Source organism: Triturus cristatus, chromosome 10 (assembly GCF_964204655.1).
Source record: "Triturus cristatus chromosome 10, aTriCri1.1, whole genome shotgun sequence".
NCBI classification, from domain to species: Eukaryota; Metazoa; Chordata; class Amphibia; order Caudata; family Salamandridae; genus Triturus; species Triturus cristatus.
Window position 1 is genome coordinate 984,132,295 of NC_140593.1, and position 144,179 is coordinate 984,276,473.

A 144,179-nucleotide genomic window follows, 5' to 3' on the forward strand; every position below is an offset into this window, starting at 1 on the left:
ATCCTCATACACCTGTTTCCACTAACATCGCGGGAGAATACAATCCAATGTTGTTGCATCATGCGTACTTGCCCCAGTGAATTCGAGATTTCGGTGATAAATGATACAGAGTGAAGTGTGTCTCCGATGCTGTAAAAATCTTTACTTAACTCAGACAGGGTCCATTACTAACACATTTGAGCAGTCAGAAGACACAGGTAAGGAATTGAGCAAACTTGTGCGAAGGAAAGGTTAACGATGGAAGAAGAGCTAGTACTGGTAAAGAGCTAACAAGGAACTGTGGTAGCATTGGAGGTCTCCTACTAGGGTCATTCCAAATCCTGCTGTGCACTTGTAAAAAAAGTATGCTGTTTGCTAGAGTATGTAGAAGTAGCAGGAAAGTCCTGTTTTATCTTGTTCTGGAAGTACAGCATGCTCTCATTGGATATTTTGAAATGATGGCACAGCTAGATGACTAGCAATGGGGGGGGGGGGGGGGGGAGGGAGAGAGAGAGAATATGAATGAGAATTAATGTGTTCCCCCACCCCCCCATGATACATCACTCTATGGGCATACCCTGGGTCCCCGATACACCAAAGAGAACACGTAAAAGTGTATGCAGGGAAATAAAGAGATTTTCCTTTTGTGCCCTCAGATGTCAATCTAAAGGCCTGACAAAGGTTAAAAGATTTCTGAAGACTCATATTCAGTTTAATTTTTACTTCAAGGGTAATCATGAAAGAGGAAAATAAAAGGTGGCATCAGCATTGTGACTGTACAATTAAACCAGACTCTTGCAACAACCCTCAAGTAATGTCAAAGGAGCTTTAAAGCATTACCAAATAGTGTTCAGGAAGGAGGGAAAACAAGTGGGTGGAGGTCAATCAAGTTGAAGTAGGGAGCACAGCTCATACAGCAGAAGCTACAGAGTTGTCTGCAAGGCATGTGACTGCAAAAACTATATCTGTATAATATGTATCAGACGGACATTGGTGGTCTGAACCATGACACCATGCGACGTGAAGAAAACCACACAAGGAAGTTCTAGGTATATTTATTCTCAGAAGGCCACAGCAATACGTCCAGTGGATGGGTTAACCCATCTTCAACTGCCATTCAAGAACCACCACATCACTCTAGAGTTATACATCCCTGCACCACATTACTTGTTCCAATAGTTACACCCTTCCCAGTCAGATACAATAAATAAAAATAAAACAATTTGTCACATATACTCTTCTCTACCTGACAAATAGATTTCTGATCTGTGAACAAGTTCCCTCTGAAGACGGTCACAAACTCTTCCCTCTAGGACAGCACTAGAGTCCTGGGCTGCCTAAAAATGTAGCCCAGCCAGTATACAGTCTTTTGCATACTGAGTTATACAGATAAATTGCCAGAAAACCAGAAGTGCTGGCTTTTTTCTATAAAAAAGACTGTATGGCTCGTCTCCCACCTCTTTGCTTTTGCTGCTCCCATAATTACAGATGCAGACACTAAGCAGTGGCTGCGAAGGAGGTGTTATAGCTTCGGCTACTCACTGTACTGATAATGTCGTCCTTGTCTATATGCAGACGGCGGCCTGTGTCCAGCATCACTCAGGTAATTTGGCAACAAAAGCATTTATTCTCAAACTCAGACCTAGTTGGCATTTAGGGACAGCCGGGCTCCTATTTAACTTTGCATGGACTGCTGAGCCTTAAATGCCAACCCTCCTCCAGGTGTACCTGCAGTTCAGTTCCTTCATTACCGAACCAGGAACCTCCAACTATATTTTGGTTTCATACATACTTCCATTGTTTCCCTGAATCTGTACATTGGATATAAACTGTTTAACAGACTGCACATTGGAAAGTTGAAGCATGCCTGTCACAGGACAAACCATGTATACTGACTGCAACAGCCTTACAATATATACAAATTCATAATGTGCTGCGTTTCAGTAAACATTTAAAGAAATCATACATTTTAAATACAATCATCAGCACAATAGGGTATGTTTTCCTATTTCATATAAATACTTCAATAAGGTTTAATATCATACCCTGAGAAGTTGACTCAAATATGACCTGCTTGTTGATCAATATATGTGTTACCTTTAGCATTTCCTTGGTGTTTGCCAGCTGAGACAGGAGGGTCCTCCACAAGAGAACAGCCTTCCTTAAGTGTGTGATCAAATGACCACAACTAAGTGATGGTAAGGTCCCTGACAGCAACAGGCACTTGATAAGGACATTACCAGATGAAGGCCATGTCTTAGATGGCTACCTTTATAAACTGACCACTGTGCGGTCATTTGTGACCCAAGTATAAACGTTTAAGGCATTAAATGTTTGAAGACCAATTTACAGAAAAATTATTTTGTAGATAAAATGTATTTAACAATGAGCCCGTGGCTAAAGGCTTCACGCCTACAAAGTTTGACCCGAGGAAAATAAGTCAGAAAGGGCTGATCCACGATTAACATTATTGGCATCCACCTTTTAACAGACTTAACCTTTATCTCAAGTTTTGAGGATTAGTCGCAAATTAATGTGGTACAACTCCCCAGCAGCAAAAGAGTGTGTGAGAAAGCAAAAGCGTTCTCAGTAATTGGTACCATAGTGTTGGCACACCTTCCTTCAGATACTTTCAAATGTTTTAAATGGTGAGGAGCGTAAAAATGCCAGATAATATTAATATTGGATACATTATCCTTAGGTCCGGCTACCAACAAATTTGACATGAAAAGGTGTGCGCTTTTTTTTTGTCCTCATATCACCATTGTGCCTGCAATACTTAGACCGCCAGCCCCAGTGCTAACCGTCACTCGGTCTATTGCAGTAACGTTATTTCCACCGCACTAGAGCTAGCCGACCAGGCTGGAATATTAAGCGGTACCAATGGTGTAATCATTGGATCTTATGTGGATTCAACAGTAGTTCCCTCTAATCTAGCCCATCTAATAAAGTCAGCCCACAATGTCGACTTATTTCCCGGAGAGACTTCCATACCCATACGACAAGTCCATTTGGCCGCCTTAATCCAATCTATTACACTCGGGGATACAGGGTCAATCCAGTGTTTACAGAACTCCCTTCTTGCTAGTAATATTGAGTAGAAAACAAGGCCAATTTGATTTCTACTCAATGCACTATGTGCAGTGTTATCCACACCCAATAAAACCAATACGGGGTTTAGAGGTGTGCGTTTTGAATGGCAAGTAAAGGCAAAAGTTACATACGGACCTCAGCCTGCACTCTTTGTTAACGTACACAGGACATCCTGTGGTGACTGTTACACTACAATCTTAAAGCCCTGCAACCCCCTTCCACCTGGCTAACGGAATGCCATCTCCAACATGGAGAATTGACTGGAGCACTTTTGCGAAGCAAATTGAAAAACAATCCTGTAAACAAGGACTCGTGCGCAGCAAAGCTCCATTCCCTTCACACTGGCATCTCCTTTGGTCAGGCTCTGTTGATTCAATTGAACTAGAGACAGAAAGCATGCTAATATGGGGTCTGGATCAAGAGGAGGGCAACAAGGCTAGAAGTTCAATGGTTGTTATAATGAGAATCTTGAACTGCTGCCTTTATCCTTTTCCTCCAACCTAATAGGAAGGTTAGAAAGGTGTCTGAAAAAAGATGAGTGCTGGCCGTTAGCTGTGATATTTGTTACCTCTAGGTAAAGCTTTCCATCAACATAGCTATATGCAACTGAACAACAGTTCGATTGTGGATGTCAAAGGTATAATATTTAGAAACTCTATTAACAGAAAACTTCATCAAACCTGTAGCTCTGAATTTGTTCACATTGTTTATTAGCCACTGATTGCTGGACGTACAACAGCTGTCTGAAATTTACCCCCGCAAAACAGTGATCAAGGTGGTACGTGACCCAGCCACAGAGCGCTATACATCTGGCCTTGCTCAGAATGTACGTCTCCATCCCTGCCCTACAGGTGAAGAACTCAGGTGAGCTAATGGATTTAAAGTTGGCATTAGAAACACAAAATATCTTGTAGGTCAACTAAAAAATGTTAACGATCAAAAGAATTCTCCCTTTTCTTTGGTTTCCAAGAAAGACCCAAGTAATCCTGGACCTTGTTCTGTGTGAGACAGGGTATGCCAAAAGTGCTTTTTTGAGCCTGCGAGATAATATTCTGGCTGTCTGCAATGGTTACTCAAATTTGCAGTGCCTATCATTTGTAGCTTAAACCAATGAGATCCATGCATTTGGTGCCTATTTGCTTGGACATCCCATCCAAGCTCAAATGTATGGCACCTTGGATGGTCAGTCACATGGCCCCCTCTTTCAGCAAGACAACCTTGAAAGAAACATTCTTTTAGAGCACTGTGCTATGATCATAAGAGGCCCAAAAAAATCTTCTAACTCCGGGTTTTAAATCCATTGAAACATAACCATACCGCCTTGTGTATGTGCTGGAAGTGACTGTGCTAACTGAGCATTTCCTACTTGAAGACACCTTCTTTTTTATATTGTCTTTTACTGTGTAAAGGATTGCCTTTTCAGTTTAAATTCCTGTATTCCTCGAAGCGGCCCAGGTATTTTGCATTCTTCCTCCTAAAATATAAGTTACCTCAAGTTTTGAGACACAACGTTGATCAAATCTGTCTAGACCAACTTTGATTATCATCGCTTTCAACACAACCTTAAACCTGTTGCATTTGTTAACTAATGCTGATCTGGTTACTGTCACCAATTTTGCAGTTCTTTGTTCATCATCACATGTCTGTTCTCTTCTCTGAGCTCGTCTTGGTTTTTTTAATGTTTCTATTCTTGGTTTATGCAGCAAAACTTTACTTTGCTTTCACTATTGCACAAAGCCAATCACCATCACTTTTATGACCCTTTATTTGAACTAATAGCTCAACTAAGCTCATTTTGTACTATACTTGAAATTCCCACAATACTCAGCTGATTCACTAGCTGGCAGAGCATTTACCTACACTAACTTTCAATTTTTCCAACATTTTAATATATTCTCTTTAAATTAGGTATCAAGGCCTTTTCTTAAAGTTTGAACGGCAGACAGGCACACCTATGGTGGACCTATACGCATGATCATAATCTAAAATTGGCACATACATTGATATATTCTTATCCTTAACTAACTACTAGAGTTTGCAAGTGGATGAAGAGGCCATGCTATATCAATAACTATCTGGAATAAAAGCCTGTTAATGCTTCGTGTTCACTTGACATAAATGAAGAGGGGCAGATATTTTGGACACCAGATTCCATGTAAATAGCCTTCTTGCGAGGAGCTAAGACTATATCAGTATGGACCCTGCTCCCGTTTAAGAGCACATAGCTCTACTCAATAATGATCATGGGGTCAGCGGAGATACATACCTTGCCTGTTGCAGCTCTAAACGGGTCTCCTAGTATTACAACTAAATAGCCAACCTCTATCACAATTTTACAACCACCTTTAAAATGTCTTCCTAAAAGTAAAGAACTCTGCACCAATTTCATGTCCAAAAAAACAGGGAGTAATCCAGACGAGTGCAGAAAAACACACTTTGGAGAAAAGGACATCTGTAATCTGGTAGATGAACTTCTTGAGAAAATCTGCCATGAGGGCACTTCATAGAAGAATTGCATCTTCCTAGCAAAGCCAGAAACCTGAGATGTTGGCAACAGGAAGCGACAGCGGTTGAATAAGAGTTAGCTACTGAGGCAGCATTGGTAAAGGTTTTACAGGCAAAACCAACAGCAATGAAAAGACCTATACTTGTGGGTAAAAAAAGTAACCCATATCATAGGTGCAAAGAGCATTGTGAGATGAGGCCACTGTGACTGCAAAAACCTTGTTGGCACCCCAGAATGGTGAACTGCAATTCCGGTTTGTGAAATTAAGAACTGAAGAGACAATCACAGTTCTTAGTGGGTATATATGTGAGCTACATATCTTAAGGAGTGGTAGTTTTGGATAAAGCCTCCAGGAAGGCACGCTCTGACCGAAATACCAAATGATCATGGTTTTTCCCTTTCATAAGCACCAATGAATCTCAGAAGATGCAAAAATATCCTTCATCTATGGACAGGGGATGTTGAAGATAGGACACAAGTTTGAATCAATTCTTGTGGCCTGTGGTGAGAGAAATACAGATAGTTCCACATGATTCACCAAACTGATTATTTGGGCAAGTGCCAGCGGGTTGGGGGCCAACTTGGACCTTGCAAATGCCGGTGCAGACATTACACCTCCTTTATGTGTCAATGCTGCTTATTGGTAACATCAGGTTACACAGGAGATAAATATGTTGCTCTGGTCTCCTGTGCCACAAAGAACATACAAAAAGAAGCTCAGGTGGAAGTTGCTAAGAGTAGCTATTAGGTACAACACCAAATTTCGGATATAAATACACCTTGGTATTTCAGAGCTAGGCCGCATCCCACACCTGGACAAGCCTCAATGTAAGGCTAACATGAAGCACAGGAAGAATCCCCATGCTGGTTGAATCATTACATAATGGTTGTCTCTGGTGAAGTTGCTGTACAAGTGATCAGCACTCTGTGGGAGTCTTTCCCTTTAAGGACAATCTGTCTAGAAAGAACAGGGCACCACACAGTGGACTTTGAAAATAGGTAGCTTCTGTTCGTTTGACCACCAGTATAGCAGGGCGTTCTCCTAAAACCTTGCTTGCTGAAAAAGGTTAACACATAGGATGCATGCATGTAGTGATGTCTGTTCACTGCAACTACACTATGTAAGGGTTAGCTTCCCAAATGTGGGCCATAAAGGACCAGCATTCTGTAAACCTGGTCATTGATATTTACAGCCAATTAGAGCTTTTCCACCAACATTTCAATAACTGGTTCAGTGACACTATTACTCTTCAGTTGCATGTTGGTGACCCATGTGAAATTAGTTGCTGTACATTCTCAGAAGGATGAGGTAAAGATAGGAGTACGCCTAAAAAAGAAATTGTGATACTATCGGAGAAGGAGCCTGCACCACAGCAGCTGTGAGCAGAGTTAGAATCTCTGTTCCACCATCTTTCACAAGCAGACAGCAAGAAATAAAGCAGTAAGAAAAAAATGACCAATGGATGGACTACCAAGTACAAGGCCCACACAGTCTTTCTTACACTAATTCTTAAGACTAAAATATCAGGTTTTTGCTGCAGTGCTGACTACATCAACACACAGTAAAGTGCCATGCCAGAGCTAACTTCAGGGCTTCTGTTTGCCCACCTGTGTGTGTTAATGTTTTGCACTGAAGTAGGAGCCAGCAGTGGGGTACATCTTTGCAATCCTTTAACCTGCACGTGGATTAGAGCTTTCTAACTCTACCTACAGTAAGCTGTTTGTTACCAGAATTTGTATCCTACATTTACAAATGAAAAATATATATTTAAGCTTTCTAGGTGATAACATTCCCACGTGCCACTACTGGCCATAGGTAGATCTGTAAGTTGGAGTATGGTATGCATGCACCTGGAAGCTTCTATGGCATGAAGAAAATGTTTAATGACTACTGACCAGAGATTGCAGGAAAACTACATTTCGTCAGCTTAATGTTTTATCAACATGGTATGTCTGTATAAATATAAACTTTGGTGGTTTAAATAATCCACAAACCAGAATCAACCTCTTTTTTTGTTTTCTGAAATCAAAACACAATAAGCTACATCCTGAATTCATAAGTTACACAAAGCAAACTTTTGAGTAAGGGATGCTGGGCAATTTACTTGATCCTTTCCAGTTTTGTTCTGAGCAGGGCACAGCGAGCTGAAAATACCTTCTAGGAGCTCTTGCTCTTCCTCTCTTTTTTGGCTCTGGAGGCCATGAGACTAAAAAAGACTTTGGGAGCTAGAGTTCGCAAGTAAACAGCCAGTGTGGGCAACAGCCCTGCCAGGAGCACATCCTTCTTCTTTTCACCGATTGCAGTGAAGACTGCAAGGGCTACATCTGCTGGACTCATGCCCTCTGCGGTATTCTTGTCCATAACTACAAAGATAAGACAACAAAACATGTTACTGCAGAGTTGAAAACTGTACAGAACAAAAACCCTATCCTGGTGAAAACTTTGGTTACTGCTAAATACCTGTCCCTCTAAGTGACACATTTTAGGATGTGCCCTTTTTGTATGGTCACCCATGCCCCCTCATTCCCCCACCACACCTTTTGCTCCAATGCTGATGGTTATGACCCTGAAAATACATTGGAGCCTGTTTACCAGGCACCAGTGTCAGTGGTCTCTCCCTAAAATTAATCTATGTGAATTGATAATCCCAATTGGCAAGGACTTTAACCCCCTTATAAGCCCCTAGTATATGGTACCAGTGGTACCCAGGGCATTGGTGTTAAAGGGGCCACCAGGGCCTGGAAGCACTGTTTGTGCCACCCCGAGTGGCACTGATTTAATTTTGCTTCTATAATCCATAACTCCGGTTATACTTATCCGATTGACTACATTTTGGTCTCTTAATTTATATTCCAATCCGCTTCATTTTTATAAATTGATGTTGATTTATTACGAGTTGTGTCCATTACTTATCGTCCATGTTGGTACACTGAAATGATTAACATATGTTCCTCTAGTGAAGCTTGACTGCTCTTTGCTGCTCTACCAGAACTGAGCTAAGGGTTTATTATTGTGAATCCAAGGACCATTTTTGGGGAATTGTGAGAGTATTGCATGGTGAAGCCTAACCAGCATCACCACATAATACTCCACGTATGTACACCACCTATGAGTATTGCCCATCATTGAGGACTATAAACTGCAACGATGTTTACAACCACTGCCCACCTTGCACTCCCTTCCATCCAAAGGAGAGGACTGTAAACAGCTCAATGGTCATACTTTAGTTAGTCACAGAATGACATTTTTATATGATTTGTGTATATACTAGGTTCTCTCTATCCCTGCACTTTCTTCAAATATTTTAAGAAAGTTACACAAATTTACAAATACACATCAGTGGGTAAAGTGCACATATTATTAAATCTTCATTCAGAATAGTGAAATATTTAAAAATATTTAAAAAGTGTCCCAAACCCAATTACAAATTACACATCCACATTCTCAAAGCACAAACTTTTATGTTGCTCTTAAGTTCACCGAGACATGATCAGCTGCTTAGGAGCACACTGATATTTCCATGGCCCGAATTAAACAAAGTCCATTTAATCTCCCAAGGCATTCTGATATCTCCTGTCAACCTTAAGCCGGGCAGCAGTTTGCCAAAACTAGGCCCTCTACAAATTACTAACTTTGATCTATAAGACCATTCATTCACAAAGCTGCCTCACACCTAATCTCTTCCAAAATCTTTTGCTATCTTCTTTATAAGCTAATGCAGCTTCTCCAAACATAGCCTCCTAACAGTTTCTAAACTGTCATGTGCCCCATGGCAAATTCATAAATTAGAGCATTTATACATACACACCAGGGCCCTATACTAGAATATTCTCCCTTACAAGTTGGGGGTTGCTCCTTCCCTCCTAGTTTTCAAGACTGATCTGAAAGCTATATCCCTCTGACTGAAGGACCAACTAGGCCAATAAGATCCAAAGAACATAAGGTGTCGAAAAAGAACTACCCTGGCTTGCCTGATATCCTTCAAACCCCTTACAACCTCTACGAGGCAGATCTGGCCCACCCCTCAAAGGAATTAGAACAGCTCTAAATGGAGGCATAACAAAAGCAAAGTGGAGTCACCCGAAGACAACTGAGCATTCAAACTAAGGGGATCATTTTGGTGAACTGGATTTCACATTATTATGGCAGATCTGAGGTCACAGTCACTGAAACAACTGAACACAATAACTGAGAGAATCAATTTATGGTGGTCCTGCACCTCTGAGGGATGAGAGGTGAGACTGCGTGAGACAAGACAGTTCTTCAATGAGCAAGAATAACGCTTGCTCGGAAGTTGTACAAATCAGAAATGACAGTCACACTCCTTACGCAGTCATTAGTGAGTGGCACAGCAGTGCACAGATACAGCCACATCTACCATAAAGTAGCAGGATAGATGTGTGTGTGGGGAGAACCAGTGAAAAAAGTACAACAAGGGTTCATTGGTAAGACAGAGAAAGGGCTAAGGGCCTAAGAACATAACACCAGTGACAGTACTTGCAAGTGGATTCACCAACCATGCATCACCACCTGATAAAAGAGGAACCAAAGCAAGAGGGCATGGCCAAGGGGGTGCTAGAAATCAATAAGTGGCTGTTGCTGCTAAGACACGCTGTGGGTAGAAGAAGCCAACAGCCATCATGCTAAGAAGTGGAGAGACTATGTCGTAGCTGCTGGAAGAGACTGCCCTGAGACCTACCAGATGAACAAGGGGTTGGTTTTAACAAATAAAAAAATGGCATCGTCTGTACTAGTGAAGGCAGGAATCGCCAGTACATTACAGGTAGTGAAAGGAGCAGATAAAATGAAGGTTGAAGATTGTTTAAATTCAATAAACATGAAATAACAGCTCCATGCACCCTAATAATTGTGGTTAGCGTTAATGGTCAGGATCTCAGCAATTTCCAGTCTTATAATAAACAACACTAGAAACAATTCCACTGACATGTAGTAGAGACTTAACTGTCACAACTGCTTGCAACATGTGCTCCATATTTCATTTAGACTAGAGCTGTTGAAATTCAAGGTCAAAGGTTTTCCCCACAATCCACCGGTGTAAGTGTTGGAAATCTGCCCTTTTTGCAGAATCACCCTGGATTATTTTTTTGCCTTTTTTCAGAACCCTATTTTTGCTGCCTAAAGAATACTGTGCACTTTAAACCCTGCCAACGAGATGTAAAGTGCTTGTGCTCTCCCTTTCAATATGATGAAATTGGTATACACAGGATTGTTATATTTACCTTACCTTTAAGTCCAAGTATATGGTACCAATGTGCACCCGGGGCATGTAAGTGAAATGTCACAATTGAACTGCAGCACATATTGTGCAATCCACTGCAGTGACAATGTAACATGACTGCAGACTGATGTTACAGTAGCCTGGCAATGCAGGTTTTAACAGAAAATTTACCTGTCAAAATAACCCCTTTTGACGGGCCAAAAATCCTACGTTTAAATATTTATATGTCACACCAAAGTAAGCCTTGTGGTCCATTAGGCATGGTGCATGCTAATAAAAACTAGGACATGTGAAGGTTAATGTTGAGCATGTCCTTTCAGTGACTAGCACCTCAAGCTATTTTCACTGTAGGGGAGTTGGCTGATCTATAGGAAAGCATTGGGAGACAATTTTATATTTAATACATGCTATCTCTGCCTAGGACACAGCTACAAATTCAATTTTGGACCTTTTGAATTATTTATTACAGGCCTAATTCATTGGTGAAGTCGGATTTGTAATAAATATTTTAGAAAAATTACAAGACAAAGGGTCTTGGGGGAAAGGGGGGCTATTGGGTCCTTGCCGGGACGGTCTGTAGGCTGGGCCAAGACCTGCACCCTTCTCTTATCCGCTTAGCTCGGCCAGACAAGCCTCAGTGACCAGGGCTCTCTTGTTGACATCATAGTGTCAGATCCTGCTATAGTGTCAAGACCTACTTAATAGGTCTGCTTGGGTTTTTCATATGTCTAGGAGGGCACACTTCAAAGGAGAGAAACCGAATGCCAAAATAATTTGTATTTATTTACTGTCTGGTTGCTGAAAGCTCACCTTTACCCTACCAGACTTCGGTCTCTGAGAGTGTTGTGGGTAAAGTGAGTAGATTTTGGTGTTAGGTGTGAGAGGAGACTGGGATGACTACAGTACACTCCTCACACACATCCCAGATGTAAACGTGTGTAAAACAAAAAATAAAGGCCTTAAAATAAAAACAAAGAATGTCCAAAGTGGGTAGGGTTAGTCCCGAAAATCTTTACTCCATTGGTCAGGGCATCCCCAGTGGTCATTCCCACTCACTAGCTCCTACCAAGCATAAATGTGGCATCTCCAGGTACCCACTTCAGAACACCCATGGACCAGTGTAAGATATGAAGAGGACTGAATCTACTATCTGAGACCTGAGAAGAGCCTAAAAGACTGGACCTGCTCTGCTTCTTGTCCTTCCCAGGGCAAAGAAGTTGATTACAAGGGTCATGAGTGTGACCTTGTTTTAAAGTTATAGGAACACAACAAGGCCATTTCCTGCAACTCCCTAGCTGACCAGTGGCAACTGGGCTTTCACTGAATCCTCTGTTGACCTCTGCCTTTCACCCTGTGAGTCTCTAAGTGCCTACCCAAAAGTCCTGGGGGATTTAGAAGTGTACTGCTGTGGTGGATTGGGATGTAAAGGATTAAAGTCAGAAGGTAAATCTTTGACCAGGTCAAACCTGGTTAGTGCATGCAACCGGTGCCCCATCGCGGTCAGCATCAAATTATGACTAGCTCCTGCGGGAATTCACTATCACTGGCACTTTGTGCTTCTTGGCACTATTTCAAGTTTACATTTTACATATTCTAATCTTCGGTTTCCACTTATTGGATTTCTATCATTTTGGAGTAATCTTGTTGATTACATTTCATTCCATTTTTCTATTACTGTCTTGCATTTCAAGTTTATTACTGCTTTAGTTCTGCATAAATGCTTTGCCTCTAAGTTAAGTCTATCTGCTCTGTGGCATAGCTACCAGGGCGTTGAGTTCAGGTTTATTTGGTGGTTCACCCAGACAAGGACTGTAGTTATAATTTAATGTAGGTATTCACCCCCTGAACTAATAACCCCATTTCTTATAGTAAGGGAATTTTGAATTTTTATTATTTTACTCTTGTGGACCAAGATTCCAACCAAGGAGTTTCTTTGAAGAACCAGTGCATAGGTCCTCTCAGAAGAATAGGAGGCAACAACAACTCCTTTAATTCTGCTGGGAACAGGGTACAGGGATGAGTGTCAGCCCACTGTGTTCTGTACTGGGAGCAGGTGAGGGTCATCTGCCACTTGCGCCTGCACCCTTTTGTCCAACTGGAAATAGGGTGCACTGGTAGGTAGCAGGTTGTCTACTATTTTGTTTTTGTAATGAGCATCCCTCCTCTTCCCTGGGCAAGGCAAAGAGCTTTGCAACACATATTACTCCTGGCCCTTGGCAAAGAGGAAGGTAATTGTTAAACACGTTCCCTGGCCTTATGAAAGGTAAGGGGAGCAGAGGCCTGTAATTCAGGCTGGATAGGGTGGGCGAAGGGGTTATATTAAACCCTCCTCCATAATTCCTGGTTGTCATACAGATGAAAGTGGGTGTCTTTGTGTATGATTTAATTAGTGTATTTTTATATTGAGTACTGTGTTAATTTTAACGAGAAAATGTGTATGTTAAAAAAATTACATGCTAGCTATAGGAGACTTAGTACGACAAACCTGTGAAACTAGATGAAGGAAGCATCTTAACTCATGAATTTCAAGCATTTGCTTTAGTTTTTATAGGAAAGCCACTGTTAACATATTAGGCACTTTTAACTCCATTTCAGCTTTAGTTTTCTTGAGGAATACATACACAGACCATACATTTTTACCGGACTTATGTCCTCACTGCCAAACTATAGAAGCAGCCACTTTAATTTAGCATCCCTGTTGCCAATTAAAGGCATTGCCACTTATGTACATGAATCAGAACAGAATCATGTAAGAAGAAGACTTTTTTAATCCTGTTACGCCTAAATGAAATGTAAAGCATACGACAACAGGAGCAGGATGTTCTCCCTGCTCAGCTCCTCATACCTAGCTCAAACATATCACAGACCTAGAATACAGACCATATCACTCCATTGTATGACTGGGCAAGGGAGGCCAGCTGGCACACTTACCCTACACGCACATGCACAGCACAGGCTACAACATACAATCTTTTTATTATTGTTGACCAGTGTTCAAGAAAAGTTTTCCGCCTTGGTGGTGCTTGTACAAAACAAAAGAATGACTCTGATCTAAGAGTACAGGAAATACATACAAAGTTGCTTTTTCTGAATCCTAAACTCACTCCATTTTTCCACTGCCTGGTTACAATATATTCTGATTTAAAGGTATCAGTTGCCCAAGTCAGCCATATAGGAGATGACGTCTCAACAAATCATGTATAAAATAGGTGTGATCACTGATGCTATATAGACCTATTTTCCTTATTAATTATGGGCCACATGCATCAATGAGAAACCTGCTCGCAAACGGGCAGATTAGCAGAATCTGCCCCTTTGCGACCGGTATTTTTGCATTTGGGATGCATCATCCCAAAAGCAAAAATCGCTATTTAAGGAATCTCTAAATAGCGATTCCTTAAATTGCGATTGCATTTAAGGAATCCCAAATTGAGATTCCTTAAATGCAATGCATGAAAGTTTAAAAATTAGCGATTTCGCTAATAGGGGGAGCAAATTACCATGAAGTTGAACTTCATGGTAATTTGCAAAAACTTTGAAAAATGCACTAAAGTGCATTTTTCAAAGTTCCATTTTACATACACACATGCCCTTGGGGCATGTGTGTGTGCAAGATGTATTCATATGCAGATTTCAGGGGTGCAACAGGGTGTCCTTTTTGACGCCCTGGCACCCTTGAAATAGCATGAGCAATTTGCGATTCTCTAATTGAGATTAGCAAATTGAGAAAGTCCTCCCATTCATTCCTATGGGCCTCTAGGCCCATAGGAATCAATGGGGAGGTATTCCTTAATTGCGACTCGCAATTTGCGAGTAGCAATTAAGGAATGTTTAGAAATCGCTATTTTGTAAGCGATTTCTACATGCATAGCCTTTTGCTATTCCTTATTAGCGAATCCTTATTTTTCGCTATTAAGGAATCGCAAATGGCATTGTTGATGCATGTGCCAGTATGTTGTTAAAGGAATTGGGCGAGTTCTTCTTGATGCAATTTCTGGCTTGGGCATCTGATAATGTATTTTCTGAAGTGCAATATGGTTTTAGGGCTAAACTAAGGACAATCGAGTAGCTTTTGGATCTTTTGTTGATTTTTGTCAAGTACACAAAAGCCTCCCAGGGTTACCTTTATTTGGCTTTCATGGACCTGAGCTGTGCATCTGACTGTGTCAAGTGATCTAAACTCTGGTCCACTTTAACAACTATGGGTGTGATACTGCTTTAATTAACATTTTCATAGATTGCTTTCTGGACTATCTGCTAAGGTCAGAAATGGAAGCAATGGAGAATACACAGGACACATTCATTTTGAGGTGTTCGACAAGGGTGTGTCCTTGCTCCAGTTCTTTTATTCTGCTTATTACCAGTTTAAGCGATCACCTTGCCCTTAACAGACAAGAAATGACACAAATTGGATAAAGATCTATTCCAGCACAGCTTTATGCTGATAAGTTTTATTATTGCCTACTGCTAATGGCCCAAAAAAGAAAAATCCAGCGGGATCCATTGTAAAATTGGAAAAATAAATAACGAAAGGGTGGGCTCCCACGCTTTGTTAATTATCTGCCCCTGGATGGGCCAGGTCCCGGGGGAAATTTGTAAACAAGCATTGGCATAGCCAATAGGTCTCGCCTTTGGGACCTTATAAGTGTTAAGCCATGCAACAGTTGCATAACTAAATACTTATAAGGTCCCAAAAGCGAGACCTATTGGCTATGCCAAGCGGCCTCGAAAGTGAAAGTAACCGCGGTAAAGCGCGGCGCGCGCGCACGTGCACTGTAGCTCTAGGCTGGCCTGGTAGCACTTTTTGGAGCCCTCTCAATAAGTCTCGCCAGACCAGCACATGCGCTGGGTCAGGCGAGACCTAAAAAGGAGGAGAATGCATGGGCCCTCCCCTCCTGGGTCTTATTATGCCCCGGGGACCACCACCTCCCACGGGCGTACATCTTTTTAAATTGGGGGGCCTCAAACCCCCCAGCCACGGGGACCCCCACCTCCCCGGGGCTTTATTGTAAGTGAATGTGGGGGGTGTATGTCCCCCTGCAGCCCCACGGACCGCCACCTCCCCGGGGCATAAGTTTAAATTGAATGCCGGGGGGGCTGCGTATGCCCCCCCTCAGCCCGCGGACGGATACCTCCCCGGGGCATAAGTTTAAATTGAATGCAGGGGGGCTGCGTTGCCCCCCCCCCCCCCGCAGCCCCGGGGACCACCACCTCCCAGGGGCAAATTTGAAGATGGGAGGGGAGCAACACATTCCCCCTCCTGGAGCCCTAGATGGCCCTGCGGAACACCACCTCCCAAGGCCGGCTCCTGCAATGTCCCGGGTGCCTTCTCCTGAGACATTGCTGTTTGCTATGGCAAGCCATAGCAAACACTGCTCCGCTTCTATTAAGCAAGAGCAGAAAATGCTTACTAGAAGCGGAGCAGAATTGCTTTTACACACGTTAGCAGCACCCTATGTGCAAAAGCAATGCAGGCTCCCGCAGGAGGCGGGAACCCAGCAAGGACCGGGGGGGCCTTGAGGCTACCCCCGCAGTCCCCTACCATTAAAAAGTGGGTGACCTAGGTGGGACCGGGGCACCCACACCACAGGCAGGGCCCCGGGGAATTGGGTCACCAGGGCTGTGCGCACCCCTCACTTTTTTTATTTAATAAAAATGGGGCAAGCCCCGGGGATGGGGTCCCTGGGGCCAAAAATGGCCCAGGAAGATGGTGCTCGACTCCCGTACCTTGAAATAAAGAAAAAGAAAGAAAAAGAAAATGCTGGGCCACAGAGGAGGGGGTCCCCGTAGCAGAAATCCTCCTAGGAGGGGGGCTGCGTGGTGCCCTCTCTTTTTTATTTAAATAATAATAATAATAATAAAGGGGCTGGCCCCGTGAGATGGGGTCCCCAGGGCATACCTTGAAATAAAAAAAAGAAAAGAAAAGGGCAGGCCCGAGGCCAAAATCAGGTCTGCGCGGCCCCCTCATCCATTGAAAAAAGGCCTAGCCCCAGAGCCGAAAATGGCACAGGGAAGGAGGAACACGAAGCCCTGCCTCCTTAAATGTTTTGTTTAAACAAATTGAAAAAAAACAACCTCTCACAAGTCGCCGGAGGCCACGCCCACTTCCCCACCACTCTGCAAATGTGCCTCCTGGCGCACTACTAGTTGGGGGATGAAGTCCCCTTGGCTCTTGGGGGTCCTTGGGGGCCAACTACCCCTACTGTTGCCTCCAGTATGTACCAGACAGTGGGATTGCTGAGAGGACTTGGAGTTTACGCCCCCTTTCTCCCCCACTCTGCAAAAGCGCCTCCTCGAGCGCTGCTGGCTAGGTAATTAATTCCACTTTACTCCTGAGGGCCTCAGGACTAAAAGTGGAATTCTTCCTCCAACCAGTAGTGCACCAGGAGGCGTGTTTGAGGAGTGGTGGAGAAAGGGGGCATGTCCTCTGATGACCTCTCAGCAATCCAGCTGTGTGGAACTTACTGGAGGTAATAGTAAGTGTTGTTGGCTCCCAAAGACCCTCAAGAGCCAAGGGGACTTCATCCCCCAAATAGAAGTGCACAAGGAGGTGTGTTTTCAAAGTAGTGGAGAAAGGGGGGGGGGGCACCGAAAACCTATCAGCAAACCCACTGTGTGGGGATATGTTAACATAGGCCCTCTCCCAACTGAGGAAGACAATATCTGATGGCTATCATTAGTTCTTTCACCGACCACTCCTCTTTTTTCCTCCCACGAAGAGTTAAGATGAGATTACTAAATCTGCTCCTTTGATGTTTTCTATCTGGTTAATACTGCAACCAAATGTAATGGAGCCATAATTAATGAATGGTCAAAAATGGATTGGTGTTTGGAATTATCATCAAAAAAGCCATCCATTTTAGCTGAGGCTGAAATATGTTATTATGTGCCGAAACTAGTCAGCCGACTTTAGTGATCATACAAATATTGTTAAACAGGATAAATCTTAGGTCCAAAAAGTTTTATTTGTGAACAGGGGTATGCAGATGGAAGACATTTAGCTTCAAAAGCTAACTGTTAAATACCATGTTCTGTTAAGAAACTGTCTCTCCATTGAGCGTTATTTGATCCAATTTCAGGGAGAGAGATTTTTTGTGGCTCAGCACTGATCCTCACCAACTCTCCTTCACATTGGGCTGCGTAGTAATCATTTGGTCAGCCATTGTCCCCATGATGATTTTTCCCCCCAAAAAGCATTCTATATTGTTTTTGTAAATACTTTAACCCAATGCCTCAACAATATTTTGTTCCTCTTTGAAAGCATTATGGCTTTTCCAAGTGCAGGATAGCTCTGTTGTTTCTACAAATATCACCACGTTTGTTTTGCATTTGGATGTTTTTGTTTTGAAAAGTCTGTTAAATTTTGTGATTTTTGTTTACTGTTTTAGCATTGAACGAAACATGTTTTTACAACTTTATTGTGTGCATTTTATGTTTTATTAGTTTACTTTTTAACTGAAAAAAGATTACTTTTGATTTGAACTATGTTATGGATCATTTGCTACATCTTATGCAACTCAGACCAGGAACACTAGAAAAAGTCCAGCTATTACGAAACAATACAAAAACAAAAAATATAATTTACAAATATATAAACAATTGATGGTAAATATTTCATTTTGATTGACAGCCGTCATGCAATTGAAGAATAAAATGAAAACAGAATATAATTAGTGTTGGTATTTGCAAAATGAGTTGCAACACAAAGAGGAGAAAAGAGAGATTTTAATGTGTGGTAGCTAATAGGCATTATAAAGACAGTGACAGGAGACACAAGATGGAAAGGAATGTGAAACAAGGCATAACAGGGTGTCCCACGTTAAAAAGAATAACTCTGTGACCCAACAGACAGACATAAGTTAATGTAGTTGAAGTTGAAAAACTATCAATACAAAATTTATGAGTATGTCAGAGTTATGATTTTTCTATAACCTATAGAAAATGACTGACATCAAACGAAGACCTTTCCTTCTGGTAAAGGATTCAACTGTAAGCTGCCTCCATACCAGCCTCAGTTACCATATAAGAATTATTTGTAACCCACCAATTACAATAGGAAAGTGCCACTCAACCTACCACATGAAAGATCCCACCTACCCTGTGATAGCGCCATCCAACCTTACAAGAAAAAGAAGAAAACAAAATCCCTGAAAGTGCCACACAATCCACCATGTAACTGTCATCAGCCATCCATTGTACCCCATTCTTAGGGAACTGCTGTTCCGGGCTCTCCATGCCACTGGAATCAAGCTATCCTGGCTGAAGAGGGGTGAAACCCCGAAACCGGTCCTAGGATGCTTGTTTCCTGTCCAGGGAGGACCTGGCTTGGCAGTTCGGGCTGGACTGTTCCCATGAGGCACAGGGTCAAGACTGATTTGCATATGGCTGAGTTCAAACTGGAACGCCATGGTGAGCAAAAAAACAATGGATTTAGGTCCAGATCTTTGTACTGGGGTGAATGTATGACATTGTTCTGCATTCTGTCCATCAACAGTTTTTTTTGCATTTGTCACCCCGAGTGGGAAGGGTATGCCCAGACGTGGGTGCCTTACTCTCCATGCCACTGGAATAAAGCTATCCTGGTTGAAGAGGGATGAAACCCCAAAACCGGTCCTAGGATGCTTGTTTCCAGTCCAGGGAGGACCTGGCTTGGCAGTTCGGGCTGGACTGTTCCCATGAGGCACAGGGTCAAGACTGATTTGCATATGGCTGAGTTCAAACTGGAACGCCATGGTGAGCAAAAAAACAATGGATTTAGGTCCAGATCTTTGTACTGGGGTGAATGTATGACATTGTTCTGCATTCTGTCCATCAACAGTTTTTTTGCATTTGTCACCCCGAGTGGGAAGGGTATGCCCAGACGTGGGTGCCTTACTCTCCATGCCACTGGAATAAAGCTATCCTGGTTGAAGAGGGATGAAACCCCAAAACCGGTCCTAGGATGCTTGTTTCCAGTCCAGGGAGGACCTGGCTTGGCAGTTCGGGCTGGACTGTTCCCATGAGGCACAGGGTCAAGACTGATTTGCATATGGCTGGGTTCAAACTGGAACGGCATGGTGAGCAAAAAAACGATGGATTTAGGCCCAGATCTTTGTACTGGGGTGAAAGTATGACATTGTTTTGCAATCTGTCCATCAACTATTTTTTTGCACAGCACATCTCATGGCACAAACCTTTTAGATTCCATTAGCAACTCTACCTTGTGCTATGTTCTAGACATTGCCGTAACTCCATCCAAGGTATAACTGCCCATCCATGGTTCCTGGAAACTCGACATATTTCACTTTTAGAAAGTTCCAAAGAATCCTCAACATGAAGCTCCGACACAATCCACCTTATTTTCACACTGTGAAAGTGTTTAGTCTAAACATATTACATTTACAAACGCACATATTTAAAGGCTACACACATCAACAAGCAGCCCCTATGAAGAACCTAAATCTCACCTCCATATTTGGATCCATCTCCTGTCACTGCGTTCAGCGACAAATTCGTCTGTATGTAGCCAGGACTCACAACAGTTACATCGATTTCATAAGGCTCCATCTCTGCTCGTAGACAGTCAAAAAAGGCTTGAGTTGCATGCTTTGACGCTGCGTCTGCAACACAACCATGCAAACAATTTAGACAAGGGCCATCATAACACATTAAAGCACCCTAAAAAGTAATTTTTATTGCTAATTCGGGGTAGACGCTGCAGCGAATCAAATCAATTGGTGGTACCACATATACCCATGGAGGTTCTACAATGTAATCAACTTTATTAGACAAAAAAAAGGTTAAGCTTTCTACAACACAGGGTAAAAATAACATCTTAAAAATTGCTGTCAGAGTATAAATTACCAACATTTACAATAAATGCTGCATAATAACCACAAGAAGTTGAACGAGTTTGACAGCTTTTTTTTTTTTTTTAAGGAGTCCACACACCTGACAGTGCTGGCATATAAGCGGAAACAGTGCTTTGTAGGCAAATGCAGTATTTTTCACATGAAGGAAAAACAGGAAAAGCAAAGCACAGTATCAGGATTTGTAATGCAAGTCGGATATGACAGTAAGCTGTGAAGAATAATAAAGCATAAATGTCAAACTAAGAAAACTGTCCCAAGCACATTAAATCTTTGAAGGAGGCTTGCTCAGTGGCACTTTGATCTTCAAATACAGAAACTGATTAGTAAAGCTTGCAAACTAATAGTCTCTCCATAAATCTTGCTAACTAGAATAGAACCTGGTAAACTCAAAGGAAACAACACCCTAACGCATGCCCATTGGTTCAGCTGAATAATGAAATAAATAAAGGGGCATGGTCAAAGTTTTGTCTTTTGTGCCTAAGATGGTCCTATTTTCTCTACTAATATATGCCTTCCATTTGATCCCATCCTCCCTGATTAACTATTGTTCTTTAAGGATTGTCGGGAGTGTGGAAATAAGTTAGCTTTATCCGAGGATCCAGGGAAAGTTGAACTGTATAACCAGAAGAGCCTAAATGGAAATGTCTCGTGGCTAGATTAGGGGACCATAATTCACTTCTTGTTAGTTCACCACTTGCTGTTTGAGAGGAAAGGTTTGCTCTACTACAAATTACAGAGGAGGAGGAGGGCATTCTTCAGCAGGCCTTAGCTACTGGCCTCAATGCTGGAGTAGGGAGTATTTCTGAGGTGAGTGGATCAAATAAGGCTCAAGCATCCTACTAGTGATTTTATTAAATTTATTGAGGCCATGAAAAAGAGTTTGGGTGAGAGGGAACCGAATACAATATTTTAAGAACTTCACATGTCTCTCTCAAGAACCTACAGAGAAAGATGACTGATGTTCACAAGAGCCCTAGGGTGGCAGAATGGAGAGATGTAATTGTCACAGATTTGATTAGGCAGCTGTAGGGTGAGACAATTCATCTAGAAATGGCAATAGAACTTTGACAGTATGAAAACACATACTAGATGAATAGCATAAGAGTGAATGGTATTTAGGAAGGAGCAAGTATGCAGGATAATAAGCATCTTGCGAATTGAGTTAAACTACTACACTTCAGGTTGACCTGGCAATTGCTTTTGGATGAAATATAATGGGTACATAGAATCTCTCCTCCAAACCCCGTACAATTTGTATACATTTTCATATTTCTTAATACATTTCACTTCATCCCTTGTTGCATGCCGAATTCTCTCTATTAACAGATGACGTGTTGACTCCTTCGTCTTAGTACTCGCAGAGAATTTCCCCTGTCATGACTTGTGGAGGCAATTTATGGGCCTCAATTCTTTCTTGTACAGGTCTCCTTTGACCTGCAGCTGATCCATTTTGTTCGATATGACCTTATTGGTATATGTTAATTGTACAGCACTGTCCATTGAAATTACATTGGAAAACCCTTCTTTCTTTAAAGTATCCTCTGTAAAGGAATTGCATTACCTATTGTTACCTTTAACGCACACTGTAGTACTGGCTATTTAGTTAATGTATGTGCTATAAATGTTTAAAAAGACTTGTTTTCATCTCATGCAAGGGGAACTGCAGCGCAAATCTGAATTCAAAGTTTGTTGAATAATACATCCAGATGCAGCAAATGACATAGCCAGTACCTTTCTTCAAGTAGTGCAGCACACAAGAGAGCACTGCCTTCCACCAACTGGTATGAGCAGGAGCTCACACACAACAAACCAAGGAATGAATCTTCATGAGCTGTGGCATGGCAGCGGACCAGACAAAGGAAGCAGCCTGGGATTACAAAGACGCGCTACCTGACATGGTCACAAAAAATATGCTAGATTAACACAATGCCCACCTCAATGGTCAGCTGCTCATTGACCACAAATAATCATAGATTATAAACAAGTAGAGAGGGAACTACAATCAGTTGTCAGTGTTATATATACAGAAAACAATAAATAGATGGTCGTAGGTCTTGGTTGATTATTCAGTCCCTTTGCTTTATTGTATTTTTTTCAAAAGGACGCAGCCAACGCGTTTCACCTTGAAAAGGCTTCATCAGGGTGAGAGATATTCACCACTCCGGAAGATCAAAATTCTTGTCTCTATCCAATCGGGTGCGCGGTATTCATTCACTAGTTGGTTCACAGACCAAAGGTATTAGCCCAGTGGCCTGTTGGATTATCCCAGCTTTATGAATGTGTAAGCAGTATTTCGCCTGTACGTACACTGTCACAATCCCGAGATATTCACAGTTGTGGGTCACTTCTCTTAAAAGATAAAAGCGAAGAATCTTGGGACCAGCATGTGCCAAATTAGATAATAGATCCTTGTTGGAAAGTGGGTTATTGGTAGGGGCAAACGTAGGTCTGCCACTGGCAATAAGGCCACTAACACATGATAGTACTCAGCATAGGTCTTAGAAAATTATTCCTATGCTCAACCCTTGGTAATGTGGCTGCAAGCAGACAGGCTTAGCTTCAAAGACAGGTAGGTAAAGCATTTAAAAACACCATTTCAGTAAATAATTAAGACACAACACATAATAAAAATCCAACACCAATTTATAATAATAGGAAATATTTTTATGTTTAAAATGACATCAAAACGACAAAAATCCAATGTAGGGAACCGGAGATATGAATTTTCAAGGTTTTAATAAAATATAGCACTTTGAAGATTATAGCACCATATTGTGATACCTGCTCGCGATAGACCGGGTCAAAGTTTCAGGCTGACCGCGATGGAGCCCTGGGCTGCAACAGCTTGCGCCAGGTCCCGGTCTCAGTTTCTACCTTCACACTTAGAAACTTTTCTGGAGCTTTTTCTCACGAGGCCCCTTGAGGCTCCCAGCCAGTCCGGATCCCGTGAGGGTTCGCCGGCTTGACTTGTGACGAGGTCCCGGTCAACTTCCCTGAAGCGGACGTAGAAAATTACTCAAGATCGCTTCAGCGGGGCAACCCAGGAATCCAGGCCGGTACGCGATGGAAGACAGGCGGCTTGGCTCTCGCGGTTGTTCCCAGTCACCTTTTCGACGAGCGGACTTAGAAACTTTTCTGGAGCTTTTTCTCGCGGAGTCTCTCGATGCTCATGTAGCCGGATCCGGTGAGGGTTCGCGGGCTTCTTATTTTCTCTAGTCCCGGTCAATCTCTGGAAGTTGGAGCGATGGAGCTTTTAGCGGGACGAACCTGGTTGGTTTGGCTGGCTCGCGGTTGAAGGCAGGCGGCCTGGCTGGCCAGGTTGAGTCGGTCCCTCTATGGAGCTTTTTTTTTCAAAGTTGCTCCAAAGTTCTCCAAACTTCTTGAATTTCTTCCTGAAGTTCCTCAAGGTGTCCCAAAGTGTCTCAAACTCACTGCAAGGGTCTGGAAGCTCCAAGATAGACCTTGAAAGTTGAGGACTTCAGTTCCCACAATCCACTGGTACAAAACCCTTACAAATCCACTGGTGGTTCTCCAGGTTGCGGAATTAGTTGGTAATGTTCCAGTTGAGCTCTTTTCACCTGTAGCTTTCAGGGAGTCCACTCTTTACTTCTTTTCCAGCAAGGTAATCCACAGGGCTGCAGTTTCAGTTGGTGCAGTCTTCAGAGGTCAGGCCTTAGAATTCTTTGCACAGCAAAATCTTCTCAGCAGGGCACTTCTTGCTTCAATAGGTTTCAAGCAGCAGATCTGGAGGGCTCTGCCCCTCTCAGATACTTATTCCAAGTTCTCTGGGTCAAGCAGGAGGTCACGTCTGACCAATGGGAGCAGGGTAACTCCTCATAGTTATGACCACATCCTGTAGAGTGTGGCATTATTTTGACCCAAAGTGCATCAAATCTTCCAAATCCATAATTGCTGATTTTCCAGCAAGGAGGTAAGAGCTGGCTAAACACACCCCCTAGGATGGCTTATTTCCATAGACTCTCCCCCTACCATCTGCACATACCTTCCCTAATCCTGGGTCTGGTGGGGGTCAAAAGTGTGAAGTGGAAACTGACACTGTGGCCATCCCTCTGTCTTTGAAGACCATGGTTTACGACCCCTCCCCCTGGCCTGGCATTCCTATTGAACAGCACACTGCCCTGCCAGCAGAGCTGCTTAACCCCAGGGGCTCTTTATCACCTCTTCAATGGAGCCTGGCTAATCCACTTGACTCTGACCAATCAGGGCAGACCACTGGAAGGCTGAATTTGGATCCACAAACAAGAAAGTCTAATAACTTCTTGTCTGTACGTTTTAGGAGAAATTCAACAATATAATAATGTTGGATTTTTCACTACCATTCTAGGAAGTGTTTGAACGGTAGCTCTATCTCCTTCCTATCAGGAGTTATTATTTAATAACTTCCTGCAATGTTAACCTATGTGGCCTGGGATATGCAATGGGGAAAATGACTTGGGCCAGTTTTTTAGCACAAGGGCTTATAAAAACATATTTCATAAGTATTTCCCTAATTTCGACAGGACCACCACCCCCTGTGCAACTAGGGGAGACGTTAGGGGTTCTGAATCTGCAGAAATTTTGCATATCCTCCTTCCACAGTGCTCCTAGCATCAAAGTCAAATTTGAGCAGCACTTTAACACAATGTGGGGAGTGAACTGTGAAATGTCACCTAACCCAGGCATATAAAACTAATTTTATAAGGGTGTATCTTATAAATACCTGACCCCCCACCCCTGGGATACCTAGAGGAGACCCTGGGGGTCCCTAATATGCCATACCATTGTAGGTTATCCATTTTTAAGCGCCCCTGCCACCAAAGTCGAGTTTGGGCACAATTTACTTTTTAAAAGCAGTCCTAGCACCCAGTGCTGCTTTTAAACTGACCTCAGGCTTCAACAGTGCACACATGCAAGTGCAGAAAAAGGCTGCTGGTCTCTAAACTGCCATGCCCCAGGGTACTGGGGGCTTCTAAGTAGTTTCAATCCCCCTGCCCTATTATATACTAGGGGCCTATAGGGGAGGCCATGCCAATCACAGGGGTACCCCACCATACTATTGTGTACCCTAGTGTATGTAGGTGTTTTACCAGTATTCTAATGTGTCTCTTCCAGGTTAGCACTGGCCCTGGGCCCGGTAGGCAGAGCCCAGGGTCACTCAAATCAGTTACCATCAGTATCAGTCAGCAAAACGTTGGGGGTGCCCAGGGCACATGATGACTTTGCAACATAGCCCCCCCCCCCAAACGAAAGGTGATGGTTTACTAACCTACACTCTGATAGTCCTCATCAGCTAGGTGGAAAAACCTGGAAAGTCCATCTGCATTTGCATGGGCAACCCCAGGTCTGTGTTACACTGTAAAGTCCATTCCCTGTAGGGAAATGGACCACCTTAACAGCTTGGGATTCTCCCCTCTCATCTGCATGAGCTACCTGAGAGGCTACTGGTCAGTTTGAACACGAAAGTGACTCCCAAACAAATATGGTCTCATTTTTTTCAGGGACCACACCACTGCAAAAGCCTCTTTCTCAATGGCACTCCACCTCTGCTCTCTGGGAAGAAGCCTTCTGCTAATAAAGGCAACTGGCTGATCAAGACCCCTTCATTTAGCTGTGACAACACAGCCCCAATCCCTTGCTCTGAAGCATCGGTCTGAACCACAAATTCCTTTGTGTAGTCAGGGGCCAGTAGTACTGGTGCTGGACACATAGCAGCTTTCAGAGTGTCAAAAGCCTTCTGACACTCTGGGGTCCAAATCACCTTCTTGGGCCTCTTTTTAGAAGTGAGTTCTGTTAGGAACCCCACAATGGTCCCATAATTTTAAACAAACCTTCTATAGTACCCTGTCAGTCCAAGGAATGCCCGGACCTGAGTCTGGGTAACAGGAGCTGTCCAAATCCAAAATAGTTTGGATTTTCGCTTGGAGAGGCTGTACATGGCCCCCACCTAACAGGTGGCCCAGGTACACCACAGAACTCTGCCCTATTTGGCACTTGCTTGCCTTAATAGTCAGGCCTGCCTGTTGCATGGCCTGAAGCACTTCCCTGGCTTAAGTGATCCCCCCAGGTAGAACTGTATACAGCTATATCATCCAGGTAAGCTGCACTGAACTGTTCTAACCCCGACAAGACCCTGTTCACCAACCTTTGGAAGGTGGCAGGTGCATTCTTTAATCCAAAGGACATTACCTTGAACTGATAATGTCCCTCTGGTGTGGAGAATGCTGACCTCTCCTTTGCTCCATCAGTGGGGGCAATCTGCCAGTAACCTGAAATCAAATCAAAAGTACTCAGGTACTTAGCAGCCCCTAACCTATCAATGAGCTCATCAGCTCTAGGTATAGGGTGAGCGCCAGTCTTTTTTGACTGCATTCAATCCTCTGTAGTCCACACAGAACCTTAACTACTTGGGTCCCCCCTGAGGATTAGGTTTAGGTACCAGCACCACTGGACTGGCCCATGGACTCTCAGATGGTTCAATTACCCCCAGTTCCAGCATCTTAGCAACTTCAGCTTTAATGCTGGCTCTGACAGGGTCAGACAACCTGTACAGTTTATTTTTGACAGTCAGGCTGTCACCAGTGTCAATGTGGTGCACACACCACTCAGTGATGCCTGGGGTCAAAGAGAACAGGCCAGAAAACTGCTCCAGCACTTGCTTACAGTCTCTGTGCTGCTGGTCTGTCAACTTGAGAGAGAGCACAACTCCCTCCACTGACCCATCTTGCACATTAGAGGAGAGGAGGTCGGGCACAGGCTCAGTTTCCTCCTCCACACCCTCATCATTGACCAGTAACATGGTCATATCTGCCCTGTCATGGTGGGGTTTCAATCTATTCACATGCAGGACCCTATGAGGGTTCCTGGGGGTGCCAAGGTCAACCAAATAGGTAACCTCACCCTTTTTTCTAAGATGGGATAGGGCCCACTCCACTTGCCATGGAGGGCCCTGGGAGCCACAGGCTCCAACACCCACATCAATTGTCCTGGAGTATACTCAGGCATAGTAGCCTTTTGATCATACCAGTGCTTCATGAGCTCCTGCCTGGCCTCCAGTTTCCTGTTTGCCTTGTACATGTACTCTGCCATTCTAGATCTCAGGCCTAGCACATAGTCAAGCACATTGTCCTTAGCTTCTTTAAGAGGCTTCTCTAATGACTCTCTTAGCAGGCTCAATGGCCCCCTCACAGGGTGTCCAAACAACAACTCAAAGGGACTGAAACCAACCCCTTTTTGTGGCACCTCCCTGTAGGCAAACAGTAGGCATGGGAGGAGAACATCCCTTCTCCTCCTGAGTCTTTCTGACAACCCATTTATCATGCCCTTCAGGGTTTTGTTGAATCTCTCAATAAGACCATTTGCTTGTGGGTGATAGGGGGTGGTGAACTTGTAGTTGACACCACACTCATCCCGCATAGCAGTCAGATAGCTGGATAAGAAGTTTGTGCCCCTATCTGACACCAACTCTTTCGGAAAACCCACTCTGGTGAACACACCAAGCAGTGTTCTAGCCACTGCAGGAGCATCAATGGTTCTAAGAGGTACGGCTTCAGGGTAGCTAGTGGCATGGTCAACTACCACTAAGATATACCTATTCCCTGATGCAGTAGGTGGGTCCAGGGGACCAACAATGTCCATCCCAATCCTTTCAAAAGGAACCCCAACCACTGGCAGTGGTATTAGGGGAGCCTTTGTCTTGCCCCCTGCCTTGCCACTGGCCTGACAGGTGACACAGGAGCTGCAAAACTCCTCTACCTTTTCAGACATATGGGGCCAGTAGAAATGGTTCACAAACCGGTTCCATGTCTTTGTCTGTCCCAAATATCCTGCCAAGGGGATATCATGACCCAAAGTCAGGATGAACTCTCTGTACTTCTGGGGCACCACCAACCTCCTGGTGGCCCCTCCTTGAGGTTTCTGGCCTCAGTATAAAGCAGTCCATCTTCCCAGTAGAGTTTGTGAAACCCACTGTCATCCCCCTCCTCTTGCTTAGAAGCAATCCGCCTTAAGCTCTCCAGGGTGGGACTGTCACGCTGTCCCTGCCTGAACTCCTCTCTGGAGGGTCCACCTGCTCCTGTCAGTTCTGCCAAATCTGACAGCTCTGGCAGGGATGGAGTCCCTCCCTCAGAGGCCAGATCCTCCCCATCAGGGTTAGATTCTTCCTGCACCTTTGGAGTTCCCTGGGCTGGCTCACCAGGCCCAGCGCCCTTGTCCTTGGATGCTCTCCCTTTGTTCCAGGGTCCTAGTGTCCAGCTCCTCCCTTCTGGCTAGTCTGTGACCTAGTCACAGCACATAACCACTCAGGGAGCTCCAATATTTTTATATGGAGCCCTCTCGCCACCTCTGACCACACAGAGGCTTCAAGATCATTGCCCAGTAAACACTGGACTGGGAGCACCTTTGACACAGCTACCTTCATAGGGCCTGTCACACCTCCCCATTCCAAATCCACCTCAGCCATAGGATGGAGTTTGGTAGTGCTGTCTGCATAAGTCACCTGGTGAAACTCACCAGGTAACAACCTCTCTGGAGGCACCAGCTCATCCAGGACCATAGTTTCACTATCCCCAGTGTCTCTGATAGCCTCAACCTCAATCCCATTCACTTTAGGCCTCTGCCTGTAATTGCCCATGTTTGGAGGTAAGGCAGCAAGGGTGGCAATATTCACCCCACCCAAGGACACTAAGGTTTCTTCCACCACCTGACTACCCCTCTCTGGGGCACTACTCTCCACCCCTACACTGACACTGGCAATCCCTGTGGATGGCCCCTTAAGGGGGAGCTTCTTGGTGCAGACAGCATCTCCTTGCTTATGCCCTGGCTGGTTACAGTCAAAGCACGCACCCACCTTTGAGGGATCAAAGAACCTACCAGGCTTTCCCTGAAACCCCCTTCCTTTGAATTTGGGTTGGCTCGGGCCCCCTCCCCCCCCCCCGTGCAGATTTTTGTGGGTCTTTGGAGGATTCCTTAGGTTTTTGACCTTTATTTCCCTGGGCTTTCCCTTGGGAAGGGACCTGTCCTCATTTCTTCTGGTCACCCCCCTGGTGCTGAATGGAAACCCGGGTTCTCACCCACTCATCAGCTGATTCCCCCAACTCTCTGGGGTCTGTCAGCTTAGAGTCCACTAGATACTGGCGTAACTTCTCTTCTGCACAATGAGTCAAAATATGTTCCTTCAACAACAAATGATACAATCCCTCATATGTGTCAACTTTGTTACCAACAATCCAGCCTTCCAGTGCCTTCACTGAAACGTCTACAAAGTCTACACAAGACTTTGAACTCAATTTTTGGGTGCCTCTAAACTTCACCAAGTACTGTTCTGGAGTCAGACCAAATCTCTTGACTAAGCATGCCTTCATCTGCTGCTATGATTCTGCATCCTCTCCCTTCAGGGTCAGGAGCCTATCCCTCCCAGCTATTGGAATCAACTCCCAAAGGAGTGCACCCCAATACCTAAAGTGAACCCTACTAATTTTAAGGGCCCTCTCAAAAGCTGCTAGCCACCTGTCAATGTCATCCTCCTCTGTCTACTTGGGCACTATGTCCTTGGGAAGTTTAGGTTCAAATCTACCACCCCTGGACATTTCGACATCTTCTTCACTTTCGCTGCCACCATTCCTCTTCTCCTCCTCCCTCTCCCATCTCTTCTCAGCCAAGTCCACTTTCATTTGCTCTAAAGCTATCAAAGCTAATTGAGCCTGAAGCTGTCTCTCTGCAAGGGATGGTAGTGGTTCCTGAGTAAGGGACCCTTCCCCACTCCCACCACCACCATGATTCACCTGGCTAACACTAGTCACAATGGAAGAGGTCTCATTCTCACCCTGCTCTTGGGTGAGGTTGGGGGGGGGGGAACATCCTCCCACCCCCCTGGGTTCTCCTCAGCTGCCCTGGCCCAGGCCTTTAGGGACTCACGCAACCCTACCTCCCTCATCTTCTTGGCAGCATGCAGCCCCCTCAGCCTACACTGTTCCCTTAGATCAGCTATCTTAAACTGGAACAGATTAGCCAGGTCCAGCTCCATGGTTCCCTAGTTTTGGGTCACAAAAACTAGGCACAACGGACTTAGAACAATCTGGAAAAATCAAAACAATGGATAAAAACAGTTTAGTCCAAATTCCAAAAATCAAACTCAAAGTTTTGTTCTGAGGCAATTTAGAGGATTTTAATAATCTGAAATAATTCACTGAAAGGTGTACTTTTTAAACACAAGTCCTCATCCACACCGCTGAGCACCAAATGTTGGAAAGTGGGTTATTGGTAGGGGCAAATGTAGGTCTGCCACTGGCAATAAGGCCACTAACACATGATAGGACTCAGCATAGGTCTTAGAAAATTATTCCTATGCTCAACCCTTGGTAACGTGGCTGCGAGCAGACAGGCTTAACTTAAAAAGACAGGTATGCAAAGCATTTAAAAACAATTAAGACACAACACATAAAAAAAATCCAACACCAATTTATGAAAATAGGAAATATTTTTATCTTTAAAATGACACCAAAACGACAAAAATCCAATGTAGGGAACCGGAGATATGAATTTTCAAAGTTTTAATAAAATATAGCACTTAGCTGATTATAGCACCATATTGTGATACCTGCTCGCGATAGACCGGGTCAAAGTCAAAGTTTCAGGCCGACCGCGATTTAGCCCTGGGCTGCTACAGCTTGCGCCAGGTCCCGGTCTCAGTTTCTACCTTCACACTTAGAAACTTTTCTGGAGCTTTTTCTCGCGAGGCCCCTCGAAGCTCCCAGCCAGTCCGGATCTGGTGAGGGTTTGCCGGCTTGACTTGTTACGAGGTCCCGGTCAACTTCCCTGGAGCGGGCTTAGAACATTTCTCAAGATCGCTTCAGCGGGGCAACCCAGGAATCCAGGCCGGTACGCGATGGGAGACAGATGACTTGGCTTTCGCGGTTGCTCCCTGTCACCTTTTTTACAAGCAGACTTAGAAACTTTTCTGGAGCTTTTTCTCGCAAGGTCTCTCGATGTTCCTCATGTAGCCGGATCTGGTGAGGGTTCGCCGGCCTCAGATTTTCTCTAGTCCCGGTCAATCTCTGGAAGTTGGAGCAATGGAGCTTTTAGCGGGAAGAACCTGGTTGGCTTTGCTGGCTCGCGGTTGAAGGCAGGCGGCCTGGCTGGCCAGGTTGAGTCGGTCCCTCTATGGAGCTTTTTTTTCAAAGTTGCTCCAAAGTTCTCCAAACTTCTTGAATTTCTTCGTGAAGTTCCTCAAGGGGTCCTAAAGTGTCTCAAACTCACTCCAAGGGTCTGGAAGCTCCAAGATGGTCCTTGAAAGTTGAGGACTTCAGTTCCCACAATCCACTGGTACAAGACCCTTACAAATCCACTGGTGATTCTCCAAGTTGCTGAATTAGTTAGTAATGTTCCAGTTGAGCTCTTTTCACCTGTAGCTTTCAAGGAGTCCACTTGTTACTTCTTTTCCAGCAAGGTAATCCACAGGGCTGCAGTTTCAGTTGGTGCAGTCTTCAGAGGTCAGGCCTTAGAATTTTTTGCACAGCAAATCTTCTCAGCAGGGCACTTCTTGCTTCAATAAGTTTCAAGCAGCAGATCCAGAGGGCTCTGCCCCTCTCAGATACTTATTCCAAGTTCTCTGGGTCAAGCAGGAGGTCACTTCTGACCAATGGGAGCAGGGTAACTCCTCATAGTTATAAACACATCCTGTAGCATTATTTTGTCCCAGAGTGTTTCAATTCTTCCAAATCCATAATGGCTGATTTTCCAGCAAGGAGGTAAGAGCTGGCTAAACACACCCCCTAGGATGGCTTATTTCCATAGACTCTCCCCCTACCATCTGCACATACCTTCCCTAATCCTGGGTCTGGTGGGGGTCGAAAGAGTGAAGTGGAAACGGACACTGTGGCCATCCCTCTGCCTTTGGGTTACGACCCCTCCCCCTGGCCTGGCATTCCTATTGAACAGCACACTGCCCTGCCACCTCTTCAAGGGAGCCTGGCTAATCCACTTAACTCTGACCAATCAGGGCAGACCACTGGAAGGCTGAATTTAGATCCACAAACAAGAAAGTCTAATAACTTCTTGTCTGTGCATTTTAGGAGAAATTCAACAACATAATATTGTTGGATTTTTCACTACCATTGTAGGAAGTGTTTGAACGGTAGCTCTATCTCCTTCCTATCAGGAGTTATTATTTAATAACTTCCTGCAATGTTAACCTATGTGGCCTGGGATTTGCAATGGGGAAAATGACTTGGGCCAGGTTTCTAGCACCAGGGCTTATAAAAACATATTTTATAAGCATTTCCCTAATTTCTACAGGACCACCACCCCCTGTGCAACTAGGGGAGACTTTAGGGGTTCTGAATCTGCAGAAATATTGCATATCCTCCTTCCACAGTGCTCCTAGCATCAAAGTCGAATTTGAGCGGCACGTTGACACAATGTGGGGAGTGAACTGTGAAATGTCACCTAACCCAGGCATATAAAAACTAATTTTATAAGGGTGTACCTTATAAATACCTGGCCCCACACCCCTGGGATACCTAGGGGAGACCCTGGGGGTCCCTAATATGCCAAAACATTGTAGGTTATCCATTTTTAAGTGCCCCTACCACCAAAGTCGAGTTTGGGCACAATTTACTTTTTAAAAGCAGTCCTGGCACCCAGTGCTGCTTTTAAACTGACCTCAAGCTTCAGCAGTGCACACATGCAAGTGCAGAAAAGGGCTGCTGGCCTCGAAACTGCAATGCCCCAGGTTACTGGGGGCTTCTAGGTAGTTTGAATCCCCCTGCCCTATTATATACTAGGGCCTATAGGGGAGGTAATGCCAATCACAGTGGTACCCCACCGTACCATTGTGTACCCTAGTGTATGTAGGTGTTTTAACTGTATTCTATAATGTGTCTCTTTCAGCTTAGCACTGGTCCTGGGCCTGGTTAGGCAGAGCCTAGGGTCAGTCAAAATCAGTTACCAACAGTATCAGTCAGCAAAAAGTTGGGGGTGCCCAGGGCACAGGATGACTTTGCAACAATCGTCAGTTGCGGAGTTCCTATTCACAAACTCTCTTGGTCTTTATGCGTGGGTTGTGTTCGACGCCATTGCGCCCTGGATGCTCTTAGAGCAGGGCAATTTGTCTGAGAGACCACTGGACTAATACTTTTGGTCTATGAACCAACTAGTGAAATATTACTGTCATTCGATTGAATGCAGACAAGAATTTTGATCTTTCGGAGTAGTGAAGAGATCTAACCCTGATGAAGCCTTCTTAAGGTGAAATGCGTTGGATGAATCCTTTAAAAAAAAATATACTAAAGCAAAGTGACTGAATCATCAACCAAGACCTACTTGTATATAAGCTGTGGCAAGGCAGCACTGGAGTTGACAAGCGGGACGTGCACAATCCCATGTAAGCAGTGAGATTTGTGATGCAACAGATGACATAGAAACACATTGCGCATGGGCCTTAACCATATGTACACAGGTAGAACAACTATAAAGTAGGATTCCACAGACTCTTTACAGCAGTCTTGGGCAACTTTGGATCAAACAATTAGATCAAGATTAGATTCATTACAGACTTTGAGTCATTTCAAAATGAAATCAGTCAATGTAACAAATGCTCATCTGCTCACCTATGACCAGATTATTGCAGAATGTGAGACAAATACTTACAAGCAGATCTGAAAGGAATGCTAATTTTGCCTTGAACACTACTGATGACGACTATGTGGCCAGATCTCTTCTTGATCATCGAAGGTAGAATAGCTAGAGGGAAAAAAAATGCATTAAGTGAATGGAATCATGAACGTGGTTAGTAAAAACAACAATACATTACACTTTAATTAGCTAAATCCATGAATTACCCCTTTGAGAAGTGGAGTGAGGTAAATAATGGAGCTTTTATTCACAAGGTTTCGCTCAATCAATCTTTCCTATCATTAATATGTGGTGATGTGTACTTCCTAGCAGAAGGACCTAAACTGATTCAGAAGTAGATGTAATACAGATTTTTATGCATCTGCAACTGCACAAGCATGTGATTGCCATATGCCAACACTCCTCGATCCCTGTGCATGTGCCCTCACAAGCCGCTAATTGGTACGAACAGACTCACTGATGGCTATGGGGTCGAGATGCATAATAGTTAAGAGCTTACTAAGAGTAACGTATTCACCATAATTGTAACTTAACCCTACTCTGATACCACAACTCTTTTCCATTCTCAAACTGTGGGACGATTCCGCAGAAAATAAAGACGAGAAAGGGGGAGTAGAAAGCAGCCTAAACCTAGACTAAGCTTTTGCAGAGCTTCCTGGACAAATTTAGCATAGCTTTAGGAGAAAGCCTCAAGAGCATAGTATCAACAAAATGTGTTGAGCAGTCCCATCGGCACCAGGAATAGGTCTCCAATAGGTATGTGTCTGAAGGATGCAATTGATGGTCTCTGATGGATATCAGGCTCCAGGCTCCATTCTGTGTGCAGCCCTGGGTGATGCATGATATTATCCATCTGCCATTTTTTTTTAAATGTAGAAGCTACTCAACCAGAATCAATCCCCCGAATGTCACAAAATGTTGGTATTATAAATGTAGATTCATAGCTTTGTCAAAAGTGCAAGGCTTGCTTCACGTCCAAGTTGTAAAGGACTTCCTCAGCCCAGGACTTTTCACGTAGGAAGAAAGTGATAAGGGACTTCATGTCTTCGTGACATTATTCTGAACTTTCTTTTCAATGTTTTGGGCATGGGAGCAAGATGGCAGCCGTGTGAGGACAGCCGATTGGACCCTCCTCCCAACCTGACCCTGAGCGGATTCTCTCCTGACTGCTGACCTTCGGCTGGTGGCTACTGATGTGGTCTTGGTCGCGAGGCTGCTTGGTGCAGTTCGGGAGCATTACAGGATGCAAGGGCACAGCAATTTTGTATTGCGTTGCAAAGACGCTGTTGTGGCGGGCAGGCTTTGGCAAGGCAAGATGGAGAAGCCGCTGGGAAACCCGGCCACGTACCACGGTCCTGATCGCACCCAAGCCGACGTGCATGCCCAGGCTTTGCAGAGGAACTGCTGCAAATGGTGCTGCATCCTGTAACCTCAATACACAGCCCAATACACGGCAAAGTGATACACCTTCAGTTAAGGCAATTACAGGTGGCAATGACCCTGGTTCGGCGACAGGCGGCCCCATACGATGTGGGGGAAGCTCAGCAACGACAATGGAGAAGTTTTTTTGAAGGAGTCACGCTCGTGAAACGGCTGCTCAGGGGGTGGAGATGGCTGAGCAAAATACTGACTCCTTGGTAATGGTGGTATCTGGAAGCTCTCTCCAAGTCTACAGGACCTCCTCTAATGGATACTGCCCCCGAAAATAAACTAGTGTGGGGTACCTTAACCATGAGTACTAGGCCATGCACTGAGGGGCCACTACCAATGGGGTCCAGCTTGGTGGACAAGTGAATATTGGGACAGGTTCATCAAGCGAGTCTGGCCTAGGCACCCAGCTTACTGACCCCCACTCTGTAAAAGTTGTGCTGGAGTAGCTAGGATAGATAACTCCTTTGTGTATATTCCTATCACTGAGAGCACCGTTGAATAAGTTGGGGGGGGGAGGCACTTCAATAATCAAATGTGATGGGCCACCTTATTATGAAGTGCAAGCTGAGTTGGAAGTGGGGGAACATTTCTTCTCTCTATCTGATCAGTCGAATGGTACAAGGAGGAACACATAAGAGACATTGGGGACCGCGAAAGAAGAACATCTCTAGGCAGTATTTCTAGTGGTTTGAGCAGTCTAGACTGGACGGGTAGTAGCCCATCGTCTAAGGAGGCTCTGAATTACCCACACCTGATGAATAAGGGCGCAGCAGCAGGGTGTGACCTGAGGTGGGACTATGCTACATCGCCCCTGCTGGGCGGGAACACTGCAGATGGCAAGGAAACTAGCCTGAGTCACCCCAATGTCGTTACCTTGGACGCAATATATTAGGCATCATGGCGCACCATGAAGAAACACAGGCCGATAGTCGTAAGGCTCAGAATGCCATTTGGAAGCTACAGGGGGGCATTGGTAGAATGGCCAAAACATGTTCTGAGTTTTCCAAAAACTGACTGAAGTGGAGATTAGAGTACTCACGCTGGGGAGCGAACTAGGAGCACACAGGAAAGTATGTGAAGTTATTGAACCGCATATGTCTACCACCCTTTGGAAGCTTGAGGAGCTTGAAAACAGATCAAGACGTAATAACCTTAGTGTGTTTGGCATGGCAAAAGGCTTAGAATGAAAAGACAATCAAAAATAAGTAGTGGAGCTATTCAGAACAGCCTTCCTGGAACTGGCCAGATGGAATTGAAACTTTAAGATTTAGCGGGCCCACAGATTTCATCAGCACCCCTGGCATGTGCAGGGGCATAAGGGCGAAAAAAGAGGGAGATTCTAGTCTTCATTGGGAATTTCCTTCTCAGATAGGTAGTCTTTGAGCTGGCTCACCCCAATAGGCAACCTACAGTTTAAGGTTGCTCATTCTTCGTCAGGCCCAATTTTTGCTAAACCACCAGGTTTACAGAATGCAATGGAGCGATGCAGCCCAGTTAACGCATACCTTAAGTTCCCTTCATATAGCAGGTCTGGGGAGTGGTAAACAGCCACTCTAAGTTACCACACTATACCACGCTCCCACGCAACGTTGGTGCTGAGGGGATAGGACCTCGCTCAGGGGCACCGCTGTCCAGGCAATCACCTGACCCCTCGCCACCTCTTTGACTGCTCCCCGAACCTCCTGTTCAGTGATGTCCCCGCCCAATTGTTCCACCACCGCTGACTCAAGGACTACCGGAAAAGCATCCATAACATAATTCAGCATTTTTCGCTCACCACACACCGGCCCCAGAGAGTACAGCTTGCAATAGTGCTGCAGGAACATCGTATTAATCTCTTCCTGTGTGAATACATTGCGCCTGAAGGGTTGTGAAACGGAAGCATAGAGTGGCCTCCTCAACCATCCTGCACAAGCCATGACAGTATTCTGCTCAACTTATCCTGCTCAGCATGTACCCTAGCTTGCAATTAAAGTGGCGCCTGTGTTCCACGAGCTCAAACAGCTTTCCCCGCTTCTCAAGCAGGTGACGCCTACCATCTGGAGACTCCTCTAGTCCACTCGGATGCCCAGCCAACACTGCCTCTTAACGTTTATCTGTGAACTCCTACTCTGTTAGACATACAATACCCCTGGATCACCACCTTCATCACCTCCCACTCTATACCCGTGGTGAGGACAAACCTGTGTTATCCGTCCAGTACTGGGAAATGTGTTCCCCCCAATAATACCCGGTAGCCTGAACATCTAAGAGTGCCAGATCAAATCGCTATATAGGGACTTTAGACCTAGATGATGTCCATTGGAACATCCTCAGCATGGGAGCATGATTAGAATAGGTTTTTTTTTTGAAAATTTTTATTGTGCAGAAAGAAGGTTACAAGCACGGGCCTACAACCGCCTGGGCCGGCCGCTAGTAGGTAAACAGTTCAAACAGTGCAAACACAGTGACTGGCCCGCAGGGGCTCCGCACCCTACAGAAGCTCAGACTGTACGTAGAGGAAAATCAGGATACACCCTTTTAACATAAATAACAACTTAAAACAAAAAGCGAGGCAAGAAGACATGGGATGGGCGTCGGACCACAGCAGGGGCACTTCCATACCCGACCACCCGATGGCAGTCAAGAATAAGGGGAACTAAGAGGTAGGAGGGGGGAGAAACGGGAATACCAAATCTATACTCAGATGTGCCAGATAAGTACGGAACCATCAAGGATCAGGGGGACAAGGCTACCTCAGACGTTTCCACCAGGGGGGGAGCACAAATACTTCCACGATACACATTCCACTGCCCCCAAATTCTACTCCAAGCCCCGGGTTTACCACGAGCCACATACACAGTCTTTTCCCTGAACATGCACCAGTCCATGTTCTCCTTCCAGACAGACACGGTGGGGGGCCGCTGCGAACCCCAAAGCTGCGCTATGTCCCTCTTTGCTATCATATTCCCCAGGGCCGCCCACCGAGTCTGGGCCGCGTTATAGTCATTGGGCTCCCACACATTCAGGACACAGCGACGCACCTCCGGCAACAGCGTGACCCCGGTGACTCGCCTCATAACCTCATGCACCTGACGCCAGTATTCCACCACCTCGCGGCACTCCCACAGGATGTGGAGAAAGGTGGCACTGAGCCCACAGCCACGCTTACAGAGCCCGTCCTCAGAAAACCCCATCGAGACCAATCGGGGACCCGTCACGTAAACGCGATGGAGAATCTTAAGCTGGACCAAACGGAGACGGGCCGGGATGGCAACCTCCTTAGGAGATGACAGCGCGGACTGCCAGTCCTCGTCGTCCAACTCAACCCCATCCCCCGTCCATGCCTCCCGTAGACGCACCAAGAGGTCAGCCCGATTATTTATCAATTTTTTATAGATCAAAGAGATAGTACTATCGGGAACGTGACCGTCGAGTATGCGGTCCTCGAGGGGCGAAGAAACAGGGACCGTGGTCCCTTCCCCAAAAACCGAGAGCAGGGCATGCCGAACCTGAGCTTAGCGGAAAAACTCCCTCTCACTAAGCTCATACTCGCTCCGGAGCGCCGCGAAGGTCTTGACAGCGCCTTTAACCCACAGATCCCCCACTCTGCTAATGCCGATCGTGTCCCAGTGCTCAAAGCCTTTCGTCGTCCAGAGGCTCCCCAGGCGGTCTGAGGCGAACAAGGGAGTAGCACACGTTAAACGCTCACTCCAGCCCATCGCTACATTCGCCGCCTTCCACACCCGTACCGCGATCCTAGTAGGGCCCGTGAGGGTCCTACCAGCCGATCGGGAGTAAAGCGCTCTGTTATAATTACCGCCGGGAAGCAGGAAGTTATCCATCTCATACGCCGGGTTCAGACCAGGAGCATACGTGGCATGGTTAATTGCCGACAGTTGGGAGGCCCAATAGTACCGTCTAATGTCAGGAAGCGCGATGCCCCCGTCATACCAGGGGAGAGTAAGCTTTGCCAGAGCGATACGCGCCCGCCCGTCCCAAACCAGTCTCCTCTGCAGACTCTCCACCTCCCGAAAGTAGGCCACCGGAATGACATCGAAGGAGTTCTGAAGTGCGTAAAGAAATCTGGGAAGGGACATCATTTTAAACAGGGCCGCGCGACCAAGCGGAGACAGGGGCAACTTACACCACCGAGCCGTATCCACCCTCAAACGTCGGAGTGGAGAGAGGAGGTTCTGCTCATAGCGGACCGCCGGGTCCAACGAAACATATACCCCCAGGTACTTAAAGCCGGATGAAGACGTTTGGATAGGAAGTAGAGGCGGCAAAAGGGGAGGGCCACCAGAGATAGGGTACACGCAAGATTTGGACCAGTTAATTATCAAACCCGAGTTTCTCCCAAAGGAAGTAAGGACATCAAAGAGAACATTAAGCGACTGTCGCGGCGAGGTGAGGTACAAAAGAATATCATCCGCGTACAGCGAGACCCGATCCTCGAAGCCCGGGGCCCACCGGATCCCTCTGATCGAGGGCTCCCAGCGGAGCCAGGCGGCGAGCGGTTCCAAGGCAAGAGCAAAAAGCAGAGGGGACAACGGGCACCCCTGCCTGGTGCCCCTCCCGAGAGCAAAAGGCTGAGAAGCCCGCCCATTGACAACCACCTGAGCCATTGGTCCGGCATAAAGAAGCTTCACCCAGCTAATAAATCCCTCCCCAAAGCCAAACTTCTCCAAGACAGCCCAGAGGAATGGCCACTCAATGGTATCAAAGGCCATCGTGGCGTCTAAGGAAACCAATACGGCTGGTTCAGAAAAGTACTCCGCCCTAGCTAGGACGCCGTGCAGACGCCGCAGATTAAGAGCGGTATTACGGTGGGGGATGAAGCCGCATTGATCCGGATGAATCAGATCACAGATAACGCTCAGCAAGCGGTTGGCAAGGACTTTAGCAAGGATTTTGGGTTCTGCGTTTAAGAGGGAGATAGGCCTATACGAAGCACAGCGGTCACGTGGTTTACCCTCCTTGGGAATCACGACTATAGTCGCCAGATGCTGGTCGGCGGGAAGGGAACCCCTCTCGATCGAATCCTGAAACATACGACGAAGGAAAGGCGCGATTTTATCCGGGCGTAGTTTATATAGTTCGATCGGCAGGCCATTGGGGCCCATGGCTTTGCCCGAGCGAAGGGAGCTAATCGCAGTAGCAATCTCATCGACGGACAAGGGGGCATCCAACTGCTCACGGTCCTCGACGGATAAGCCGGGCAGGGCAATATCCCGTAGTAGAAGACGAGAGTCGTCTTCATCTCTATCAGACACCGGGGAATACACCGCCCGGAGGTGGTCAGCAAAACACTCCACAATCTCGCCAGGCTCAGTCACACACACTCCATCCGCAGCCCGGAGCTCTGGGACCACACGATTCACTCTCTCCTTCCTATCCAGCCAAGCAATCAATTTACCAGCCTTGTCCCCGGCATCATACAACCTACCCTGCTGCTCCCTATACATGGTCTTGGCAGCGTCAGTGACAAGGGACTTGTACTCGAACTGCTTCAGGCTGAGGGCATGTAGCCCATCCGGAGTGACACCCGTCTCCAAGGCCGCCTCCAACCCCAAGATGTCGGTCTCCAGCTTCACCACCGCCTCCATCTTAACCTTCTTAGCCGCCACTATCTGGGATAGGGCCTGCCCACGGAGTACTGCCTTACAAGCTTCCCACAGGGACACTGCGGACAACACCGACCCATCATTCTCATGGAAGTATTGGTCAATCGACTTGACCAGGCTATCGCGGATCGTGGGGTTCCGCAGGTACCAAGGGTTAATAGGAGCGATCCGCCCAGCAGACCGCATCCCAGTGTCAAAAAGCAACCACAGTGGGGAATGATCAGAAATACCCCGGGCCAGGTGCTTAACCTCTCGAATCTGGGCAGTCTGGGCCGCGGGCATAAGAAAGTAATCCAATCTGGAGAGACTCCCATGTGCCCCAGAGTGAAAGGCGTACTGACACTGTGTAGGATGCATTAACCTCCAGCAATCTACCAGACCAAAGGTCTCCAAGAATCTGCCAAGCCACGCCTGGGCAGCAGGGAGGGCCCTGGGCGGGTGGCGATCCCGGTCGCCCGAGACTACCGAATTGAAATCCCCACCCATAAGCAGAAGACTGTCAGGAAGCTCAAGCAGCATTCGACCCAAGTCTGAAAAGGTGGAGTTCTGGAGGCCCGGTGGGAACATAGACAGAGACCAGGGAAAGGGACTGCCCCTCCCACCGCCCAGTCAAAGCCACATAGCGCCCTCTATCGTCCGGGACTACCCTGGTGATCTCCAGCGGAAGTGAAGAACGCAGGAGAATGCCTACCCCTCTAGAGCCAGTGGTGAAACCAGAATGGGCAACGAGTCGGTAACCCCCCCTGTTCATGGCATGACAAACGTTACCCACCAGGTGCGTCTCCTATAAAAACACCACATCAGGAGACATACGTCGCAAATACTGCAGCACAACACCCCGTTTGATACGGTCCCCCAATCCATTGACGTTCCATGACATCAACCTCAACCCGTCCCCCCCCATCCCCTCCAATAGATCAAGGGTCCCTCAGCAGATAGCGCAACGCCCAACACCGGAACAGAACAAAGACCTCGCATTAAAAACAAAACACACAAATCAAAACCCCCCAACCCCCCCCACTTCCAACTCCCCCCACCCTGCACCCCTGCGACCCAAAAAACCACCCCAACTTGCAGTGTGCCTGTCGCCCCATAAACCCCATTCTACGGAAAGACCCCGGAGGAGGAGAGGGACCCGTCCCCGACCGCCCCCCACATAAATCATAATGAAACAAAATACAAAAAAGAAGTTGAACCCAGCCGAACAGTACAAAATGGCAAAGTCAAGGACCAAAGTCACTCCGAGGGAGACCCGCCACCCTCGGTACCAGCAAAGGGCCCAGGCCGGTCCCCGCGGCCCGGCAACGAGTCAAGCCAGTCACTCACAGTCGCGGGAGAGTCAAAAAAGGTAGTCCGATCGTCGTGTTCCACTCGGAGCCTAGCAGGAAAAAGCATGGAGTACTTGAGACCCAGGTCGCGGAGGCGACGCTTTACCCCCTGGAAGCCCATCCTCTGTTTCTGGACAAGTTGGGTGAAGTCCGGGAAAAAGTTAATAGACGCATTCTCATGGCGGACCGGGCCATGGGCCCGCGAGGCCTGCAAAATCACATCTCGGTCTCTGTAGTAGAAAAGTTTGGCAACAATAGGCCTCGGGGGGGGCCCCCGGCCGCGGCCGACCGCCCGGAACTCGATGGGCCCGCTCCACGGCAAAGAACTTACTCAGGCCAGCGGGGGCAAGCTGCTTGAGGATGAGCTCCTCCACCATGAGATCCACCGGGTGGTTGTCGGAGGTCTCCGGGACGCCTATGACGCGGATGTTATTGCGGCGGGCCCGTCCCTCAAAGTCCTCCAGCCGCCGGGCCATCAGATCGTTGGCCGACTTGAGGTCGCCGAGAGTGGCCCGCTGGTCCGATACATCCGCAACCAGGGTGGACGTCCGCACGTCAAGCGATTGAACCCTCTCGTTGGTCTTAGAGAGATCCGCCCGAATCAGTGCGACATCAATAGCCACCGTGTCGATTTTACGGGCCAAGGCCTCGTATTGCGTAGCAATGGTCTCCTTGATGCCGTTAATGGCGCCCATAATGTCCTGCAGGGACAGATCCGAAGAAACGGACGGGCCACCACCAGCGTCGTCCGGGGGGGCACCGGCCGCTCCAGGGGACCCTCTTCCTTGAGTATAGCGGTCCATGTTGTTCGTCTGGACCGGTCCCCCACGGAGGGATGTCTTAGTCTTACGCCCCTCGGGGCCCCCCTGCCATCCATGAGAACCATGCTCACCAACGGGGACCACCGGCCAAGCGTCAAGGGGGCACCGGCAACTCAGTCAGGAGCCGCACCAGAGACCGTGATGCGGCCGGGCGAGGAAACCAAAGTCAACGGGCACACTGGTGGCAGGCGGAGACAAGGGCATCCAGCAGAGATAAACACCCAGCCGCTCCAAGCAGTTACGATTTCCAGCCCCTCAGGGATCCAAAAGTGAAACCGAAAGTAATGGAGCGGCCACTGGCACAGATCCGCTGCCGCTGTTGTTCAATTACGCCCCGGCTCCACAGTGCACCCTCGCACTGGGCACAGCCATCGATTGGGCCTCGAAAGTTCAAACCACCTTAGATCAGGATTCCCAGGTCCGATTCGATTTCTGAAAGAAGGTCAACGTTCAGCCAGAATTCGCCTTCCAGATTCCATCAGCCAAGTCAGGATAAAGTCAGGATAAATTCCGAGGAGCAGCGAGGGTCCGGGGAGCCCTGTGCTCACGCGTCCATCTTGGATGCGCGCTAGGCTCCTCCCCCCTAGAATAGGTTTTAACTAAATATTCCAGCCCCATTACATGACCACAGAGTGTTGTACATGTATAAAGCCGATCCTGCAGTCCAGAGCGATAGGAATACACGCGAGTATCCGGGTGGCAGACTTGCCAACAATCTATCAAGTCCCACTGACCAGATCATAACCGAGTCGCTGCCGCCAGTCTGCTTGTGGGTGCCTTGGCAGAAGCGAATGCAACCGGTCCAGACTTAAATCCTCCACACAGTTAAAATCGACCCACCACTTTCCAGAAGGGGACCATTAGCGAGCCCTTAGTTCATGACAGCTGGCTCCGCCCTCCACCTGTTTTAGTTCATGCTCATAATGTTTCAAATACGTAAACAGCTCTTTTACTGATAATGAGTCAAGGATTCCCTATCATGGTGAATACTGCCAACGTTCCCGCTAAGATCTGTAGTCCATCAGTGCGTCTTTACTGTCCCTGGAGCTCTGTGGAACACTGCAGGTCGGAGAAATACAAATACTCTGGTAACCGTGTGAATGTTATGTGGGTGCCCTATTTCCGTCTACGCTTGTTCTAATTTTTTCCCAAGTTCAATGCCATTTTGAGCGTGTATATGTATGTGTCTCACACTACTGACTTTAGTACAGCAGATAATGAGGATGTATCTGTCTCAAGTAGCGTCATCTTGAAAGTGATTAAACAATGTATGTGAAAAGTATAAGGTTGAATTGGTTAAATTGTGACTGAAGACCAAAAGTATGCGATAGTACATTAACATTCTTACCAATGGTGAGTTCTGTGTTATGGTGTTCGCAAATATACATCCGTTACCTTAGATATAATCCTAAACTATTTCATAACTGCACTTGTGGCTGATGGAATGTTTTAAAAAAACAAGAAGGGACGAAAATGAAACACATATACCCTTTGACACCTCGATGCTACAAATGGAAACTGCAATCTATTTGGTCATTTGTGCCCTTCAGATATGCCATATCAAGTTGTTTTTTAATACAGAACAGTTCTCTTTGCAGCAACCACTTTGTCCTGCTGCCTCCATGTATCATTTCTGGTGATAGCTTAAGAAACTATAATTTTATTACAGAAACACAATGTTGTTTTTGTGAGATCAAAAACTTAAGAGAACCACCACATTGTTACAGATCTTTAATGCTGGACATGGGAGGGGCATTGGTGAGGCTCATGAAACAAGCCAATTAAATGGAGAGGAATAGGAAACACTGGTCTGCTGGCAGGATGTCAGATTTGGACAACAGGCACAAAGTTTGTACTGGGACATTTAGTCTCGAAGTGAACCAGAGAATTGGGGACTCAGTGTTGATTCCAAGACCACTTTTTAAGCGTGAGCTATATCTAGGCTTCATCTGTGCTGTGAGGAAGCCATTGTTGGAATTAGCAAGGATGGCCTGCAGCGGTACGATGGGAACACTACAAAGGGTCAGTGAAGGAGAAAATCCTGAGGGGAACATCACAGATGAAATATGAACTTGGAAAAATGAGACAATTTGGCTCAAGCTTAGTCTACAGCACATGAAAAAGCCTTCCCTCTCACCAACAAACTTTCTTTCCACCCTACAGCCCAGATTCTCTACACACACATTGGGCAATGCACCGCTGACTGGACTCCGTGATAGTACAGAATCCAGCATGCACTTCATTCTACAGGCTATCTTATTACCAAACACAGGAAATTTGAACACATCACGCGTACACTGAAATAACTCCATCAATTTCCCCTTTCTACTTGTAACCACTTCCAAGGAAGCCGCATGACCGACAGGACTACCCCATGAAAAAAGTCCTTTTTAGAAACCATTTATGGAATCATCAGTTCTACCCACAGATTTTATCCTCCCAATCACAAATTTTAAATGACAAAAAGAACACACATAATGCGGCCTTTCCTAGTATGCTCTGGGATCGTGGAATGATCTCTCATACATCTCAGGATTGCACAATCGACTCTACACTTCAAGAAACTCCTAAAGACACATCTCTTTACCATAGTCCTATCACCCTGGTGTCAGATTTCTCCTTATCACTGCCTTCACAATATGACTCAATGGCTCCACAGCTACCTATTTAAATGTCCCAACACATACCCTTGTTGTTTTTTAAAACTATACTCGTTTGCCTCTCAGGGTTGAGTAAGCACTCTATAAATAACCCTCAATAAAAAAACATGTTTAAATGGAGACTGCTTGACCTAAAGGTAGTGTAACGCATTTTAGCTACGTGTGAAAAAAGTTTGCTTTTTCTACAACACTAGCCAGAAAATCCATACTCCAAGCCCCATGTAGAAACACCTTAGGATCTATATTAACTTGGCAAAGCAAATGAGTTGACCAAAAACGGTGATCTGAAGAGGAATGAAAGAGGGAGTTATTTTACAGTTTTACAAGCGTTCAGCCGCTAATATCTACTGCTCCTCCACTGGGGCAAGTTCACCATGGTACCACTGTCACCAGTGATATTCCAACACTAAATTTCCAGTTCTCCGCATTTCACATAACATTTTAATGCGGGCAACCTACTGCCAATCTATAATCTGACACCTGGACAACTCCATACCTCTGTCTGATTGCCAAGAGCTGGGCTGCATACCTCTTCTTTGCAACCACACCTTATTGTTTTTTACTCTGCAGCATACCAATGCACCATGTTCCGCACTTAAGTGTGGGCAAGGTACCGCAATTACAGATGATAGATTCAAGATAAAATTATAAATCTACCATTCAACTGCAAAACTATTTCTCCATTTTCTGATTAGTTGGGGAAGCGAAACAGAAATGGAGACACCAAAATGTCACATAATATCTCTTAACTATTGCTGTAAAGCACTTCAACGCCTCATCAAGGGTAGTAAGCGCTGTCTAAATGCTATTACAATACAATAGTCTTATAAACTGTAACAATGTAAGCAAAAACAAACTCTCTATCCATTTTTGGTTCAAATAGGTAGCTGCTTTCGTCCTGCCACCATTTGCAGGAGTGTGCAGGGAATGCTGATTTTAAGAAATTAATGTGGCCTCAGAGAAGCCTGATCTCAGTTCCCCAATACAGGCGCAGTGCTTCCCCATGTTGCCCCTATGCAGGCAGATCAGTGCAATTCTTATGAAGCACGCAAAAAAGCAGGAGGCGGGCTCGCTGAGTACACATCTCTCTCATTGACCTGGCCGATTCTAATTAGCTGTTCAGAAATATTTCCCAGATCTTCCCCTGCAGGGTGAAAGGAATCATTAAATATTCAGTTAGTAGGCTGTGTGACAACAGTGTTCAAATAGATCATTCAGAAGGCTTGCTTTCTTGTTGAATCCTTCCAACCATCCATGGGCGCACACTGACCAGAATCAGGAGGAGGATTCCTGTTCCATTAGTCAAAGAGTGTCACCAAAATTTGGGTCTGTGTATTAGAAAACAGGAATGATCATGCAAGTACCACTACATGATATGGAAAGGCAAGTCAGAGAAGGTCACTTTAAATTTAAATTAAACCTAGAGAAAAAAAGAGAATAGTACGACTATAAAATTAATCAGTATGACTGATAAAAGAGGAACATTACACACATGTTCAATCAGACCTTGATTCTAAAATCAGGGTAAACAATGGTACAAATTTTTTGGTGGTCATTATTACTACATTTTTCATGTTTTGCAATACCTCTCACCTCTAACTAAAAGTGCAAAACGCAGGAGAATGCTATTTGCGCATGATTCTAAATCAGCGCTGTAGATAACCCCTGCAGAAATATCCTTTAAACCCATTTAACACATAGCCCCGGGGTCCCAATGATGCCAATTGAGGTGCCACATACAGGTTTTTATAAAAGGACAGGCAAGAACTGAGAGACAAGAACAACTCATGCACCTTTTGTTAAAGCGATAGGCCCAAAATAGTTGGTTTCCATCACCATTTTGTCAACGTCCACAGCAGTGTCCAGAATTGTGCCTCGATAACTAATGCCCGCGTTGTTGATCAAGATGTCCACATTTCCGACACATTTCAGAATCTCTTCTGCAGCACTCGAAACTGCTTCAATGTCAGCAAGGTCAAAGGTCACTGTGTGAGGCTTGTGAATCTACAATGGACCAAATTTAAAATATTGAGAACTCAGGTGAGCTGATGCAATACACAGCCCGGTTTCCATAATAACGGCTTTAACAAACATGCAACACCAATATTGCCAAAGTATTATTTTCTCAAATGTTCACTCAATAGAAGATGAGTTTCTAAAACCACAACCTAAAAGATGTCTCCATTAAGCGGCCACCAAATCTGCAGTTCCTTCACTCTATAAAAAATGTAAATGTAGCAAAATTAAGAAACTTCACTGTTTATATGACTTTGGTGTTAGAGCATTGGAACTATATTTATTGTGCATTTATAAGACACAAATTCCCCAATCAGGCTCCTTCTGGAAGTATGATGTTCTTGCAAATCCTGAGGAAACTAATTTGGACCAACTTTGGTCAGGGTCACACTGCTAGGAGAAGATACCATCTGTGCCCAAACCCTCTTGGTCAATCTTCCCTTTGTAATCCTATGTAGAAAAAGACTCTCACCCAGTCACTGTAGTTAATCAATATTCTAGAACTTTTTTCTAAGTGCCCTTTGAAGCATTATCCATTCATGTTGTTCAAACGTGCTCTTGAGTTTATCAAATTAATATTGAACACGTGAAGGACACCTTAAAAAAAAAATTGATTGCAGAGTGGATAAAATTATATTGGACCTAGATGTGCAAGATCAGCAACAACACGGTTCATCAAGGGATGGAATTCCATTTGGTATGAAATTGATAAGAACAAGGTCCATCAATGGATCATAGTCCAACCAGCTCAACACTTTTTAAACCTGGAAGACAAAGCATGCTTACTATCGTCTGCTGCTTCATGTACAGAAAGGCTGCTTTGTGTACACAACTGAAAGACCATAGTGATTCATTCGCTTGATGCTTTGATATTTAGGTCATCACCCTCAGGAAGAATAGAGCAAATAATGAGAATACTGAAAAAAAGCCATTGTGTGGAAGTTTAATGTGAATCACTCTTAGTGGTCCTTATTAGTGCTGAGGAGGCTTTGTCATCCTTGAAACGTGATGTCATAAGAAGGAGATTTCTTGAAACAAAGAACTAATGGAAGAAAAAGGATATCCTTGAATGAAATTTAGGAACTAGACTGTTGTCTTCATTAAAGAAATCCCTATGTATCCAGTTGATACACAAAAACAAAATTAATTGTGTTTTGCTCTGGTAAAATGTCAGGAACACTTAAAATCTGTAATTTTTTCCGATGTTGGGCCCCTCGATGAGACGGACTGGACGGATGCACTGGCCTCGCCTCGGGGAGCAGCCATAGCTATCCGACTCCATCTTATACAATTCAAATATCTGCATAGGGCTTACTTTACCCGGCGGAGGCTGTGGCAGGCGGGCTTGATTGTCTCTTCGGAGTGTCTCCGCTGTAGACGGGAGGAGGGTTCCTTCTTTCACACCGTGTGGCTTTGTGGGTCTTTGTCTCGATTTTGGAGAGGGGTATTGGCTTGTTTATCTGAGGTGCTGGGTTGGGATCTCCCCGCGGATCCCAAGCTGACTCTCCTGCACACTATGGAGGACATTGGTGGCAACATATACAAGCGGCACTTATTGCTGCTGGGTCTCACACTAGCCAAGAGGGATATCGCTCGGGCATGGAAAGCGCCGAATGCCCCCTCGCTGAATGTGTGGAAGAGGGGCTTGGACTTTAACATGGGCCTGGAGCTCCCTATTTTTGCAGCTAGGGGGTGCCCCCGTAAACACTACAAGATATGGAAGAGGTGGGCAGACTATAGGGGTCTTCCTCTGGAGCCAGTTCCAGAGGAGCGGGAGGAGGGGCTCATCTAGCTTCCCTCGGAGGGGGGGGGGGGGGGGGGTACACGCAGGGACTGGGGATGGATCTGTCTGACTTATGCTCATGTACGCTGTCGTTGGTTGAATACAGTATGGTGCGGTCGGGGGGAGGGAGTTGGGAAGTTGGGGGGGAGAGTTTGGGGGTTGGTTTTTATCTGAAATGCATTCCAAGTATCCTATTATGATAAAACTGTCAATGCCATGATTAGTGTGCTGCTTGGGCCGATACCTCTGGGTTACAGGGGCCGGCAATATATGTGTTTGTTGACGAATAAAAACTATTTAAAAAAAAAAAAAAATCTGTAATTTTAAAAATAAAAAAATGTTCATGAGAAAAAGAAGATTTTTCAAAAATAGTGATAAATCAGTACATGACATGATGGGCCAGAAGAGTGTACAATGCACTTGGTTAAAGTGGTCACTATTTGCATAACGACTTTTACTGAATGCCTTGGTATTTTGCAAACTGAACTATTTACTAATAGAATGGTTCACAAAAAACGAATCTTATTGTGTGTTAATTCAAGCTACTGAATTAATATTAATGAGGAAGGTGACAAATGTTGACCCACTTCGATCAGTTGCTATCACTGGAATGGTGGCCAGCTGGGGTAAGCAGACCACTATGCCTGTTGTTGCTTTTAAATAACATGTATTGGCAAAGCCAGTAGGTCTCGCCTATGCAGGAGCTACTGGCTTTGACAGCGTGTTTTAGCCATGTTGTACACCAGCATGGCTGCTGTCCAGCATGGCTAAAGGTTTGAGGCATACAGGACAGTGGCATAGAGTAGACTGGTGTAGAGTGGAGTGTCGTAGAGTAGAGTGGTGTAGAGTGGAGGAGCGTAGAGTGGAGAAGCATAGAGTGGAGGGGACGTAGAGTGAAGGGGGCGTAGAGTGGAGGGGGGCATAGAGTGGAGGGGGTGTAGAGTGGAGGGGGTGTAGAGTGAGTGGAGGGAGGGGGAGGAAAGTAGAGGGAGCGGGAAGAAAGTGGAGGATGCATTGAGTGGAGGGGGCGTAGAGTGGAGGGGGCGTAGAGTGGAGGGGGCGTATTGTGGTGAGGGCGTAGAGTGGAGGGGGCGTAGAGTGGGGGGGGCATAGAGTGGAGTGGGCATAGAGTGGAGGGGGCATAGAGTGGAGGGGGCATAGAGTGGAGGGGGCAAAGATTGAAGGGGCATAGACTAGAAGGGGCATAGACTAGAGGGGGCATAGACTAGAGGGGGCGTAGACTAGAGGGGGCGTAGACTAGAGGGGGCGTAGACTAGAGGGGGCGTAGACTAGAGGGGCACAGAGTGAAAGGGCATAGACTGGTGTAGAGTGGAGTGTTGTGTGGATTGTCATAGAGTGGACTGTTGTCGAGTGGAGTAGAGTGGCGAAGGACAGAGTAGAGTAAAGTGTTGTAGAGTGGAGAACCGTAGAGTGGAGTAAAGTGTCACAGAGTGGAGAAAAGTAGCGTAAAGTGTCATGGAGTGGTGTGTCGTGGAGTGGCACAGAGTGTCAGAGTGGGTGGTGTGTCAGAGTGGAGTGACGCAGAGTGGAGGGGTGTAGAGTAGCATGGCATAAACTGTTGTTTAGTGGAGTGCTACAGAGTGGAGTGGCACAGAGTAGAGTAAAGTGTCACAGAGTGGAGTGACGTAGAGAGGAGGGGCATAGGATGGAGAATAGTGGAGTTCCGTAGAGTATAGTGGAGGGGTGTAGAGTAGAGTGGAGTAAAGAATCATAGAGTGGAGCAGAGTAAAGTGGCTTAGAGTGTCAGAGCAGAGTGGTGCAGAGTAGAGTTGCATAGAGTGTCCTGGGGTGTCGTAGTATGGAATGGCATAGATTTGAGGGTTGTGGAGTGTCGTAGAGTGGAGTGGTATAGAGTGTCATACAGCGTAGAGGCACAGAGTGGAGTGTCGTAGACTGGAGTGCGGTAGAATGTAACAGAGTGTCATTGAGTGATGTAGAGTTGAGTGGCAGAGTTGAGTAGAGTGTTGTAGAGTGGGGAGGGTGTGCAGCACAGAGTGAAGTTAAGTGCCCTGGAGTGGAGTGATGTAGAATGGAGTACAGTGTAAAAGTTAAGTGGCGTAGCATGGCCTGCCAGAGTGGACTATACTAGAATACAGTTTCGTAGAGTGGAGTGACAGAGTGGAGTGGCGTGTAGTGGAGTGACAGAGAGGAGTGGAGTGGGATAGAGCAGAGTGGCGTAGAGTGAAGTAGAGTCACGTAGAGTAGAGTGGAATGGAGTAGTGTCTCATAGAGTGGAGTACAGTGGAGTGTTGTAGAGTGGCCTAGGGTAAATTGGCATAGAGTGACGTAGAGTGCCAGAGTGGAGCGGCATAGATTGGAGTGATGTAGAGTGGAGCAGAGTGTCAGAGAATGGAGTATCACAGAGTGGAGGGACGGAATTTGATGTGGAACAGAGTGGCGTATAGTGGAGTAGCACAGAGCAGAGTAGAGAGGAGTGGCATAGAATGGAGCAGAGTGGAGTGTCGTAGTGTGGAGTGGAGTGTCGTAGTGTAGATGTGAGAGAATTGTCATGGTGTAGAGGGGAGTAAGGTGTCATAGAGTGTCATTGACTAGATTGTTGTAGAGTGGACTGTTATAAAGTGGAGTTGCATAGAGTGTTGTATGCATGGTGTAGTAGCGCACTGCCATTAGAGCCAACAGATTTTCAATTGAAATGAACATTGCATTTGCACAGACATACCGTTTTACTGATAAAACTATATAGCACACAAACTATAATGTGTGGAAATGGCATCACCAGGTGTATTGATTTGTTTTGATCGTATTAAAGTATTTGTTTCCAGCACACTTCAGAATTACAAAAAGAATGTGTTTCCTTTGTGTTTTGCTAATTCTGAAATATCCTGAACTATCAGCACAGTTTATTTACAGACAATTAAATTGTGTTGTGTGCTAGAAACACCAAGCTCCTACGGAAGACAGAGCCTCACATTTGACCTCTGTCTTTGAATGCACAGCAAATGTGACGAGATAAGAACAAAGTTTAAAGATCTGTTTACGGATAGCGAGCACTCGTGAAGAATATAAGGGGCAATGTTGAACAGGCTATGCTCCACGGGAGGGACAAAGACTGCTGAGCAGCATTAAACAAAGCGAGAAAATAGAAAGCAAGCAACTGTGAGATACACATCCCTCGAAAAACATTTGTCCTCCTCTTAGTTGGAGAATTTTAACCTACAACGGACCTGGAGGGAATGTTATACAGACACCACCAGTCTCACTCCCTGAATGTGCGCGTAACCCTCTGGTGCCTCTGTGCAAAGAGAAAGTAGCCTCAAACTGATTAAGAGGGACTATCCCTAAAATGAGAGCGAGTGGCCTTTCATCTTTCCAAGTAGCTCAGGCAGGTGGATTGTCTGACATCACCTCTTACAGGGGTTGTTGACCTAACCCCATTCACAGAAATTAGTTCTATTTATGCTGTTAGTGATTCCCAAATCAACGAGAAAACATAATTATGTGTGGGTGGCTCAATGCAACTGTTTCGTCGGGCTGAATGTTCAAATTCTTCTTTCATATAGTATTGCACTGGGGGGATGCACCAAGTCATACTCTTCCAAGCCTAGGCAAACACTGTCATACAGTGCCATCCAACCAGACTTCCACTTTAAATGCACATTGCAAAGGCTGTAAAAATCTTCCACGCATCCTAGGATCTTTGTTGTTATCTTGTGGCTGTCTAGGGCAAGTAGGGATGGACCTCTCAGGAACTACACATCTGACATGCAGTCCATTGGCCTGATTGGAGTACTCTGGACAACTTTATGTCCACACTGGCCAACACATATGTCTCGGTCTCCCTGGGGGCCGTGGCTTAGGTGCCATAGATGGCGGACGCGTGAGGTACGAGCTCCGCTCCAGCCCAGCTAATTATCCTGTATATTGGTGAATCTGCCCGTGCCTGGGGGAGCGCACCGGGGGCCTGACACACGGAGACAGTTGGCTGCCCTGTTATCCCCCCTTGCACCCCGAGAAGCGGCTGGGAATCGCCAGTGAAACGATACAAGACGGGCGTAGCTGAAATAAGATGGCGGCCTGAGGGGGAGTGACGATCGAAGAATAGACGGGGATGAATGTCTGACCTGACTACAAGCATCGGACTGGATGCTTAAGGATACGAGAGTGCTGCCGGTGCATTGGCGACCCACTTTGTGCCAACTGGGACCATAGTACCGAGACTGGCGGCGCGGCCTGCCCGCGTGGACGAAGTAGGAGGGGAAACAGCCTTTACCACGAAGCATTTTCTACGCAATACGTTTACAACGATACACTTACCTCGTAAACGTCTTCACAACGCGTAATGCTTCAACGACCATCTTCACCACGCAAGCAACGTCATCACGGAACAACGTCATCCTAAGCCGAAAAAAAGCATCAGTCCGTTTTCAGTGTCGGCGGAGACCTGCGGAAAAAGGGAAAAAAAAGAAGACAGGGGGCTTGGGGGGGGTCTCCCCCCCAAAAAAGAAAAAGCGGAGTAAAGGTAAAATCGGGGTAAGGGGAAAGCGTGGAAAACACATTCCGTTGTAACGCATGCGTGGTAAAGGCATGCGTTGCAACGGAATGCGTAGTAACGACATATATTCAAGTAGGAGCCTTCGTGGCGCCCTGTGCTGCAGAACTGGTGGCGAACACACGAGATATCAGGGTAATCGGCGCTGCGGACCCGCTTGATCCGCCTCTGGACCTACTGTGGCATTTTTCTGCTGGAGGCCTGTGTTAAAGATCTTCTGCCTGGTTTTCTATCCGATTCAGCGTGGGAGGAAGCAGCAGTGCGGAGCTGTGCAGCAGCGGGCGGTGAACAGCACCCGAGAGGGACTCTGCCCTGCCAGCCCTCCGTCGCCCGATCTGTTCTCTGTTCGATCCGAGGGGGCCCGAGTCGGCGCAGGAAGTCCAGGCAGCGAGGCTGTGGTGAGGGGTACCGCTGAGGGGGGGACACTGCCCTCCCTGCCAACTACTCAAGATTTGCGGTGTGGATCGTCCAGCCACTGCTCGACCATCAGACCACTGTAGACCGCGACAGCCCCAGAGGAATAGCGACAACTGTCCTCATCCCAAACATCATCAAGGCCTACTACAGAGGGGGAACGGGCCGGATACGTCATCTCCTGCAGGAGTACTGGCTGGCAGGCGAGCAGGGGCATCTGTGGTCAGCGAAGGTGTGGGCTCCCCTTCCCGCCTCTCGGCAGTGCTTCTTGAGGATTCCCCTGACCTTTCCTTCAGACTGAGGGCTGGTTGTCACGGCTGTTGTGGTGGAAGTGGGTTGTGGGGACGCCCACGCGGCTGCGGAGCGGCTGTGTAATGAACAAAGTAACAGGCTGGCTGCCTGGTTTGCTGGTTCCGGACGCGGATGCAGAGGGCGCTGCTCATTCGATTGGGCTCCCCCTTGCTCTGCGACGATAATTAAAAATTGATACTTGTCTAGAGGAGTGACTACATGCACTGTGAGCTGGTCAGAGGGTCCAGCTATATCTTTGCCTGACGGAGCGGTGGACGCTGATAAGCGCAGTGGCGAATGCACCTGGCAGGTTGTGGGCACTGTGTGGTGACACTTGGCTGATCTCCTGCCCGGGGTAACGCTCCAAGAGCACAGCTTGACTGAGCTGATCGAGAAGGTTTGGAGTGACAGAGCGAAGGGACGGCGGCGCCCGCTCCCATGGAGGTGAGGACACCTGCTTGACTATACTGGCCAAGCGTTTTGAAAAGATTGAACTGTGCCTCGCCATGATCTGAAACTGAAATGTCGTGCCAACGTTAGATTGCTGCGGTTACTAACTGCTGAGAGTCTCCCTCCGTTTCTACATTGATTTTGTTGGCCTATTCCCAGATAAAACCATGCCACTATTACTGATTGCAAATCAGGAACAATAATGATGTAAAACTGCTCCCCAAACAATACATTGTGCTTTCTGACTCCCCCTGGGGATACGATTTTCTATCTGGTTGCCTGATAGATGGTTGTTACATTTCGATATTGTCAGGCGGAAGAAGCATTGATTGCATATAGGGGTAATGCACGCCTGCATCAGTGTACCCAGACTGGGGCACTTGATGGAAGGGTCTTCAAAGGGCAGCCCGAGGTTCCATTGGTACAATAATTGATTGGATTCACCCAGAGCCTGCCCACTGACAGAGTGACCACTCCTGGAACGTACAGGAAGTGGACTGTGGTATGTGCTCAAGATACTGGAGGCGACTTTGCGACCACCCAGAGAACGTCGTGCTAGATCTCCGATTGGAGACCGCACGGCCTTGGAGATGGGGAAGCCTAGGGGGAAACAAGCTGGACCCCCCCCTGACCAAGATGAAAGTACGACGGATACAGTCTCTAAAGAATCTGCTGACGAACACCGGGAGATACCAGTCCACCAACAGTTGGATAAGATTCTGGAAGCCATTGCCGATGCCAAGGCAACACTCCACCAAGACATTAGTACAGTGGCAGTAGGCCTGGGTCTGCTGCAAGCCGAACATGCTAAATTGTCAGATAGAGTGAAACAGTAGGAATCGACCCAAGAGGTGCTTGCCCCTGCGTAGCACGCCCTAACTGTTCAAGTTGGAGAATTATGCAATAGGATAACTACACTGGAGCAGGGAGCGGAGGAGCGAAACCGGAGGAATAATGCAAATGTTATTGGATTTCCGGAAGGAGTGGAGGGTCAGGACATGATTACCTATCTGGAGACGTGGCTCCGTGAGTTGGTGGTGCTGGAGGGCTTGTCACAGTTCTACATATTGGAGAGAGCTCACCGGGTGCCTGCCCGGCCCCCGGCGCCAGGCCGTCCTCCGCGAGCGGTGGTGGCTAGATTGCTCCACTTTCGACACAGGGATCTGCTATTACGGAGGGCATGATCAGATGGGCCATACACTGTGGAGAATAATAAAGTGTCCTTATTTCCAGACCACACGTTGGAAGTCCAGAGACGTCACACCTCCTTCTTGGAGGTTAAGAGAGCCCTACGTGAGGAAGGGGTTCAGTTCTCCCTGATGCTCCCAGCCTGCCTCAATATCATCTTGGAGGGAAAGACCCAAGGGAAAGACCCATTTTTGCGATTACCCCAAATCTGCCTGGGAATGGATTGAGACATACAAAATGGAAGGTCGCTCTCTGCCACGCGATGGAAAACAACAACCCGGAGCCAGAGCTCCAGGGAAACGATCAAGACGACCCCAGAGACGACAGGTGGCTAAGAAACCGAGTCCATCTCGGACGGCGGCAGAGAGAGCAGAAGCATTGGAGGCAGTGGCAGTCATGATGCGGAGCAGAGTGTCGTCAGCGGAGAGAGATGTGGAGTCAAAACGTGGAACTGAAGAATCAGACTCGGACAAGTCCCATATCGGCAGTGTCCATCGGTGGTGACTCCGCAAACAGCAGACAAGCTCGTAGGATGAGCGACTGGGGGAGTATTTTTTTTGTTTTCTTTCCCTCTTGCATTTCTCTTGTGTATTTTACTGGTCTTGCTGAATATGGTCTTATTGTTGGGTACCTGATCATGATGTTGGACATGTGTGGGGGAGTGGCAGCTGGTTGGGCGAGCCTGGGTGCGGGTTGGAACGGCCTAGGGGTCCATGGCAATACGACATAACATATACTCATACTTGCGGCGCAGGGACATCCATATAGCGTTTCTGCAGGAAACTCACTTGAGCAGTGGGGAAGCTGGAAAACTGAAACGACGTTGGCAGTGTCAGGTTTTTGCGACTACCTGTTCAGCTTTTGCCAAGGGGGTGTTAATCTGGGTGAAGCCAGGGGTCCCTTTTGTGGTTGAGAGATCATGGCTCGATGAGGGGGGCTGATATGTCCTAGGAGATTGGCGGGCGTGAGGTTACCCTTGGTAATATTTATGCTCCTAACCAAGAGCAGATGAGCTTCTTGGATTCAATTTCTGCTGTCTTGGTGGGTGGCCTGCGGGGCAATCTGGTCCTTGGGGGGATTTTAATTGCTTAGCGGATGTTGTTGGGGATCGGTCACATCCCCCTCCAATGGGGTCCCTGACAAGGCGCATTGCTTTGGGGTTCCGCGCTTGGATCGCACATTGGGGACTCGGGGACACCTTGCGGCTGCAACATGATGGCCGCAATGAATTTTCCTTCTTTTCACCGGTACACCAAGTGCATACGCGTCTTATCATGTTCCTGTGTTCCCCTGCCTTTAATAGTACCATTTCACATACAGAGTACCTGGGCCGTACACTATCGGACCATAGCCTGTTAATGATGAATCATCAACGGTGTCCCCCTGTTCCCACCTGGAGGCTTAATCCAGCAATGCTGGATGACGACCCCTTTTGTGCTTCGCTGCATACACTTATGGAAATGTATTTCCCTGTTAATGCAGGCACTGCCTCCTCTGTCCAGGTGGAATGGGAGGCATTTAAGGTGGGGGTGCGGGGACACTGCCTGGGACAGGCGGCCGGGGTAATAGGGAAATCCGTCAGGAATTACTGGACCTAGAGGGGAACATCCGCAGTCTGGATAACATCCAGGGTACGGGTGACGCGGCTCGATTGGCGTTACAGGAGACGCGAGCAAAATATAACGATGCCCTTGGGTGTTTGCGCTGTTATAACTACAACGCGTGCCTTGATAGGGTGCAGAGAGAGGAGGGGAAGACGGGCCGTCTCTTAGCTAGGATAATTAAGCCTGAACTGGGTGGCTCCCCTATCACACAATTTGGAACGGCTGCTGGTGAGGTCTTGAACAGCCCTGAGGCGATTAACGACTCTTTTTTAACATTTTATGAATGCCTCTATGTGGCCCGACTGTGGCCCCTTGTTCAGCGGTGAGGGAGTTTTTGGAACCATTGCCCCTATGGGTGTTGGGAGGACGAGGATCCGGAGGAATTGGGGGACCCTATCACACTGCAAGAAATTAAGGCCGCCATCCATGCATTGGCTCCTGGTAAGACGCTGGGACCGGACGGCCTCCCGGCTGAATTTTACCAGCGTTTCTCTGACCTACTTGCGCCACACTTGGTCCAGTTGTATGCAAACGCCTATGAGACTGGGGAACGGCCTGGCACCACTCGGAGCGCTCTGGTAATCCTCCTTCCGAAGACCAAGTCGCCAAAGGCGGGGGTTGAAGAATATAGACCCCTCTCCATGCTTAATTTGAATTTTAAGATCCTGAGCAAGGTGTTGACCGGTAGGTTACTCCCGCACATGAAGGTATTAATAAACCCAGATCAGAATGGGTTCATCCCTGCTGGTAACTCTGGGAGAACCCTGAAGGCCGGGAGAACGGATGAGACGGGTTCAGATTTAGATTTAGGCCCGGGTCAACAACCCGTAGCGACTTAGACTGCACTACCTAACACAACCTTGGCGGGATTGGGGAAGTGGCTTTCCTGTTGCCAAAATCATGTATAGGGGATTATTTGCTGTCCACTTGCAGCTGAGATGAGGCGGATCTACTTGCAGCTGGGGACCCCTTACCCGTGCTGTACCATTTGCCTCCCTGTGTGTCACTTTATAATATTGTGCCCCTATCACACGCTTGCACTGATGTTTATGATACATTTCCCACCCTCTGCATAAGGTCTCTCTTTGTTTCTCTTTTTTCTTTCATTTCCTTGTTTCAGTCGGGTTATTGTATTTTGGTTTTGTCATTCTGTTGGGAATGCTCTTAGACGACTGATGAAGCATTCTGTAATTCAAGAACGTTATATTGGTACAGAGACATGTTGGTGGGCACTCTCACCATGTGTATTATCCAGCACAAACTATTGCGAAGCAAGTACTGAGGAACCTGGTCTGGCTCTGGAGGTGGCAGATCTCTGCTTGAGCATTGGCTATGCAGCACCCCTTTGGGTGTAACGTAATGTATAACGGTTAATCAGTTTCTTTCACTTGATCGTTTATATGGACGCTGAAAGCTGTATTTCAGTCCTGTATAGTTGATGCCATTGAATTATTTGCGATTTAGACTGTTTTGCTTCTATATATACGAATTGTACTATAAAACCTGCAAAATGACAATAAAGATATATATTTTTTTAAATGTCTCAGTCTCCCTTTCCCCATCTCCCTAGCTTTCTTTCTCCATCTTCCTCTTTCCTTCTCTCACTTGCTCCCTCTCTCTCTCCATCTCCCTCTTTCTCCATCTTTGCAGTACAAGCTTCAGATAGACAACTGCTTGGATCCACTGCAACAAAGCAGCAAAGGTTTCTAGGGCAGTACCACATATTTTGCAGATCATGTATTACAGAGACAGAACTCAAAACATTATTTTCCAATTACCTTTTCACTTTTATGCCCAGAGGAGGTAAGTTCCCGCACCAGGTCCTGCAACTTTTCAGCATCTCTGCCACAGAGAACCAATCGGGCACCTGCTTTATAGAACAGTTTGGCACATTCTGCAAAACAGGAAAACAGAAGAATTCACACTTATGAATTACATTTTCAATGTAAACAAATTTTTTGTAACAAAAATGCTACATAAATGTTTCAAATAATTTCTGTAAATGTCTTCTTGGGAAAAGACACAAAAAGAAAAATAAACAAAAGAAAATGTGTCCTAATTCCCAGATGGTTTCTATCAATATTATAAACAGTTTTGTCTATTAATACTCCACAAATGCTTTAGACTTACTAACAGTCACAAGATATACACATTACAAGTCTCTTATAATCTTTTTAAGGGCACACACCTGACTAATAATTCAGCAGTGCTCATTGACAGTTTGTTAATTGTATAATTCATTTCAAGTTATAACACTGCACATTATGTTTTTGCAAAATACTCCTGGCTTGATTTAAGACTGTGCAATCCTCAATACTAGTATTTACACACATCAATATTATTTCAAGGACTTCCCTTTTCCTCAAAAACTATTTCACCATTCTCATGTTTATAAACTGTATTTGCAAGAGTATTCAAGTGTAAAAGTACATGGCCAATGTTTCTTCTCCATATCAACAAACCAATGTAGCAGTCATGCGTCCTTAAACTGTTGGACCTAATGTGGTCACATGGACCAATCAAAACATGTTTATCATACATTATTGAGGATCATAAATAGTGATTATAAATCAGAACACAGCACTACAAAAATATAAACACAATTTTCAATAGGAAGCGTTTTCAACAGTCGTTCTTTAATTTTTCCAACTGTTCTGATAGTCATCGCTTCTTAATTCTTTTTTAGATCGTTTATGAAGTCAAGCAGGCATATATTCCTCTCTTAACCTGACAATCTAATTTAAATCATCAATACAAATCTCTTTCATTTGGACCATGCCTTTTCCCACAGGTCTACAGTACTCCACAGTACACGTCTACTAGGGCATTTCTACCGGTTCTGGTAATTTATGTTACTGAATTGAATACCAGACGGCAGTGTACTTTATCACCTTTCTTTTCTTTTTCGGTCCCGACGAAGTGCCAATTGACCCGTTAGGGGCAAACCAGGCACGAAACATGTTGACCATCCACACCTAGATTGCCCTTGAGGAACATTATTTCCACACATGGGCACACACACAGTTTTTAATTAGGCTAGAGCTACCTAGTTTATTAAAATTTGATTTAATAGGACTGCTCCATACATATTTTAATTATTTCACTCCCTTGTGCACTATCCAGCCCCCACACCCGCACGCACCTTTCGGCTTCTTCTTCAAAAGATCCCCGGTAAAGAGCCCCAGTTCCGGGAGCCCGTCAGGCATTGCAGCGCCGGCCTGAAGAGGGGCAAACGCCCAATGATGAAGCATGACACCTCTCGGGGTGTGTGAGGGCATCATGAAGAAAGACCTGTCTTTCCCCCACGTCCAGACAGGAACTGCACACCCCCTTTAGTTCCTGTCAAGCTTTGTCTCATAATGTGTGATGTCTGCCTTACATAATTTAATCCACATGGACATTTTAAAAGGTATTCAACAGTGGGCGTTTCGCATGCTGCAGAGTGTGTCACATACATTTTTTGCATGTAACTGGATGCTGTATATGATCACTTTAATTATGCAGTGACATTTGGAGCGGTTTAGACATGACTATGTTTTCTTAGTTCTTAATGTTAAATAACTTTGTGTTATTTGTGTTGATATATCAGCTTTTGTTTAAGGATTTGTTGTACATTCCTTTTGCAGCTGAATACAGCCGTTGGTTGGTTGATTAGTCAATTCATATTAGTCACTACCCCAATCAGTCTAAGGCCACCAGATCCCAGAATTCGTTCTCAAGCTTTAGTGATCACGCCATCCTCCAATTGCAACTAAATGTATTCCCAGAAAATCTTCCTTGTAAGCGAAATATTGGCACCCCTTTAGTAGCTAGAAGAAACGGAATACAGCTAAAGTGGGCCCACATAGACAAACTTAAACTGACCTTGGCTATCGTCCAAAGTACAAGGAGAAAGGTATCATTATGCCTAGAACCAGATACTGAGCCAGGTGAAATGTTAATGGCCTTTTGCAGCATTCTAGAGCAAGTAAAAACGTTGCTGACACGCCATAGAGGGTCAAAGCCAGAAGTAGGTAAAGGCTGGTTTAACTTGTCCTGTACCCAATCCAGGAAGGCACTGAGACACGCCCAAAAAACAAGCCCCAGACATCATGAACAAATAAAGGTATTAAGGGCCAAGTACAAGCTAGCTCGACGGAATAGAGAAAAGGATATGAAGAACGGAATCTGCGCAGATCTTGACCAGGCAGCCAGAACAGGCAACAGCCCGGAGTTCTGGAGAATAGGGAATGCTCTACATTTTAAAAACACTAAGGATCCCTCCCTTGATAGCAACGTAGGTGAGGAAGCATGGGTAACCCATTTTGGAGACATCTTTGCCCTTAGTAATTCTTCACGAATACCTTCTCTAACCATAGAAGAGTGTACCCCTACTGCCCTTTCTTTCTCACTAAATGAAGTGAAGGAAGGACTGGTCTCATGCATCCCAGGAAAAGCTCCAGGCCCAGACGGAGTACCTATCGACTTCTTCCAAGAAATATCAGACTTATGGGCCCCCTTGCTTACAAATGTTTTAAACACTATAGCTATCATAGGCCCCCCTACCTCGTGGTCCACAGGCGTCATCATCCCGATATATAAAAAAGGGGACAGGGCAGACCCCAAAAATTAGAGACCAATTTCCCTGCTAGATACCACCTCCAAATTGATGGGACGGCTTTTACTCTCCAAACTAGAGGGCTGGGCACAGGAGAATTATATACTAATGCAGGCCCAGTATGGGTTCCAGCAAGGAAGGGGTACTGTGGACCAGTGTTTAAATTTTGAAATGACCATAGAAAAATATGTCAGAATAAAGGGAGAAAAAATCTACATGGCTTTCATGGATTTGTCGGCGGCATTCGACTGCGTTGTCCATGAAAAGCTATGGAAGATATTGGAGGAGACAGGGGCTGATCATGCCATAATAAATGTTATCAGACAAATGTATACAAATGTAACGGCAATGGTCCGATACACCAATAATGGCGACTCCACACGCCCTTTTCAAGTTGCTAGAGGAGTAAGGCAAGGCTGTGTCCTTGTCCCTTTTCTCTTCTCCATCTACACAAATGGTGTTGAAAAAGCACTTATCAAGGCTTCTCGTGATGTCCCTATATTCGGTTACCAAGCCCTTCCTAACTTGGCATACGCGGACGACGCGGTATTGATAGCGAGGACAGGGCGCGGCCTCCAAAGCCTGATAAACACTTATATATCATTTATGGACTCCCTGGATTTAAGGGTCAACCACACCAAGTCCTTTGCCATCATAGCCGGGGCCTGGAAAAGCGATAAAACCCCCTATTTACATGTAGATGGAGAGAAAATGGAGGTGGTTGACACTTTTTCCTATTTGGGGGTCCTTTTTGATAAAGACTCATCCTGGCTAAAACTGGTGGAAGGTAGGAAGAGGGGAATGGAGAGAAGCCTCTCAGCAATAAAAGCTCTTGCACAGAAAATGGGTGTAAGACCACTGATTCCCCTAAAAAACATTTATCAAGCCAAGGTTAAGGCGGCAGCAACTTATGCGGCGTGATTATGGGGTCGGGTAACATCAAATATCTTCCAAACTACTGAAAATATTGATTTCAAGTCTTTGGTGGGCCTTCCCTCCTCTTCTTCAAACCATACCTTACATCAGGAACTGGACCTCCCGTATATACAAGATGCAATCCAATTGGCCCCAATACTTTTTTGGCACTCAATTTGGTGCAGGGAAACAGTGCCACTCACACAACTTATACTAAGGGATTGTTTAAGCATGGAGAAAAGTAGAAATTCACTGTGGCTCGGCTATGTAGAATCAGTCTTTAAGGAGCTTGGCCTCCATGGTCTATTTAAGGAATCCTTAACGTGCAGAAGGGTCTCAAAGAAAAAGGTCTCCCGTATCTTTATTGCACAGGTGGACTATAAGAAGAAGGACCACTACAAAGGAAAAGCTGCAGTCGTCACCTACCACCGGAACCCGCCACTGTCAGAGAGAGGGTTTTACTATCTAGCAGATGTCACCATTCCTCAGCACAGATTTATACTGTTGAGGTTCCGCATGAACGCGATTCCTTTAATGCTAGGATACCCTGAGAAAAAGTATAACCATGCGGAGCTCAGCTTATGTCCATGTGACTACCTCTCAAGACAAACTGAACGGCATCTGGTTTTATTTTGTAGGCTCTACAAGCAAGAGAGGTATCAGTTTCTTAAGCCCCTTTTAAAGCAGAAGAATATTAGGCAGTGTCGAGTTGCGCTCTTCTTTTTAAAATCATTACCCGACTTTTTAACATGTTTTTCACGAGATTCTTTTCTTTGTGCCTGTATGAGAAAAAGGAAGAGGGGGACGCCTTGTATTTAAGGGCCTTGGGAAAGTTATCCCTACTGCATCTCAGAGAGTGGCTCACATAAGGCCGAGGTTAAACGGGTGCCTATATTATATTATTATCCTCTTATTTTTTTTTTATTCTTATACAAGGGACATGAAGTATTTTATGGACATGAAATTGTTACTTTGTATTTACTCTGTGCCTTTATGATCTTTTTAAACTGATCGAATAAAGAAATGAATGAATGATTAGTCAATTCCTTAAGGCTTTCATCATATACAAAGATAACCACCTTTCCCCAACATATAGATTAATGTGGTTTTCAGAACTGGGAAGTCTGCTGTAGGTTTCTAATGAGAAAGGTTTTCTGAATATATATCTAGAATAATTTACTCACTAAAGCAGATGGAAAAGGAATTCGGTATGTTTGGTTCAGGGCAGGAAAACCTTTCTACTGCAGTTGTTAAGTCTACATTTGGGCAGGTATAAGAGGTGTTGTGAGCTAAAGATAAGTTTTCAAGAAGGTCTGTTGTGATTTTGCCTAAGCAGGGCATGGTATTTAGGAGCAACAGTCTTGTGATTCTCACAATCTATTTATTTTGTAAGCAGACTCTAGCTTCAGCAGTCAGCTAGTATAGTTTCTTAAGCCCTTTGGAGAGGTTTTTCATTTTCCAAAGAACTAAATTAAATTAGGCTCAAGCATTTTGGGGTGAGGCACACACATTTTCACTGTATACATCTGCTGACTATTTCTACATATAGCTCAAATGACAATTTTGGAAGGCACACATCACAAAGGATGTATATGTATAAATCAAATTTCTACGTAGAACACCCGCAAGTAAAATGTCATACTTCCATAGTCTTTGGCTCCAAATGCAGAAAATACTCGGGGGACAACAAGGGATTACACACTATAATTGTGCTGAAACACACACCTGTACATTGCACTTGCATGCCTTAAAACTATACATAAAAGTACTGTCTCATACGCTATCTTTTACCAGTTCACCTATGCACACACTGGTCTTGTTTAATAAGGTAGTCGTGTTATGGATACATCTAGGGCCTGCATTTTGAAAGAAAGGCTGTTGGAGACAACATATATCGGAGTATAGCTGATGAATGCAAACTGGCATACCCAACTTCACGTGAAAACTTTGGTAATCAGCTGTGCATGGAATTGAAGATTCTTTTTTAAGATTTTGGAATGACTGTTAGAAAGCATTACAAATACTTGCTAAGCTCTCTTGACAGTGCATGGTTTTCAAAGAAATAAATGATCATATACATTTTTATTTATTTCTTTGCAGAAACTGATAATGATGACTTGCACTTTTCATATGACATTATTATGCATTTTTGTGATGCCGTGCATTTTCACAAACATAAACAACTGCCCATAAATAGGAGAAAAAACAACCAAATATTATTTTTGTTTCTTTGCAACTGCTAATGGTGACAACTATCCCGTTACACACAACACTATAACAGGCTTATTGCTAAGGTTATAGTTAAATGGTCAAGTTTTATAATCATAGGCGACAGTCAAGCCTTGTAGCCTTTGGCGACACTTTTAAAAAAAGAAATCACACATGTTTGCTGGGTTATATCTGTCATCAATAAATTATAGGCACCCAGAGATAGGATGTTTTTTTTAAAATTTCATATTCCCACTACTCACAAAGTGAATGGCTTACTGCAGGCACTGATGCAATACGTCTCTTGCTGCTGCGCCATGTGTTGATGTAATCACGTTACTATGTGGCGTCAATGCAAGTTGGGTGGCACCACGCAAGATGCAAAAAGCTTCACTGTATTTAATGCTCAAAAGTTCTATGGTAGCTCCATTAGCGGGGATAAGAGCACTTGGAAGTTTAGGTGCATAGTCGGTGCATCCTCCAAAGAGGGTACCCCGCGGTACTTTACCAATGAGCAGATACTCATGATTTTGCTTAAATCAACTGAACTGAATATTGCCATATATATCCAACAAGGTGTGATAAGGAGGACACCACAGCCCTGAAATATTTTGGATAGGGGGAAGCCGAGCCTCCATGTGTTTAATGTTTTTGTCAACTTATAGAGTGTATATGTATAGAGTCTCTATCTGAAGAGGCACTCATGATAAACAGAGAGGATGTGGCTTAACAGCCAGAGCTGCCATCTTTGGAACGGGGTTCAAGCCTCGGTGTCGGCTCAACATCCTGTGTTTCTGTGCAAATCACTTAATCTTGATGTGCCTACAAAAAATGAATGTGTTCTTGTGTAATGCAATTGGTGCTCATGTAAAGTGGGTGAATACTTTTGGGTCGAGTTTACGCTATATAAAACTGCAACAAAAAAAGGCTAATTATTCTGAATGAACAAGTTGGTTGGCAATTATCATTGTCTCGAGCATGAATGATGTTGAAAATCGGGTTATTGGTTGAGGGGGTGAACCCCTACACAAGCAGCAGCCACAATCTCTGTCAGGGTGAAACACAAGTAAACCCCAAATTAGCCTGTGCATAACCCTCTGGGAGCTTGCCACAAAGCAGCCACGCTTAACTTAGAGGTTGTGTGTTAAGTATTTATGCAACACTTCAAACAGTAAAAGTGAGAACACAATACATGAAAAACCCCACACCAATTTAGAACAATAGAATTAAATGTCATAGAGTAATTGTGACCATATTCCAACCAGTAGAATTGGAGATTTGCAACTTTAAAGTTTTGAGTAAATATAGAGTCTAGAAGCACAAAGCGCCAACTGTGGTTAACTGGTCGCGTCGGACCAGGACAAAGTCACAAGTTCAGGCCGCCTGCGATGGAGTGCGGGCCAGATACAGGGACAAAGTTAGGGCAGATGAACACGAGTACCTCAAATCCTGGTTGCGTAGTGATGCGAAGTCCCGCGTCAAGGATGAGGCAAGGTTCTTGCGTAGAGATGCATCGGACAGTGGCGGTTCCAAGGGACTGAGGAGTCAATGCGAAGTCCATGTGTGGAGATGCATCACACAGCCGTGGTTCTGTGGAGCTGCGGTGGCGATTCGATGTCCTGCCTGGGGATGTATTGCGCAGAAGCGGTTCCAAGGAGCTGTGGTGGTGATGCGATGTCCTGTTTGGAGATGTATTACGCAGCGGCGGTTCTGAAGGGCTGCAAAGTCCTATATTTGGGATGCGTAATGCAGTGGTTCCGATTAGAGTCTTGCGAGGTGATGCATCATGCTGTATCGGTTCTGCTGGAACCACAGATGGACTAGCAGAAGACCTTCAGACCCACTTTCAAAGGTCCAGGACTAGGGTGGCATCACTTGGGGGGACAGGACTCACTGTTGACAGAGTCCAGGTACTGGTTTCAAAGTTGTTGGAGTATGTTCTGTCCCTGGGCCTCTTCTCAGGAGGCCAGCCAACTGGCCCTCCTTGAAGAATCACTCTGGTGGTCCCAGGTTCAAGATACAGAATAGCAGCCGTTCTTGCAATATGCCACAACAGTCCTTCTGAGTCTTCCATAGTACAGAGGTGAACTGAAGAGTTGGGTCCATGGGTCTAATATTTATACCTGGTGCCCACTTTGAAGTTGGAAAAGGTTCTGGAGGTTTCTACCCCCAGAGGTGCTTGGAACTTCCTGCCTCTTTGCCCTGGCCCCAGATTGCCCGGGGTAACAATGGAATAGTGGCAAAACCTTTGTGAGGGGGCTTTGGTAGAGCCTTTGTGAAGTACAAGTGTGGTAGGTGACAGCTCCTCCCCCTCATCAAGTCAGAGATGACCCATCCTGCCAACACTAATGGACCCTTTGTTTCACTGGCTCAAAGCAACACACAAAGACCAACTGCCAGATACACATAGTCATGTGACGCAGTAAACTGGCTGCAGGTCCAAAATGGTTGGGACTAGAAAACGCGCTAGAAGCGCCATTTTCAGAACTGTGACTAAAAATCCAACTTTACAATTAAAGAGGGTTTGAAATTACAATGCTTTAGACACTGAACTCAATATTCCTGCTACCTATTGAAAATGATCACTTATTAAATCTAATAAGCAAACCCAATGTTATCTTACGTGAGAGTTAGGCCTTGCAGTAGTGAAAAACGAATTTAAGAGTTAATGCAGTTCATCCTGCCTTGGGCTGGTAAAGACCTACCCTATGGGTGATTTGTATGTTCTAAAAATGAAGGTTTAGACCTGACATAAGCATTATCTTGCCAGGTTGAAATGGCAGTTTAGAACCACACAGACAGGCTGCAATGGTAGGCATGAGATATGTTTAGAGGGCTACTTAAGTGGGTGGCACAATCAGTGCTGCAGGCCCACTAATAACATTTAATTTACATGCCCTAGGTATATGTAATACCCCTTTACTAGGGACTTAAATTGAATGGGCCAATTGATGTAAGACAATTTCACCATGTATAAGGTAGAGAGCACAAGCACGTTAGCACTAGTTAGCAGTGGCAAAGTTCGCAGAGTCCTAAAAGCCATCAAAAAACGGGGTTAGAAAACTGGAGTTTGAAGGCAATACGTTTGGGAATGACCCTGCAGAAAGGGCCAAGTTCTACAAGTGTGCTGAGTCCACAGGTGCTAACACAAACAATTGGTGATTGTGATATATAGCAGTCCTACCAATATAATTCATTTGATGGACATTAAAGTATCTAATATTTCCATAATGTCTTTCAGGTCCAAAGAAATGACGTTCAGTATGATCCTTACCCATTAATGTGTGGATTTGACAAAACATGTATGCTTGTGGGCCCTACTATTTATATGCTGAAAAGTTTAGCTCAGGGTATATGAAATAGGTCACGAGGAATGCCAGAGACCCCTGGGGCAATAGGGTAAGAAACATGTTGGCTCTGAACAATTTTGCACTTATTGGGTGATTGCTTCTTGCAAAGTCCTTTTTTCTCATTTTAATATTACTGTAGATAGTGAATAAAATGAAAGATTACAAGATTAAAATTACCACTCAATGGCTAACTACAGGTGATTTGAATATTTAACAAAAGTATCATCCGGTCTAAAAATAAAAATACACAAAAAAGACTCTGGTGTACCTCAAGCTTTGGGGTTCCTTGAACATCAAAAAAGATCTCCAAAAAAGCTCCTTGTAGGTATTGCACACTCCACACAAAGCGGAGCGCGACCTGATGATGAAGCATCCACCTTAGTGGGTGAGGGTCAGTGCATCCTATAAATTATACTCTTTGGGTCTTTGACATCGAGTGGCTCGGGTAAATTTACCTTTTTTGAGTATACTTTCAGGAACGTCACACCATTTTTTACACTGACTACCAGATTCCACAACTATATTTCTCTTTCAAAGTTTAGAATTTCTGTTAGAAATCGTCACACAAACTTGCTATCCTCCACTAGGTAGTGCACGGCTTTCATGTGTAAGCTTGACCAGTGTCACTTCATCGGTATTTCAGTCTAGCTGGCACTGATGATGTTTCATGAAGTAAAACCTGTGTCACTTGAACCACACACCAAAGCTTCAGGGGGGTGGTAAATGTGGCACTACATCTTTTAACCAAAAAACCGATGTAACATGACCACAAAAGAAAGCACAGGCATCTCTTATAAAGACTGAACATCATCAATCATGTCCACATTTTGAGCATGCAGTTGCAGAAGTTGATAAAAGCCAATAGGCATCTCGTTGTTAACACTAAACAGTAGCTTGAAGCTAATCTTGGTGATTTATATTAAAACACAGGGCAGCTAGCCGAATACTGCTACTTTATTGGGACACTAACTCCTTTTAAAAGCAATTCTTTAAAAGCAAGCTACGTTAGGAATCATTTTACACGGCAATGAGAATTATTTTACCTTTTAGAAAAAATAAATCAGTTGGTTGCCAGGTTAGCTATAGACTTTTCCCCACATGGCTTAGCTATCTACAGACATGGCCACTTGTCGTTGCTGGCCAAATACTTACTACAGAGGCAGTAGCCATCGACCTTGCAGAAGGTTTAACATAATGCTTTGTGATATGGCTGATTATGGCAACAAGAAAAATTGTAGTTAGTGGAACTACAATATAAACTGAAGCTTCCAGAGTAGTCTGTAGCCCAGAGCCTAAAAAACTATTACAACATGTAAAGCAACCAGGGGACAGTAACGGGACTGCAAAGAGGAAGGTAAACAGATGCTACAAGAAGAAACCGTTTTTCTAACCCCCAGAAATCCATCATTGGGTGTCAGTAGGTGAGGCTGAGCTAGCAAGTGCTTCCCGAGCTAGGGTCAGGGGGGAGAAGACAGAAAACTGCTGAACTTAAAGTGTCACAGGACAGGTTTCAAATGTTTGGAGGACCAAGACTAATAAAGGTGCAGGTGAAACTTTAGTGGTGAGCCATGATGGGTATGGGGGATATTTATTGTCACATACTGGACATGGGGCTTTAACTGACAGAAGTGTGTGGGTTTTGCAAGCACTCTTTCTAGTTCCACAGAAAGTGGGGAGAATTTAACATCTAAGTACTACATTTTCATGACCAGGCAGACTGTAATGGTAACGGAGCACGTGGAGACATCCAGAGAAATGGCTCCCTGCCATAAAGGCCCTTCGGCATCTGGGTATCAAATGTTTCAGATGTCATTCTATTTGATACAGTATCTTTCACACTGTTCTACGTAGAGGATGTGTTTTTTTAGCGGCATTGTCTCTCAATGTCAGAGGCTTCCTGTCCAATTACATGGCCCTTCACGAGTGCTCTCCTTAATGGTCATGATGGCATGATGCCTTTGATCTATTCTTATGTAGAGGAAAAAAGGATAACAAACCTAAGAGGGATCCCCATTATGTCTCAAAGGCGGAGACCAAGAACGTCATACTCACGGGCACCGCCCAGCTATAGCCCCCTTGCTGCACTGACTTCTTAAAGCTGGCGGAATAAACAGACATTTTACAAAAGGTTTTGACTCACTGAGTCAGCAATGGTAATCCATATGTTAACCTTACCGCCTCAGCACTTAAGAGAAAAATCCTGCTGCACAGGGAAAATGCTACAAAGAGAAAAATCAGCAGTGAAATCGTGATTTAACATGCCACAACACTCACTCTGGTCAATGTACACTGAGGAAAAAATTATGGAAGAAATGACTATTTCCTAACAGATAATAGTTATTAAACATACATTAACGCAATTATAGTAAGCAAAACTCACAAGATTCCTGGCAGCACATTCCATAATGAATAGCTGTGGGTTTCCATACATTTTTGCCTGCCCTTGAATTTATAAAGAATTACAAGAAAACCTCTAGAAAAGTTCAATTGTTACATTTGAATAGGAGTAATCAAACATACCTCGGCACTTCCACATAAGAAAATGTATCAAGTCTTCAATTTCAAATGTGTAAATGAAATGGAACTACATTCTCACCTTTACAATTTTTTGGATCCTTCAACAAGAAAATATATTTCCCCCAGGAAAAAACCCCTTCCCCTACACACCACCAGTTCCATCGTCAAGGAGGATTTTTCTTGCCATCTGCAAATTTTCTACCGGAAACAGCATGAGCATGTTTGTGGATACCCACATAATACTCAGTGTTCACCTACTTTTGCAGCAGCTCGGCCCTGTAGTGACAATAACCTACACTTGTGAGCAGATTTGCATACTTTGAAATCTGTAGTGCTAGTATCATTTTACAGTTGCTGCATTCCTGTCATGCACTAATGTTCCTTGTATGTTAAATTCTATATTCTAATTCCACATTCTGAGATGCTGTGAGGCCTGTGGGCAGTTGATGAGGTGTTTCTGGAATCATAGACACTGTAGCAGATCTCATTTAGGCAGTCTGTTTTCATTCCTTGACTGTGGTTAGCCTTTCCTTTATCTCTATTAGAAAGTCTGAAGTTCCTAGATCACACACAAAAAGGTCAGATAACATCATGGCCGACAACCCTGCAGGCTGACAAGTATTTTGTTTATTTTAATGGGTGAAGCCATAACAAGATGGACCCATTCAGTGTAAGCTTATTTTTTACTAAGATGGAGGATTAATGTCAACATGCTGGTGGACCTGACACATTTTGTGCCATATTAGTTTAGACTTAGTGAGGATCCTCTGTCTCCAAACCTAGTTTTGCTTTGTAAACAGGAGATTAAATCAGTGGTCAAATGGTATATAAACCCCTGCATTTGAACATTTATTAGAAGAGGTCTTTGTGCCAGAACTGTCACAAGAGGTCAGGCCAGATTGCCCAGCCTCTTACTCTCTATCGGAGAGTTGATTCCAGAAGCCGTGCAGAAGGTGTCCTACACCTAGAGCAAATATTATGGTTACAGAGGTCAGGTAATGAAAAGCTGCATCCAGCTATTCAATGCTATGCTGTGCGATCCATACTAAGAAACTTGTAAAGCTATTTAATGCTTCATCCAAGTTTTAGCATAGTACTTAGAAATAGCTTGAGGGTGTTAGGATCTCAGAAACTCGGTAACAGTGTTAGAAGTATTTATCTTGTTTTCGCTGACCACTGCATGCTTATCTGCATTCATTTTTGCATTCTGAATGGTTACCATACACATTTTATGCACTAGACCGAGGATTTCAAAATAAACATTTTTAACTACGTGTCGCCAATTCTTAGTGCTGTCTTTGAGTATGTTATTCATAACAACATTTTTTGGGGTGATTTCACTGTGTCCCTTAACTCATCCAGAAGGAATGATAGCAACTGTGCGTAGGTTTGCACAGCGGGCTCATGTTGGGGCTGAGGCCTTACCAGCTTTCTGATTCAATAGCGGGTTATTGAACTTACTCTTTGCATCAGACCATTTGAAATGATACCACTGCAGCTCCGTTGACCACAAGATTTTATATCACCGGAGATCTGCACACCAGTCCATGTTTGCTAATAAAGAACAGCAAAAGTACACGCTGCATGTATACTTTGAGAAGCACTACTACAGTTTGGTGATGACCATAATTCAAAATGCAGCCTTAGACAAGCAAGGAATAAAGGACCTATATAAGAGGAATTACAAAAAAGTCAGGAATTCAGGACATCACCAAAACACTGTTCATCAGCATTTATTATAAGGGAACATGAGGACACACAACAACTAAACACTTTGTTTGCCATTCTGGTAACTTAATTGCATCATTCTGCCTCCACTTTGTTTAAATCGGCGTCTCTATTCCAAAAGACTCCCTGTAGGTTAGGAACCGTTGTGAGTAGAACCTTGAGCGTGAGATAAAGTGCTAGGTCAACGTGTACTTCACATACCCTAGCGCATAGTGTCACCAACAAGGTCATCCATCTGTGACACTGCATGAGAGATGTTTTGGAGGCCTTGCCGTTGAGCACTGGAGTAATAGGAAGAGCTCGAAAACAACGCTTACAACAAATGAAGTACTCAAACTTGACACTTCCAACAAATTACAATTTGTGGAAACAATTTCCAGTGTGAATGTGTAATAAATAGCCAATACCAGTGAACTGTGGAAGCAAGTCACCTATACAGTGTTTTAATACTAACTTTACTTGTAGGAAAAAAAAAACCTTTGACCAAACAGAGAGATACAAAAACGACTAAGAATAGTACATTGAGTCATTCTGCAAGTTAAATATATTCTCTTATACATACACTCGCCATGTGCGTAGCACAGTTAATAAATTTAGGACCACCTCAAACATTCCTCCCTTCCCATACTGAAACAGTCATGTATGGGGAGAAATGGAGGGAATATTTCATTGATTACACCAGTACATTCCAAGATCAAGATATGGAACAAAGAAAAACATCTTGCTGCCCTGTTCAGGAACAGATGGAATATAGGTCTAGGGTAAAAACCAAGAAAAAAACACAACTGCAGGTCAAGGAGACGTTCTCAGGAAGGATTTAGAGGATCTTAAGAATTCCTATACTTACACAGTATGCTTAGCAATAGACTACTACAAGAGTTTTCAAACGAGGCAGGAGACAAATGAGAACACAGATTTGTTTCTGCTTTAAAAAATCAGCTTTAACTTGTTGATTTAGAAACCTTTAACAAGAGCTTATGAGGGATCACATCATCATGCATACGAATAATCCTAATATTCAGGATAGATAATGGGTAAATGCTGAAACTTCTCTTAAAGATATGATAACCATTGTACGTGAAAATTAGTTAATGGGTAGATGTTCCAAAGCGGTGCTAGAGAAAATGGAGGGAATGAAATTTGTAAGTAAGATGAAGTAAAACAAAAGTGGAAGACGTGGACAAAAATCCAATTGAGGACAATATAAATATGATGGAGATGTTTAGAGACAGGAACGGCACAAGATAGGACGGAGATGCACATGGTAGGTGATACAGATGAGGACGTACAGACAATTTGGCTTACAGCAGAAAATGTCCTGCACTTGAAGTCCTCAGGATGTGGAGTAACTAGTCATTTAGTAAGAGTATGCGGCAGGAAAAAGAAAGTGTAACAAAAGCACAACTGTCTAGTACAAGTAGTTCAGAATCATAAGAAAGAAGTGAGCAGAATGTGTTTTGCGTATGTGAGAAGATACTGCGGGGATAAATGGCATAGTGAAGAAACAAAATATGTGCGCGATGAAGATAGGGAATCAAAATTTAAATCTTTGCGTATTCAGGCTCTCCTTATATTATTGTTAATAATTATGTCCAGAAGAAGAGAGTTGTAGGAAAACTTGGTGAAGTTTTACTACTCTCTGACATCATACTAGAGTGCTTCAGGGGAGATCAATGCTAGGGCTAAGACAACTAACTTTCGAATTTAAGAAAAGAAGAGAGGAAGGAAAACAGTGTGTGGCTGTTACAGGATCATCAGTACTTGGTTGGATGAATCAGGGGGCATTAGATATAGTATTGGATCCCGAAAGCCTGGAATAGGTTTTAATTGTAGGGACGCGCAGGGAAACTGGAATAGGAATGAGGAGGCAGTTGCCAAGGAAAAATGGGAAAACTGAGGCGTTTTCATAGGGGATAATTTAAAAGGTAAAGGCAGTTCCATTCATTCATAAGGTGAAGAGTGTTCTGGTTAAAATTAGGGAGGATTTGACACAAGAGTTATACAAATTACAGGAAGCTGCTATAGAGCGAGCAGAGTCATCTGAATGGGTTTATCTCCTAGTGCTGGCCAGACAAACAAACAGCAAGGTGAGGCTGTGCATCAACTTAAGAGATTTCAACAATAATAATCTTTCAGACAAGTTTCTCTTGCCGAAGATAGATGAGATGTTCTCAAAAACAAAGCACATCCACTAGTTTCCCACAATTGACTAAGCAGTCGCTTATGATCAGGTGCCCCTCCATCCTAAACACAGGAATTTCCCAACCTTCATTACTTCCTTAGGATGTTTCCAAATTAACAGAGTATCTCTTGGACTAGCGTTACCTGGTCCAGTATTTTAAAAGGGGACGGCTGAACTGTTTAAAGCCCAAGCAGGAGAAGTTTCTTTAAGGATAACCTCCTTTTGATGGCAAAGAAGGAGTATGATGTGAGGCTGAAGCAGGAGTTGAGAGTTTTAGAAAATAAGTGACTGCCACCTGGATAAAACAACTATAAATCTGACTTGAACATTATGACTTATGTGGGACATGAGATCGGACAACATGGAATCAGGGTAAAGAGAGAGCTAGTTGAGGAGATTAAAGAAAGATCTTGCGCCGTCAAAGATTAAATGATACAAGGGCCCTGCAGAATTGTATTCAAAGTTTGGAAATTATTTTGCCATGAAAACGTATTTCATCAGGCTACGGCCAAAGAGCAAAGTAAGTGGTCAGGAGTCTCAAATCGATGTTTGCAGTGCAAAAGATGAAATAAGCAGTGACCCACCACTGAGAGGTTTTGATACAAAAGGATAAATGTATTATATTTGTGGATGCCTGTGGGAGGGGCTTAGGAGCTACTCTCACCCTCAGAACATTCTTACTCCCACAGAAGAGAAACATTCTGTTAGAGAGAGAGAGAGAGAGAGAGAGAGAGAGAGAGAGAGAGAGAGAGAGAGAGATGCAGGTGTACGCAGTCTTGAGCTCTTAGGACCTTTGGTGAAGGGTTTACCTACAGTGTTATGTTCAGAAAAGAAGCCATTAACAAAGCTTCTCAGCACCAGTGATTCGTAAAGCTCTTCTCGAAGTGTGGCTTGGATGTCAAAGCGACTGCAAGATTATATTTATGCTGTACAGTATGTAACAGGGGGGAAGAACAACGTTGTGGATTTTTCGGACTACATGCCCTGCCTTATCTGCTATAAAAGTTCCAATGAATGACTGGCAAATGTACTGTGTGGAGTTGAGGGCAGTCAGCAATTGTGACTGCCGTAAAATCCCCTTGATATGTTTGCCAGTCAGGAGCTGATGAGGATGGGCAGCTAAAAAAACATATTGAGGAACGGTGGCTAGGAAAGAAGGGAATTGGAAAGGATTTATAAGAGTTTTGGGAGGTGAAGAATATATATAGGATGTTTTGTTGATGAGAGCTGGATATACAGACTCCCAGAGAGTTTGAGACATTGGGCACTATATGTGTTTTACTAAGGGTGCAAGGGTCTTGTTAAAAAAGAAGAAAGGAATTAGAGGCCAGGTTTAGCTAAAGGCATTCAGAAGATTAGACAGTGCATCACATCTGAAAAAGCCAAAATAACTTTGAGACCATCATGGGGCCCGTGGTGTGTCCCAATATGCCGTTGGAAAAGATATACATAGATATGATGGATCTTGTGCAAGACATTGGGGTAATAAGGTACTAGAGAAGATGGATGGCAAGGTGCATAATGTAGAAGGTAGATTTCTACTACAAAAATCCTGCCATAATGACAGAATCAAGTGTGTGAAAATAAAAAGAGGACAATCCACATTTTGTAAATTACAGATGAGAATTTGCACATGTAAATGCTGTTTGCGGATCTAAGTAAAACTCAGAGGCGCAAATACCTCTGTGAATCAGGCCCACTGTGTTAAGTGACAGAATAAAACACTGAAATAAAAGTTTTGTGCAAAAATAAGCTGAAGGGTGGAGTCCTGTGTTTAGGAATCCTAATAACACAGGGCCTTATTCTTAATGCTTCCTGCCTTAGTATGTGCAACTGAAGGGTAAGTCAAGAGTAAGTCACACCTACTCATGTACGCATGTTTTTGTACTGGGCCTGGCGAGTGAAACATAATAGGAGAGGCAAGGTGTCACTGAGCTGTGGTTTGGAGCTGTGGAGCTCCCAGGCTGCCACTCAGAGAAATGCAGAATTTTCTCCATGAGTTGCAGTGTCACAATGGAAACTGATTCCTGTAATCATCTCTATCTTTAAAGGGTTTGCGCAACAACGCTGTTCCACACACTTTCAAATCCATTTTAATGTCCAATGTTTTAATTATGCGTTTATGCTTTAACTGAAAAAGAAAATATAATGTTGCATTTAGAAAGGCTTTTAAAAATAATTTTAGTTTTTATCTCTGTTGATAAAGATCCCCCGGGATACCCACATATGTTGAGATATTCACGGTTTACGAATACTATCCTGTGATGGAGAATTTGTGATGGAAAATAAAGCATTACACAACATGTTGCACTATATTTCATCATACATTTTAGCTGGAGTTAATGGGTCCAAATCGGAGGACTTCACCAGAAATGTTTTGCTTGGACTGTTTATGGTGAATGGTAGGGGAAACTAGAGTAGGCCAATGAGGAAACAGAATGATGGTCAATAGGAGCTTGGTGAAAAATAAAGTGCGGACAGTTAAACAGGAAGAATAGTTGAACAGAGAGCATTGGTAGAAGGATAACAAACCCAAAAAAGAAAGGCTGGAGTCTGACTGATAAATTACATATAGCATATGTAGCAAGATGCCAAGACCTCACAATCCTATTACAACTCAGTTGTCAGCAGTCTTCCTGTTGTGTTCCTCAGAAATTATGAATGCCTCCATAAGAGAGTGGATCCGGCTTTAGTACATATCTTACTTTATGTGTGCTGATCAGCTGACATGTCACTTTTTGCTCTCAAGAGTCAGACTCGCTCTTCTCAGTACAGGAAAAGCAGCAACACTCGAAGGCTTTGCAATTATTTAACTGATACTCAGGAGAGCAGCCACCCCTGAAATCAACCTGTCTGCAAAACAGCTGTGCTCTTCTTATCCTCCTACACTGGCTATTTTGAGAGAAGGGGTTACGCTGATCTGCGTCAATGCTTGTTGCTACTGCTGGAATTGAAGATCAGATCGAAATTTTGGTATGGCACATTTCCTTATTTTGTTTCCAAGTGACACAATGTCGTTTGGTCCACTTGCACCCTTTGGCTTACATTATTCAATTAAAAGTGTAAGTGACTGTTTTAAATTGAAGCCTGAGCAACACTGTGCCTAAATAAACAAATACATTGTGGAAATTCACAGATTTAACTAAAAGGCATATGTGTTTCCAGGACTGGACTGGATTGGTTTGGTGTCTGCAACGCGCACCTCTCTGTCTTTTTAAAATCCCCTCTCCTGGAGAGAGAATTTGTAAAACAATTTCCAATCTATCAATCTATTAATATCAAGAATGTGGGGTATGATTATTGCAATAAAAATACAAAACACTGTCCAGAACAAACAAAGACCAACCTCATGCAAATCAGCATAGCGTGCTGTGCCAAAGAACTCAAGCTGACACTGCGTTGGTGTGGCCCAACAAGGGAAGAAAATGACCCAATTGGCAAATTAAAGATGAACTGTAATGTAGCAAAGTATGTAGCAGTGAATAAAATTAAGTCAAGTATTCCACCTATCAATCTTTTATTTTTCCCAGTCGTGGGTCCTGTAATCACAGTGCTGTAGAACTCACAGTGCATGCCACTGATGATGTCGACAAGGCTAAAACCACTTTAGTTTCCCTTCCATGGGGACATGACCTCACATTTTAGACCAGATTACTTCTACTGAGGCAGGACCAAACCCGATGGCATATGTCTGGTGCCTGTCGGTAATGGCACAACGAGGAAAAACAATGGACCTGGATGTAGCCCAGAGTAAATACCAATGTCGGAGATTAAATTAAGCCTTGTATTTGTCATTTTTTATTTTTTCTCATGAGACCATTAGTGTTATGACCTCAACACAGAGGTAATAAAAGTTGCCATGTAAGGTCATCAATTACAGCACATGGATTTTACTCATTAAGTGGATTCCGGTATTACGGGAACTAGAACTCAAATAGGAGATTGGCATGAAATATTTCTCTGAAACTGCTAGGACTTTTTAATATGTTACAAAACAATATGATAGGTTATTGAGATTATAATATTGAAAATATCTATGCAGAACATAGCAAACTTAAATAACAGTGATTGTTATCTCCCATCTTACAACTACACAACTACCCAGAAGCTTAGATGAAATGAAAAGCTGAAAACCGACGGTGGGGAGGGGAAGAGGGAGGTTTTAAATTCACAGCATTTATCACTAAGACCAGCAATGTTGAAAACCAAATTTTGGCCCAAGGCAAGCAATGGTCCTGTTGATGGAGATATAATCAAAATGACAAACTAAAGGTGACCTGTAGGGCCCATGTTCCTGAACCAAGTATTGCAGATGTCCATGTTCTCCAGGCCTTTTTTTGCTAGTAGTTTTTTACAGCAAAAAACATAAATCTAATGAGCACGATATTGAAGTCACAGCATGTGTTTCCCAACATTGGCTTTCTGTAAAATAAATTCTATATTCCACTATGGACAAAACTGCTAGCAAACAGGCTAAACTTGTGACTCCCCCTTATTTTGATAGGGATTATCTCCAAGAAAAGGTTTGTCTGTCTGCAGATGGAAGGAGTTTGTCATCCAGGGAACAATCTGTTAAAACAAGAGGGCCTATAACAGTAGTATACTTCTTTTTACAAGTGTGGGCCCCGTTAAAAGGGTTGTCACCCTCTCGAGGAATACCATATAGCTCAGTGTGCAAATACATTTTCAAAATTAACATAATACTACACCTTGTACTGCTGAGGTAACCATTTTATGACCTTTTGGTCAGCGTGGAATCTACCTCAATGTAAGGTAACTTGTCATCCACACACATAATTCCAACTGATGCTTGGGCAAGCACCGGCTCTCATTTTTCCAAAGATAAGAGTTCAATTATTTGGTCTATGACAGACAAGATGGAACATTTGTACCAGACACAGAAACCGGGAATGGGCACACAGTAAGTCCAATATATTAGATGGAGGACAAGAGCAAATAACAGCTGAAACAAACCATACCGGCTTCAACAGAGGATGGTGCTACGACGAGCCTAGAGCTGACCTGGAATCCGGTCCAGGCATCTGGATGTGGTTGAACAAACACAGGGAGGACTATATAAGAAATGCAGCAAGAGACAGCACAACCAACAATTCCAGATAGGGAATTAAGGGGAACAAAGGGCACCGTAAAGAGGACAACAACAAACAGTAAAGGAATGTAAACCGAGTGCTAACTAAACAAGATTCGAAAGCCAATGCAGCCACATAAAACGCTGCCAGAAGAGGACTGAGTTCCCACAAGGACTAAATAGGACTCTATCCCTCTTGACATGGAAATAATTCAATCCCAGGAAGGGTGTACATGAGGGTCGCTAACAGTTTGTGGACTATTAATATAGTAGGTCGCACACTGCTCGTCATACCAGCAAATAGCCCCATAGAACTCTGGATCCACCCCACATACCTACCTGCTCCCTGCTGACGAGAGGCAATTACCTCGAAACACGTGTCCAGGGATGGCATTATAGTGACATACTCGTGGCATAGGCGTACTCACCGTTGCCACTACATTATCCAGAGTTCTATGGGGCTATTTGCTGGTATGACGAGCAGTGTGCGACCTACTATGTTAATTATTTAGGCTCTCTCGAGCGATTTGGGCTGACGAGCCTTGGTTCCGCACCTGCGTGCCGTTAGAGGTATTTCACCTTTAATATTTTGGCAGTCTACTTGGCACCCCACATACCTACCTGCTCCCTGCTGACGAGAGGCAATTACCTCGAAACACGTGTCCAGGGATGGCATTATAGTGACATACTCGTGGCATAGGCGTACTCACCGTTGCCACTACATTATCCAGAGTTCTATGGGGCTATTTGCTGGTATGACGAGCAGTGTGCGACCTACTATGTTAATTATTTAAGCTCTCTCGAGCGATTTGGGCTGACGAGCCTTGGTTCCGCACCTGCGCGCCGTTAGAGGTATTTCACCTTTAATATTTTGGCAGTCTACTTGGCACCCCACATACCTACCTGCTCCCTGCTGACGAGAGGCAATTACCTCGAAACACGTGTCCAGGGATGGCATTATAGTGACATACTCGTGGCATAGGCGTACTCACCTTTGCCACTACATTATCCAGAGTTCTATGGGGCTATTTGCTGGTATGACGAGCAGTGTGCGACCTACTATGTTAATTGTTTGTGGACTATTGATCATGTCTCTGCCTCCCTCGACCTCTTCTCGACCCGTTTTCCCGCACTTGTGGATCTACTGTCTCACCTGAATCTTGGCAGAGAGCTACCACAACAACAAGAGTCTGACACTTAGGAATCTTTGAAAGTGATGTCCTATGTTTTAGCCACTACAGGGGAACTGATAAAAGTGAACACTTAGCACAATGGGCCTTCAGGATGACCACAAATGGCGACAGATGTGTGGGGAGCTGACTCATGGTGATCTGCATCAAGGGAAAGGTTTCTCCTCCCGTGAAGCACAACAGTTGTCCCTAGAGTGCCAAAACAAAGTACTTGATTAGTGGATCATATCATGGTCCACAGACATGGATAGCAGCCTCCTCATTTGGGAGTAGTACAAGCCAGAGTGGAAGATGTCCTGCTTTTGTCCACCAGAGGCAGAAGTCTATAGTAAAGGACCAGGACTGCCTTCTCTCTAGGTGGCAATGTGTTGCAAATTGGTCCTCAAAAGGACCATGGTGGAGGGAATCCAAGGTGATAGTTTGCACATTCTTTTCTCAACATAACCCTGCACAGAGTGCGGAACCATCCTCTCGTAAATGGAACCTGGCTGAAGGGCTAGGCTGGCTATGATTTCTTCTGCTTTCAAAAACTTATGAAACACTACACAGTTACAAGATGCTAATTTTACCCAAGATGCAATTCATACCAAAACACAAATTAATGATATGAAACACCATAAAGAAACCCGATAGTACTGGATTGGTGTTATTCTTTTCTTTCACCCAGCAATACTAAAAATTCAATGTCACATCTTAACGTTCAACCGAATCAATAAGTCTCTGAAATAAAAAGAACTAACCTCATGTTCTGACAACACCAACATTGAAACCTCAGGCTGTCAAAGGAGCGTGGATACAAGCACAGACCATTTCTAATTAAAGTTAAGGAGAACTCACAAAATGTGGAGAGAGAGATGACCCCATGTTCAGATTTAATAACATTTTTCACTGCCAGCTATTTGCACATTTCAAGGCCCAAGGTTTTCCTAAAAATATTGTTTGGATATCATTAAAAACACATTGCCATCATTTTCCTTGCATTGCATCCTTTGCCACAAACTCGCTATAAAATAATAAATGTTTACACATTCAAGCCACAAATGCAAGCATATATTTTTTGGACAAGATTACTCAAAATGTGTTTTTCTCAGACAACTTTCTCAGAAAAAAATATAACTGATTCCCTTGTGCATCCAAGATCTGGGGAGGTGTCTCTTGATGTTGGGGCTCCCAAATCATTGGTCACTAGAATGAGCGTTGGTGGCCTATGATTTCACCACATATGTGATACACACTGTCTTGAAGGGCACTTCACACTTGGTGTCCAGTTACATATTATCATCCTCTTCCCATCACAACCTGGTTTCTGTAGACAGGACCAACTGCACCCTGTACACTTGCAGAGTCCAAAGCAGCTCCAGGATTTGTGGATCCATGCGAGAGTTTCTGGGTATCTACATAAGAAGAATTTACAAACAAAGTGTCTTACTGGTTATCATGAAACAATGACATGTACTAGGCCCTCCTGAACACACACTTGACAGCTCTGCCAAAACTGTACTGTCCTATTATGCCAGCATAAATATGAGATACTTCTGCTGCAATACAAGTGTTCCCCGTAAAGTAATTTACGTTTCCTTAGAGCTTGGTCTGGGCTTTAAGAAATACCTAAAATAAAATACATCATAATACACAAGTTTCATGATGCTTAAGCAGACAAGTATTCAGATTGAAAATTAACATACCTTTTCCTAGACCCGAAGTCGCTCCAGTTATCACCACCACTGCGTCTTGTATATACGCTCTGGTCCGCAGCCTCTGAAGCAGTTTGTAGAGGCCAAAGACACCCACACTCCCCAGCAGCAGTGGGATAATTGCCACTGAGGTGATATCCATTATTTTCCACTTACTAACACTTCTCCTGCAGAAATTTGTCAAAGTCAAATAATAACATTGTTACAATTGGGATTTAGGTTATTTCACAATCTTTTAACTGTTTAGTAGCATTTAAGAGGCAGTTTCCAGTTATCTTAATTGATAAAATATTATCAGATATTCATCAGGAAATTGACTTTTCTATTCTTGGTAAAAAAAAAATGTTTTGCTGTTTCCTAACAGAAAAGGTACAAAATCATAAATGACGACATCTTCTATTCATACTCAACAATAGAGGAGGGGAATGAATCCCCCATTTGCTAGAGCTGTTCAACTCTTTCCTCAGGTTTAGAATTTGGACGGATTTGCTTGCAGATCACAAAGACAGCTGCCCTTCCTTTAAAAGCCAACATCTCTAATGCACTGTTTATTGTACCTGAGAATTTCCTAAAAAGGAAAAGACCAATCTGAGGGATTGCCTTTCCAACGGTACATCCCTTTTTAGGACTGGATTAACATCCCAGCTCTCACCAAATCTTAAGTGAGCAACAGAAAAAGAGCTTTAAGAAACACCACAGACTGGGCACGGAGTCCACCCAGTCCCTGTCCTGACCTTCTCCCCCCCTTGATACTCCTATGGATCGGTAGGGTCCCCCTTCTAGGGGAGCACATGCTGCTGTTTTCGATTGTGGGTTGCCTTGTGGTTTGATTTTTTGTTGTTGTTATTTATGTTAAAAAGAAACCGTTATGTGGGGTCCGGATGGTGTGGCCATCAACGCTGCTAACTCCTGTACGTTTCCCTTTGCCGCAGCATGCGTTCTACTGTGTGTATCATATGCTCCTCTTGTTTGCTAGCGGCCGGCCTGAAGGTTGTAGGCCCATCTTTGTATATTCTTTGAACTTTGTAATAAACGGTTTAAAAAAAAAAAAAAAAAAAAAAAAAAACACCACAGAGGGAAGAGATTTAGCTCCACCCAAGTGTTGATTACCTTGCATACAGACTTTCATTGGGGCAAAGTTACATGTGTCCACTGGCAAAGAGTGTGTGTATAACACTTTTTGTGTTGCAGGCAAGCTTAGCCACCACACAGCAGGACTGAGTTGGTTATGGTGACAAGTCGTTCATCAAGGCAACAGTCCTGTTCTGTTTTTTATGAAAAGTTACAACAAAGGTAGTTATGAGAAAGACAGTAAGTCTGGCTTATTTATTTTGAAAGTCATATGTTACATTTAATAGTCTTCAAGGTTGGACAGTCATTGCATTGAGTTACAGATGTAGGCAGATATGTTGTTACATAGAATCTCAGACATTACCTTAGGAGGCCAGACATTTGTGTAAATGACCCACTTTTACAAAACCTGGGATTCGATCTGTTCTTTGAGAATCTATGCCCTGTCGTTTTAGGAGGGGTTTTATTTAGGGTTCCTTGTGCTCATTAAGGCAGGCCTGAATGTTTTATAGTAACTAACCAATTGTAAATGCTATAGGCCTGAATGTTTTATTAGGAAAGTTTATGTCAGATGCCATAGGTTGGATTTGTTTATTATGAGAAATTACAACAAAGGCTGTAGAACAATTTATATATCATGAAAATTATATGTTACAGCCAACGGCCCTTTAAGAGTGAATTGATATTACAGTGTATTACATGGAATCTCACAGATTACTGTAGCAAGCAAAGCTTTGTTGTTGGTTACTTCTTTTGATAAACCCTCACGGTAAAAGATCTGCACAGTGATAATCCTTGCTAGACCCTCATGGGAGGGTCTGGTAGGTGGCCTGATGACATATGCACAGTCACCTGAAAATAAGTGACTTTCAGTGTCTGAGCTGACTGTCACTCTTTTAGCATTCCCTTTTTTTCTTTTATAGCATATATAGCGCCAGATTGGGGCATTTGGTCGTGCTTGACCGGGGCAAAGTCAAAGTTTGAGGCCGACTGCGATGGAGCCCTGGTCGGATACACTAAGAGGGAGGCCTCAGTCAAAATTTTACCTTCGCTCTTAGAAACTTTTCTGGAGGATTTTCTCTCTACGTCGATCTGGCCTCTCCAGTAGGCTGGATTTGCAGCGGCTTTGTTGGTTTGGTTCAGCGGGAGCCAGCGGTCAGGTCCTGGAAGTTTTGAGCTCCAGACCTTTTAGAGGGACAAACCTGAAATTCAGGCCAGGTCGCGGTTAGACGTAGTTGGCTTGACTCTCGACGTCGGGTCAGTCCACTTGTGGAGCTTTTTCCCAAAAGTTCTCAAAAATTCGCCCAACTTCAGGAGGTGGTTCCTGAAGTTCCTTTTGGAGGTTCAAAGTGTCCACAAACAAAATCTAAGGTTCCAGAGTCTCAGAGTTGCTCCTTGGAAGTTGGGACTGCAGTTCTCACAATATACCTGGCCAAATCCTTTTAAGTCCAGCTGATGGTGGTCATATGGGTTCTTCTTGCAGGAGATGATGATGAAGGTGGAACTCTTTTAACCTGTTGCTTTCAAGAAGTCATCTCCTTCTCTTTTTGGAAGCAAGGCAAAGTCCTTAGTGCTGTAGTTTCTTAAGTGAGCAGTAGATGCAGCCATTTGGAGTGCAGTCCTCTTGGTGCATGCTAGGGTTCCAGAAGGGCCGTCCTTCTCCCCCTTGTAGTTTCAGGCAGCAGATCTGAGTTGCCATGGAGCTCTCACATATGTATCGAATGTTCTAGGCACCCCTGACTTATGGGGTGCAGGGTGCCACCCAAAAGCATGACAGCTTCCTCCCAAGTGTGGCACACTCTTGTCCCACAAAGCACTGTACTTTAACATTCAAGCCGGAGAATTCCTCTCCTTGGGAGTAATACCTGGCAACGCCACCCTACTAGTGTGGCTCATTTTCCTTAACACTCCCCTTCCAGACCACTTGCAAATTCCATTCCTGGGGCTCCCATCTGGCTGGGGGTACAGGTAGAGGGGGTAGGGTAGGCTGGCATTCCTTACCATCCTGTTCTCTTTGAAGCCCAGTTTGTGCACCCAGCCCCCTTCCTGGTCTGTTCTCTGCAGCTGCAAAGCTCCCTCCATCAGACAAACTCTGTCTCTTTGCAGGCCACTTATCACCTCATGAAAGCAGTTTGGCTAAGTCTGCTAAGGGCTGGTCAATCGGGAGAGGCTGCTAGATGGCACAATTTTGGCTCACAGAAAAGAAAGTTCCATAACTTATTTTCTGTATTAGTTATGGGAAATTCAACAGTGGCAAGTTGTTGGATTTATCATTACAAATCGTTTAAGTCCTTGAAATATTATTTTAGCTCACTCCAGTCGCTAGTTACACTGTATTACAGTATTCTCATGTTAACCTACGGAGCTAAAAGACTACAATGGAGGGAAAATGAAATTGGTAGTCTTTGCCTCACCAGGGCACATAAAACATATTTTAAAATGTCACTACTTATTTTTACCAGGGCACTGTACCCTTGGCGCACCTAGTGTAGACCTTGGGGTAGAGATATGCTGAAATAAGGTAGTTTAATACTTTAGGAGTAAGTTTACAGGCAAATTCCACTTTCGATTTAATTTCAATTGAAAGCAGCTTGCAAAGCAGGCCTGACTTCAAAATGGCAGCAGGCAACACAGCGGTGCACACTTAAGTGCTTCAACACTGCTGGGTCTCTAAACCTACATGCCCTACCATATACTAGGGACCTACAGGTAGGTTGTCAGTGCGAATTATAATTACATCTAATTACCATATATCTTTTTAAGCAGAGCACTGGCCCTGGTTAACAGAGCCCATGGCACAGTCAGTCAGTTACCACCAGTATCATTCAAACATAGGGGATGATCAGGGCAAAACAGATTACTTTCTCACATCAGGTTTTATTTTTTCTACTTCTATTCTTTTAGCGTATCATCTACATGCTTCTTTTTGTATCTGTCTTACTGTGGATGAGTTAGCGGGTGAAAATAAGTTAAAGGGTCGATGGATGATGTACGAGTGCAAGGATGAGTGACAGAGGGCATGTGGGATAACTTATTGAGAGTCTAATTTCATTAGTGATTGAGGAGGCATGATCCATTATAAGCCAGACTCAATGCCATTGCCTTGGTTTGTTTTGGCTGGAGGTTCCCCCACTTCTGACACCATTGCCTATGCTGTATTAATTTACAGAAATGCAAACATCTTACAATTTCAAATTAACATTCTGAGGAGGCTATCTCATCCACTGTCTACAGCTACAACACATAGGTAAATGAGAGTCAACATTGAGGTGTACACCTAAGTAGGCTATCTGTTAAAATTCATTCACATATCACACTACTTACTTTTGTCACCTTTTTCGGGCCTGTTTTTTTTTTTTTTTTACTTGTGCTGAATGCGTTTAAAACAGAGTTTTGAAAAAACCCTTCGTCTCTGCCAAGAGTGCCACCATCCTAAGTGTATGTCAACAGAGTTAGAACAACATGAACTGTCTAGCAAAAAGCTGGTCATTATTCCTTCATGGTTGTGTGTACACATGTCTGATAATGTATGATGGAAATCCCAGAGACAGTTTTACATAGATGTCCTCAGAGATGGCGACTTTAGGTGTAATCAAAAACTCCTACAACCATACGTTTGCACTGGAAACCCTAGTATCTATGGAAGTGAATGTTAATCTGCATAATAAGCTACTGCCCCATGTTCTAGATGTTCTCTTATTCTCTTTTCCAGTACCCCCACCCACCTTATGTAGACTTGAAGTTCTTCTACAAGCCAAGTCTGATGTGTTAGTTTATTCCGAAGGCAAAGCGACTGTGGCATTCTACTCTTATGAGGATAACTTTTGTACAGGCGTCCAGGTATTCCTCCCCGAGTGGATCAGTTTTCAAAACACCACCAAAGCTCTCACTGCCCCAGGCAAGAGACCCAAAATAATCTTGAAAAAAAAAGAATGAATATTTCAAATGTTTTAAATAATCACAGGCCCTTTCTTACAAAAAATAAACTTTTGGGGAGGTAAAGAATGTGGGACATAACCGTATAAAGTGAATAGAAGGAAGAATGCTCACAATTCGCAAATGTGGCGTATACTTATATAATATAGGTGTCAAACCTTTACCAGGCATTGTTTACTACATGGTACTTTGCCACGCAGGTAAGTATACGTATTTCTTTAAACAACAACTTCTAATGTTAGCAAAAAAAAAAGGGTTAAGTTGCAGGTAAGAGTAGGGGTGATTTTTGGTTTATTGTGCGGTAGAGATGGAGGCCGGTAAGGGTGTATTTAGGAGTGAATAGAGGTAAAGAGGTGTAAGATAATTTTAGGGTTTGTGGTGGTAGAGTTAAAGGGTGGTAAGGGAAATTCTGGGGTTTAGGGGTGGGTACTGTAAAGGGAGATAAGAGTGATTTTAGAGTTTGGAGGTGAGGAGAGGTAAAAGGAGCTAAAGATAATTTTAGGGTTTGGTAGAGGTAACGTTATTTTTAGGGTTAAGGGGTGGGTAGAGATAAAGGGTTGTAGGGATTTTTAGAGTTCTGGGAAGGGAAGAGATTAGAATATTTTAGTGTAGGGGTGGGCAGAGGTAATGGGTTGTAGTGACTTTTAGGGTTCGGGGGAGGGAAGAGGTAAAGGAAGGTTAGGAGAAAGCGAGGGTTTGGAGGGGTACCCCTCAAAAATAAAACATATTTTATACATATATATAAGAATCAGAATCAAATTCAATGCGTTGAAAGGGTCAACCCATTACAATACATGCGTGGTAAAGCCATGCCAGGAAATGAAAAAGATGCATAATGGAGAATCAGTGTAAACTCAAATTACGGCATAGCAGGATTATCCAGAACCTCCTACTGCTCATATAGGCCAAGCAGAAGAACATAACATGCTCGAGGGTTTCTTTAAATAAAAACGAATATCAAAAAAGTTCACATGCAAGATACATGTCTTTGCATTGGTGCAGATTTACGACTTGCACAAATTCACAAGTTTACAGTAGAAGGCCTGGAAAATGTACTTCTAACAAACCTTTGTGAATTCTATTTTTAAATAAGCTAAGCAAACACACATATGTATATTTGTTGATGAGAAAATCTGCTGAAAGATTGTAAATTCACTATCCCTACCTCCCCATTTTTCCACCCTTGAAAACGTTGTATTCCTGTCCTTGTCAGGCAATCAATTCTGACCTATTTGTTTCAGTATTAGAATAGATTAGAGAGGAGTTGGTTAATACCCTAAAACATGTTGGCTTGTTGGTGAGCACAGACGCACAAGGTATTCCAACTTTGGAACTACTGCTTCCCGTTTACTTCCAACCCCTGTATGTGCATTCGCAGAAGGTGCCTAATCAGACACTACCTAGAATCCACACCTTGATTAACAGAAGGGCCTCTGGAATTTTGCGATTCTGCAGCTGTGGCAATTTTCACATAATTATGGATTTACCACATTTGCCACGTAACTCATAATCTGCTACACAACCTGCATATTTCAACAACAAAAAATTGTTGCTAGCTCAAACTAATCAAAAGTTACAAAAAAATATCGCAACTCATGTACCTGGGGCACCAGAATGCTTTTCGCAAAATTTGACTGGTCATCTTCAAGTTGCTTATTGCTGTATCTGGGTGTTAATTTGTTACTAATCAGGTGAGCTCTTTTCCCAGACACTGTAAACAGGTGTAAAAATTACAAAATAATGAAGTCATATTACCACAAAATGTCTCGCATTATGCTGCAAAATTTGTTCAACCCTGCCGCATAATTTGGTTCTCCTCTGCCACAAAAATCCAATGACCCTGATTAAGAGCCCTGCATAATCGAGGAGATTATCAAAGCACTGGTATAATAACGTTGCTACAAGTTGGCACCAAACTGCATGGCACCAAAAAGGACTAGTTTTATAGGGAAAGTCGATCTCGGAAGCATCAAGCCTATAGGATAAGTGGATATTTTATAAAATTGCACACCCAATAAATATTTCAACCCATAAAACATTTGCACCAGGTCCTGAACTATGCAGAAGCTCCCTTGAAACTTGTACCTAGAACTGCTGTATCTAAATCCTGTGGTTCTCCCTAACCTTTGAATACATGGAATCCTTCTGGCACCTCGCGACGCCACACAACTTGAAACAAAAATCGCGAACAATTCTTCAAACAATTTACCGCTCAGATTTTAGAAGACAACTCAAATCCCATTATTCAGTAACATCTACTCAGCCTGGACGTCTTCCCTTACACATCTGGGTTTTAGCAATACAGTAAAACACATTAAACTGGCCTTGGTGCTCGCTGCTCCAGCTGCAGGACCTGAAGGTCACTGGGTCTAAAACCTTGTGGGCCACTTCAGTCTTTAGAGGTCGATCTAATGATGAACGTGTTATGTTTTTAACGTCATAAATCCTGAATACAAATGTTAAAATTGTGTAGCTATATGCTCAGACAAGAAGTCTAAATTTGAATTCAGGCCATTAAATGGCGAGTGATTGTTTAATACTGTGTAGTAAAACAGGAAATTGCTCGTGACAGTTCTCAGTCCTACGTTGCAAGTCTGTCCACTTCTGACAATTAAAACTAAATCTCGTAAAGAGTTAAACATAACAAGCGAGTGCAACATTCTATTACCCGCCGCTCACTCAGAAATCAAGTGCAGTTGCATTAAAACATAAATCTGGAATGTAAAGGAATGTAAGCGCCCCAGAAGGCCAGGCGGCACGATCCAGCCCTCAAAGGTGCGACACAGATGGCGGAACATTTAATAAAGTCCTCTCTCCCCAAACTCAAACGTGACCAGGCACATCCACCCATTTTACAAACACGTTGCCCGCATCACTGACAAACAGAAGCAACTGTGACCTCCGGTTTATTTTCAGACCCACGAGCTCTCTGCCAACCCAAGAGAAAGCCCCTTGCCCCTCCCGCTGACCCCAGGGGTGCCATAAAAGAAACGCAGGTACCTCACTCACCTGCCCGCCTTCGGAGGGATGTCGATGCGCTGTCCCCACCCCGAGAACCAGCGGTAGAGCCGATCAAGGTAGCCTTTGGCAGGGGCGACGGCCGTCTCGTGGCAGGGTCTCCCTCTACTCTTTCGGCACAAGGGCAGACCGATTTAAACTGGGAAATGGCCGCGTGCCAAGGAGCTGTACTCAGCGCTGACACTTTCACGGTTCTAGAGGCCAACCCAGTGCAGCCGCGAGGGAAATGCATCCCTGGCGACCTCCGACCTTTGGAAGTATTTTAATGTCGGTTTCTTCAACCAGTGACGTAGCGGATGAGTAGACCTTTTGTTATCATTTTAAAAGGCACGTCCTACACGAACCATTGAGATTACGTGTTTTAAATCCATACGGAAACCATATAGTGTCCAAGCTTAATAAGATTGCGTACATAATTATTTAAAAAGTCAGCAAAAATGGGAGAAAAACCAGGACAAATAAAACAGGTCTCCAAATGGGATCTCCAAGGCCTCAGAATTAAATCATTTAGGTGACATTGGTGCACACTTGTATCATTCTTTTGTCATGCCGTCATCATTCTACGTCCTATGGAGATCTTATCGTACATCACGACAAAAGAGAGACGGCGAATTGGCAAAGGAAGGGTTATTTAGCGACACATTACCCATTTCCGTCTCCATGTCCGGAATGTACAGAACAGTGTGACGATGCTTGCATGTTTTAAACAAAAAAGATCTGATCAACATTTTCTTATATCTTGTAGATAGAATCCCTTGTATGAAAGCCATGTGCCTATCTGCATTCAACTTGTCTGGCCAACCTTGTACGTTCTCCTGCGCTTGACATTTAAGTTACAAATTCCCTGACAGGTGCTCTACATGTTTTCATACAAATTGCTCCCCAGCAGAATACTCGACGATGATAAATATATGGTTCAGTCTAAGTGGTCTGCCTTTTAACATAGGTGACTCTAGTCCCCACGTATAGGGGGGCATAACAAAACTGATGGCTGGTGGCAGATGATAAAAGGTCGTGGGTTAGATCACCAGAAAATTTGTACACACTGCCATGTCTGGGACCGCTCAGTGTTTTGGCTTGAACATATTGTACATCCCATGTTCACCCCAGAGAGGATCTCTTGGCGCTACTGACAGATAACAGATGTGTATTGTTATCCAACTAAGTAGTATTCATTTTGTCAACCCAAAAAGGACCAAGGCATGAATGTACCTGCTAGGATTGAAATCTGTGACCACAGGGGCAAACACACACATCTGCAATAGATATATACGTTTACTGAACCAACAGATAGAAAATGTACGCCAAACCAGTGGGAGTCCATTGCCCCAGTTTGCCCAGGTGTGAGGAGGAGCACGGAGCCCAGCAATACAAAAAGTGCTTCTGTACCCCACAGCGCAGGAAGCCAAACCAGCAGGACTATGTGTCCCAGTTTGTCCAGGTGTGAGGATGGGCCAGGAACCAGGAGGGCCCTACGCTATAAAAAGTGCTTCTGTACCCCACACACAGGATGCGCCCGGGCTACGCCTGCGGAGAGGGCGGGCCTGTCTTGCGCCCGTCATTGTCTGGAGGAGGCTCTGACTTCTCCAACTCCCGGAAGGTAGGACTTTTTAATCTTTCTAATTTACTCGTGGACTCGGCAGAGGAATTAGGTAGTGTCACAGCGGCGTATTTAGCAGACAAAACATGGGGAAGAGGAAGTCACTGGACACATCCATGCAAGCATCCACCACAAAGAATAAGCATTTGCAATGCAATAGGTCTCGACTCTGCGAGAGTTTAAGCTATTGGCACTGTAAATGACAATGTCTTTTATTTATATGTTTTGATAATTGAATCATAAATAAAAGGCATTGTCATGTACAATGCCAATAGCTAAAACTGTTATAAATGGGAGACCTATTGAAAGAAGCGGCCGCTATTGTCCTGGGCTGCTTAGAAAGTGATTGCGCGCATGACGCACTGAATGTTGCAGGAAAACATGTTGTGCCTGCAGTAGGAGAAACTATTTAAATAAAATAGTGCTTATAGACTAAAAAAGACTCACTGCGTAACCACCAAAGTAAAAGGATGAGGCAGGAGTCCACTCCGTGTTTCGCCGCCGCAGCCCGAGCTGTTCTGGAAGCCTTCTCCGGGCCGCTCTCAGCGAGACCCGGGAGTCAGGCAACCTAGCCTGGGACATGGGCGGGGCATGGATCGCGCGGCCGGAAGTGTCCAGGGCTCCCGTGAGCTGAGGGTGCCCCACGTGTTGCAGCCCGCGTGTAGGAGAAGGGAGGCAGGAGTCCACCACGCACTGGCAAGCAGTAGAGGAAGTCCGGCAGGAGCCCACCCCGCCTTCGTGAATGCCACATGGTGCGGCCGGAGCAGGATTTCAGGCGGGGCTCCTGTGAGCAAGACGGAGCCCTGCGTGTTGATGCGCCACAAAGAGTGACCGGGTGAAGAGGCGAGTTCCCCCTGCCATCGAGGAGACCAGCCGGGGAGCAGCGCAGAGTCCCCACAAGAGCCGGTGAGTGGGGTTGAGCGGGAGCCTTCAGGTGGTTAAATACATTAAATACCGGCTGATAATGCATGCAAGCGCGCCGCACCTGGACAGGAGAAGTGCACGCGTATGGTGCGGGCAGGAGTTGTGATAACGCCGCGAGCCGTACGCGTGCACATCTCCTGTCTGTTAAGCTTCTGCACAGACAGTTGCTGTGCACGTGTGCGGCTTGCGGCGTTATTACAACTCCTGCTTGCACCATACTCGTGCACATCTCCTGTCCATGCCTTGCCGTACGCGTGCACATGTCCAGTCCCCCTTCCGACCCAAGTCGACAACAATAGATCTCACCCATAGCGAGCAACGCTTTGCGCTGCATCGCTAGGGGAGACCTAAAAAGGCGAGTGTGGCAAAAAGTAACAATACATTAGCAGAAATTTTCACGTTAATAGAAGAAGTGGAATCAATGCTGTATGGTCAATAACCCCAGACGGCCTCTCACCCCGCTCAGCGGAATAGAGTAGTGGAGCCTGGAAGACCTGCGGCTGAAATCTTTACACAAAAAAAGGGGGGAAGGCATCACTCAAGCAGCCTCGAATCAGTTAACTCTCGGGCTCGAGTAATGGCTGTGTGGCGAATGCTCCTTTAGATATCATGCAAGCACCAGAGATCCCTATAGAGACTGCATTGTCTGTGGCTACTACCCTGACTGATGTCCCATGTAGCAATCGCTATGCCCCTTACTAGTTTGGATAATGTTAAGGAGGTCGCATCAGCACCCTTAGGGGATTTAGACAACTTGGAGAGTCAATCTCCTTCTCCTCCAGACCTGACATGTGTACACCTTAAAGCTGTTACAGACTTGGTAGACGTAATACCATTGCTGAGAGCCCAGATTACTCACTTAATGGAGTTTCAGAGTTCAGTAACTCCCCTTCTCTGGAAAATGTCAGTGGGCAGCTCACACCCCGTGGATATGGGTCCTGTGCTCTCCATTTCAGATGCAACTTGTACACAGCTGAATCCACGGCTACCTTTGCCCCTTGTCCCCCCAACTTCAGAACTAAGGTGCCTTACAAACCCTTTTCCACAGCAGTGTGGGTTAGCAGGACCCAGTTAAGTGGGCAGGAGTCATAAACCCCTCGCCTCAACCCTTTCATAGCATATGAGATCGGATGTAAGGCGCCTGGGGACTGAGAGGAGCAGCAGGGCATTATTTTTACACAAAGTGCAGGGAGGTCTACTTCCTATGATTTCTCCTCTGGTACCCCAACAATCCCTTCTACATGGGAGCACAGGCCAGGGGGCGGCAGCAGCAGACGCTGCACTATTTACAACCACAATGTTCCAAGGCTCCAACCAGGAGTGAAAGAAGATCACGAGCCACTAACCAACAAAGTGATTTATTGGGTGCGCAATGTAAGGAAATTTCTTCTCATCATTCGGCAGGACATTGTTGGAGTGAAGCGCCTCACCCTTCCAGAGAGTGATTTTGACAATTTGGGGGTTAAATTGGTCTCAACAGGTGCAGTGGGGTGAATAGTATGTCTAACACACTATCCAATTTTGGAGGAGGACACAGAGGTGCTACCACATGACATCCCATTAATTGCTGAATGAGACATTAACGTTATCTTTGAACCCCTTGGCCCCCTCTATTCTAATATAACCGAAGAGGAAGATACAGCCTGGGGCATCTGAAATTTAGACCTCATACCGGTCAAAATGAGTTCTATGGTGGCTAGCCAGTTGCTGTGGTCATCTCTCTGTTTGGGTTTAAGAGTCTGTAATGGTAGGTCTATTTCAGACTGTAGGTGTGCCCATACCTTTAAAAGGCTTGGCCAAAAAAGCTGTATCGATTACATATATTTACTTTTAAAAATGTGGTGGTGGGTATGGAGGTTGTTGAGAGGCACGATAGTGACACTAATGCGTTCAGATTAATTGTCACTAGTATGTGGATCCAAGGCCAACCTCACACTACTTCTATACAAAGGTACTCTGTCTAGAGCCAAAACTTAGTGGGAACTGGGTGTGTGGGAAGCTCTAATGGAAGCAGCCAGGGTGGGAGAAAATAAACTTTTCTGGGGCATACTGGCACATGGTAGTTGAACTGATGTGTCCCGTATTGATTTTCTTCAACCCTGTACCTTGGTTCATCATTTTCAACAGGTCTATGCAGACAGGGGTGTCACTGTACCAAACACCACCACAGTGGGACTAGCTCTCTCAATTAAGACCAATGACCAGCTAGATTCACACTTAAGGACATCCTGGAAGCAATTAAGACTATTAGACCCAACAAAGCGCCTGGTCCTGATTCGGTGCCAGATGACTTCTACCTACTAGAGCCTATTGTCTGGGGGTCCTATTTTCACACACTTTCTAGATCAACCTTGGAAGGTGGCCCTATACCTGGGTCATGGCAGGAAGCTGAAATAGTCCCAATTGTTTTTAAAAAGGCTCAAGAGTTGATCCTGGTAATTAGAGACCAACCAGCTTAATTGAAGTCTCACAGAAAGTTTTCTGTCAACTTACACTTGGGGAATTGCTGGAGTGGGCACAAATAAATGACATAATCTCATATTATCAGGCAGGTTTTAGGAAAAACATAAGCACAATACATCAAATTTGACGTTTTTGCAGCGTTCACTGGAAAACTGTCTGTGTTGATCTTAGATCAGCATTCCACTCTATTCCAAAGGCAAAACTCTGGGAGGTGTTGAAGCAGATGAGGGTCCCTGAGAATCTCTTGGCGATTCTTATAAAGTTACATGCTTCGAACTATGCACATGTTAGATTTGGATGTAAAGGCAAATTAGCAGACCCCCTATGAGGTTGAGACAGGTGTACAACAGGGATGCGTTCTAGCGCCGACCCTGTTTACTCTTTATATCAATGACTTTGTCAAAGTACTGGACTAATGATGCTCCTAAACTGGGTTCTTTTAAGTTCTCTAACCTGCTAGTTGCAGATGATACCCTTTCAATATCAACAACCCAGTGTGATCTTAAGGCCATAGTAGATCATTTTTTAGGTTTTTGCAGTGACAGGGGACTGCAGTTAAATGTGAATAAAACAAAATGTATGGCCTGTAACCCATGTCAAAAGGTGAGGGCAAACATTGTGGTTCGAGGGGCTCCGCTAGAAGAAGTCGAGGAATTTGTCTGTCTGGGGATCTGTTTAACAAATAAACATAGCTGGTCCCCACAGATCAACAGGAGTATCTTAAAATTCGAGCAGGAGGTTGGTGCTGTGATTAAGATGCGGAAGAAAACCCAGGCCAGCCTGCTAGTACCTGCAATGGAGATCTATAATATAAAAGTAAAAAATGCAGCTATCTATGGGTCAGAGTTACAAGGGCATGCGACAACTGAGGGTCTCGTTAAGACAGAAAATAAGTTCATTATGAACTTATTAAATCTCCCACAAAGTACTCCTCGTCTTCCCTAACTCCTTGATGTGGGCATTTCCCCAATTAATTTTATCCTGTTGCTCAGACCCTGCTTTGCTGGCACATGCGGTGATCTACTGAGGAGTAGGAATGGTGATGAAGTCAAAATGGATGGGAGAAGATATCCAGTTTTTTTTTTTTTTACAAGATAGGTCTACCAGAGCTGTAGGAAAACCTAGATGAAACTAAGCTAGTTTCTCGATCAATGATAAATGAAAGCTGCAAGGAATATCTATGGGCGTGAGAAATGAAGGGAATTAAGCCCGGTAGCCTGACTGATGTGTTTTTAGATTTTAATCTGCTTCCCGCATATGAATCATTCCTTAAAGTCAACCCAGCGTTCCTTGCAAAGCAACTTTTATTTAAACAGAGATATGATATACTTCCTTTCAAAGGTTTTACTGCAAATTGGTCTACTAATAATTATATCTTGAGCAAGTGCCCCTGGTGTACCCAGGAAGAGTAAACTTGTTTGCCTGTTTTTTGCAGTGCTTATGCCTGCCCACAAGGGAAATGGCTTAAAAAGCTCTTGGATTTTAGGGAGTATACCACTGCACTCAGAGTTCTGGGTACAGAGACTAGTGAAGTAGTTATCATTGCCGCATCCAAATATATACATGCAGCATGGTCCGTACGGAAACGGAGTGAATGCGAGAGTGGTGAGCATTTGGATGCCGATATGCCCTGTGATTCTATCTCCGTCTTATGTTTATCAGTATGTAATATGGAAGCTTAGCATTAAGCAGACACTATTCAGGGGAGCATGGGATGAGATTACCTTGTGGGTTGATGACCACTGGCGCACACTTGGAGGCTTTATATAAAAGGAAATCATCCATCTTGCAATTAAGCATTGGCACTTTGGATTATTAAAAATGGTAATGTAATATTACCTTCAAACTGAACTGACTTTCGTCATTGCTATTTCTTTTCTTTTTTGTGTGTTTTTTTCAGTGTGTTGCCAACATATGTTGAAAATCTATTGATTGTTTTAGTGTGGTTTAGTGGATGTTTATATCCGAAATAAACAGATGATGAAAATGCAATGCAACATTCTCTCACTTAGCTTCTCTTCAAAGCAACTGGGTAGCTGGTTCAGGACATGCATTAAATAGGCTGTCAGCAAGCGGGACAGCATAGCTCCTCCTTCCAGATCACAACATCAGCAGACCGTTGTCCTCAGTCATTTATTTAAACATATGGAGATCAGTCAAAATACACGTAAAAGTGTCCTGGTATTGTATGAAAATCAGACATCACCAACTAACTGATAATACAGCTAATCAAAATCAAATCCCACTTTCAGCTGTATAATATATATATATCTCAATGAAAAAACCAAAGGTTAAACCTTTGTTAAAGTTAGGAAAACTTCATTTATTATTTCTATACAAACCAAACTTAAAATATGCAAACATAAAACATTCTTCAGTTACAGTTATACCTTAAATTTATAACTAATTAAAACTTGTGACTCTTCCATGCACTGTGTTCTCAAATAAAGAATGTGATTTGCGATGTCATAATTCTTCTTGTAAATACTAATATTTTACATGGTATGTGTGAGATAAAATAAAATGGTATAAGCAGTGCATGGACAAGGCATGAGTTATAGTTCTTCTACTCTGCCAATCACTGCTCTGAAACCCTCACCTGCGCAATTTTGTGTGTTTCACATCCATATTGGCCAAAAGGCAACAAACTGGCACAATATTAAACATAATTTTTCTTCAAGAAATTCAAGCTTTGACACAATTGAACTCTTGTTGACAGTAAACCTGTTCGAAACTTAAATCACACCAGCAAAATCTTCAAAATGACCATATTTCATGGTATGCAAAAATCCTCAATATTTTGCATTATGTAAGTAAACCTATTTGTTTAAACAAAGGATACTGTATCCTGGAGAAAGTGTCTCGCAAGGAGACATGTTCTGCTCAAACCAGTCTCCTGCCGGTATCTTACTTAATTTTTCCCCTGAAGTATGCCCTTCCCTGAAAAAGGCTCATATGAAATACTAAAAGTGGAATTTCCATGAAATTCTATAAAATTTCGCACACATCTACTAACAGTTTCATTGGGAGAACAAAAAGCAAATGTAATAAAGATGACTTGTCCTAGAGCGTAATGGTATGAATGTAAAGGAGTTTGTACTGATGCTGTTAGCCTTGTACAGGCTCTATAGAGATATGATTTCATAATTCAGCTTTAAGTACTGTAATCTCGATAACTTTTGCAAGGACTACAATTAAAAGGTAAAACGGTTTACAAATTGAATGTACAACAGGTATTTTATTTTCTAAAAAAGGAAAGAAACAGAAAAACACAGTGGGAGAAATACCTTCATGCTGTATGCGAGGCAGATGCAAAGTAGAAGCAATCACAGTTATAGAGAACAAAGCTGAAATCCAAGCTGTGAATGCAGAACACCAATGCTTGATCATTTTGCCATTGTTGTTAATGAAGGGTTAAAGAGGGGCAAATGAAAATGATTCAGAAAATTGGAGCAAATGTTGGGAATTTGGTCAGCTGAAGTCTTCTGTTTGGCAATTATACATGTCCCCATACCAATCTGACACTATAAACCAAGGGACTGGCAGATATCAGGGCTCACCTCCCTTGGTTTTCCTTCTGCCTTATAAAAGGGTGCTGTTTAGATCACAGCTCTCCAGAAAGAGCGAGAGAGAGATTGCACAAAAGTTTCAGACCAGCAACATACCATTTCAGAGTGGAAGGCATCCGTAAAATAAAGGCTACAATCTGCTGTCTATGTTGAAAACAAGGAACCAGTGATGAGCTGATAAGAAACGTCACATTGTTAGAGGAAGCAAATGCATAACCACTAATTTAGTTATAATAAAATTAATGTATGCACACAATGGAGCAGCGCAGAGTACTCAATCAAGACCAAACCCATGCAACCAACCTAATTGGACTGGAGTTGTCCAGAGGGATTAGCGGTGTTCTTGTTTTTATGTTTAGAGTTCTTGCTACTGAGCTGAAAATGGAGGAGACAGAAATAACCATTCTTCACCATACTGAAATCCTGCACATTCCCATCGTTCTTTAGGAAGTATTCTGCAAAACCAAAGCCTACAAAGATGCTGGAATCTTCAAGCTGAGATTATCCAATTAATACTGCAAGGAAGGTATCTGGGGAAAACTGTTTTACACCCTATATAGCATCCTGAAACTATTACTTAAATTAAAAAGGCACTTTAATATTACTTTTTGGGCAATGAACAGTTTGCCTTTTTTTAAAGTTGGGAATCAGACCATCGCTCGTAATGCTTAACTTAGGAATTGAAACAATTAGTGGCTGCTAACGCAACTAAACCAATTCCCATAGCCCTGCAGCGCTTGAGTATCGTAAACTGGTCCAATAAAGTTGTTGAGGAACTGGATAGGGTTATCTCCCAAACAACAGGGGACCTAGGCTGACATAGTAAGCTCCTGGCATGAAGACAGAACAACACAAAAATCTTTTTACAGCTTCCAAATGAAAACATGAGATTATTCTAAAAGTGACATATCATGTGAAGCATTACAGCAGGGGTCTCCAACCTTTTCTAGAATAAGTGCTACTAATGTTCAATGAAAATTATGCCGAACTACTAATATTAATGTTGTAATCGTGACCACATGAGGCAAGATTACAAACTGTGATAACTTGAGTTCATCAAGAACGGCGCTAGCAGGAAGGTAAAACAGTTTTATCAATTTGGAATGCCTGCACATGGGCGATACATAAAGGCCATATCAGCAATGTTACTGGCAGCACCAACGTAATAACATTAGTAATGACTCCCTAGTGCTGCACAATTTATGCCTCAAATATCTGCTTTAATATATTTTTGAAATGTAACAATTTTTCTACAAATTCAAGCTGCTTTTTATCACTCACAAAGCAATACATGGAACAGGACCGCTTTTCAAGAGGAATAAAATCACTAAATACATTCAGCAAAGGAACTTCCCCTCCAGATTGGCACCTCGTCTTAAAACTCCACCATAAAAGAAAAAAAACATAGGTGGCACATCTTTCTCTGTTCAAGCAGCCAAACTATGGAACTCATTACCCCCAAACATAAGATCCACAGATAGCTATGTTATCGTCAGACGACTACTCAAGAGTTGGCTCTTTCCTACATAACCACCATACTCAAACACAAAAGTATAGCATATCCCAGTGTACATAAACATTTAATTTGATTATATGCATATAGATATGTGTATTTCTTGAAATAAATATGTATAATATTATGTACTTATGTATCTATATATTTATTACTTTACTCCTATTGTAAAAAAAAAAACATTTTGACCCTCTCCAATGCACTACCCTATATTTCACCCAATACCTCTCAAAAAGATATCCTCTAACTCCACTCTGACTCATCCCAAACCTCATTTTACCATTATGATCTCAAAAATAACACTTTCTAGACTCTTCCCTCCTCTAGCTCTCCTATGATCACCTTAAATCTCATTTTCATACTAGGATCTTCCAAACAACCCTTCTAAATTCTACCCTCACCAATCTCTCCTTTGACTCATCCCAAAACTCATTTTACTACTATGATCTCTCTAATCTATTTCTAGAAATTCGGCCCTCCTCCATCTCTCCTTATACTTAGCCCAAACCTCATCTTACTACTATGATCTCCCAATAAACACTTCCTAGAATCTTCCCTCTTCTATCCCCCCGTTATCCTTTTCAATCCAACTAACAGACTCACATGTCCGCTGCTCAAATTTCACTATACTAATCCACCACTAATCCTTTATGGGGTTCCGGACTATCATGCTACTCGCCAAAAAGCGCTTAAACGTGTCGTCAGGGGTAGTAAGCACTATATAAATACAATTACAAACATCAGCTTAAGAATTCGGAAAATGCACACATTTTCTTCTTCAACACAGGCTTTTCAATTTTGATTTACATATATATTAATTCAGCCATGCAAAAGCTTAACTTGGTCTACAACATTCAGTCCATTGATATAACAGAGAACAGATTATTTTGGCCAGTTTAAAAAAGAAAAAATCGTTTACATTTTCCCACTGGTTTTAATAACATGGCCTGAACTTAATTGCCCATGTCGTTTGATCACTACTGTGGAACTATCAGTATAATTAGAACTACCCCCACATTACCCAGCAAACCAAATATAAAAAAATATAAATAGATGTCAAACTAAAGATCCATAAGAAAATGTGGATGCATTTCAGTACAGGCCTTCTCTACAATAAAGGCAAATGTATTTTTTTTACCTTGGGTTTTAATTAAAGTTTGAATTTGGTTTGGTCAAATATCTAATTGGAGCAATACTGCGAGATATAGTAATTTCTAGGTATAGTATTACCATCATGAGTTTGAAACATTTGAATAAGGGTTACCTGCATGAATCAATTTTCTGTCACCAATTTTCTCAGCCTGTTCCCACTTTCTGAGCACTTTTCTTTGGATACAGGCGAAACTATTTGAGACATGAAGAATTGTGTTTTACTGCAAGACTCACAATTCAGATTCAGGCAGAATTCTTGGACTCCAGGAGACAAGCCATTAAACGTATGTGGGAAATGGTCTACATCTGCAAAAGGACCACTACATAAGGTATAGTCCCCGATTACTGCTGCAAGTGCTGACTTTAGGCAGTTTATAACTATCACCCACCATCCGTCACAGTCAGAAATCTTTCCCCAGCACAGGGCCAAAAGATACATAGTTAGAATAACATTTACATTCTAAGGAGGCAGATGGCCTGTGTCATGCATACGTATGAAAAAGGAATAGCTTGGGAATTTACCTAAGTGAAGAGTGTGTAGACTGTTTTAAACTGTTTATAAACCATTACGAGTTGGCAAACAAAGTGTAAATGGAGAGCATAGGGGAGGAAAATAAAAAGAGAGCATGCTGCAAGTTGGAGGAAGTAGCAGCTAAGCAGAGGAGGGAGTAAGGAAACACATGCACCCACATGGAGTGCTGTCTACAAAAGCAAACAAGCATTAGCAGAACCACTACATCTGGCTTGTATTTTGAGTCTTGACTAAAAGATTTTAAAAGCCTCAAGTAGTGAAAAACAAAACAAACAACCACTGGCATAGTTCATAGGTCTGTCATTGGCTGTCAGGCCTTTCGGCTTTATCAATGCTTGTTTTGTAATAGCTATTGAAAAACATCAGAAACTGCCTTTTGCACAAGAAATTACAAAGATGTTATATACATATGTGTGTGTGTGTATATATTTATATAGCTATATGAAATAAATAAATAAAACAGTCATAAAAGAAACTAAACAAACATAACAGAAATATGCATACTTTGAAATGTCCTCATTAATTTTTAGGTCTCGCCTGGCGTTAGCAGCGTGCATGCGCTGCTCTCGCCATGCAAGAGCTTCTTGGAATCAATACGGTTCCAGAAGTCGTGTGTCCGCTCCGCCTTCAATTTCAATTGGCGTGCGTCGTTTCTCGTCAGTAATTATGCTAAACAGAGTGCAATGATTGCACCAGAGGCATTTTAATCCCTCCTGGTTGCCTCCTGGTTGCCATCATGTCCGCTTTTGGCCCACCGGGATTTGATCTTTTACTTGCGGCGGGAGACAGTGTCTCCTAAATAGCCGCTAAGCACTTTTTTATTTCGCAGCATCTCGTCACTGGCGCAACGTTTTAAAATATGGCAGTTATGGTGTACGTTTGTCCCAAATATGTCCGTGAAACTTTTACTAAAATCGCAAACGGGAAGGTCACCACTGGCGCAATGTTAAGGTAGTAAGTAAGGATTCGGCATGTTTTCGGTAAATGGGTGTTCAGGCTGACGCAGGCACCTGTTTGATGACAAGGGCAGGTATGAGTAAGTGTGCAGTAAGACTCGTATATTCGCCAGCTCGCGCGAATCCAGAAACATCTTTGTTGCCGTATTGCCGCTCATGCAGTGTGTCATTGACACTAGTGCAAGAAAACACCCCCTCCCCTCTACTCCCCCTCCCGCTATTGTTTGAATTATAAAATACAGCAACAATCAGGGTTCAGTTGGCCCATCAGGCCTTAGGGGCCCTGGTGCCGCTGCACCAATGGAAGCTATGCTCCTGGTTCCCTATGTTGGACTCGGTGCGGCGTTTAGATGACTTTATGTAGTTTTAAAGCAGCAATGTGAATATTCTGGGGAATGTTAGTATAACCAACCCATTGGTACTCGTTACCAACCACAGAAAGATGAATTGCTGCTTACACGGCTGTTGCAGACCTGCTTGTTGCATATGTCTCTTCACCTAGCACAATAACACGCTGCATTGCTTATTTCTTATGGAATCTGTAGCATACAGGTTACACGGATCTCTGCAGCATATGCATTTACCCTCAGGACTGTTTCACTGGGATTGAAACCAGGGGTGTACATGTTCATTCAGAAGGTGGGCACCGCTGCGTTTACCCAGCGAACTGTCATATTGCGAATGGACCCTGTGGCCGTGAGTTGCACACACAGCTCATGGGCAGGCGCATTAATCCCACGAACTAGCTCACTGGGTTTGGAGTCTTTGTACAGGAGGTTGCGCACAACGTCTGCGGCAGTTGAATTAGACCCACAGGCAATTCATTTTCAATTCAAGCCAATAACCTGCAGGTTGCACACAGATCCTTGTGATAGGTGCATTAACCACATGAACTATGTTAAGAGGGTTTGATCGTGCTTTCTGCTAGTTGCGCAAGAAAATCCATGGCATGTGCGTTTACCCAGTGAAATCACACTGGGACATAAGCCTTTGAATCGCACACGGATCTCTGCAGAAAGCGCATTAGACCAGTGAAGTATTGTAAGTGCTGTTCTCCGCAGCTGGCGCGTGAACCTTACAGGTCGGACTTTAGCTTGGTCCCGGCAGAGAGAGGTGGGTAGATTTTAGTCTGAGCTGCATTCGTTTTCAAGCCTGTTGCAGCGCGTGGTGACTCCAGAGTCCTCCTGTCTGTTTTAGTCTCTAATTCTTGTGAACATATACCCCAGTGATGGGAATTAACACAATCCAGGGGTGCATGATTGTCAGAACTTCTACACATATGCAGGGCACAAGTCCTAAACAAGCATTACAATGCAATAGGTCTCGCCTTTCATTAAGTTTAAGCCATTTGCTTTGCTATACATTACCATTAGCAAATCAAATGGCTTTAACTTAATCAAAGGCGAGACCTATTGCATTTTCAATGCTTGTTGCTTGCTGCAGTCAATCATAGATGCCCTCAAAACTTGCTAAAAAGAAGGGGTGTGTTTTGCTTCAATTTAACCAAACTAAAAAGGTCTGTTTTCTCAATTGCAGGCATGAAGATGTAAGCCAAATAACTGTGGATCCGCATGTGTGAAGGGATGAATTTAGATTTCTAAGTTTCTTTGCGCTGGAGTCCCTAGCAGTGACCGATCCTCCTAACTGCCTCTGTGGATATCACAGACCCCTTGGCTGTTGCATACCTAGTTCTTCTTTGGTGATGCCTCCGGGTCATTTTCTATGTTGTAGGGTCATTATTTTTCAGATTTCTTTCTTTCAAGTTCAAACTTCTTCTCCGCTTCATTATTTCTTCTGATATTGCTGAGCAGAACAATGTATGTTTTCCATCATTATTCTGTTATTAATGGCCAAGTAGGCTCTTAGGTATATCCTCCTATCTTGGTGTAATGTGGACAGTTCAGCAGTTGGTTGGGTCTTCAATTTTTACAGGTAACAGGTTACTTCTAGCTAACGCAAAAGGTCTTCTTTCTCAACACACTGGTGCATGACCCAGGCAGGATTACATCCTTGGCAGTGCTGGAAACTCAAATCTGATTGATGTTATATGGAAGTCTGACCCTCTCACCAACCCAATTTCAGAAGTTAAAATAAAAATTATAGTGAAACACCCTAAGCGGTCGCGGCAGTAAGCACAAGCCTCAGTGAGAACAGAATTCCAAACAGTGAATTGGGTAGGCCCCATGACAATGAGGAAAATAGGCCTTAGTAGCTGGGCACATCCCAATTTTCAAATACAAGAAGAAAGTTAAGAGAGAAAACACCCACCTAGACTATCCCCACAGTGGTAGAGTCTAAATTTAAAACTGTAGTGAAAAGCACAGTAAGCAGGAAAGAAAACAACAAGCGGAACAAAACGACCAAGTAAAATCCTATGTCTGATCCAGAGACAGCCAAGCCAACCAATTGCAGTTTGACTGACTGGAATCACAGCCCAGTATGATAGGAGTCAGAAAGGTGGACTGGAGGAAAAGCACACTCTTATTTTGGAATGTGGCAGGAATTACGCAGAAATTAGTGGATGCACACCTAATAAACTTAACAAGCTAAGATATTCCAGACACACAGGAAAATTGGCTAAAAAGTATTAGAGGAAACTCCAGGTTTCATCAATTACACAAAATGTGCTCGATAGCTGTCTGCTATGAGAAATAAGGGGGCCTACAGGTATCTTATTGTTGGGGAAGTTGGCGGGTCCTCGTCAACTAAAAAAAAACTAATTGGCGAAGAGGAAACATTTTTGGGGGTTTCAAAAAGTTCACATTGCCACAGTAGTCCTTGGCAGTAAAGAGAATTACTTTGTGTGTGGATGTGCTCCTTGTGAAAGGGAAGAACACTGTTACTCACAGTGAATATAGCTAGTGACTGAAGTGGGCTGACCCACTGCCACACGCTGTATGCTGTAGTGGTTGAAGAAAAGTGTGAATGGCACAATAACGGGGATGAAAGCCTATATAAGTATAATATACATATAATTTTAGTAAAACCAAAAGGCCTTGGGTAATTCTATGGCCAGCTGTAGACAGTGCTTCTCTGAGGGGGGGAAAAGTAATGTGTGCACTCAATGGGAATAATAAACCACCCAGCCATGCATGAAGTGACAGAGAAATAGTACTCTGGGCAAAATCAGTGTCCACTCTATATATATTTTAAATAATTGGTAATAGGCTTTGCAGACAACTGCACGGTCAAACCACACCTGAAGAGTTTCTCCTCAGGTCAACAGTGGAACGATACAACTCATCCAGTCAGAACACTGTGAGACCAAAATGTGCCAGGATGAGAATAACATAAGAACAGAAAGTCAAGCCACTGAATTAGGCACAAACACCTGAAACTATTAGAAGTCCTTGTCTGTGTGCCTATCGGCAAATTTGAGATTTCATATGTAAACCTATACTCCTAGCTCTCTTAAGACTACTTCTATCGTACCACCTATGCGTGTGTTGGCCACCCTGAGCTGTCACCGGTGTTTGAAGGCACACTGCTGTATGGGTGAGCGCTCTGGAGCAATATCTGCCACCTTCACTATAGCAGTGTGTACCCGTAGGTGCAATTTGCTGATGGCTCCCCCTGCCACACTGCAGGGGATTTATCATGGCTTCCAAGTAATCCCAAGTTACGTACCATAGCTTCAATCAGCATGGAGGATGATGAGTAGCACAGCCTGATGGGCGAGTGCCGCCCTCCTCTGGTGCCCTCATTTTTGTTACATCCTTTCACTAGTGCACAAACTCTGGTGCACAGGTCACAGAAACACATAACAGGCTGGTTGAAGATCACGTTCTGAGTGGTCTCTTGGGGGCAAATCAGCAACACCCGGCAATAATTATCGCTCAGCGCTCTTAGCGTGAGGATAATTATCGCCGGGTAACGTGGATTTTTATCGCTGAGATAGCGTGCTGTTAGCAACGCTTATCTCCTCAGCGATAAAAATCCTCACGCTAACTGCCTAACATGAGATTATCGCTGGAAACCCAGCGATAATCTCACGCAATGTGGCGTTAGCTTGCTGATAGGGACTCACAAACTTAGCCATGATATCCACCTTCCATAGGATATCATGGCTAAGTCAGTCTTGAAGCAGGCGTAAGGAAAGTAGCGATAACAGGGGTTATCGCTACTTCTCCTGACGCTATGCTTCATAGCGTGGGGCTTGATGATAGGAGAAATGTCGCTTAGCGACATTTCTCCTGTCATGTTAGGTCAGGAACGCCCACTTTGTATCTCATTAGAGATTCAAAGCTGGGCGTTAGGAATCCTGACGCTAAAGCAAGTTTTCACGCGTTAGCGTGGCCTTGCTAATTACGCGATAAAACTATCGCCGCTTTTCGGACGAAAACGGCCGCAAAAGCAGCGATAATTTTTTAACGCCTGCTTGTAAATATGCCCCTTGTTGCTGCACACAGAAACAGAAGTTTATTACTACCGAACTCAGGGGCATATCAGCAAGGGCCGGAGTTAAAATTATCGCCGCTTTAGCGTCCGTTTTCGGACGAAAAGCGGCGATAAATTTTAACGCCCTATTAGCAAGGACACGCTAACGCGTGAATCCATGCTTCTTCGCCCTTTCCCTTAACGCCCAGCTTTGCATCTCTAATGAGATGCAAAGTGGGTGATCCTTTCCAGAATAACGGGAGAAATGTCGCTAAGCGACATTTCTCCTATTATCAAGCCTCACGCAAAGAAGCATAGCGACAAGAAAAGTAGCGATAACCTCTGTTATCACTACTTTCCTTACGCCTGCTGTGAAACTGACTTAGCCATGATATCCTATGGAAAGTGGATATCATGGCTAAGTATGTGTAGCCCTATCAGCAAGCTTTCGCTAAAAGTTGTGCGATTATCGCTGGATTTCCAGCGATAATCGCACAGTTGGCAGCTTGCGCTCTGAATTTTATCACTATGGAGATAAGCGTTGCTGATAGCACGCTATCTCCGCGATAAAATTCAGAGTTGGCCGGCGATAATTATCCTTGCGCTAAGTGCGCTTAGCGATAATTATCGCCGGCCCTTGCAGATATGCCCATCAATTGTATAGTATTCAAGTTATTGACCTTGGGAAGGATAAGAGCAGCCAGTGGGATTCATTACTGAGCACTACATGTTTGATGCTCTTTTGGTGCCCCCATGCATCATATATGCTGATTTGAAATCTCTAGCCACTCTGATTGCTTGTGCCCTCTCTTTTTTTGCCACCGGAAGATCACACAGAGTTACTCCAGTGAACCCCATGATCTCTTCTAGCGTCTCTCCCCCTAGCAGGGGTGTAGCTTTAAATGGTGCAGCAGGCTCAGTGGCACCAAGACAAACGGAACTTAGGGGCCCACTGCATCCTGCTTAATGCTGTATTTTGAAAACATAACCAGCAGTCGAGGACATTCTTCTTTCTTGCTATAGGGCCCACTTCACCTATACTACGCCACTGCATCCTTGAGCCCACCGTGCTCTCGGTTAATGCTATATGCGTAAACATCAAGGAAAGTAGATTATGTGAATACATTAAACTCAATCCTGTATCAATTCATTCCATAAGAAGCTTGTGATGGGGGACCTACAGCAGTGAGTGAAGATAATTATTCAGGGGCGGCATGTGTGTGCCGAAAGTCTGGTCATGGTGCATAAGAGGTCTTCTGTTCAGTTGTATTGGATTACTGCGTGGTTTTTTAGCAAGCTAGATATGTCTTACATAGAACCAGGCTGTGTGCACTGTATACTGACCACGAAGAACGAGGGCTGAGAAAAGATGACCCTGCCGGGATTCTGAAGAGTGACCTGCTGGTAACAGCAGGTGTCAGCAGAGAGCACAGATTCACTGTGCCCTCATGGTGGGAAGTACAGCAAACCAGGTGAGTGCAATCCCTTCCCGTTCATTTGACTGCTCAATAATCGACTTCTTTCTAAATGACCACCTTGTAACCTGCTTGCCATCTGCAAGGAGTGTGACAAGTTAACGTGATTTAAAAAAACAAAACGTCTGGATGCCGGGAAGCACAGCCAAAGTGTTACCACTCTCACTGCGGCTTTTTCTCTCCTCTGCGTGTTTTTTAGCCACTGAGGGGCATATTATCAACGAGGCGATAAAAAATTATCGCCGCTATTGCGTCTATTTTCGGACGAAAAGCGGTGATAATTTTAACACCCTATTAGCAAGGACACGCTAACGCGTGAATCCATGCTTCTTCGCCCTTTCCCTTAACGCCCAGCTCTGCATCTCTAATGAGATGCAAAGTGGGCGTTCCTCACAAGAATAACGGGGGAAATGTCGCTAAGCAACATTTCTCCTATTATCAAGCCTCACGCTAAGAAGCATAGCGACAAGAAAAGTAGCGATAACCTCTGTTATCGCTACTTTCCTTACGCCTGCTTTGAAACTGACTTAGCCATGATATCCTATGGAAGGTGGATATCATGGCTAAGTATGTGTAGCCCAATCAGCAAGCTATCGCAAAAAGTTGTGTGATTATCGCTGCATTTCCAGCGATAATCGCACAGTTGGCAGCTTGCGCTCTGAATTTTATCGCTTTGGAGATAAGCGTTGCTGATAGCACGCTATCTCCGCGATAAAATTCAGAGTTGCCCGGCGATAATTATCCTCACGCTAAGTGCGCTTAGCTCTAATTATCGCCGGCCCTTGCTGATATGCCCCTGATTTTTTTTCCTAGCATGTTTGCAGCTTTGATAATAAACTACTTGAGAAGTGGTCAATGAAAGGCACTTTGAGGCATATTATCAAGAAACAGTGTTACAATTATCGCCGCTTTAGCTTCAGAAAACTGCCGCTAAAGCAGCGATAATGGGCTTGATAATATGCCCTGGAGAATTCCAATAGAAGCCCATGTTCTGGTGTCAACATGGGCTTCTATTGGAATTCTCGATAATTGTAATGCCTTGCTTGATAATATGCCCCTTTGTTCGATCGTGTCGAATTTTTTAAGCTTAGGCAAAGTTCGGAAATCACACGTTTTCACACATTCGGATTATTCAAACTATTAAACGTATAGCTTGGAGAAATGCGAGGGACCTATCCCGCACCTCCGTAAGACTGTATTGAGTTGGAATCAAAGGTTTGTGATGGCAACCCCAAAACAGCTTTGTTCACTTTAAACTTGGGCTTTTCTTTTGAATCAACCACTCTGCAGCTTTACACTTCTGGTTGCTAAAATATTCTTTGCATATTTCCTACCTTGGTATTGCTTTGCTTCGTTTGTAATTCTATGAATGGTGTGGCAAATGTCTATCATTGACCCCCAATGTCAGCTGAGCACTCGCCCCATCCACAGTGCATAAGTTGATTAAGAAACAAGGAGGCTTCCTGCAGAAATTATCCACATGTTGCTGTAGTAACAGATGCAATCACCTTACCAGACAGTGGAAGTGTATTGCCCTTCATTTCTACAGCTTGATGGTGGAGCCCAGATAGTCAGATGAGAATGAATGGAGTCAGGCCTCTCCTTAGAAACTCAAAGAATTCCTTGTTAGGAAGGGGCTGCTGAATACTTGTTCTTCCTGAGCACTGCAAGTTTGGTAGCTGGTCAGTGTGACGGGTGAGCCTGCAGTTTCAGTTGTTCAAGTAAGGATGGGGCATATTTACAAGGGCTTTATCTCCACGTTTTGGGCTTACAAAGCCAAAAAAGCAGAGATAAAACCAGCGCCCTATTTACAAGAGGGTGCTAACATGCATAATCGCATGTTGGCACCCTTTTTCCCAATGCCTCCCTTTGCATCTCCAATGAGATGCAAAGTGGGCGTTACTGGGCGTACCCAAGATGGACTACCTTGCAAATATTGCTGATGTTTACATTGCGATATTTACAAGGCAGCCCACATGATTTTAGCACACATTAGATTTCGGCGAAAACAGCAGTTTTCGCCAATACCTAACGTCTGCTAAAATCCTGCCTTAGCCATCCATAACATGGGGGGTGGATTATGCTGATACGACCCTGAGGGTCGTATCAGCAAGGTTATCGCCCTGGAAAATCAGCGATGTTCCCTGCAAAAGGGCGATAAACTCGCGATCTCTGGAATTTGTATCACCCTGGAGTAACGCGTTGTTAATAACACGCTACCAGGACGATAAATACCAGAGATAGCCTGCGATAATATAATTATCGCTAAGCACGGCCAGCGATAATTATCACTGGCCATTGTTAATATGCCCCGATGTTTTTAGTCAGAGCCTTTCCTTTTGTGTGTCTGATTATTGCTACAGGAAGACCGAATGACAGCCAAGTGCCAAATCTTACACCTCATCGTGGCTGTTTTGAGGGTGCTCCAGATTGGTGACAGCTCCAGTGCCACCTTCCCTGAGAAGCATTACTTTACACATACACACTAAAGAAAAAGACTCTTCTCCTTCACCCTATCCTGATCAGGAAAGGTAGAGGTGCATCTCTAGCACAAATTTTTTTAATAAACCACTCCTGTTTTGTCTTTTTCATCCATCCAATTTTACGGGAAAATTAAACAGTTTTTATTTTTTTATTCTATTTACCCCGTGGGTGATGGTGGGGTCTGTGTGCGCTGGTGATTTGACAGCCTACAGTGACATTGCAAAAAGTGCAAGTAATGTTGTTTTCTTTCTACAGTTTTGCATGCAATCTCAAAAGCCTCCACAATAATTCTAAAACTCCTGCCTGAAATTTTTGTTTGACACAAAACATACATTTGTCGAATCTCCCTTTTCTTTCCAATGACTCTTTCCTTCCTTTCTATCCTCGGCATGCCTCCTCTCTCTGAGCACAACCTACTCTCTGTCGCATGCATGTTTGCCTTAATCCCTATTATTGTGTCTCTAACAATTTCCCACTCTTCACTTCAAAGATCACAAACTCTCCTTTAAAAGATATACCCATGCAACCAAGCGATATCTATTTTCCGGTAGCTCATCTATTAATACTGCCAACCAATGCATGAATGCACATATCCCCTCTCCCACTAAAGATCACATCTATCTCATATGAATTTATCACATAGAAACTGGAGTAAATGGATGGGGGAGTGTTTTCCTTAAGAACGCACGGCTAATCCCAATAACCAAAGAAGAAAAGAAAAAAAAAAACTATTCACCCTGGGTTCTGGAACAGCATGCTGTCCATTGTAAAGCGCTACAACACCTTGTGAGAGATAGTACATGCTACACAAATGCAATATAATACAAATATAATATATAACCCATACTAACACTAATACCATGAAACTCAGAAGTTGGGCAGTCAACTGTATTTCATACAAGATGCACAGAGGTCCCTTTTACTACCGGACACTCCTACAATCAATCACATAAGACAAAACTGTTTATGTTGGGGTTGACCTTGGCGAAAAGAGATACAGCAAGGCTGTGGAAGGCGACGGCCCCTCCCTCTCTCTCGGTGTGGAAAAATGGGCTGGATTTTAGCATGGGGTTAGAGATCCCGATATTTAAGGCTATGGGCTGCCCGCAAACACACCCCAAATGCTGGAAACGATGGGCAGATTATCATGGCCTGGACTTATACCCGGTGGACGCATCTGTATCTACCTTGATATGTGAGCCCCTAGGGTAAGGGACCGGATTTCTGGTGAAGGGATTGATTTGTTGGGATGGAGGATGTGGTGGCAACCAAAACGCAGCAGTGTGTTAGTGCAACGGGGGGTGGTTTCAATGTGTTTACCTTATATTGTATTTCATTATGTTGATGATAATAATATATAAACCAACTGTCAAAGATAATGATCTGCAATGTTTGATGTGGCAGATGTTTCCTGGGTCAAGGAGCACTGCACTGTATATGACTTCTTAGTTCTCACACAATAAAATTTGTTTAAAAAAAAAATAAATTATGGGTCACGTCCATTACCCAGTACTGCACCAGTCTACAGCAAATAAACCACCTATCACCAACTGACCAGGTTGAAGAGATCTGCCACACGCTGCAAGCCAACTGAGGATTTTAATTTAGTCCACCACTACAGCTCTCAACTAACTACACAATACAAATACAACCAGTTATTGACATCTCACAGTGACAACCATCTATGATGATATGAGCAAAGTACATGCCAGCATACCTCTTCACCATTGCTCCTTGCCTGCTCATGCACATAAAATGTAAACAAAATATTTCAGAATAAACAACGCACTAATCATCAAAGTGGTCTATGCACATAATAAATACCATAAAGGGATCTCCAGAGCTGCTCAAAGCTTGCAGCTTACTGGAAATCATAAGCTGTGCTCCTGTTCCTCACAATAATGCATCCATCACACCATTAAGCGATGTGTCCCATAATACGATAACAGCACCTCTGTGATCACCACGCACGACATGGAAACCCTTTCCACACAGGATCATGCAGACAACACACTTCCAACCAGCGCTTCAGTGCATCATTCACATGGAGCTAATGCTTTATAAACATCATATGCAGGACCAAGGGGCTAACCCAAAGCCCACACTGTATTTATTTGAAAGAATAGGTATGCCAACAGACATCTGTTTGTAGCTATGACATAAAGATGTAGCATTATATTGGGACAGATGGCAATACAATACATTCACTAAGTTTAGTATTGAGGATACCTTGCACTCTCTTTTGGTTTTTGGTTTCCACTGTGGGGACCTTATTGTATACATTCATATAGTATGGGGTGACCTGAAATTTCGAAGGCGTTTCCCACTTACCTAAATACGTTAACGTACATCAGAAATGCAAATGTATCCGGTTTTTCAATGGGCGTGGTGTAGTATGACATGCCAATCCTCCAGAAACCGGAAGAATGTCTGCGAGCTTCAGCCTTAACTCCCGCCTCCCAACATAGGTTAAAGCTCCGATAGCCTCTACTCTACTTCCGCTTTCAAGGAAATTCAATGAGTGGCGGTTAGTGGAGCCAATTGACAAACTGTTCCCATTTGTTTGACAACCTAAGCGGGCGTTGCTGTATACTGTCTTTAGTCCGCCGTAAACACATGGCCCACATGTTTCGAAATAACTGCCCGCACTTGCTTCACTTGAAAAGACCATTCCTTACTCCGGAAGTGATGGCCCAGCCACACGTGAGCCGGTATTCTGTCAGTTGCATCTTCCCCTCTAAGCTCACAAAAGTGAGTGTGCTAACCTGGGGTAGGAAGATATAAATGTGTGTGTTTACTGACAGCCTGAGCTCCACGGGCTCGAGAGTAAGAGAGCTATAGTACCTCAGGATTCAGGAATGAGCCCGCAGAAGTCTGTTACCTGCCAGAGCGTGGCGGCAGTGTGATGGATGGTGTGTCAGGGTTACGAATAGGACAAGGATTTCAGTCTTAGTCGTTGTAGGGAGAATGACACACACCGACATAATTGTCTGTACCTAAATGCCTTTTCTGCTGCCAGGCTGCAGGCCGTGCAACCCGCTGAAAAGCGAGCATATTAGCAACATAAAAGAGAGCCCAGCTCGCGCTATATTAATTTGCAAAAACAATGTCTCAGAGAACGGATCAGAAGTAACACGCATATTGGCAAAATACTTAGCATATCTTGCAATTCGCATGGTGCCACCGTGTGTCACATGATTTCGGCTCTCTTCGCAGGGCACCGGGTGAGGAGCCGAAATCTCATGTTGACAGGAGTTTTTGGAGGCTGTAAGCACCCGATGCCATTAAGAAGTGTGAAAACACCCCAGGACATCGGCGAAAGCCTCAATGACCCTTTGTTTTTAAGAACAGAGTGCCTCTTAGGTAGTGCTGGCATGAGGCCCCGCACCCTCCTCACAGGGTGGCATTAATTTGTAAATTGGCAGGTATGATTTAAGATTAGTGTCCAATTTGAATTGGATTAAAACATGAAGGAAAAACCTGAAGCAGTAAAAAAAAAGCAAAACAGATAACATTGCTTTTTGTGAACAATGCATCTATGAGATAAAAATATGTGTGATTCAGTGTTCTTTTGAAAATCAAAATACCCCTTCATGCCTTGCAATGCCAATACTCAATAAGTGGCAAATTAACTACTTTGGGTGGTGCCACAACAAAGAATACTTAAAAAAATTGTTAACTATAGGTATGCAGACACCTATGCTGTGAAGCTAGACCTAAATATCAGCCCATAAAATGTTTGCACATGAAGCTAATAAGCAGTTAGGGGCATATCAGCAACAACCGGCGATAATTATCGCTAAGCGCACTTAGCGCTAGGATAATTATCGCCGGCTAGCGTGGATTTTTATCGCTGAGATAGCGTGCTATTAGCAACGCTTATCTCAAAAGCGATAAAAATCCTAGCGCTAACTGCCTAACGTGAGATTATCGCTGGAAACCCAGCGATAATCTCACGAAATGTGGCGTTAGCTTGTTGATAGGGACTCACAAACTTAGCCATGATATCCACCTTCCATAGGATATCATGGCTAAGTCAGTCCTGAAGCAGGAGTAAGGAAAGTAGCGATAACAGGGGTTATCGCTACTTTTCTTGCCGCTATGCTTCATAGCGTGGGGCTTGAGGATTGGAGAAATGTCGCTTAGCGACATTTCTCCTGTCATGTTAGGTCAGGAACGCCCACTTTGCATCTCATTAGAGATGCAAAGCTGGGCGTTAAGATTTCGTGCGCTAAAGCAAGGTTTCACGCGTTAGCGTGACCTTGCTAATTAGGCGATAAAATTATCACAGCTTTTCGGCCGTAAAAGCGGCGATCATTTTCTATCGCCGCCTTGCTGATATGCCCCTTCGTTAGGGAGAACAAGCATATTTGCTCATCCTTGGAATTACTGAGGGGCATATTATCAAGCCAGGTGATAAAATTATCGCTGCTTTAGCGGCAGAAAACTGCCGCTAAAACGGCGATAATGGGCTTGATAATATGCTCTATGGAATTCCAATTGAAGCCCATGTTAGATGTGAAGGACATCTAACATGGGCTTCAATTGGAACTCCATAGAGCATATTATCAAGCCCATTATCGCCGTTTTAGCGGCAGTTTTCTGCCGCTTAAGCGACGATAATTTTATCGCCTGTCTTGATAATATGCCCCTAACTTTGTGAGAAGTGTGTGCTCACAGATGTAAATTTATAAATAAACTGACGATGACACTTTATGTAAAAAAAATGTTTTGACACAGTATTACTTACCAACTCAATGCCTTTCATGTTATCAGTGTGTGAAGAATAACCTTTTTAATGTGTCCTGCAAGGTCAAGAAAGGTATACTAAGCAGTTCACTTGCAAATGTCTTTGTCAGAGGCGCAACTAGAGCCAAATTTCGGGGGGGGCTGAGCAAAAATTTCGGGGGGGGGCTGAGCAAAAATTTCGGGGGGGGCTGAACTTTAAGCAATAGGCAGAGTGGAGCTGCAGGGGCTCTTAGAAGGGCTGAAACAACAGCGAGGCCTCATTAACATGCAAACGGTCTTTTAAAGACCTGTGAAGTGCTCGGGTGCGGCTTCTTTTTTGCCCGGGAAGGTGTCTCCTCCCGGGCTGCCACACACGACGGGGGGGGCTGAAGCCCCGTGAGTCCAATGGGTGTTGCGCGCCTGGTCTTTGTCATGTGCATAACTCATGGAACGGTTTCCAAAGATAGAAACATGTGGCCTAGCTGTTACAGATAAGGTTTCTACTTAACCAGTTTTCTACCTGCATCACTGGTATTTTATTTTTCCGGCTGATACAAAAATAAACAAAATCACCTAAAGCTGGTATTTTAGCTCTCATCTGTACTTCAAACAGCAAATATAAACAGAAAACACTTTTAAATGTGTTCCAGTGTTGTGTTAACAACCTCAGACTGATAATTAAATAAACAAAGGCAAAAAAAGGTATATTAAAAATGATTACATATGATTTTGTTTAAAGTCCTATTTAGTATCATATCCAGGACTTTGTAGACTCTTAAAGCAACAACAAATAGCTGGTATTTCTCTTGAAAATGTGACAGCCCTAGTTACAGAAGGATGTTTCAAACAGCCCTCTAAAGAATAGCATTTTGAATTTGCCCAGTGAGGATTCAAATGTATGTCAAGCAGATTTTTTTTTTATGGATATGTATAGCAGGCCACAACCCAGTGAATGATTTCATACACTAGGAATTTGTGACCACCTGATTTTATAGCTGTGTGAACCAACTGAGATGACTTAGTATGATCTGCCGATTACATGCAGTGTGTGCAATACTGAATTGTGTATGGCTATTATATTGCAACATTGAGGGGAAATGTTGCATTTAAAAATATACATTTACATTATTTATATGTATGTAATGTGTTTGAAAAATGTTGTGGAAAAGGTATATGTTTCTTTCACATGTGCAGTACTGACTGTCCAGATTTTTCTTGAAGCAAAAATGGTAACCTAGGAGTGGCAAATTAGTAAAATGCCTTGTTGCCACAGTGAACGAAGATGTCTGAGTATTCACTGAGCTGGAGAACTGAAAGTGTGCTAGCATGGTTTCACATGGGCTGTGAATGCAACAAAAGGGGCACTGGTAGGCACAGACGAGGGGCTGAGAAACTTAGGGCTCAAAGTGAAGGTCTGAATGCTAGCAGATGTGTTCTGAGGACCAGCAGAGAAGGCTTACAGGCTAGATCAGCAGAAAATCTTCAGTGCTTGGTGACAGTCTTCAACAGACAGTAGAGAAGTTCTTGGGCACTAGAAAATGGAAGGGTAAAAGTGAAGGTCTGTGAGGTTGGGACGTGCCAATGTGAATATCATTGCAAAGCTTCCTAGATGGAGCAGCTCCATTCCATCAGGGCCCAACTTGGGTTACAGACATCAGGTCCAGTCCTCTTCATATCTTCTGCTGGTCCCAAAAGTGTTCTTAGGAGGGTACCTTGGGGTACAACATTTATGGTTGGGTGTGGGTGACTCCTGGCCTCCTTCCTAATCAATGATGTAAACGTTCCCTGAAGCAGCTCTACCCACTTTTGTAGCAGTTCCTGTATGCTATACAATAAACATTGCCACAGTGCATCTTACTCCTAAAATCCAATATTGAGAAACCCTATCTTCCTTGTGCTTAGTCTGTGTACCCACCCAGAGCCGTGGTCAGGGAACTGAGCTGCCTCTCTTCGTCTGTGGTCCCTCAAAACCGGCTCTGGGGTAGCTCCACTTTCACTGGGTTTTGGTGCTAACCTGGCTGGGTGGACAAAGGGTTTCCTTCTCCAGGTCTCATCTTAAATTCACTTGTTAAAGAGAAGGACCCTTTACAAAAAATAATTAAATAGTTTGATTCACCCGATTTGGTGTCCTGCAAGGGGAAGGAAAACACCTCACCACACCCAGACTATTGTTCCTGCTTTGGAGGTTTTCAAAACCTCATTACGTCCAATTACTAACTGGGCAGTTGCTGGAAAGTGAATTCAAATTAGCCTCCAGCAGCATCAGGAATGTAAAAGAGAACTTTCTAAAAGCTACTTTCCCTAAATATTTATCAGAAATCTAACTTCACATATAAATTGAAATTTTAAATAATATGAAAAATAGTCTTTGAATAAACTTTGCAGTTGTTTCCTGTCAACTGTTACAGATTAAAGGTTATAATCTGTATTTTGACATTTTTAGGATTAAGCTACAGACCTGCCAGCGAAATTAGCTTTTGGAGCCAAGTCACTGGAGGAAAATGCCTATTTTAATTTCACACATGTTCCACTTTTAAATATCAGGCATCCTACCTTGTGGATGGCAAGGTGTAATTAGGGGTGACTTATAAATATTTAAACGTAGGGTTTTTTGCCTGGCAAAAAGGGTTATTTTAATAGGTCTGTACAGCAGATGTTTAGGCTGCTGCAAACAGGCTGCACAGGGTGGGTTTGTATCCATATTTTTCGGGTCCACTCTGTTGATGGCACGATAGGTGCTGCAGTCCACAGGTGGAATTTACCTTCCAGGACCTGGGTCTATTTCCTACACCATATACTAGGGACTTACTGGCACGTTAAATATGTCAATCAGAGGTAAGCCTATTTTAATCATGTTTAAAGGGGGAGCACATTGAATTTATTCCTGTTTAACAGTGGTACCAGTACACAGATTTAAGTGCAGCAAAAATAGGGTCTAGAAAAAGATGAAAAATCTGCATCAACCATGCAATACCGAAAAGGGTAAGTTCCTACAGACAGTCTGTGAGAGGCTGGCCTGGTATATGATGTACACTTATGTAAGTGGACAATCTGCACCAGTCCAGACAACCCTTATGGTGATTTAGGAGGTCTTAGACAACCAGATAAAGCTCTCTAAGTGGTAGCTGTGGAGAGCAGCCTTCAGGCTTAGTCTAGAAGGAGTGTAAAGCAGCTTGTTTTACCAGAATGCAATCTTATAGGTATATATTAAATGAAAAAGAACTACATAAGGTATTTATAAAAAGATGTATTTATTATATAATACTCTCTAACACGTTTAGATATCTCATACCCAGAGATATGCACAATGCATACAATACTTGGCACAAAAATCACGTAAATAGCACAGAATACACAGTGAGACCCGGGGGGACCAAACCATATATTAAGAAAGTGGTATAAGAACCACAACTCATGTCAAGACAATGTCCAGAGGGCGTTGAAGGGCCGGACCCCCAAGGAACCACCCAAGGTGAGTGACTAGGAACCCCATGGAGATCGTGTGCAGTGTGGGAACACGATCGGGTTCTCCGTACAAATTAATGTGTAAGTTACGGTTGCAATTTTAAAGAAAAAGGACCCTTCCCAGTTGACCCTGAAGAAACCCCGTGGAAGATAAAAGGTTGGTGAACCTCCCCATCTGTGGATAACCTAGTACTCACGTTACCTACACCATGGAAGCTGGGTGCATAGGTGTGAATAGGTGTGGGAAACCGCAGTCGAACCCAATGGAGGACTTCATGAAAATACCGCTGCTGGAGAAGGAGAAAGTGTCCGGTGAAATCTGAAGGGGTATTCTAGTTGAGACGTACCTGCTAGCAGAGTGGACAGAGTCTATGTCACTCAGGAGTGATCCTGAGACCTTGAAGACGAAGGCCCACCGATGTCGGGCGTTGCAGGAGAGTCCACGGTGACCTTGACTCTCCAGCTGTGAGGACCAGGCGACACTGAGGAAGACCAGGAGTTGTGCATGAGCTGTCCCATGTCAGATGTTGACAGTTGAGGGGTCGGTGTCCGTTGGAAGCACCAACAAGCCCTAGCATCTGCAAACAACGTGGATGTCGAAGAAGGTGCAATATCGGGACCAGCAAGGTCCAGGGGACTCACCACAAGCAGGGGAGTCAGGGCAGGCCCGAGCAATCAGGGGAGCCCAAAAGAAACAAAGGTGACCCTCAACAGGACCCACAGGCCGGAGGCACTGGAGTCGTAAGAGGACCTTGAGCTGCTCGCCAAAAGATGCAAGACACAATGCAAACAATGTGGTGTGGACGAAGTTTCTAGTCACTGGAGATGCTCGAGGTTGGGGCTACTTGGAGCCCGAAGATCTTGATGGAAGGAAGCCAACAAGCCTTTGCAACGGCAAGTCGACGCTGTGCACAGGGGTTCGATTCCTGTGGCTCCCACGAGGGATACTGGTGTCAAACTTGGTGAGAGGGAAGGCAGGCCTCGAGAACTGTGGAAAACCACCACCTGTGTTGTTGAACCGTTCGGAGTCCGTAGGAGCTCAGGATCAGCAAACCGGCCAGCTTAGTTGCGGTGCTTGCAGATGCAGGTAAGTGACTCCTTCACTTCAAGGGAGATTCCTTCAAGTGTCTTGGATGCCCAAAGGCCTTGGAAGGTTCCTGTATGGTGCACAGGCACAGACAATGCAGCAGAATGAAAGGGGGATGAAGTCGATCCCAAACGAAATCCAGCAAAGTCCAGATTGCTCAGATGGTAGAAGTTGGAGTGGTGTCTGAATTGCATCGTGTCCCACGACAAATCTAGGGACCCACCCACAGGTAAGCCCTTAAGTGCCCCAAGGAAAGGGTAGGGATTATTCAGGGGACCCTCCCAGGGGAGGGTCTGGACAGTGGGGAGGTTACTCCATGCCCTTTGTCCAGTTTCACGCCGGAGCGTGAGCCAACGTCTCCCAGAGCTGGTTTGAACTGGCCTATGCAAGGGGACACCAGATATGCCCCTCATGCAAACTGAGTGGCACCAGCAAGCACACCCACCCAGTCCCAATATACTAAATCCTGTCTGGGAGGTGGTCACACCTCCCTGTGACAGAACACCTATTGTTCTGCCTTCCACTGCTCAAGCTTGGCTCAGCAGCAGGAGGGCAGAACCATGTCACTGTACGGCAGCAGCCATGTTGTGCTTTCCGGGTCTAGAAGACTGGCACGAGGAGCATGGAGGGCCTAACGGAGTGCTTGGAATCATACCTCCCACACGTACGGTGTGGAGGTATGATTCCAACATGTTTGATACCAAACATGATAGGATTCGTTGCAGCCAGTTTCGAGATGGTCATCGCGTAATTATGCGGTGCCCCTCTATATGGTATATTGCTGCTTCACTGACAACCTGGGAGAATGGACTCTGTAGGCTGTAGGGGTGTCCTGTTCATGCAGGGGCACCTCACACTTAGAACCAAGCACCCTGCCTTCAGGATTGCAAAAGGCCTGCTATAGGGGTGACTTATAGGTTTTAAGTGCAGTGACCCTAGATATAGGAAACCTATATCTTTAGTAAGTGGTGCTAGTACCAGCTTACACAGGCTGCAATGGCAGGCCTGTACCTACAGTTTGAATGGTCTCCCATGGGTGGCATAATACATGCTTCAGCCCATGGGGACCTCTGGGGTACCTATGCCCTGGGTACCATAGTACCATATACTAGGGACTGATAAGGGTACCTCAGTATCCAGTCTGGGATGTACCTAAGTACTCAACGTAACAATTTAAGGGAGAAAGCAGCGAGACTTGGGTCCTAATTAGCAGGATCCCAGTCAGACTAGTCAAAAACAGATTTGCACCAGACAAAAAGTGGGGGTAGCCATAAAAGCAGATCCTACTTTCCTACACAGTCTGAGGGCCAATACAAGGTATCTTATGGTGGACTTAAAATAGTTTCAGAGTGTCTGTGGAAAAGCAGTGGTCTAGTAGGTGGGAGTGGTGATAGACTTAGCGCAGGAAGGATTGCTGTGAGCCTTAGCTGAATGGCTCAGAAGAACTGTCTGAGGGCCAGCTAAGGATGTCTTAGTATTGGCTATGGGTGGTGAAGAATATTATGTTGTTGGCTGATGTCTAGCTTGGAATATCGTAGACTTAGATTGGGGTCTTTATGGCCTGTCTGAGGAACTATGGTGGTCTATGAGGTCTACCTAGGTAATGTGTGGTCCACTTAAGAGCCTATCAGACCAGGCGGATGATCTGGGATGCCAGTTGAGGGCTCTGTCAGTAGCTGATTGAAGGTGCCCGAGTACAGGTTGTGGGACTTCAAAAGGTGTGCAAAGAAGCTCTGGTGAATGGCAAAGACGTTCAAGGTGGTGAAGGAGCCTCTATCAGAAGGATCCTGTCCAAAAAATTCCAAGCAGGCATCCAATGTCACTGCTTCATATACCGTTGGGGAAAAGTGAGTTCCACAGCATGCCCTTTCTCTCGCCCTCTCTTTGAAATGCAGTGTGAGGTACAGATGGGAAGGGCATCAGTGTTGGAGTCTGGAGGCTTCCACAGTAGACACACATGCGCTTACACTTTACTTGATTCGGCCCATGACATCCCTTTCTGTCTGTGAGGTAAGCTTGCTTTGCTGCTTTCCTTGATGTATCTACTTTGTGTGTTAGGGTCACTTGCACTGCAGTTACTTTAGTTGTATCTTTTGTTTGTTGGGAAGCTTGCACTTAGGGGCATAGCATAGGTTTCCCTGCCCTAAAGAAAATAGGAATACAGGCCCAATCACACCAGGTTATGTAGCAAGACAACCATAATTGGGATGCTGGATGCCTCTCATACTCTTGGGGCGATATACACAAACCTGTATGGTTGTGAGTCGGAACTGGGAGGGTGGAGATGGTAGCACTCGAAATGGAGATTTTAAACTGAATGCTTGTTGTGTGTCTGAATAATGGGTTTTTGGGAGTATATGAGGTGGAGATGTCGCAGGATGCAAGGATGCAGCTGGCAAGTTGGGCAGTGTATGGGGGTGTTGTTGTTTTGTCCTGGTTGGACTTTCGGGGCGATGGGGTGTAATGGAGTGCTGATCCTGGCACATGCTATAGGTGGGCTTTGATGGGAATAGGACACGTTACAATGGAAACATTTACAACGCATGCTTTTACAACGCGGTTTTTACATCGCAACATCCATTACAACGCATGATTTTACAACACATGTCATCACAACACATTTTTAGAAACTACATTTACAATGCATTCCATAACAATGCATACCATTACAACACATACCATTACAACGCATAATACTTTTAGGGCAACAGTAGGGTAAGTGTTGGATAGTGTAGGGGTAAAAATTACTATTCCCTCTCCAGTGAGTGCAACAGTAGGGTAAGTGTTGGATACTGTAGGGATACAACATACTATTCCCACTCCAGTGAGTGCAACAGTAGGGTAAGTGTTGGATAGTGTAGGGGTAAACATTACTGTTACCATGTACCCCAAAACCCATACCCACCCTAAAACTTAAAAAATCCCGATTACTTACCTTATAATGGGTTGTTATGGCATGCATTGTAGTGACATGCGTTATAATGGCATGTGTTGTAGTGATGCGTTGTAATGGCTGCGTTGTAATAGCATACGATGTAAAGGCTGCTGCGTTGTAACAGCTGTGTTGTAAATGTAGTGCGTAGTAATGACTGCGTTGTAATGGATGTTTCCCCTTTGATGGTCACTATGTTGAGCATTTTTTGCCCAGGGTGGGGGGACCTTGGGTCTGTTTTTTTTTAATTAACTTAATTTAAAGATTTTACATAAAACATGACATGAGTGTGCGCTCAGTGGCCAGCATTGGAATCATACCTTCATAGAGTACAGTAGTGAAAGAGCAAGACGACGGCCCACCTGTCTCAGCCCCCACTCCGAGACTCCAGCTAGGTGTTAAAGAAATTTTAAAATGACAATTTTTTTACTCCCCCCTCCCCTTCAGAGTCAGCGTTGTTTCCCCCTGTGTTGACATCTTGGGAGCCTGCCTGGAGACAGTCAGCCTGTATGGTGTGGCAGAGTTCCATCCAGAGCCTTAGGTCATCTTACAACTTGTCATCCTTACGACACTTCTTTATATGCACCTCCTCAGCTAGGGACCATTCACGTACATCCCAAATTCATGCCGGGACTTCTGGTGCCCGCACCCTCATCCAAACAATTGCATTTCTATGCCTGGCCAGTACCAACAATAAATGCTGAAGCTTGTACGTCATCTTGCTTTGGTTTTTACGCTTTCGTAACAATCCTAATAGACAGTGGTTGGGTGATAGTTGCACTCTGCTATTCACGCTGCCTCTTATTCGCTCCACCACCTCTGGCCAGAAATTCCTGATCTCAGGACATTCCTATTACAAATGCAAGAAGTTGGCCCCCTCTTTATGACACCTGGTACATGAGTTGGTCCTTCTAGTTGCCATGCGATGTATTCTCTCCGGGGTCATGTATGTGTGGTGTGCGTAGTTGTAGTGTATTAGCCGGAAGCGTGCATTACAGGAAAACGTGTGTGTGAGTGCTCCTACCACCCTACAATCCTTATCTTCCAAGGGAGCCTCCAGGTCCGCATTCCATGCTGCAAATGACACGGGAAGAGGCGCGCGAGCATCCGCCCTCATCACCCTGTACAGCAAAGAGGTAGTACGCCTGCCCGCCCCACATGTGAGTAGGATGTCTAATGTCTTTGTAAGCTGTGGAATCAATGGATACGTGGGCCATACTCCTTTGAATATGTTTGCTAAGGCAGCGTATTGTAGGTATTGCCCCTGCCCCAGTCCAAAATCACCGCAGGCCTGTTCAAATGTGATATAGCTCTTGCCCGGGTGGGTCTGTTTTCTTTGATTGCAAATGTGGTTTACCAAGTTCTGTAGCAATTAGGGGAGGATAGAGTGATGCAGGGAGATGGGACAGGTGGAACTGCCTTCATGCCTTATGACGTAGGGTGAGTTCAGGGTTAGCTCCTCGAATGTGCGGGGACTGGACACATATGTGAAGAGGTATAGACTGTACTCCTTCTTAAAGCAGAATAAAATAGATATTGCATGCTTGCAAGAGATGCATCTGGATGACCCTGGGGCTGCCCCATTGCTAGAAGTGGAGGGGGCAGGTGTTCCATTCCCCCTACTCAACATATGCACATATGCACCGGTTGGTGCCGGACATCCTGTTTGCACATACGCTCTGGGAGGCTGATGTTGGGGGAAGATATGTGCTGTTGCAGGGCACCCTTGATGGTAGGAAAGTGTCTATACTGAATACATATACCCCAAATACAGTCAATCCAGGCTTTTTTCATGCCATGCAGGATCTCCTAATACAGGCCCGCGATATACCAATACTGTGGCTGGGGGATTTTAATTGTGTGCTGGATCCAACCCTGGATAAGGACCGCCCAAAAGTAGGCACGAAGTTTAATATGATGAGGGCCCTGCGGACTGTGATGGCTTGAAGGATGCCTTTAGGTCGGTACGCCCCAAACACAGGGCTTTCACATGTTCCTCCTTGGCTCACAGCACCCATAGTCACTTAGATAGAGTATGGTTTAGTGTGCAACTGACGGTGAGGGTCTCAGTCACACATTTTGTGTTAAGATCACGCACCTGTCCTCTGTTAGATGCACTGGGGGAGAAGGCATCTGGACATAGCTCATGGAGATTCCCGGGGGACATATTGGAAGATCAACTGGGGTGAGAGGCAATGTCTCGAGCTCTGTCTGATTATTTGAAGGTTAACTGGGGCACCACTGCCCATAGAACTACAGAGTGGGAGGCATTGAAAGAGGTGTTACGGGGTGTGTGTCTAGGTGTTACTTGAAGGGTGAGCCGACAACTTAGAGCAGAACTTCAGCAGTCTGAATCCAATCGGGCAAGATTGCAGACAGACGCCTCGGTGGGGTTCACGTTTCCATTCTGGAATTAACACTTAGACAGCGGTTGGTTGAAATTTGGAACCATCTGGATAAATATACCTTATGTCACAGTACATAGCGCCTGCTTAGCGGGGTGACCGGGCCGGGAGGTTTCTGGCCTGGATAATACGCAAAGAACAAACTCCACCACTCGTGACACTTGAGAACACCGAAGGGTCGGGAGGTTACATCTAGAGCAGACATCTTACACACATTTCGGATGCATCTGCAGCGCGTATATATCGCAGACCCAGGTGTGGATCAACAGCGTTACACTCCCTTTTTGAATGAGTTGGGTCTTCCTCTATTGGGGTTAAGGCCACTGGAAGTGATGGCTTCCCCACAGAAGCTTTCCCGTAAATGTTAGCTAATCATCTTTTAGAAGTTTATTTGGAAGTCTGGGATGCTGGTATCCTGCCTCCCACAATGAGGGAAGGGGAGGTTTGCCTAATGCTTAAACCGAGGGGAGACAAGTCTGACCCAGCCGCCTATAGACCCCTAACAATGATTAACATGGACATGAAGATCCTCTGTAAGGTGCTTGCTACATGCTTGGCGCCCTTTCTGTTGAGTTTAGTACATGAAGACCAGTGTAGATTTATTCCTGGTCGTAGCACCGGGATGAACCTGAGGAGGCTCACCCTTGTCCTTCACGAGGTTCGACTCAGGATGAGGAACTGGCGCTCATGGCTATCAGCTGGAAAAGGCCTTTGACACTGTGGACTAGGGATACCTCCTGGAGGTGCTCCGGGTCATGGGTTTTGGGCTGCGCTTTTGTAAGTGGGAGCACCTGTTGTACACTGAGCCACGTGTCAAGGTTAGGGTGGATACAAACTGATCAGAGGCTTCCGCCTTTGTTCAGGGGATGCGACAAGGTTGCCCGCTGTCCCCTTTCCTCTTTGCCCTCACGATGGAGCCGTTGGCACTATAGGTATGCAGATACAAGGTATAAAATCGGGGAATGTACGGCATGTTACATCATTATATGCAGTTGATGCGTTGTTCTACCTGTCGCCCCCCGGTGTTGCTCCTAGTGCTGTGGGGCTTGTTGGAGGACTTCGGGTCATGTTCCAGTCTTCGGGTCAATTGTGCAAAGTCATTCAATCGATCAATCAATCAATCAGGATTTATAAAGCGCTGATAATTACCCGATAGGGTATCAAGACACTTGCAGGCCCCAGAGGCTTATTCGAATAGCCAGCTTTTGAGGGCCATTCGGAATTCCGGAAGTGAGGTGATAGTCTGGAGGTGTGTGGGGAGGCTGTTGCAGGTCTTTTCTGCAATATGGGAGAAGGAGCGTCCTCCACTTTTGTTTCGGTAGATGCAGGGAGTATGGGCAAGTGAAAAAGATGCAGAGCGTAGTCTTCTCGATTGTTGGTGTAAGTTCAGGTGGTGGTTAATGTAGGCAGGTCCTTAGTTGTGTAAAACCTTGTGTGCGTGGGTCAGCTATTGAATTGGCATCTCTTCTGTATGCGGAGCCAGTGGAGCTTCCTGAGGTGGGATGTGATGTGTGTTCGTTGGGGAAGGTCAAGGATGAGTCTGGCTGCGGTGCTCTGTATGGTCTGAAGTCTCTGTATAAGGTGTGTGGTGACTCCTACGTAGAGGGGATTGCCATAGTCCAGTCAGCTGGTGATGAAGGCTTGTGTCATGGTGCATCTCGTGTGTAGGGGTAGCCACTTGAAGATCTTATGTAGCATGCGCAGAGTGAGGAATCGGGCGGAGGAGATGGTGTTGATCTGTGATTTCATGGCGTGCTAATTGTCAATGATGATTCTGAGGTTTCTGGCATGGTTGGAGGGCAGTCGGTGCTGCTCCTAGGTCTAATGGCCACCAGGAGCCATTCCATGTGTTTCTGCTGTTTCCAAAGATCAGTACTTCCGTCTTGTTTTTGTTCAGCTGTATCCATTGTTCTTCATCCAGTCGGTCACGTTTGTCATTCATCTGTAGAAGTTAGTTCTGGTGGTGGTGGGGTTGTCGGTGAGTGAGAGGATGAGGTGGATGTCGTCTGCGCAGGAAATTATGTTGAGACCGTGGGATCTGACGATGTTGGCCAGCGGTGTCATTGTTGTTCCCTCTCGCTTGTTTGACCCTGACCTCGGCAGACGGATTTCCCAATCTGGGTATACGCTTGGAGACATCCCACTTTCGAAATTTAGGGATTAACGTAGCAAACTTCAGGGACCTTCAGCTTAGACATAATATGGGAAGTGTCCTGGAAGGTTTATGGGCCTCGAGGCATTCTGGAACACTTTGCCCCTCTCATTAATTGCCAGTCTGGTCTTCGCTAAGATAGTGCTGTCGCATATATGTCTTTATGAATTGCAGGATTCCCTTTGTCTGCTCCCGGCTAGCATATTTACACACTTAGATACCATCCTTATTTCCCTTTTGTGGGCTGGAAAATAAAACAGAGTGGCGTTGTCGACTTTGACTAGGCGGTATACGGATGGGGTACTTGAAGTCCTGTGTCTCAACTTATATTATTTCGTCACTCAATTCCAATATGTAGCTTGATGGTTCAACTCTTCTGGTAATCATGAGAAAAGGTTATTGCGCGACAGGGTATAGTGGGCATGTCTTCCGGAGCTCCTAATGGAGGGTGCGGGCGTCCTGTCAGACACCCCTCATTTTGTCAGGCATATGGCCACACTGTGGTATAGGTTTGTGCGGTCGGTGCTGAAGCGGGCTCCATTCCATAGGGAAGTTCTGGTTTGGATTCTAAAGCCAGTCTGATTATTACTGGATAATATGTCCTTTCAGGCGTGGCGAGAGGGTGGTTGTGATCAGCTCAGGGATCTATATTCAGACGAGCACTTCATTTACTTTGAGGAGCAGGACACTTTTCAGCTTGGCCCGGGTCATTTTTTGCAGTATGCCGGATTGGCGGACATTGCTAAAACGACTTGGCCCACTTACACTGCAGATCCTAATTCTACTCAAACGTTGGGCATAATGTTGACATGTGGAAGAGGCCGCCACATGATTACACTCCTATATAAGGCAATGCATGAAGATGCAGTGGGGCCTATCCCTAGAGCTTGCCTAGCTTGGGAAGTAGACTTGGATATACCCCTTACCGACAGGGATTGGGACAGAGTTAATGATCTCTCGCACATGTTGTCAGGTAAAGCACATTTCAAGTTGACTCACTATAATTTTCTGCACAGGTCCTACGTAACAGTGTGGGGACTCCAGCACTGGGATCCTACCCACTTGGTGATATATCCTAGGTTAGGGGGACAGGGCTTATTTTATGCATTTAGCTTGTGGGTGTGTTTGTGGGGGTCAGAGGTATTAGGCACAGGTGGTGCCGGAAATTCAAAGAGCAGTATGCATTATATTTGATTTTGTTCCGGCTAGCTGCCTCCTGGGTAATATTTTAAGACCTAAGAGAAAGAGCATGTCCTATAAATTTCTGCAGTTGGCTCCAGTCTTGGGCCAGACGATGGTGGCTATTACCTGGTTGGGTCAGACGGCTCCTGATTTTGATCGCTGGCGTAGGGATGTTATGGAATGGGCAGTCGAGGAGGAAGCCCATGGAGGGATGAGAAAGCAGTAGAGGATATCGCTGTGTGGAATGATTTGTGTGCTGGGTTCTTGGATCCGGCAGTAGACATAGAAGTTGAAGGTAGTGAAAGTGAAGGACATAGATCGTATGTGGTGGAAATCTTAGTGCGGATAGGGGATTCCATGCGGCGTGAACAGTTCCCTTTACAGGAGACTGGAGAGAACTGGAATGATTCTACTGAAGTTTTGCTTTGCTTCACTTATTCATCCGAGCTAAATTATGATGTACTTGTGTCTCTTTCTTTCCTAATGTGCTGTATTGTTGCTTGTTTTGAAAACGTAAGGAAAATAAATAAATGTGTGAACTTCAGCTCTGTTAGTTAAACAACAATGCTTAGTTATAACCCTGGAGCTACAATGAAGGCCATATCCAGACCGTAACCAAGTGAGAGATATTTAGTGGGTGCAGAATTTACTTTTTGCATGATGGGATTTGATGCAACTTTACTGTTTTAGCATACATTTTGAAAAAACCTCAGATATGACACCATGGTATTAACAGTAAGATGCATCACCACTGTCAGCTCACAACAACCGCCTAAGAGACTAAGGGCTTTATGTAGGTAAATTACATTTACCGATTCTTAAATACCGAATTTTACCGATTCGGTATTTATGAATCGGTAAATGTAATGTAGGTTAAAAAATACCGATTCGGTAAGTGTCTGTATTTTAGAATCGGTATTTACCGATTCGGTAATGGTAACCTGTATCTCATTGATTCCTATGGGCCAGGAGGCCCATAGGAATCAATGGGAAGCCAGTTACTATTACCGAATCGGTAAATACCGAATCGGTAATGGGGGGAGCTCAATCAAGGGTGGCAGGGTGTCACATTGACACCCTGTTGCACCCCTGATTCCTGCATGTGTGCACATGTGGCACACATACATGCCCTGAGGGCATGTGTGTCTGCCACATTGCACACATCTAAGGGCCAAAAACATGCATTCACAGAGACATTCGTCATTTACCACCAACTTTCAGTTGGTGGTAAATAACGAATCCCCACACCCACCACACACTCCCCCTACATCTCATTTCTGTATTCGGTATTTACCGAATCGGTAAAATTACCGATTCGGTAAATTACCGAATACAGAAATGATCCCCCTACATCTCAAAAGCCTAAATACCGGTCGGTAACGGTATATTTACCGAAAATCGGCCGTTACCGACCGGTATTGGGCTACCTACATATGGCCCTAAGTCACTGGGACATAAGTCATCGATGTGCTATGAAATGAACTTTGAGAGTATCTGTAGTTTTAGTTGACACATTTTTTTTATTTATTTTGTAAGGTTGTTATGATCTGTTATGTCAGCCGTTACACACACTGTCCCTTTAGGATGCAATGCACACACTTGTGCCTCACACTTGTGTTAACTGACTGAGCAGTGCAATAGAGAGGAAGGTCTCCGTGATCAAGGGGGATTCAATATGAGGACTGTGGTGCAAGTCTCCCTATCTCATGCTGTGATTCTGGCTAATGACAGGCCAGACAGGTAGGCTTTTATCCAATTTCACTGTCTCACAATGGAAAGTCTTGCCTACTAAAGTGACAGGGGGTTTGGATTCTATTAAACACACTGAGGCGGAGATAATGATTGAATTTCATTACCGATAATCTCTAGCAGCAAAGAACAATTTTTACATTACTATTCAACATGGAAGAAAAGAAAACATCATAGCAATAGAGGTCAGCAATCTAGCACTATAGTGACCTCCTAGTGTAACCACTGATCATAACCCAAATCCTTAGTATAAACTAATCTGCAGAGCAGCAAACATCTTCTTCTTTGCAAACAGAAAGAGATGTAGTGAATAGGAAATGTTTTAAGTGGAATAGAGATTGCCAACCTTTAAGAATTTACTGTCCTGTAAGCTTTGGCTTTGAGAAAATGGGAAACTGAGACGCTTACCACATCTACCAGAGAGGCAGATATTGGATTAATCTCCTGTTCTGCACTCCAGCCAACCGAGGCTGCACAGGTGTATTTATAACTAGACTTAGTGGAAGGAACCCAGGAGTCCCTGATAACTGACAAAGCCTCCTGTGAAAGTCCTGGAACATTCCTGGATGACCTGAAGTCTGAACTACATCAGATCATCAACAAACCCACACACATTGTTGGACACATCCTAGATGTCATTTTTGCAAATACAGAAATACAGAACGAGTTACTTTTCAAATAATGACTCCAGTCATGTGGTCAGACCACCATTTGCTTGCTTTCCAATATAAAACAACACAAAGTGACGCTCCTAAAACCATCTTACGTGCATCCACCTATCGACTGTGGAATACACTTAATTTGGAATGCTTAGAAACAAAACTAACATCGAGTACAAATCTAGACAATAAATTCTGTTCAAAAACTATATGAGTGGCTACAAGAAACTTTTCATATCTTAATACTACTAAAAATGACACAACAGCACAAAAGAAAAGAGGCACCTTGGAGAAATACAGAGCTAAAAGAAATAAAACAAGAACTTAGAAAGCTGCAACATGCCTGGCTCAAAACAAACACCAATCAAGACTAACTTAGCCTACAGAAACTTAACAGAGTATACAAGTAAGTCAGCTATCAAAAAAGCTAAGATAAGGGACTATTCAGACAGAATTCAAAATGCTAAATGTGCAAATAAAGAATTCTATATAATCCTTACTGAATTTTGTAAACCAAATTGCTTAGAAGGAGCTCATCTCGTTACTCACAGACAAACTGGCAAATCATTACACGGCCAAAGCAGACACATTGAACTCATATTTAAAACAAAGAAAAAACTCTAGCACTAACCCTTTTCCAAAACACCAATCCAAGAATACTCTAACCCAGTCTCTATATTGCTTCCAACAAATTTCACACTATGGATTTATGGACCAAGTCAAAGCAAGCAAGCCTACTGGCAGCCTTTCTGACCCATGTCCACCACAAACCTTCAAGACAATTCTTCTAGCAACCTCTGCTGCCACACTAGTAAGAAGAATCATCAACAATTCCTTAACTACCGGAATGTTTCCAGAAAAAACTAAAAAAGTCAAGCAATACTGAAGAAAACAAACCAGGACCTACTGAACCCAGACAACTACAGACTGATTACACATGGACCTTTCCTGGGCAAACTGATAGAATATACAGCATTTGCCCAGATGTCACAATTCGTTGAAGATAATGCCATACTTTCAGACTTCCAAACAGTAAATTCCATCCAGGAAGAAGCACAGAATCTGCCCTTGTTGCCATCTGGGATGACCTTGAGAACATAGTTGACCAGAACGGGGTTGCTGCACTAATTCTCTTGGACCTCTCAGCTGCCTTTGACACAGTTGACCATGACAATCTGGTACAAAGACTCTGTGAAGCTGGCATAGAGGGGACTGCTCTAGACCAGATCACATGCTACTTTCACTACAGAACTAATCTCATCCATAACCCCCCTTTCTCGACCAAACCATACTTTACAAAACCAGGGGTCCCTCAAGACTGTATCATCTCACTTACCCTTTTCATCATCTGCATGAAGCCATTACTGGCACTAATCAATCAATTCCACCTCAAGTGCTATATTTAATTATGACCCACTCGCCGCCATGCCTGATGATCTGGGAACACCACCTAAAGTATCAAAGGTACTGACCATGGAGTCCAATCTATCAATGAATACCCAAGTGGACAAACTAGCAAGATCAAGCTTTGTTACTATAAAAAACTGCAATGCATCTTCCCCCATGTGGGATTTCCACACCAAGTCCAGGCTACCATCTCCCTTGTTCTGTCCAAACTTGATTACGCCAATAGCCTCTACCACGGATCACCTTTATCAACTATGAAAAGACTACAATGGATTCAGAACTCTGCTTCCAGACTACTCTTGCATATAAAGCCACAAGCCCACATCTCCCCTACCTTGAAAGCCCTTCATTGGTTACCGCTTGCTAGAAGTTCCACATTCAAACTGCTGTGTCAGTTAATCGGGTGTACACGCCAGGGTTGTCCTTTATCACCAATTCTTTTTGCTTTTTTTATTGAACCCCTTGCAATTGCAATTCGGCAGTGTGCAGAGATTTCGCCTCCGATTCCATCAATGTCAAAGATAAAACTTTACGCTGACGATATTATGCTTCTCATTAAATCCGATTTGCTGTCACAAGTTCGTGTATTTCAGCTCTTTGAGGAATTTGAGACTTTCGGGGGCTATCGTTTTATTAAAAAAAAGACAGAAATATTGGTCTGTGGCAAGCATAAACCTGAATTATATCCGGATTTAAGGGACTGCATTAATAATAAACCCAAAAGATATCTTGGGTTTTTTTTCACCGCCTCAGTTAAAGATCTCTATAGTCTTAATTTTGATCCCCTCCTTCAGAAAGTTGGCTCAATGCTTACTCGCTGGAATAAATTACCACTATCAATCTTGGGCCGAGTCGCGTTGATTAAAATGTCAATTTTACCGTTGTTTAATTTTTTGTTTTCAACGATTCCCTGCTTTCTTCCGGGTAGTTTTTTTACTAAAATCGATTCTATATTTTTGCGCTTTTTGTGGGCACATAAAACGCCTCGTATTGCGCTGAACACTCTCTATGAGGATTTACATAACTGAGGCCTCGCACTGCCAAATATTAGAGATTATTACAATGCTTACTTTGCTCAGTATTTGACTCGATTTAAATCTTCAATATCAAACTCTAACGTATTTATTAGTTTTTTCTTTGATTTAATTTTTTCGGAAAGTCAAATTTTTCCCCCCCTTCAAGTTCCTAAATCTCCCAAATTGGTCAGGTACAAAGTAATTGCCTGATTTTTTAGGAAGCGTACGGCTATGCTCAGAAGATATTCTCTTTCTCTGTTTAATTCTTCATCTTCTTTGATTAATCTACTCTCATTTTATGGACAGTTGGTTGGTTCTGATTTAATGGGTCATTGGACAAATGCTGGATTTAGCAAAGTGGGTGATTTCTTGCACTATACAAGGTGGATAACTCCGCCGGAGATGCGATTATTAATTTCAAGAAACACTTTTTGTTAGCCGGGTCTTACACTCACATTTATCAACTCCTCCAGCAACATGCTCCCACATCGTTTACTCAGATCTCTTCTTTAAACAATGATCTTTTTTTTAATAATAATTTGATAAGGAAACCCGGAGAGTGGAAGCGTTGTCTCGCTCAATCAAGACAAAGGGATCTGTGCGCTAAAGCTGTAAAAAAATGGTGGGAACAAGAAAACCATGTTTTGACATTGTCTACGTGGCGAACTATTAATAAGCTTAATTTTTCCACATTAAGGGGAGCTAACTGGCGTAGAATGCTATTTTTTGGAAAATGGCTTCTGTATCGTACCCCGGCGGCAATAGCCAAAATGTACAGCAATTATCTTCCGAATTGTTTTCGATGCTTAAATTTTGCCCCTGCAAATTGGACTCATGTAATCGCCGATTGTTGTATGGTTAAAGCATTTTGGGATGACATTTTTGTTTTTTTAAGCCTTAATTGTCATATTCAGATATCTTCAAATGTAAAACTGATGCTTTATGGTTTTGATTCACATTTCAATTTATCTGTATCATCCGCTAAATTAGTTTATATTTGCATGGCAGTTGCCAGATCGTTGTTATTTCAAACTGGCGTACAAATCAAACTCCATCCATGCACGAATGGTTTTCCAAAATGCAAAGAGTAAAGATGAGTGAGCGAAGTTACGCTTTGAGGATTGGGGGGAAGGAAATTTGAACAAATCTGGGGGTCATTTTTTGATTAATTTGTATAAATCTTTTGTTTGCCTTTTGAGTATGGAAAATTGCAAATTAACTATTGGTCCATATCCGTTGTTGAAAGCGGGGCATGCTCTATGAGAAAGTTTTGGGCTCCATTATTTATTTATTTATTTTGTATATATTTCGTATTTTCAATATGTATGACACCATTCAACTTCAATAAAAAAGAAAAAAAAACTGCTTTGTATCACCCACAAAGCGATACATGGAACAGGACCGCTCTTCATCTGGAATAAAATCACCAAATACATTCAACAAAGGAACTTCTGTTCTAGAGTGGCACCTCGCCTCAAAATCCAACCATATATGAAAAAAACATGGATGGCACATCCTCCTATATTTAAGCAGCCAAACTATGGAACTTTTTACCCCCAAAACATAAGATCCATTGATAACCACCTTTTCTTCAGAAGACTACACAAGAGTTGGCTCATCCCTACATAACCACCATACTCAAACATAAATATACAGCATATCCCTCTGTATATAAGCATTTATTTGGACTATAGATATGTACCTACATATGTGTATTGCTTTGTATAAATGTGTATAATAGTTACATTTTTTTAAATATAGATAGTCGTTAGTTCTGCTTAAAAAATGTACTTATAGTTACATTAGTCTATGTTTTAACATGTATATAAGTGGCTGCATAAATAAGTAAATCTGTTATCATAACTATTTATCTACAATTGCTTCATTGTTGAATTACAAAAAATAAAACCAAATAAATTAATTTACAGTACAACAACACTTGAAAGCCAGAGTTTTATTAAATGCAACTTTAATCTACATATATTACCTTCCTTATGCACATATATAACTTCCATGTACTTGTGTATCTATATATTCATTACTTTGCTTTTAATTCAGCATATCCACTGCCCTGTCTTCTATCTCACACTGTACCTATCACAACATATGCTCTATCTCCACTCTCTACTACTCTATCCAATGCACTACCCGATTTATCACCCTTCACCACTCTCAATATATCCTCTACCTCTGTCTCATCCTAAACCTCATTCTACTACTCTCTCCAAAGCACTACACTATTTCTCACCCTGTACCTTTATCAATACATGCTCCACCTCCTTTGTCTCATTCATCCCAAAACCCATACCACTACTATGACCCCCAAAATAAACTTTTCTAGACTCTTCCTCCCTCTACCCCTCCTTCCATCATCTCAAACCTCTTTTAGTATTCAGATCTCCCAAACAAGCCTTTCTAAACCCTTCCCTCTGACTTTTCCCACTCTGTCTCCCCTTTAGTCACCTAAAACCCCCTCCTACTGCTATGAACTCCAAAAAAAGAAGAAAACAAACCAAATTCTAGACTCTTCCCTCGTCTATCCTTCCACTATTCCTTTTCAATCCAAATAACAGACTAACATGTCCACCACTCAAATTAATTTCATATTTCCCTGTACTAATTTCTCACTAATCCTGTTTGGGTTCCAGAGTAGCGTGCTACTCGCCGAAAAGCGCTTTAACACCTCATCAGGAGTAGCAAGCGCTTTATAATAGCAAACCTCTTCCTCGTCTATCCCTCCACTATCCTTCTCAATCGAAATAACAGACTAACATATCCACCACTCAAATTACTTCCATATTTCACCATACTAGTTCACCACTAATCCTTTATGGGTTCCGGAGTAGTGTGCTACTCACTGAAAAAGCGCTTTGACGCCTTATCAGGGGTAGTAAGCACAATATAAATGCAATTACAATGCAATACTATAAGTTGCAAATTACCCTGAATGACTATTTTATGAGGAGAACCATACAGGTCTCAAAGTAAGAGGGCAATTACCGGGACTAACAACCGGTTGTGCAATCCTGACAATCTTCACTCTGAGAGCCGTGTTAATCCAGCAGATCTCCCACGCCGGCAGCAGCTCACAGCTGATCGCATCACTTGGATTGGTTGCGAGTAATGATGCCATACTAATCACAATTGAATAGGTGGTTTACCAAGGGCTGTCAACTACTACTCACCCACACCTGTCCTGAGAAAGACCCGGCTTGACTTCTTAATTAAGCATTGATTGGGTTGAAACGTTGACGATCTTTTAGGGTCCAGCTACACCAAGGCTCTGGGTGCAAATGATTGAACAATTTGTACAGGCATCAGAGTCATTGTTATTGTCGTAATACTCTGGCCCGTAACAGTCTTCTCCTTTGTATATACTGTGGTTTTAATCACCTTGTACATAATATATACACCATGTTCTACCACTGAGCACAAAAGTCCCTTTAGTACACTTCACTATAAACTTCACCTTCTCTTGACAGCCTTGTTTATTAACTTGCGAGTATATAAATGCTTTAATTTATATAAAAGACAAAAATATTCATTTTCTCACGTCTGTGTCTTTTGCTATGTGTTACATAAGTTTTCAGATATAACTTATGAATGTTTTCTAATAATATGTAAAAGAAATAATCCCTCTATAAAGAAATAGTGCGCATGCCCGACAGAACCATTGTTTTTGTTTGAATATGGAAAAATCTACAAGCAGCTTTAGAAGTAGAGAGAACCATAGCAATGCTGGCCAAAATGGAGTCACAAAAAGTCAGGGACACTAAATAGCTTTTGACATGTACTAGAATTATGCGGATCATAGCGAATAAAGGAAAAGCATAACGCTGAATTGAACACCACTGCTGAAGGAATACATCTACTACTTCCATCTTGTGAGGTCTCCAACTCAAGATCTGGGGCAGTTTATGGTTCAAATGAAAGGCAAAGAGATCTATTTTAAGAGGCCCTCACAGGTGATGACTTTTGTTGAAGATTTTAGAATCCAATGACCAACCACTACTGTCCTGAAGAAATCTGGATCCCCAATCAGTTACTTTGTTGAAAGGTTCTGGGACGCTCTCTGCTTGAAGCGTTACCCACTGAATAGTCAGCAAGGCCAAGTCTCTCTAAGTCTGCTAAACCTTTGACATTGAATTTCTATGCCATGTACCTGGGAATCTGGCTCCTCCATACCTGATTAAATATCAGCCAGCTGAGATGTTGTCCGAAGAAGAATGCTGCAATTTTCTTGATGTCGAGCGAAACATTTTACAGCAATGAAAACTATAAGCAGCTCCTAAGTAGTTCACCATTGCCATGCACCTGGGGAAATGTACCCCTGAGAATTATTGGTCTCCTCTCTAGGGCAAGGAGGTAAGTGGCCAATAAGCTTGTTGAAGGAATCTGCTATAGCGTGGTTTATGGCTTTCTGTGAGGATTAAATTGAGGCAGTCACCACTGACTGGATTGCTTTACAAACAATCACTTTTCCTTCACTAGCAGATTTCTACCTACAGTGCCCTTCCAGGCCATTCTCTTCCACCGAGGATTTAAACTCCTCAAGGTCTGTGTTCAAAAGTGGTTTTATTAATTGATAGCTTTTTAAGCCACTGTACTTTGAACCTTTCTTTAAGTGCACTATAATGGAAATTAGAAACAGCAGTGCTTGTATTTGTAAAAAAAAATAAGTGGCAAGGCCCTCATCAGGAGACCACTGCAGCTTGCACCACTCATGGCTCCTTCTAGCGCTGCCACTACCAGTACCAACACAGCTACACTGTGACCATTCAGACTTTCTAAGCCCTCAAAGCTATAAGAAAGGCTTGTGCAATAGGTACTAGTTTCATTAAAAGTAACTGACAACTGATGTTGTGCTCATCTCTAAATAAGACAAACAGTGCCACCAGGTGGCAGACTTTCATAAGTGCCGGCGTTGACAATTAGATGCCTGTGCCAGCACCAAAATCCGCTGGTTAAAATTAAGCACTGAAGCATTGGAAAAATTAAACACAACTAGGTAACAAAAACTATCAATTCATTAACGATATGGTATCCCTATTATTCCCCACCTTCGTTTTTTTCTTTTTACAAATATGTGAAAAAAATATTTGCTTCCTTGGAGCAACCTAAACTAGGAAATTAGTCCTGAAAGAAGGAACTTCGTTTAGAGGGCGTTACTAGCCTGAGGAAAAAGAAGGAGTTTACGTACGTTGTTTTACTGGTCCTTCGACCAATTGGTCTCGCTTCGGCCGCAAGAAATGACGAGAGACGCGCTACAATGATCATGTCAGTGGAGTTACTGGAGCCCGACCTTCATAATAAAGGGAGGCTCGCGCGCTTAACCCTCCAAAAGGTTAATGTAAACAAGCATTGGCATAGCCAATAGGTCTCGCCTTTGGGACCTTATAAGTGTTTAGCCATGCAACAGTTGCATAACTAAACACTTATAAGGTCCCAAAAGCGAGACCTATTGGCTATGCCAATGCTTGTTTTAACTGATGCAATCTATTGAAGCCTCACGGAGAACATCAAAGCGGCCGTGCGGCCGCGAAAGTGAAAGTAATTGCGGTAAAGCGCGATGCGCGCGCCCGCGCACATGCACTGTAGCTCTAGGCTGGCCTGGTAGCACTTTTTGGAGCCCTCACAAAATGTCTTGCCAGACCAGCGCATGAGCTGGGTCAGGCGAGACCTAAAAAGGGCAGCACCAGTGAGCCCGCTTCAACTGGGAATAATGTAAGAGAAATTGTTCATGAAAGAAAAACAATAGAAGACCTGCTCATATATCCGAAATAAACGATCCGTTAAGGTAAATACACCATAAATTAAACGTTCGGAACATTGCATTTTAATGTTACATTGTGTCTTTGTTACTAGAGATTTTCAGTAAAGAAGCTCGATCATAATTGAGTCATCAGACTTGTAATATAATCCTCCTTTGTCACCTCACCCTGATTCGCAGTTGAGTTGCCCTATAGAACTGAAAAGTCCTCCACTGTTTTGATCTAACTGTGCCTTTGAATATGTTTATGAACACCGTAGAAATATGCATTGCCCTGCAGCTACAAGCGGCTATGCTCCATTTGCCCACTAGATGCCGCTCTGGAGCTGAAGATGGACCTCATCCAGCCGCTCTCGCTCTCTGCGTCTGTATTGTTCCTATAAATCCAATGCAGTGAGACGGGGGCTGGCGCTGGCTCTGCTTGTGAAGGTTTGATGATCTATTGATAAGTAATGCCACTGCAACCGCTGCAGGCCAAGTGCATCCCCTGGCAGGAAGCGGGAGCAGCTCTGCGGTGTTCGCCGGCTCTTAGTACATTCTGTTCTTCCCGTCTGCGTTAGAGAAAGGTCCATGGGAACCTCTTCTCTGCCGAGCTGTCTTCTGTTCGGGGCGCCGCGTCCTTCATATAGATTTATGCAGAGCAGCTGTAGGGGAGAGACTTCTCGTGCGTTCAGAAATAATGCATTGTAATGCAGGATGGATCGAAGCGACTTCATTAGTGATGCTTTGAAGGATAAAACAGCCGCTCCTGCATCTCACGCAGAATTATTGATTCATTTCGTTTCTATAGTATTAACATCAATACAGGCATTATAAAATATGAAGGTGTCCGCCTCTTACCGGTGACTTACAACCACATTGCAAAGTGGTTTTATGCCTCACAGCATTTTTCGAAATAGTGACCAACAATCCACCCGATAGCCAATAGGTCTCGCCTTTGGGACCTTATACGTATTCAGTTATGCAGCACAGTATCCTTGGTGCAACAACATCAACTGTTGCATGGCTAAACATGGCGAGACCTATTGGCTATGCCAATGCTTGTTAACAATGCCCTTGCTGAAAGGCTACAAAGCAGTGCCCACTAGAAGTTAGCAGTTGGAGTACATAGGTTTGCCTGTGAGAATTTAAATGTGATATTCCAGGCAATAAAGTGAAAGGTGACAATCATTAGTAAAATAAATGCATAAACCAATTTCAATTTCAATAATCTTTATTCGGATAAAAAAGATATCCATGAAAGATGCACGTCATAAAACAATCATACAATCCATTAAAAGAGTTTGAATCGATTATGCACATACCGTGTAAAATCATTAATATTAAAACCCCTATGTACAAACAGATTAAAAAGATAAAAACGGGACAATCAATTACAGTAAACCTTAATATGCGACAATCGTGCATTGACAATATAGAATGTATCTGAAAACAGCCAATGAGTCCTGCACAATTATCCACTGCCTACTTCAATGGGCCTCTCCTCTGGTCGTTCTTAATTTAACTGCCAATCGCAAAAAGTGCACAGTACTAGATAAAACAAAAGGGTCAGTGGACATGCATAAACCATTTCTATTACCTGTATAGTTGCTAAATCTCAGCCAAGCTGAATACTAGTCAGGAGGGTGCATAGTGGATTGATACCCCAATCTTGAACATACAAACACACATTCATGAGGTTATGGCTTACTGGTTGGAGGCAATTAAAACTTGCACTGCTGACTAGGTTTAAGTGCATTGACAAGGAAGTGAAATTATTTGTGGATAATGAATTTGGGACTTTCAGTTACAGAAGTATGTTGAAGTGTAACATCTGATTTCGAATATATTGTTGAACATGAAAAGGGACAGAGGAGAAGAAGGACAGTGAGGGACAGAGGAGGGAGAAGAAGGACAGTGAGGGACAGAGGAGGGAGAAGAGAGACAGTGAGGGACAGAGGAGAGAGAAGGACGGTGAGGAACAGAGGAGAAGAAGGACAGTGAGGGACAGAGGAGGGAGAAGGAGGACAGTGAAGGGTAGAGGAGGGAGAAGAAGGACAGCGAGGGACAGAGGAGGGAGAAGGATACTGAAGGATAGAGGAGGGAGAAGGACAGTGATGGACAGAGTAGGGTGAAGGACAGTGTGGGACAGAGGAGAAGGACAGTGAGGGACAGAGGAGGGAAAGACAGTGCGGAACAGAGTTGGACAGTGAGGAGCAGAGTGAGGTAGAAGAAGGACAGTGAGGGACAGAGGAGGGAGAACAAGGACAGTGAGGGACAGAGTAGGGAGAAGAAGGATAGTGAGGGACAGAGGAGGGAGGAGGACAGTGAGGGACAGAGGAGGGAGAAGAAGGACAGTGAGGGGCAGAGGAGGGAAGAAGAAGGACAGTGAGGAACAGAGAAGGGAAGAAGAAGGACAGTGAGGAACGGAGGGGTGGACAGTGAGGAACAGAGTTGGACAGTGAGGAACAGAGTGAGGTAAAAGATGGACAGTGAGGGGTAGAGAGAGGTGACCAGCTGTCCTTGGATGGGCTGCCGGGGGCCCTCTGGGGGAGCGGAGGTCACTAACACCCCCCCCCCCCCCAAAAAAAAGAGGGCAGTGCTCCCAGAAGAAGAGGTTATAAACAAACAGGGGAAAGATTCTGTTGAGGAGTACAGAGGTTGGAGTCTAATACTAAAGTAAAGAA

The 144,179-nt window shown here is 44.2% G+C and overlaps 1 protein-coding gene across 6 annotated transcripts; it reads right to left on the reverse strand.

The window, feature by feature from the left end:
* Positions 1-1,018: 1,018 nt before the first annotated feature.
* Positions 1,019-115,448, reverse strand: DHRS7B (dehydrogenase/reductase 7B). Of its 6 annotated transcripts, XM_085628910.1 has the most exons (8): positions 115,293-115,321; positions 103,250-103,329; positions 83,883-84,058; positions 60,200-60,315; positions 47,938-48,148; positions 34,314-34,406; positions 20,265-20,417; positions 1,019-7,942 (listed from the first exon to the last, which is right to left on the reverse strand). In XM_085628910.1, exons 3-8 carry the CDS (start codon positions 84,031-84,033, stop codon positions 7,737-7,739), a joined length of 930 nt encoding a protein of 309 aa, XP_085485036.1. In that variant the 5' UTR covers positions 84,034-84,058; positions 103,250-103,329; positions 115,293-115,321; the 3' UTR covers positions 1,019-7,736. The 6 variants fall into 6 exon arrangements, with proteins under 6 accessions (XP_085485036.1, XP_085485031.1, XP_085485033.1 ...); XM_085628905.1 differs by lacking the exon at positions 103,250-103,329 and having other exon boundaries at positions 115,293-115,448; XM_085628907.1 differs by lacking the exon at positions 103,250-103,329 and having other exon boundaries at positions 115,311-115,443.
* Between the last annotated feature and the right edge of the window lie 28,731 nt (positions 115,449-144,179).

Bases quoted from the DNA above. Each gene is read 5' to 3' on its own strand.
- DHRS7B (XM_085628905.1), bottom strand. From the start codon at position 115,363: ATGTCATACTACACCACGCCCATTGAAAAACCGGATACATTTGCATTT. The intron at 20,418-34,313 runs GTAAGTATTTGT...GTTGTGTTGCAG, and splicing joins CATTCCTTTCAGATCTGCTT to ACGCAGCGTCAAAGCATGCA. The intron at 7,943-20,264 runs GTGAGATTTAGG...TTATCTTTGTAG, and splicing joins AGATGGATCCAAATATGGAG to TTATGGACAAGAATACCGCA.